We start from the raw sequence: 114,980 nt of genomic DNA, 5'->3' as shown, positions 1-114,980 counted from the left end.
CCGAGGTCCGTCGCTGACCGCAGGGCCCGGCGGCGCGGCGACGTGGGGCTGCGAGGCGGCGCYGGAGCCACCGCCGCGCACCGGCTGCCAGATGAGGCTGTAGTAGACGGCGAGCACGATGGCGGCGAGCGAGACGGAGAGCACGTAGGCCAGCACGGTGGCCAGGCGCACCCACTTCTTGTTGGTCTTGGCCGCCATGCGCGCCTTCTTGTCCCCGGTGTAAGTGGCGGGCTTGCCCCGCTCCGCCCCCGCCTCCTTCTCCTTCATGGGGGCCCGGCCCTTGGCCCGCTGCTCCACCGTCCCCTCCGTGGTGGGGGCTCCTCCTCGCCGCCTCGGCCCGGCCCGGCCCGCCCGGCCGGCTCAGGACATGCTGCTGCTGCTGTCACCGCCGCCGCCGCCGCCGCCGCCTCCTCCTCCTGCTGCTGCTGCTGCCGCCGCGGCGGCCCGCGCTGCTCCCGCTGCCCGGAGGCTCCGCCAGGCTCGGCGAACGCGCGGAGGCGGGGGGCAGCGCTGTGGCAGGGCGGCCCTTAAAGCGGCAACACCGCCCGCTCCGGAGCCTTTGGGGAGGAGGGTCCGCCGGGAGCGTTGTGTTTAAAGGGGCGATTCCCCCACCGTCACCCCCTTCCCCCATTAGCGCGTGCGCGGCCGTTGGGGCGCGCGCCCTCCTGAGGGGGGAGCGGCGACCGTTAGGGCCCGCATGAGCTGTGGGCGCGTCTGAGGGGTGCTGGCTGGCGGCAAGTGAAGGAGGCTGTGGCCTGCGAGGGGCTCTTATGCTGCGTGATCCCTACAACAGCCTCCGCCTTGGTTTTGCGGTGCTATCCTCGGCTCGCCTAGCTAGCTCACGCCAGCAGCGTGTTAGCCCTTTTCTCTTGGCACCTGTGCTTGGGCCCAGGTTAGTCAGGGTTAGCAGGTGTCGCCCTTTTCCCTTAGTACGTGTGCTTGGGCCCAGGTTAGTCAGGGTTAGCAGGTGTAGTGACGTCCTCCTGGCCCAGCGCTGGAGAAGGGCGTCAGAGATATGCCTCCACTTTCTTAACGAAAAGAGGAGTTACTTCTCAATGCTACCTTAGCTGTGGGTATGTAATGTTGCCTGCAACTTTTGTGAAGTTTGAAGGATGCCCCTAGCTAAGCAGCAATTTTTGGTGAGGTTATTTTAGTTCCCTTCTAATTGTGCTGATCCCAATCCTGACAAAATTATTTAAAGCCTTGTTGTTGCTGTTAGGATGTGGATTGGCTTTGTTCTCTGTATTCCTTTTACCCCCCCCCCCCCCCGAGCATTATATTGTTTTTCTCTGAAAACAGCTGAAACACCTCCCCAGGGTATGGATCCCCCATCCCGGAGAGAGATGTTGGCTTTTTGGAAGGATTTAGCTGCTTCTTTTAAAATCATTCTCCTCCCTCTCCTAAATCTTAGAACAATCAGGCTGAAAACCTTTTGCTTACAAGAGGTGGCAGTTCTAAAAGAGGCTAACAGCTGCTGGAGAAATGACTGTTGCCCAGAAAGGCCTCAGAGGAAATGAGTGACTGAATTTCAAGTTAAGTGTGGCATTTTGTTTTTCCTTCTAATAACAAGAAAGAATGGAGGGCTGGGAGAGAAGGGGAAAAGCTCTGAATTTCCTGCGAGAAGGAGCATGGAACCTGCAGCGCTGGGGCAGAAAATACATACTAAGAGGGAGTAACTTAAAAAAAAAAAAAAAGCCTGATTTTTGGCAAAATGTGGATTATGTTGACTGAAAGCTCCGGGGTTGTCATATAGGTGYGAAGGGGTGGCATTGTAGCGATGATCTGCGCACGCCTACCCCCAGCATTTTCACCATTAACCCTCAGGTGGGCACTGCATGGAGCCCTCGGTGTCTAAATCCAAGGGACTTCTTAAAGGGGGAATGAAACTGCGTTGTGCGGGCAGCTGAGGGCTCCAGCTTATCCTTAAAAGGGTAACACCGCAGTATTTTGGGCACTAAACCGTCCTTCRGCAGAGTGGGCTGATTTTGATGAGTGTAGCAGCCTGGCTGCTCTGGCTCTTGCCAGCAGAACTCATTCTTCCCTACCCCCTTAAGCTGGTCTGCTTTTAGGTGAGAGCAGCTATGCAGATGTGGGATGTTCTGCCTCCAGACCCTGCCCTTGCTGTAAGAAGGGCAGGACAAAAGGGTGGTCTAGCTAAAGCGTGTGACATCGTGCTGCTTGCTATCTTTGGAGACCTTCTGCCTTTTGGCCTCAGCACAAGTCTCATCTGTAGCAGTACAAATCATGGCTACACAGTGTAGATGGACAAGAGCGAGCAGATCCTACTGTGGCTGTCTTGCCAGGCAAGGGTAACAATGAATTCACTGCCTCCTCAGGGCAGAGGGGACTTAGTGATAACATGAGGTGACATGAAAGTGCTTTGCAGTTGACATTCTGATATGGTGCCTAGCCGTTCATGCTCAGTGTACATTCCCTCTTTCCATTACTAATAAATGGCATTTTAGAAACTGTGAAAAAAAATGTTTGCCTTTTGCTGTGTAGCAAAAGGTAACACTTCTTACAGCTTACAAAGAGCTAATATTAACAGGACTGGTCTTGTTTAACAAGATTTAAGCATTTTATTAAGCTACAGCTAATGACATGCTATATCTTTCTTAAATATTTAATTTTCATGAAATGTTGGTATAACCCAGTATGCTTCGAAACATTCATTAGAGTTTTTTATGACTTTTCTACAAGCCCCTTATCTCTCTTGTCCTGGTTTGCATCTGACTGCTTTGCTCTAGTTGGAGTCAAATTTTATAAACCTGAGTAATGTGATCTGATTTAAGATTGTTAGCATCCTACTGACATAGCTTTTTTGAGTCAAATGCATCTTCTGTGTTGTACTACAGATTCAATACACAGGTTCCCTTGGGCTCTGTATGCTGAATTTAAGTGGCAAATGTGAGTTCATAGCAATTTATACAAAATGGATTTTCTGCTAATTCTTCAGGCTGTTTTCTCTTAATGATCAGCTAATGCCAGCCCCCCCAACCCCTAGCTTCTCTTGTTTCATTCAGCAGCTGTCCACTGCTCCATCTTTCCCTTGCATTTTAAACAAAAATTCTGTGATTACATTATGACTTCAACATATGTTTATTCTGCTTTAAGTGCCTCCCTCTGAACCAGAGACTTTTCAGTTTCCCATTGTTTTTTGTGCTACAAAGTATTTTTAAGGTTCTGGGTTTGGCCCTTTCTTGTCTAGCATCCTTTCCTAGATCTTCATCCTGTATTTTAACCTGTCCTCTAAACTTTGCCTGTCTTTATTTACATATTTATTTATTACGTCTTTATTTATCTTGCTGGCCTTTGGTCTTCCTGCTATTGAATGCTGCAAAGGCAGGTCCTTTGTATAGTAGAGTCTCACTGGATGGCTATCGGTGTCCATTCAGAATTCTTCTTCAAATGATCTGTGTAGAAATCAGTTCCTTCCAAACTCTTGTGCTCTCTTTGATCTCTTCTGGCAAGATTTATCTTTTTCTCCTGAAAGACTTGTGAATATTACCTTCCACAGTTCCTTTTCTTATGCTCTTCCTTAAATCCAGTTTTGGAATTTTAGGAGAGAGTATTGACATAACCAGGCAGTTCTTCCAGGGTTGAAAAAGCCTTGACAGTCTTTGCATAGTGAATTTCTAGTCTGTGTTATCTTTCTGCTTTTTAAATCTGTCCTTGGACATGCTATATCCTCCTTTATTATTTAATTTTACACTGTTGTAGTGTTGAAAAGTTGGAAGTCAAAAATCAGAGCCCTGGTGTTGCTAAGTATTCAGATGTGTAGTATGTCAGTATTGATAAAGGCTGTTTAAAAGAGATGGCAGGTTGATACAGGATATAAAGGCATAGCAGGTAACAGTGAGGTGGTTGGGATTAATGTAATAAAAAGCAGTCACACTTACGTGCCCTAGTCCCACCTCCCCAAGATCAGGTTCTCCTCTCCTGGAAAGGAAACCAGTCCTTCTTAAACTCTGTGCAAATGATCGTTGCTCTTTCACTGGTGCTGGGGTTTTTTTGTTTGTTTTTGCTCTTTTTTTTTTTTTACTCTGCCCACCAAAACTCTTTTTATAAATCTCACTGTAAATAGTGCTCTTTCTCTGTTAGTGGAGAATGTCCTTCTACATACATGAAGGACATGCACTGGAGTCATAGAAACCATCCCAGCAAAAGTGGCGAGTGCAATGTGGTTGAGATGTGACTACACCTTGTATCACTTGAATGTAGATTCTAGGAGCAGCAAAAGCTGCTTCAGCTAGAAAATATGGCAATAGATAATTCAGCACATGCTATCTTAAGATTCTTTTGTGCCTTCCCAGCTCTTTTGATCTCCCTTTTGCCCCCCAGGACTGCAGATATGTAGTTGTTACAAAATTGAACAATAATTCTTGAGTTATAAGGCTTGAGATTTGTGTCTGTATCTCCCCACTGCATTTAATACAGGTTCTAATAGCACAAAAGCTAACTTGGATGCACCTATTCAAGCTGCAGTGTACCTTCTGACTGCAGTGCAGACTTGCTCTTCATCAGAAGAAAACGATTCTACTATAATATTGAAGGAATTATGTGTTCTTAAGGCTCTCTTCCCTATGCCAAGCCCTCTGCAGCCTCTGCCCTGGATAAGACAGGAGATGTGTTCATTAAGTACGAAGCCTTGTGGACTTTTGCCATAGTCAGGCTTAAGCTTTTCTTTTTACCATGAAAATCGGTGCAAGTTTCTCTCCAGGTCCCTTTGTTCAAGTGCAAGGCAGCTAGCAGAAGGTGTGTGCCTTGTGTTCCTAAACGTAGCTCTTTGCTAGCAACAGCCTTTAAGACAAGTGAGAGCCAGGATGCCAGGGCTACAGTAATGATATTTTATTTTTGTCTTCTGGGTTTTAGCAGAAATACCAATCTGTGCATTGAATAGACTCTTGTGGTGCAGAAAGAGAGCTCTGGGGTGCAGAGTACAGAGAGGTCTTGTGAAGCCAATGAATATATCAGATACTAGACAAAACTTGGAAATTAGCCCCCTGTGAGCTTTTGCCTAAAAAACTCAAAAGAGATCACTCGCCCAATACAAACAGAATTAAGGGTACATGGTGCATCCTTGGGACTGGACCTGCCAAAAAAGGGTAGCTGAATAGGCTGTGAACATCTAGTCTTTCTCCCGCCATGGTTCAAGCACTGTACTCTTTGGGGTCCTGTTGTGTATAAGCTCATCTGTTTTTTGACTTCTGTGGTCCACCAGCAAACTCATTTACTTATGAGGCTTCTACTTATTTCCTTAAGTCTGAGTTTAGTTGACAATCCAAGTGCTGAGATGGATTGCTCAAGATTTGGCATTCCACCTACCTGTCAGAACGGCACTGCTTGAATTCTGCTGTTACCCGTTGCAGTGGGATGTCTCAGTTTGCTCTACAAGGGCCCCTTAAGGATGTAGCTAAATAACCTTGTATTATTGATCTGCCATGTTCAGAGCCAGTGGATAGTATCTAATGCTTCAGGACAGAGAAGACTTAATTAAGGGAAGATTATTGGCTTAACATACTACCTCTGTACAGACCTTGCCTCTGAGAATAGTGAAATACTGGAATAGATTGCCTAGGAGGTTGTTGAGTCTCCACTGTTAATGGATGCCTCCTAAAGCTCTTTGAACTAACAGTTCAAAGTGATTTAGTCACAGCTGATTCTGCCTTGGGACAAGGGCTGGACTGGATGGCTTTCCAAAGTCCTTCTGGCCCTGTGCTTTTGACTCAGCAAAGATAGCTATTCTGCCTTTCCGTCCTATGTCCAGTCATTAGGAGGCAGTTTGATGTGACACCTACAAATGATCAACTTGCTCTGTGAGGTGTGCATTTTGGTTATACTAGCTTGCAAAGCTCTAAAATCATTATTCACTATTCTAACACTATACAATCCCTTTTCTGAACACTGGCCCTGGTTTTTGTCTTGGTGTCTGCCTCTAGCAGTGTGACTTCTGCGGGCAGATTGTAGACTCTGTAAAGATTTGTATTTTTAATTGGCTGTAAGTATGTTGTTTTTTAAACTTCATACTGTCTCCTTGGTTGTATTTGTGTGCTGGGGAGGGGAGAGACTGAGGAGTTCTTCCTACCTGTCTCCTGATATTTAGAGTACAGAATAGATACGTTTAAATTCATCTCTTTTTGTTGGCTGAAGTCCTTGAGCAAATACTTCCCTAGGCTTGAGTCTTCTGTCATACTTGGTATCTCTGCCCTTGCTAGGGGACAATATCTCAAGCTCTGCTCTCTGCTCTTTTCAATGAAACATGCTTTATTTTACACTATTGTTCCCCTCTCCTGTTTGAAGCCAGCAGGATATCTGATTCTATTCATCTCTGGCATTTTTCTCTCACACTTTGAAATCTCCTCTGTCTTATGTGGGAAGGTGCTGTCTCTCTTGTTAATCCAATGACAGATGGGGGGAGATAGGGGATGTTGTTTTAATTCCTTTAGCTTCCGATTTCTCTGTAGTAAGTAGAGTTTGCACAACCTACTGTCTTGCACTGGCTTAGACTGTGAGGCACAGAGGTTATATGGTGGTTATATGGGAAAGATAGGAAAAAGCGATGCCGAATTTGGCATTCAGTATAACAGCAGGAGATGTGTTTTCCCTCGGAACAGGGAGGGAGCCTTGGGCAGAGAGCCCGTGGTAGCTCAGGGTGGTGATGCATCAGCAGCTTCAACCTTGTGCCAGTCTGGTGAGGCCCATTTCCACTGTTTTATTATTCTGTGCACCATCTGCACAGTATAAAGAGTTTGTCCTACTTACAGGAGAACCTTGGACAGTGAGCATGTGGCAAACACTCTCAGGGCCGAGAGAGGTAAAAGCATGTTTGAAAAGGGTTTATTGCTTTGCTTTTAACGTTTAGAAATGTGTAAATAAAGGATGGTTCAGACTCTGTAGTGAGGAGGGCAGCTTGGCTAAGTTTATAAGAGGTGTTTGCAACATTTGGGAAGCTTTGATTTTATCTGGTGTAATTTGAGGTTTGGTGTAGTGCTGAGTAAAGACACAGAGCTCAGACAGCTTTCTGAAGGCGGAGGAATTCTCCAAGATAATACGAATTGTCTTTGGTCTGTTGTTTTCATGACACCTCTCTAAAATTGAGAAAGGGTGCTCAGGGTGGCTTGACAGTRCCCTGGGCATTCACTGGAATAAGAAACTTTGCGTTTGCTTGAGTGTTAAGTTCTATAGTCCCAGGAGTTCCTAGCACTCTGTTTCATGCATTAGTTTGTGAGGAGGAAATTTGCACCCATTTCTCTAAGTGCATGATTCTAAGAGGCTGAATGCAAAAGAGTTTCTCCTTGGGGGTGAACCTGTGCTCTCAGTGTTGCCTGTGGCTGTAACCACAATCAGTGTGCAGGAGTCTGGGGTCAAAAATCAGAGCTTTAGCAATCATTTTGCAAGGAGGAAGTGTGCATGTACACCCACACACACGCGCGCGCACACACACTTAACATCCAAACAGTTTTTAGGGCTGTATTTTGAAAATAGCCCCCACTTTTCAAGCAATTGCGCAGTGATGACTGATGGCCATGTTATCTTTTGCACTCTAACTCTGATTTTCAAGGCCTGTCTGAAGAAACTGAAATTACTCTCCTTTGTGTGTGGAAGATGAACATGTGTGTTGTTTCTCTCTGACACACATAGCAAGATATATATATATATTTGTGTATGTGTTTGTGTGTATATATATATATATGTGCACACATGTATGTGTTGGGGAGCATTGATAGAGCTTCACTGAAAATACAGCCTTTAACGCTTGCAGAATGACAGCATTTTATTCAGAGTTGCACCAACTTGTGATTGCCCCCACAAGCACTAGAACAGAATTCTCTAGGAAAAACAGTCTCATGATGCAGCCTTGAAGCTGGTATGATCCTGGGTTACCACTGTTCCACTCCAGGATAGTTTCTTCCCAGGACAAAGCAGGGTGCTTTTTCAGTAGCTCATTTGTGCATGATTGCTCCAGGGCTGTATCTGGCCCTCTTTGGGACCAGCTCTTAATGCAGCTAAACTCTTGGTTAACTGAGTAAGTTAAACTGAGTAGGTATGTTCTTCAAAGTCAATTTTTGACTTAGCTTAATTTTGGGTCTTGGTTGAGTTACACTAAGGCAATGTGAAGTTTAAACTTCTTTAAACATCTATATAGATTTTTTTATACAGGTTAACATGGGTTTTAGTACTATCCTTAGTTGAAATGACATAACTTTGAATGTAACGAAGGCACTGTGAGATCAGGGAGCATTTGCTTGCAGAAAAATTCAAAAGTGACCGTTGACTCTTTGACTTTCTCCATTTCTGCGTGTATCGTTGAATAAGGAGAACGTGCTGAACTTGACACGCATTGTTAACACTGCAAGGAAGATGAGCACAGTGACTGAATTAAAATAGCAGCCCAAAACCTTTCTTGAATCTGCTGGAGCTGTACTCTTATATTATTTGTTACATCTTACTGTTTTCACACTTCTGTCATCCTGGTTCAGACTGCAACTGGAAATGAAAGTGTCAAGTCCTAGGACAGAGGCTGTTCTGGTACTTCCAGGAGCGGAAAACACAGAAAATGTTAGTAGAAAATCCAGTCCTGCTATGTTGTACAGCTGTAAAAAGGGGGAAGTTTTGGCAATGAGCTTAAGTGGGATTCTTTATTAGTGCTGTTGTCTTCAGATAAATCTTGTATAACAAACCCCTGGCTATTCTACCCAGGAAAATATTTCTTCCAGAACCAGTAGCTAAAGATAGTCATCTGCTTTTCTGGATGTATACATTTCTAGCAGAGGTTTCAAAAGTGTTATTTAACCAAAAACATTTGATTCCTCAGTTTCTCAAAGACTGTTGTGTGTGCATCATGCTGAAAAATACTAGAAAGGTAACGTGATTCAGGGGACCAACTACAGTTTGTTTACCATGACCTTAAAGACCACAGACTGTGAACTGCTGAATGAAATCAAACCCAACGTACAACCCAGTGGTTTATACCCAGAGTAGTAACAAGGTGGCCTGTGTCAGAGCTGGTGTTTGTGTCTGAGAAGCTGTGCTTCTCCCTTGTGAATGTGCCTCATTAGATGGAAGCCTCCTCTCCAAGGACAGGGAAAAGATGGCCTGGAGAGGTGAGAGAATCTTGGATGAAGTGCATGGCTCTTATTTTCATGTGCTCGCCTGAATAAAATTAGTTTTTGCTGTAGTTTGTAGAGCACTAACAGAGCAACTGCAGTTGCCAAATAGTTGGTCTGCATGACTGATAGGTCCCAAATGAAGGGTGTAGGAAATAGCCTTCTGAAACCTTCGCCATCTGTTCCCACCAGTACACCCAACCTTGTGTTTGTCAGTGCAGTTCACGAACAAGCTGCTACCTTTGGTTACCAGGGAATGACCTTGTGCAAGAACTGGCAAACTTCATTATGCTCTGATAAAAATTTCCGTTCAGTTTGCTGCTTCTTCCTGATCCCACGTTTATCTGAGGGAGCAAAAGATTGAGTGACTGGAGTCACATGCAATATTGGAATGTTGTTTCCTAGAGAGCTCTTGTTTTCCAAGAATCTGTAGTCATTTTGTGTGTTTGCATGTTGTTTGTTCCCTGTTTGATGATATGCTGAAATAAAAATAAAATTAAAAAATCATTTTCCAAGACCTAATTTTGACCTCTAGAAAGAAAGCAGATAATTTAAAACATATTGCAGTGATTGTATTTGTCAAGGCTAGAAAAGCTGTGTAAAAACACAAATAGAAATAAACAAGGTAAAATGAAGGGCATTTTGGGGTAAGGCAGGGATACGAGTGTCTCGGAGGAGCAATGGAAGGAAGTGGTGGCCCCGCTGGGTGTGTGTTTATCAGCTAACAGCACTGGGCTGAGTCAGTAATCTACCTGGGTACACAGCAGTGTTGCAGACACCAGTGACGTGTCAGTGGAGCAAATCTTTCTGCAAAAGCAGAACAAAAATGTGCTTCATCGTCTCTTTCGGATATGATGTAAAACCCAAGTCCCATCCACAGGTGCTTATCAAAAGCGGTGCTTGGATGAGGTCTTGTTCCTTTAGCCTCAGACAAACTGCATCTTTACAACTGCAGGGGGCATCAGCTGATGTAAATCAGCTTCATTCAATGGTTACCATGGGCTTTGGGGTCATTGTGCCTTTTGAGTGTTTTCAACAACAGCTTCAATGATATGACACGGTCCATGAGAAACCATGTGAGAGCTGAAGGTGGTCCTTGGCCCTCAAAGCTTGCAAATCTCTGATTTTTGCACTTAAAAACAATAGAGGCTGTAGACCTACCTGCATATTTGATTTTTTCCTCTGCAATCTCAGATGGAAAATGCATTCGTTAATGCTGGACTAAACTTGAATTTCTGGTTACTTCACAAGAACATTTCACACTGAAAAGGTGAATTGTTCTGGATGCAGTTTGCAAAGAGCTTTGCAATGAGGGGAATAGTGGAAGGTTAAGTCTGGCTATAACAGAATCCTATACTAAAGCAGATTTTCTGTCTAGCAGATGGAGAACTACAGTGTGTTTCAGTGTGGAAGGATTAGGGAAGACCACAGCTACAATTTATTCAGCTCCGTTTGCTGAATAGGCAGAGTGGTTCATATGTAGCAGTTTGAGGCTGCTGTAACTTGGAGTCAGCTGGTAGGAGCAGTGTAAAGAAGGTTTAAAGCCAACTTTTGATTTTTCTCTCATCCTAGATTCTGAATAGTATTGTTTCAGTGGTGTAGCCTGAAATGGGAGCCTGTCTCTTGAATGAGATTCATTGGTGCTCTTTGCCTTTGAAAATCTGTGCGTATATGGACACAGGTGTTAAAATCCATGTAGAAAACTTAGTGCATTTACACTATTCTGTGGTCCTGGCTTAAAAGTAAATAATCTTTTAACTCACACTTATTTTATGACAGTTCTTTGAGCTCAAAACTGTTGAGGGATGCTGTGACAGTATTTACATGCTAGACACTGAGCAGAGAAGCACAGTGACAAACCTCATTTCAAGATAAAAAAGCATTTGCTTACCAGCACATTCTCCTTTCAGCACTATGAGGGACAGGGCAGAGGAAAGGCGTTAGGCATAGCCATGTCTGCACTGGATACACCTCTCTGGGAGAGAGCAGCCAAAGGTGAGCTCTGCTGCTTCTATTCTATACTGGATGACAAAAAGTCAGCCATGAGCTGAAGGCCACATTACCTGCCTTAGCTTGGTGCTGGGGCCGATATCCTTTGCTTCTCAGCCAAGGAACTCACTAAATCCATGTGTGCTCCACCTACTTCACATAATCCACATAAGCATGGATTCAAGCCTGTCTTGTAGACTGGACTAATCTGCTACCTTACCCCAGAAATCCTGTGTTAAGAGGCTGTCCTGGAGCTCTCTGGAGGTGAAGAGTCAAAACACACTCAGTGCCTGAGCCTGGGCCCACTGTGATAAGCAGAAATAATGATGTGAGCATGGCAAAAATACTACAGCAGTACTGAGAGGTCTCGACCAAGGTTGTGGTGGGCAGCAAATACCTCCACAGAAAAACACAGCCTACGTAGCATTGAAATAAGTTGGGCTGGTATGGTTTAAAGAAAAGTTGACAAGGTCAAGAACAAAGATGGGCTTACCCCACAGTGTCCTGATTTCCAGTTCAGTACTTTATTCTGTAGGCAAACAACACTGGTCAATTAGATGCATTCACTTTCAGATTGGATAGAACTCACTTTCCTGTTCATGCTGCTCAACTACTGCAAGGTAACACAAGACTGGCACGTTCTGTCAAATGTGCTGCTCTTCTTCATCCATCCTTGCTCCTCTGCTCATGATGTGTTTTGAAAAGTTCCATTCTTTTGCCAGCAATAGTGGCGTTCAGGAATTGCAAGCTTCAGCCATATACGTGCAACAATTATGTGTTCTGCAGTAATGTATAGGATATGTAAATAGCGTTGCAGTAGACTCGCGCACGTTTCTGCCTAGTGAATAGGTTCATTTTGGACCTAACCGTGGCTCAGTGGTTGGTGGACTGTCTTTTGCTTTTTACGCAATATCTCACTGCTCTTGCAGTATTGTGGCATCTGTGGCCCACTGTCCTCAGATCTAATAGTCCAGAGCTCTGCACATCAAGCTTTAGAGTCACTGTCAGCTGAGAGCTGTCATGAATCCTTTGCCTTTGTGGTTTGGGCACAAAGTAGGACATGTAGTATACCCTGGCACACAAAGCTCAGCAGTTCTCCTCTCCTCCAGGCATGGTGAGAAAATACTGGCCTGTATGGTCCTACTGATCTCAGTAATTCTTTTGGGATTCCCGGGGTTCACAGCACAAAAGAGTTTAAAAAGGAGTAGTGAGGTGGACTAATGGTTTCGCCTTACTGAGAATTTTTTGCTGGTGTCTGAAGGCAACGCTAAAGGCTACATATGCAATACAACAGCTCATTCACTAGAGGTCAGTATTACACATTGCAAAGTAGAATTATCATAGCACAATACCAGAACAGATTTCTTAGACTTCAGCAGAAGCGTGCATGCTAGCAAAACGTTCAGATCGGGGTTACAGTGTAATTTGCTAAAACTTGGGAGACATCCAGTCAAGGCAGTTTAATAGACAGCATGGCTTAAAATTACTGTCTACAAACTCTATCCTGTAAAATCTCTGAAGGGAGATGCTGCCTACTTTGCTTCTGTGTGCACTTTGACTGTGGGAGGTAGAGGCTGCTGGATAGGTAGGAAAGGGGAGATAAGGAACGCAGAAGAAAACAGGAAATTTTTACCTACCCCAACTCTCGTAGTAGGTGGTGGGGTGTAGGTGAGGGTAAGGGCAGAAAGCAAAAGAGGCACAGGGCCTTGGAATGAAGTGGATGTAGCATGGGAATAAACCAGGTGATGTGCCTTGCAGGAGAGAGATGATGAAGAGCAGTTAGAGTAAATCCTGCTCTAAGTGCTGCTGCTTTTGCCTGGTCCGATATCAGTGCTTTCAACAGAGGGCAGAGGGCTTTATTCTACTGCTGATCCATCAGTCATCTCTTCACAAAAGGGACGGAAGCTTTCACCTAGAGCAAGGAGTGTGAAATGAAAGATAAGGAGGCTGGGTCATGCAAAAGGATGTGAGGTGCAGCCTTAGTGACTGTCTTTATGCAAGTAGGGATCTTAGCAGTTGGCATTGTGCAGTGCCATGTAGCCACTTAGAACAGCTGCTAGCTTGGTCCCTTATCTTCTGGGAGGCAGAGGTGATTATTATTTTTATTATTTTATTCCTTAGGAAAAGCTGACCATGAGAGACAAGCAAGTAAAGCTGTGGCAGGGTTCTCGCTATATTTTGGGTTCACCGATGAGACAGAGAAAACTGATGAATCTCTAGATCTGAAAGAATGCAAGATAGAAGTAGCCCTTCTGTGAGGCCCAGGTTCTGGCAGGAAGCAGACATTCCTCATGAGCGATAATAACTGTGGAAAATACAGGATGGGCCACTGGAACCAGTAGTTGCTGCTGCCTGGTCTCATCTGCAGCCCCTCTACTTTTGACAGTACCAGATGGCAAAGCACATCCCACCTTTCACTTCTTCACAGCTGTGATCTCCAATGCCTGCCTTTAGCACTTTGCCTGTGTAGCAGAAGATAGAAGGACTGCCACACTTCTCAGTAGGATAAATGCTCCTTATCCTTTTCATAGCTCCTCCCTAAGTTAAAGCAGCCCTGAAACTGCTCTAGCCTTGTGGAAAGGATCCAGTGAGAGGAAAGACAGCTTTCCCTCCTCTCTGCAGCCTCCTGTGCTACTGTGGGCTTTCTCTGTGTATACTTAGTTTGGTGTGACGGTGTCTGGAGGGTCCGGTGTCAGGTGTGTTCCTAAGCTTATAAGGAAAGCAAAGAAAACAAACCCCACTCAGCAGGACTTAAAATTTCACTGACATTAATGCTAAGTCACAGGCTGTTGCTGATGGCCCTGAACTCTTCCAACTCTGGCCTTTGGCATCTAGGGAGCCACTGTCATCTGCTGCTTTCTTGCTTTGAAGTAACAGAACTCTGCAGGTGAGGAGGTGTGGGTTATACTGACCTAGCTGGGCCTGGAGCACCGCACTGCTTTCTCAGCCGGCTGCCTGAGTAGCAAGTGTAACTTTGAGACACATGCAAAAGAAACTTAATACCACAAGCGTGGCTTGGTTGTGAGACTGGAGGTGACTGATTACCATTTCCTAATCTGAGCTCTGACACTGGGTAACCGCAGCTATGGGCAGGTCAGTTCAGTGCTCTGCCCTGGTAAAATAGAGATAATGGCCTTCAGCTTGGGTAGCCAATTAATCCTTAGAAGGTACAGTGCATTGTAAAGAAAAAAAAAATTAGTTTGTACAGAAAACTCATTAGTAGCTGAAAATCTAGAAGCCCTCTTATTTAGTTTACCAGGCAGATAAACCCATGAAAGGAAAGTGGAAAGGATATTAGCTTTGTTCAGTGTCCTGTTTCTGCAGCAGAAACCTGTCTGATAATTGCTGTCAACTTTGCTTTTTTCGGCTAGAGTACTTGCTACAGGTCCACTTAGTGTCCCTCCGTAGCTTTAATGCCAGTGACATTTGAGAATGCCCTTAGGATTCCTTCATTCATCTTTCCCCAGGCTGTTCAACCTGCTTTAAAGTGCTGGCCTTGTTATCAGACAAGGTAAATCAGAGTTGGGAAGGGAGCAACGAAACCATGCAGCGGGCTCCCTCTGCAGCGGGAGTTGTTTACGCCCACCCTTCTCACATAACCTTTACTTCCTTTTACAATCCCGTCCTTCATGGAGAATGGCTGCCCTGAGTATTGCAGTCACCATGACYTCTATGACTTTCATAGAAGAGAACCAGGGCAGAATCCCACCAAGCAGATGGAAATCCCATTATAGCAAGTGCAATGCAGCTATCTCCGCTTCTGAGTAGCTATGGGGTTATGGCCTTTGACCAAAATCAAGTTTTCCCATGTCAGTCCTTTGCACAAGCCTCTTTCCTTTCATTTAGCCAGTATGCTTTTGCCAGCAGAAATTGCTTTTCTCCCCTTCCCCACACATAATCCTTTTGCTCCAAGTTCTGGAGCAGGGACTTGTTTTTGCCGTTTGCCGTTAACCTATTCTACTTTCTGACACTTCCCTGCAGCTTCATCATAATATTCCCTGCTTTACAGATCTCTCCCATTCTGTGTTCCCAGAGTATTCGCAGTAGACCCAGATGAAAGTTGGACAATATTGTGATTCCTGGGTGCTCTTGTGAATGTTTTGTTTCATCTGTCTGTGTAATTTCCATCTGCTCTGCTATCTGTCTCGTTTTGGGGTCGAAGTTCAAAAGAACCCATAACACAATGGGAAAAAGTCACATCTGTGTCTCTGTACTTGGCTTGGCATCAGAATCATGAATCTTATGTGCCTCTATTCTAGGGGCAAACTTAGCTAGAAGGCTTGCTAGATCATTCACTCAGCCTGGTCTGAGGGAATTGTGGATATTTAGGATTCACGTCCTGCCAGCCACAAATCAGTACCAGCTGTAGTGATGATGAGTGTTTGGTGAAGACAGACAAGCCTAAAAGATAGACCTGAGTTATTTGTGATTTACCCCTGAAGGAAAGTCAGAGACCCTAACAGATAAAGCAGCTACAGAGAAACTGTCATACCTAGGGCTGATACCTGTTTCAGCCACAGATACCCTGGACTAGTCCTTTAATGTCTTTTGTGCCTCAGATCTTAGCCACATAATAGGGTGATGTTGCCTTTCTTTGCAGATGCCATCTGAGAAGAAATCTGTTAAACACTGGACAGTGCAGCAAGGGGTCCCACAAATGGAGTCTGTACAGAGCAAAGATTACGTTTATTTTACATGGTATTTGGCCCGTCACATGAAGGGGGCAGTCTGCTTGTAGCCAAACTCTCAGCTGTTCCGTAACCACATCTGCTGAAATAGTTTGAATGTTGGCTGGCAATGTCTGCACTTCGTCAAAGAGAACATTTAAGGAAGTTCAGTTGCGGAAGTGTTAGAACCGTGCACTTCACAAGTACAACTCTGAGGAGTAGGTCCCTCCTGGAGGGATAGTGTGCATGCGCGTATGCTCACACGGGCATCTGAGCCCATCACAAGCTTTCCTCTAGGTGACCTTGGGCTGAGCTTCTCTTGCTTGTTTGGAGAGCAGTTAATTTACAATGCAGATTTATCCGTCCTCGCCTGCCTGTCCCTGCCCCTCCTAAATTTGCCTGGGATATGAGGCTGTTTGCTTTCTGATGCCAACAGTGGCAATGGCAGAGAGCCCTGCCATGTGAGAGGCAGCGATAGAGAAGAGGGGGCCAAGGAGGAGTGAACCGTGCAACTGCTATTGCTTCTGGTAGCTGAGGGGCACATCTGCAGAACAGAATGTCGATGCTTACCCCAATCCTGCAGCCCCCAGAGGTGAAGGAGTATCTATCCAAGGGTGAGCGCTTCATCAAATGGGATGATGTGAGTACCGGGGTTTTTGCTGGGCTAGAGTGTATGCATGGTGGCAGGGTAGACCTCACATTTTGGTCAGGGCTTGCGAAGAAGCTGGGAGCATATATTCGGTGTGGGGGATGGGGCACTCTAAATGTTTGTGTTGTACCAGTTATGTCTGGAGAGGGAGGGGGAACTGAGAGGAGCAGGGGAGTTGAGGGTTAAAAACAAGGGAGCATATGTGTGCTTTCTGTACCTCTCTTTACTGTGGAGGTTAGAAGTAAATGCAGAAATGTGCCACTGGGTCTCAGTTCAGCGTGCAGTTTCTCTGATGTAGGACCCTGGGGTCCTGTCTCTGTGAGCCAGGAAGGCAGTCAGTGCTGGGAGCCAGATGTCTCCTTAGGAGAGAAGCACACGCTGCATTCGGACATGTCTGCTGGGAGGGTGGAGGGTAAGATTTACTCATCAGGAAGATTCTCCATGCTTTACGGATGGAGAGGCAATCGGACTCCAAGTCGCTTCCTCTTATGGCCCTGTTGCTGGAGTGGATCAGAGGGTGAGCCATGTCCTCCCACTCCTGCCCAGCTTGTGGGTCTGTAAGCTACCAAATGTACAGTGGCCAAGCAGAGAGGGGCCTGTGCTTTAACAGCACTAGGGGACTGTCCTGCCTCTCTTCTGTTCTGCACTGTTCACAAAGGCTTGCTTTGGGGTAGGGGCTGTAAAAAGCTATTTCTCTATCCAGCTCAGTTCTTGTGTCTTCAAAATATCTAGTTTGCATTCTCTGTTTGCCTTTCATTGTGAGGGGAAGAAAGTGTGGACAGGAGAAGAGAAAGAATTAATTTGGGAACTCTCCCTTTCAATCTAATAGTCCCCCTCCTCACTTTCTAAGAAGATGAAAGAGGATTTCTGCCAATACCCGCTCACCCGGGCAAGGGAGAGGCAACTGCCCATATCTCATCTTGAGTTTGATCTGTGCATGCTACTGAGAGGTGTGTGAAGGTTGGTAAAGCAGGGAGCAGCTCAGGTTATGATTGTTCACCCCCCACAAGATGTCGGGGTTTGATGTGGTATCGCAAATGAGACACATCAGAAGGAGCCTCCAGCAGCAATGTGGGGGGGGATTAGTATCATGCTTACTTTCGTGGGTGTAGAGCTGGCATAGAGTTTTAAGACCCATGGCAGTATGTGCAGAGGAGGTAGTTTACTTGTGTGCAGCATGAACAGGAGTTGTTCAGCAACACTAAGAAATGAGAAGGTAATGTAATATGCTGCTAACAGAAAGGAAGGATGCTGATGAATACAGGTTGCAATATCACTGTGCAGAAATTCCACTTGTCCTATATAAACAGGAAGATGAGGCCAGGGTTCAGTGAAAAGTGCATCCTTTCCTTTCTTTCCAGTGGGACCATTGCCTGCAGAATGCAAGTGCACCTTCTTTGAGTTTGAACAGGGATTTGGTTTCTGAGAAAATCCATAGCCAAACTTGCCAAAGCAAAGGCTGGGCTTTTCAAAAAGTTGCTGCTGACTTTCTATGTCTCAGGCTTGGGGGACCACTTTCCCAAAAACTTGAAGCTGTTTCTTCAAGTACTTCATCTGGAGTTACTGGGAATTTCAGGCTCCCTTGAAACCCAAGGTGAATCAAGTTAAACTTTCTAGACCCACAGAGTGTTTACTTGATGTTGAAATTGTGGGAATTAGGGAGCTCAATCCTGTGTGGATTTTTGCCTAAGGCTTACAGATTTGTAATCATTCCTGAAAAGGCTGCTCCTAATTATTATGTAGTTTACAAACTTGACCTCCAACAATAACAAAAACCTTCAGGAGTCGGATGTTATGGTCACATTGCTCCATCTCCTCATACTTTCCTGCTCCACGGTTATGACAGGCTGCAGAAGAAAATGGCAAGAGCTCCAGGCTGCAGGATTGCTAGTGGAGTGGGAGGATAAAAGCAGCTCTTCAGAGGTCATGGAACCTGGGAATTTTTTTGTCTCACTTTTTCAAGTGACCTGGTCATGCTGTTGATAACTGTTTAGAACTCTTTCCACAAGTAGTTCAGACAAAGGAATGAAGGTAGATCAGATTGGCTCTTTACATCACTCTGTACGGTTTGGAGCTGGACTGAAGCTTTTGCTGCACCCAACAGTTTTTCAGAGTAAAGCAAAGATGCACATCTTTTTCGGTGCCTACATCTGATGCAGCATTTGTAGTATCTTCTCTCGAGGAGAGTGCAATAGGATCCCCAATATTCTGGACTGTTCTGACCTGTTCCACTAAGTTAGCTCGCAACGCTTTGGAGGAAGGACCAACTCTTTGCTGTGGCTTGTTTAGCATCCATTAGTAGCTGGGGCTGCCATCCAGACTTGAAGTTAGATCCTACTATATGACAGATAGTTTATTTCAAGAACTAGCTTGGGAACACTTCCAAAACCTCAGGTGGTGGAATGTAGTAGCTGACTTTTTAAGTGAAGCAGACACATATGAATTTGGCTCTATGCTGACTCTTAACCCTCTAAATACAAGTGAAGATGTTTTCTATCCTTTGAAGATTATGCACCAGCCTGGCACAAGATGCCAGACCACATTACAGGGTTTTACCAGACAACACTTGCTTTCTGTCCTGGAGTTGAACTCTACAATGTGAGCAGAAGACTATTTGGCTGCCAGACTGTCCTCTGCAGAATTCACCATCTCCTTTGCTGCCAGGAGCCACCCTTGTTGTGAGGGCCTACCTACACCCCACAGCTGTCTGCTTCCTTGGTCAGGGGACCTTATTGCTGCTTCAACTTTTAAAAAAGCTGCTTGGTGGAAGATAACCTTATCTAGAACCATGGCGCAATGCTCAGTAGTGGTACTACAGCGCCTGTTTTGCTCTTCATGGCTCATGGCCATGTATTCAGAGAGCCAGCTGGGAGCTCTGAGGACGCAGGCCTGACACTGCGCATGTCAGCATTGTCCCTAGGACAGCATGAGGGAAGCAGTAGGTAGTGAAAAGAGAACATACAACACACTATGGCAGGGATATCTTACTGTAGTGGTCACTGCCCATGAAGAATACTGAACCTGAAAATGAAAGTTCCTGGAAATATAGTTACACTCTGGAGAGAAGCGTGAGTTCAATAGAAAACTGAAGAGCCCAAGGCCAAATGGCAAATACAGTTTCCATACGCTTTACAGGTTTCAGCTCAGTAGTTTGATATTTCATCTTGCAGTAAACTTGAAGCCCTCCTAGAAATGGCCAATAGGCCTTATGAGCATATATTCTGTGGCAGCAGATGTTAAGTAAACTCAGGAGTCATCTTGACTAAATGAGTTTGGGCCCAAGCTGAGGCACCAAGCACTCCTTATGTTTGTTTCCAAAGAGCTCGCGCTTAGTCATTTAGCCCAGGCTTGCATGTGAGATGAGAATGGATGTTGTCCTGAAGTTGCCTTTAACTGGAAATGCAGAAGCAACCCTAGTTATTCACAGGTGAGGTACACAACCTCACAGCAGCCTATGCTTCCTTTGCAATGTATGGCCTTGCTTCTGACCTGGAGGGACCCCTCTGTGTTGTATGGGATCCTGAATTATTTCATCCATCTTTGTGCCTATAGTGTGGGAGTTTAAATAGGAGCTGATTGCTTATGTTCTTTTTGTAGTCCGTGCAAAGCCAGTCCTTGGAGTTCAAGAATTATCTCCTCAGGTAGATTCATCAGTTGTATTAGATGGACCCCTCCTTGAACTCTTTCTGGCTAGAACTGTTTACAGTTTCTGACTTTCATTGACTGTAAAGAGAGCCCAGATAACTAGCATGAATGTAGATACCTAGATGGTAGATGCCACAGATGAGTGCTCTCTCTGCTTGTCATAGGCTGCTTCTGGAGCCCGTAGAAAGAAGTAGGTGCCTTAGAGGGCAATTCAAATGACAGCTGAATCACATCTAGAAGGACTTTCTTCTCTCTATTCATTGCAGAGAAAGTTCCAGGATTTGCTTTGGCTAAATGTATAAAGATAGGTGAGACCTAGGCTTCAGTAGAGATTTACTTCCATAGCCTCATGCTGTTACTCTGGAGATGCATTGAAATCATCCAATTCATTTGCATAAATCACAGAAGATGATTCCCCCAACTGGGACTACATTTGAACTGGAAACTCTACATTCCATAATGGATTCTCCATGTCACATAATCTATTAACCTTCTTCCTCCTGTTTTTTTGTCAGGAAACAGCAAGTGCTTCTCCTGTGATTCTTCGGGTAGATCCAAAGGGCTTTTACTTATACTGGACCTACCAGAATAAGGTAAGTGCCAAGATTTCACAGCTTGGTCTCTGAATTGTCAGATCAAGTTTGTTAAGAATTAAAATGCCAAACAGGCTTGAATACTGCATTTGAGAGAGCAAACTACACTCATTCCACTTAGCAGGAAACCCCCCACAAAGCATATGGGAGACTAGTGCTTATTCAATGGCAGATTTGTCTTCGGAATTCCAGAAAAGAACAGGAGATCAAGCTACAAACATGCTAGACAGATGAGCATGGCTTTTTTGTGCTTGTAACACAGGCAGTCTTATACTTGTGAAGTTCATTAGATGTGCTTCAAAGGACTTGACAGGAAGGAGTAGTACTGATTTCCCTGTTACCCAGCAAGCTAAAAGATTGTCCCAAGTGTGTAGTGGTGAAGTTGGATAGAAGTCCAGTTGCAAGATGCACACAATTAGATGCATGCAGCTTCAGCTAACATGTGCCTTGTGTGCAGTCTGTGCTGTAATTAACTGACCTGTTGATGCTTTAGAGATTGAAAAAAATAACGAAGGAAGTGATGTAGAGACTACACCAGGTATGGAGAGTGATTTGGGCTCCTCTAAGGCCAAGGTGCTATGTGCACATACTGTCGAGGTAAAGCACAGGATGCTGGTTCCCTTGATGCTGGAGGAAAGTGAGAGGGAATAAATTTAGGAAAGAAGATTCAGTTCCTCACTTCTGAGTAGCAATGATGGGTGGAGAGGTCTGGCTGTCTGGAGGTGGAAGGCTGGGCTTACTTCTGCTTTCCAGAGCGGAGCTGTGGTTCAGCTCAACTTCCTCCTCGTGACCTACATGCTGAAGAGGCATGGTAGATAAAGAGATACAGACAGTAGTCCTGCACAGCACCCTGGCCAAGAAACCTGATTTTTTTTGATGAGGTCTGCTTCCTTGGAAGTTTGTGCCCCAGTGCCAGCTGGGATAAGGCGCTGCCACACAGCTGTATCCTCTGAGAGCATGGTGCTGCAAGGTTGGGGACTGCCACATCCCTCTAGAAGATGCACTCTCCTTTCAGTTGTCTCTGTCACTCTCATGCTCCCTTTCAAGGGCTGCTCCTGGTGGTAGAAGTGGAGCTGTAAGGGTTCCAGCCAGATAGCAAGATGAAATGGTAGCTCTGGAGCAGGTGTACAGACATGGGGCTGGAGAACTGTCATGGTCCCTCAAAAGTGAGACATTTCACCATGTTATGGTTGTGAGGGATTTAATTACCTGGGAAAGGGGCAGGGATAAGGAAGCACTGCTGAGATTAAGAAGCCCAGACTTGGTGTCTCATTTTGCTGAGAAATGCCATTGGTTAGCACCTAAAATAAAATAAAATGTAAACAAATCTGAGAGCCACAGTGGAGCAACTGCCTGTTTTACCTCCTTGGGGAAGCATTTGTCTGGCATCTTTCCCACTCTCTGAAGGAATCTGCAGGCAGTGTATGAGCTAACAAAGATGAGGGGCAAATGAAAGCTGCCAGAGGGAGCTGGTGAAGGTCATGTGCACAGTGACCAGGGACAAGAGATGGGCTTACACACATGTATCATAGGGTGGTATGATCGATAGTTTCTGTTGAATTCCTGTGGCTTATTAACCTTTCTGTGGCTGGCTCTTCTTGAGATCCTCTTGTCATGAATAGTGAGAGAGCGGGACACTGGGAGAGGAGATGAGGGAGAGGAGAGAGAGAGGGGGACACTGGAGGGATGGGGAGAGAGAGAGAAGAGGGAGGGAGAAAAGAGAGAAGTGGGGGGAAAGAGAGAGGAGAGGGAGAGAGAAGAAGGAAGGGGGGACATGGGGAGAGGGAGGTAGGAGAGGGGAGAGAGAAGAGAGAGAGAGGGAGAGAGAGAAGGGGGACATAGGAAGAGGGGAGAGGAGAGGAGAGGGAAGGACATGGAGCGAGAGAGGAGAGAAGGACACAGAGGAGGGGGAGAGAGAAAGAGAGGGACATGGGGAGAGGGGTAGAGAAAGAGGGGAACAGGGAGGAGGAAGAGAGGGAGATGAGAAAAGAGAGGGAGGGAAGAGGGAGAGAGGGGGAGAGAGAGGAGAGAAGATAGAGGCAGAAGAGGGAGAAGAGAGAAGGGGGGACACGGGCAGGGGGAGAGAGAGAGGAGAGACAGACTACTGCACCACTTTTGCCCTAGGGACTCAGAAAGGAGTGAGATTAAAAGTAACATTTCCATCCCACTTGACAAGAATATGGAGATACAGCCAGAAGATACAGTATCCACATTGTTTTTTTATTGTGATCTTGGAAAACTATATTATCTGCTGCAACAGGTATGATTTGTTTTCCAGGTCCATGGTGAGCAGGCAGATTAGTAAGAGGGGAAGGAAGTTCAGGTTGGATATTTAAAAAACAGACAAAAAAAACACTACAAGTAGCCAGTAGTGAGGACAGTGAGGCTACGGAGTGAGTTGCTTAGGGAAGGCTGTGGAATCTCTCCTATGGGAATAGCTTCAGAACAGATTAGGTGAAAGTCTGTTGGGAATGACCCAGGTGGAGATGGTCCTGCCTGTCTTCCAGCTCTGTTGCTCTGTGTTGAATATGTAGAGACAAAAGAAAGGCTCAGAACATTAGTGACAGGAGATTCTGGATTGCTTTGACATATGGGCCATTACTGAGGCAGAGTTTTCTCATACAGACAAGCCTGTGCATGTTGCACACTCCATCTCCTGTTAGGACTTCCATGTCCAGCAAGCAATACCTGACTCTGGTACAGAAGTGAGAGGATATAATAGTAGTGTAGGAAAGGCTGTGCTCATTCATGTATTAAATCTTTGTGCATGCTTTTTCTGCACTGCATATTTCCATTAGTTGAACCAAATGGGATGGAGTAGGATGGACATGTGGCTAATACGAGCGCTGTGCCTTCCCTCCGCAGTGCTTATGGAGCATTTCGCGTTCTGCCTGGGCTCTCTGGAGGTTATCCATTTTCATTCAAAGATGACACTATTTGCTTTATTGGGTTTTATTTACTCAGCCCTGATTTAGCATCCTCATCCTGCCAATTTGTGGCCTGCCCTGAAGTGAAGGTACAGGTGTGGTGGTGTCCCCATTCCCTCCTTGCCAATGTAAGTAGTTGGCAGAATTGTTGTTTAGGCTCTGCTGCCTCTGTTTCTGCCTGGATCTCTGGGCCAGCTCAGGCTTTGAGCCTCTTCCATGACCAAATAGTCCAAATAGTGTCCCTGCACTGAGGCCAGAAAAGCCTCTAAAGCTCCTAGGCTAGAGAAGCCCAGAGGCTGGCAGTGAAGATTCAGGAAAACTGAGGCCTGCTGTATGGCTAGGCAGGAGCTATGTTTCATCCCACATGCCAGAGCCCTAGTAATCTGCAGTGGGCCTCTGGTCTCACCCTGAAGAGGATGGAGTTGCAGACCAATGCCTCCTCTACACTATCCAGCCTGCCAGCTTAGCATGTCGGCAGCTACTGTTTCCCTGCCTACGTTGTTCCTGGTGGGAGACCTCTTCTCCAGTAAAGAGCTCTAGCTAAGACCTGCTTTGCAGCTTATAGAGACTCTGTAATGGTCTTGTCTTTCCTTCTTCCAGTGCCTTCATCTTCCTTGTCCTTATTCTATTGTAGGAAATGGAAATTTTGGATATAACCAGCATCCGAGATACTCGAGTAGGGAGATTTGCCAAAATCCCCAAGGTAAGTGCATGACTTTGTTTCTGCCAACGGTTTGCGCAGGAAAGGCAAACCTGCCCAGGGCTTTGGCATAAGCTGAGGCAGGTTCCCCAGGACTCCTCTGTGCACATTAAAGAAAGACAGTTCCAGACTCTGGTGTCTGAGCTTGTTGGAAAGGGTATGTCAGAAAGCTGGAAAAACGACAGCCCTTTTCTGTTGTGCCCAACAGCAGTGTTCTCTCCCCTGCCCTGCATCTGGCTGAATGTACAGGCCAGGCCAAGAATAAAGCCACTGAGCTACATGGGAAGTCCTGCAGGAGCCTCGTGATGTTTCTGTACTGAGTCACCAGAGCTTCTCCCTTGTGCAAAGATGCACAGGCTGGGTCAAGGCAGCTACAAACCTGTAGTTACAGCGAGATTCAAACCCAAAGTGTTTTTTATTCCCCTTTAAAGGGAAGAATATGTAGTTTCAAGAAAAAGTAGTGCTACAATTTTTATTTTATTTTCAAGTAAGTTTAAATTGTCTGCTTGCAGGGTAGGAGACTGAAGGGAAGCACATGATTATGGCTTTGATTTTGGTTTCAGTTATAATTTAAGCTTTCTGTAGCAAAGTTATTCATGCTAGGACTTTATCCTGTTATTTTAACTTTTTCATATATGACAAAAGCAAGCAGAAAATTGAAGTAAAACTGAAATGGGAAAAGGGGAAAAAAAAGAAAACAAAGGAGTAAAAATAATGGCTCCATATAATAACATAGGTGGTTCTCAATCTAATGTAAAAGAGGAAGATTTTGCAATATATACTGAGAGACTTGAGCAGCCTCTTTGCGTAAGAAGTATGGCTGTTTTCCTAATATCACTGTGAAAGTGTCTATTTAGAGCTCTCCGAGACTCCTGTTTCTCAAAAGAATGTAGTGAGATGGATTACAAAGGCATAGCAGAGTTCAAGAACAATACAAATTTCATACGATTTTTAAAAAATTGTATTGGGTTCCTCTGAGAATCTGAGCTGCTTTTTAGAAATTTGCTAGAAAAAAATATATCTATGAGTTTTCAACAAGCCTAAAAAATTTGTCTGCAATGTTTGGGGGGAAAAAAAAAAGCTCTCAAACTTTTTTGATTTGGGGAAATAAAATACTCAGAGCTAATAGAACCAGATGTTACACTTCAGACAGAATGAACACTATTTGAACACTAAGAGAAAGGCCAACTTTCTTAAGAGGCATGGGATGCCATTTTCTATGATGTTAAACTTCAGGAATACCTGCTTAGGAAATAAATTCAACTTTGATGTAGAATATAAATCAATGGTAGAAGTATTGAGACCAAATATCCAAGGCCAGAAATTCCTTTGGTGACAGCAGCCAGGCTGGAGAAAAAAAGACCTAGATTTTAGCAATTAGTTAAGGAAGACTTTCATTGGAGACTATCAGGAAAAATGCTCGCACAAGTGCAGTGTCAGTGTTGCCCCTAGACAGAAGGAATTTCTACTCAAATGGCATCTTTCTGTGATGAGCCCTACTCACAAGCAAGGAATTGCTCTGGAAACAAAACCAACTCCTGTTTTCTGAGAGTAATTCACAGTACAGTTTTGTGATGACCACAATCCTTATCAAAAGACAAAATGGCACCTTACTGTGTGAGAACGACCTTTTGAAACAGGAATTTTTAATAAAAACACCAAAAAGTTTTTGGAAAGGAGTATGAAGAAATTCATGAGTAGTACCAGGGTAGCAAAAAGCAAAGGAGGAGGGGAAACAGCAGCTGTGTTCATGGCCAGCTTAAAATCTTTTCAGTAAAATTGGAAAGTGGCCTGTGTGAGTCCCATCACAATCTAAGGCTTTTACAGAAGAGAATAGGAGCGGAGATCTGTGCATGGAAAAATTACTGCTTGAGAAAAGGAAAAAAAGGTAGATAAGTGGTCTCTTGAGAAGAGAGAATCAGTCGAGTCCCAGAAAGAGCTGCGCTTGGGCCTGTGACATACAGTATATTCATACATGATCTGCAAAGGTGGTGACTAGTGGCATGACAAAGTTTGCCAATGGTACTGAGATATTTGGGGTAATAAAATGAGGGCTGATTTGCAGACAGTCTGTATTGCTGACTGACTGGATGATCACATGCAGGATAAAATTCAGTACAGATAAACATCAAGCAACGCACACAGAGAAAAAACAATACTAACCTTCTGTAACAACAGGCTTTTGAGCTGACCATTACTATTCAAAAACAAGATCATGGGTTATGATAAATCTATGAAAACATCAAGTCTGTTCAGTAGTATTTGCTCAAAAATGTAAATTATGTTAGGAATTATGAGGAAAGAATTAGGAAATATCATTATGCTGCTGTACAAATCCTTAATGCATCCATATTTCTGAGCATTTCTGGTATCCCTAGCTCAAATGAGATAAAGAGGAATTGGAAAAGGTAGAGAAGGACAGCAAGAGTAATAAAAGTATGAAATGGCTTCTGAATGAAGAGCATCTGAATAGACAGAGATGGAAGTCTGTTAAAAAAAGATGAGGAGGTTGTGGGGGAATATGGTAGAGTGCTGCAAAATTGGAGGAGGTGAACACAAAGCATTTGCTCAGTGTTTCTTCCAGTGTGAGAACTACGCATCAAGTGGAATTTTCCAGAGGCAGGTTCAGCACAAGCAAAAGGAGGTGCTGTTTTACATGTTGTCATTGCGCTGTGGGACGCTTTGCTGCACAAGCAGTGAAAACATACGTGAGTTTAAAAAATCATAGGTCTAGAAGGAAATGCTACTTGAGGGTTATTAAATACCAGATATGCCTCTAATTTAGGAAGCTGCTGATCCATAAATTGCTGGAAGCTGCAGAAATGTGTCAGGAAAGTATTCTTACATTTGCCCTGTTCTTTTACTCTTCCCCAAGCATCTAGATGAATCTTTGGTTGACCTGGAATAGCTGTTACATTCTAGCCATCGTAATAGGCCAGAGACTACATTTTACAGTCCTGGGAAGTGCAACAATTCGGTTTTTACAAACAAAGAAACAAAGGTCAAAGCATTAGGTGATTTATTAAGTGTTTTCAACATGTAATGCATGTCATGACAACCTCTGCTGTGAAAATCCCCAAATGCTTTGAATTGTGCATGTCACTTAGGGAGGCTCATTTAACATAACTGTCCCCTTTTTATTTTGTGAGATTTTCTGGCATTTCTATGACAACATGCAGTAACATGCGCTAGGCTGGCTACTTCTCCATCTTTATCTTATGGGATGATGGAGGGTCTTGAGTGGTCATTAAAACGCGTGTTGAACCAAAATAGTGGGAGAAATGTGCCAGTCCTGGAAACTTCCTGTTTACATATGTCTGTACTATCCCAAATGCTTCTGCAGAGCTTGTTTAAAGACATCAGTTGTGTATTCAGTTGGCCTTCCTGAGAACAGAATTTGGGAGCACTCAAAGAATGCAGAAAGCAGTAAGAAGTTCTTAACATGAATCACCACACTTTCCAGATACGGCAGCCAGGCCTGGTGCATAATTGCAGGAAGGTATAAATGTGAAAAACTGGTGTGACAAAGCAAACAAACACAGAAGGATCTATTAGAGATGAAGGGAGGAAGAGTGAAAAAGAGTGCTGGTCTCTCGTATTAGAAAATAATGGCTTGGAATGGTTATGGGATGTAACTGCTGAAATTTAATAGTTACTTGTTTCATTGACCAGAAACAGAGGAAAAGGGCTAATGAATGATATTTAAGACAAGGAGAGCAAGATCACAGCTGTGAGAAGAGCTTGCGATAGCATCAATAACAAATCAGACATCCTTTTCCCCTCCTCTTCCTTGTAAGTGACAGCAGTCATAGTAAATCCACAGCCTCTGTGTGGCAAAACTTGTGATTTCTTTTTCATACTAGAGTGTGACTAAAGGAGTTTACAAGGAAGGAGAGTGCTTTACTGAGGAAATCTGTGCTATTGCTTTGCTCTTCAAGGCTCTGTGCACTTTCTGGCTGTAATTTGGGCTCTGTGATAGCCAAACGGGCACTGAGCTTTTCAGAGTAATGGAGGTGAAGTGAGTCTCTCTGCTAATGGATGCTTCTAATGTGGGTGTTGGGAGTTACCTGCTTTCTCAAAGTACATTAGCACTCTCCCACTGCTAATGGTGAGGAAGAGGACTGGGATTTTTGTTTGTAACCTCTCTGGGCAGAGCAAAAAGAGTAACACTGAAGTTCCTGTGCAGAAAACCACTTCTGAAAGGAGCTGCTGTGGTATGCCCTCCCTCACCAGTACAGGCCACTGTATTGTCCTTGCAAGCTGGAAGGCAGGAACTGGTGGCACTTCCTTCCTGACTGTGAATAGTGCTTAGAGAGTAGATGTCATCAGCCAATAGTACCCATTGGATATAAAAGTCTGACAAGAAAGAAGAAACAAGTAGCTAAGAGCTGGCAGCAATAGGAGCCACCCCCAAGTGAGAAGGGCCACTCTGCTACTTGCCCCAGAGGGAAATGATTCCTGGAACTGAACTTGCCTGAAGATGAGAGAGTGACTTGTTCTCTTTCAGCAGAGAGTCTCTGCTTTGTTCCTTCCCTCCCTCCTGAGCCGTCATCTGCTGGTATATTAGCCCATACTCAGGAACGCGGATTGCTAGAGTCCTCCCATGACCTCTTCTATGCATGTGCAGGTTTCCCCTTCTCACCCCCTTGTTTTATTTTCTTTGAGAGCTACTCAGAATGTTCTCCAGTTTTTTTTCTTGATGGGAATTTTTTTGAGAGACAGGGCAGAATGAACTTTGGCTCAGGTTCAAGAGTAATAAAGATAAGAATTAGCAGGGACTTTGAACATAAATGAGACAAGATAAAAAGCCATTAAATGTGGTCCGGCAGCTTGCCAAAGCAGATCAAGATGTTATTTACAATGCAAATCTATGTTTTCATTTGAATAACAAGGAACAATAACGGCTGCTCCACTTTGTCTCCTTATAATTCATTAAGACCCCAGAACACTGGCACAGAATGTAATAATTAGTTATGGACCAAAATATGTGATGTTGTAGGCCAGACTGCTGGCCTATTGTCTTCATCTTAGGTTTTATTTAGACATTTCATCAGGCATTGGCTTCAAAACAAGTGTCACTTTTCATAATAACAGAAGTTATATTTTCTGGCTAGCCCTCATTATTATGAAATAGTTTCATCCTCCATGCACGTTTTGTCATTATTGAACCCAGAGATGCAGATTCTGGCCTGAATGTATACAAGGGAGAAATTTGTGCCGAGGTATTTCACACATGGCATTTTGAGTAGGGAACGTATGAACTTGTAGTGTTTGGGAACTACTAATGCAGTGAGCATTCACGTTACAGTCAAAGCTGAGCAGAATGCTGAGCTACGAGTTATAATCTAATTGTGGGCTCCCAGTCATTCTGCTGCATCGCAGAGAGAAAGTGGCAGCTCTGAGGGTCGAGCGTCATCTCGGTGTTACATGGTGGATTCAGCTATAGGTGTGAGCACAGTTTAGAGGTTGGGACTAAGCAACTTCAGATATTCAGGCCTCAAAATGAGAGAGTGATCACAAGAAGCTGTATGGAGACACACTGATATGTGTGAATGCAAGAGAAAAGCAAGCAGGAGCCAGTGGCTTGCAAATTGATGTGTAAAATAGTGGAGCAGAGGCCAAGCAAGGAAACAGTCACATCTGATGAAATGGCTTTTTGCCATGCTGGGCTATTTTACTGCCTCCTCTATCTCCTGCAGTGTGAGCTCTTAGACTGTGAGGACAGAAGTTACTGAGGATGTACAGTCTGGATCTCTCCCTTGCAGTCTGTTCCTGCTTGATTCCAGAATGCTGCAGGTTATTTTGTGCCTTGTGAATCTGCGTGCCACTGCATTTCCCAGTTCCTTTAGATGTGAAGGCAGTAGAAGCTAAGAGCATTTCATTTTCTTCTCCCTCAGGTCTGAGCTGCTTGGAGCAGAGACAGGCTGGCCCTCACAGTGCAAATGATAGCAGGAGAGCCTTCCCCACCTTGGGCATTAGTGAGCTTTCAGCAACGGGTCTTGTTGCTGAATCTGCTGATGGAACAGTGCTACTAATAAGAACATGAGCGTTACCTGCAGGGCCGAAGACGTGAATAATCTTGGTGCTCTCTTTCCCTTCTCGTAACCAAACAAAACCTTTCTTTTCCAAAAGTCGTTCAGCCCGCAGCAACATCCCCCCTCCAGACAGGAAGCAGCAACCAGAGAGGCTTGGACATATTTGCTCTTTGCTAGTGTTTTCTCTCATTCCCGTTCTTACAGCTTTGATAATAAACCTACTCTTGTGCTTAGTTTTTTCACAGATTTGGTACCACTGTTCTGCTGTGCTGTTGCATGTCATGATCAAGAATGTAGGGTTGAAAGAGACTGCTTGGGTTGTCAAGTCCAGTCCTCTAGTATCACAAGCCCTGCATCATGTAATTATTTTCTTGAAGATACAAAAGTACCACAGGGTAGTAAATGTGTGCAACTGCAGCAGAACCTGGCTATCATTTGATTGCATCCTCTTTCAAGTGGAGAAAAGACTGGTCTCTCTGTCTCTTGCATTAGGACTGGTCCTTTGTTTATATTTGCATGAGAATTTGCTTTTCTCTAGACTGTGAATCTGGTTTACACAGATGAGGATTTTAGGGAAATCAGGAGGGTGGGAAATGAAATAAAAACTGAATCTGTAGTTGAACTACTCCACTGGTGGGTTGTTTTGGGGTTGCGTTTTTTTGAGTGGATTTGCTAAGCATGTTTCCCTTGCTCTGATTTGCATGGATAATATGATTGTCCTGCTTTTCATGCAGCAATTCCTATTTTTCCTTAATGGCCTGCTGCAATGTGACACTAAGTCATTATGCAGTGAAGCTGCAGCACAAAGTGTTGAAGGAGTACGTGTTCTGAAGGAGCCAGACTTGGCATCAGGTTCTGTGCCCTTGGACAAGCAACATGTCCCTAGTTCTCTGTCACTGTCCTCACTAAGTGTTAGGTGAGCATCATAGCATTTATCCTGTGGGGGAGATAATCTCCACGTAAAATAGGCAGCACAAAGTAATTGAGTGACTTGCTTAAGGCCAGGCAGGAATCAGTTGCTGGGAAAATATAACCCAATTTAGATCCCTTGCAAGATCATCCTTTCTTCTCCTTTACTCTCTGTGAAGTTTTCTTCTCATAAAATGAGGCTAGCAACTTCACAGGGGTGTTATGAGGCATCTTAAGTTAATGCTTTCAAAGTACTTGGGGTATAAAAAGCTGTATAGGCTAAGGCGAACTGTAAACTTGTTTTAAGAAGGTGATCAGATACCAAAGCACTGTGAAACACTGCATGTGTCAAGTTTGTCTGGCAGAGCACAGCTGGAAAGGCAGAAGCTCCGATACAGCTTTCAGCCTGCTAGAAACATACCATGAACACAAATGTCTGCTGGAGAGCCAAGCGACACCGGATTACAGAGAAGGAAGAGATGGGAGGAGTTAGCTTGTAACAAATACAGGAAATGAGTTCAGCATAAACCACAAGTTCTCTATTGTCTTAGCTTCATATAATTTACAATGTTAGAGGTAAGGAAGCTGAACAAATGCCAGCAGGTTTGTGAGATGAAGTTAAACTTGAAACTAAAAGTCCTAACACTTTGCCACTTGTAATGAGAAGTTAACCTCCATGAAGAGGTTGCTATGAGTGTGGGAAGGAGGTATGGGTATGTGGGTGCTGTTCACTTCTGCAAAGGAAAACTGCTCACAGTGCAAAAATGTGCCATTCTAAAAGTTCCCTAACTATTAGAAAATAGGCAAATCTTCTGGGTATTTTTTCCTTCTATCTGACTGACTTCCACCTTCTTTCCTTCCAATTACTCTTGGATTATACAGCTTTCAGAGCTGCCCCTGAGAGGAGTTGCTTTTATGAAGCGGCATACAGTAGTCAGATGATCTTGAGTTATAATCCTGCCCATTCTATTTTTCCTAAAGATGTCTGTTTGCCACATATGTGTCAAAATTGCAAGTGTTCTGGAAATTTAGAAAAATACAATGAAAAAAGCCTGCATAGTGCCTTATAAAATATATACATGCAGTTGTTTGTGTGACACTGTACAAACCGATGAGAATGCCTGAAGCCAATCTGTTTTGAAATTTCAAGTATTACAGTCCAAAAGTGAAGAGCAGAAAAGGAATTGCTTGGATTTGAGTCACTGTGGGATAAAAGCAAACAGTTGTGCGTGTTTTTTTTTTTAATCAGTTTTAGGGCAAGTTAGAGGTCCATAAAAGTCTAAGATGAGGGAGTTCACTTTCCTCAACTTGCAAAAACTCAGACATCATCCAATTAATAGCAGCTTAGGAAGTCACTAAACACAAACTGAACAGTGGGCACTAATTTTGTATGCGCTCTAAGTTTACGGCAAATGAAGGGGTAAAGTCATTTAGCTAAAACCTCTTTTGTTGAACTTAATGTGTGGTATTATTAATGTGTTAGGGTATCGCTGATGTTTTAACTTGTTGAATTGCAGTGACTCAGTCGTGCATCTAACTGACTACATTTGTGCAGCTGAGGGCTCAGATTCTAGCTCCAGTTAAAATTCTGAGTCTGACGTGCTGCGCTGACAATGCCCGAGTATGAATTTTGCCCTTAGTTTCTGAAGGAGCAAGCACTTTGATAGCCTCCCTGTTTGCTTTGATATGGATTTCTCCTGCACTTTAGATAATGAATTGCTGTGGTTTATTCTAGGATGTGGGAATGTTATCCTTTTATTAATAAACAGCGACTGTTAGTATAACTCCAGGATACCTTGGCTTAGTGATGCCTTACATAGGAACACAGAGAATGCCAAATAATTTAAAGGAATTCTATAAATGCTTTCATACAGTGATGAAACCCAGGTATGACTAATCAGATGAGCCCTATACTTAACAAAACAAATCTCTGGTGAGCCATCACTGTAGGATACTGCAATTGCTGTGGAAAAAAAACAACTCTACGAACTGAAAACTAGCAGCACTTGGAGGGAGAGAGAGTCCATTTCTCCAATAACCAGGTCTACACCTAGTAGACCTCCCAGGGTCCCAAACAACATCTTCCCTGTGGTGCGGGGAGGTTGTAGTATAAAGTAGAGTGCTAGGCTAAAAGACCTTATCAGTGTTTTGACAAATGGCTGTCTGTAATAACTTGGTATGCACATCTAGTTTGAGTAGACCAGATACTCATCTGCCTGTCTGCAAGTTCAGGCTGAAGTTTTACAAGGAATTTTAAGAGCAGTCTCCAGTATGTACTTCATCAGGCCAAAATAGTGTGGTTGTGCAGTGGTATTAGTCACAATATTCTGTTCCTTGGAAGATCCAGGTAATGCAGACTCCAGAATAAAAATGATAAATAATGAAAGACAAGGAAGATAACGTTAACAATTTTGCAAGCTTCAAAGAGGCTTGGTATGAATTTGGGTCAAGGTTTGGATTAGGTCCTGTTTTTTCAGGTTAGCAGTTAGCGTCATTCTCCCTTCATCCCCATTTTTTTTTCTTTTGCAGTGCCAGAAGCTCCGAGAGGTTTTTAACTTGGATTACCCACACAGCACCTTCCTGCTTAAGACTCTAACTGTTGTGTCTGGCCCTGACATGGTGGATCTCACTTTCCATAACTTTGTGTCCTACAAGGAGAACGTTGGCAAGGTATCACAACCTGAGGGAAGGGGGCACTGGGAAACACTATGGATTGGAGCATTCAAGGGAGAGTAGGAAAGGAGAGGGGAAGACAGGGAACCTGAACACTGTCAGTGTTTCTGACAAGGTTATAAACACAGGATTGTGTTCCAGTAAGGCATGGTACCTCTGTAGTTCTAGAAACTTCTGTGCATGCAGGACCAGTGGAAGAAGTTTAGTGTGTCATTTTTGTCCTTCCTGTGCTTTGTATGGATAAACAGCCAGCTGAGAGGAGTAGGTGGAAAAGTTCCAGCTGCTAGTATATATAGGCAGTAGGAAGGTGATATAGCCAGGCCCAGGAAGTAGGAGCAGTCGCTGAGATTCGTAGCCTGGCACTGCTGCCAGGCCAGGTCCATGCCATTTCAGTGTCTGATCCTGTATACTGACTGCAGTTCCCTAATGCCCAACTGCCTCTGCCTTGTGTGTTTGTTCCCAGAGCTGGGCTGAAGATATTATGGCCATTGTTCGGAATCCCCTCACGTACAATGCTTCTCGATACACCTTCTTAGAGAAAATGTAAGTGGTTTCTGACAAATGTTGTTCTCTAAAACATTCGTGTACTACCCTCTCTGCACCAGAAATAAAAGGCTCTTCAGCATCCAAGTCCTTTGGCAGCCTCCAAAACAAGTCCTGCATCAACTCAGGAGCCCCAAGGCAGAAGTAGGGGGTTGGTAGCTGGGCCATATGTCACATGGCAACTGACTGGCACCAAAGTACTTAAGCCTTTTGAAAATGCACTTGGGATTAGACAGAGATTCAGAGCCTCAGATATGTCCCCTCCACAGTCATAGTGCTAACCTCCAAGAAGTGCTGCCTCTTTTTCTTGTCTCTGTAATACTGTTTGGTTGGCAACCCGAGATCACTGAGGAACACTAAATAGCAGGTACCATTATTTCATATCTATGTCAAATGTTTCAGAGGAATCTCTTTCTTTGATATCTAAGCTCTTATCATTTGCTTGTCTCTCCCAGGAAATGGGAACAAGTTTTGTCTGAGGCAAAGCTCACGATCTGTAGTCTGCCAGGACTCTGATTATCAGTTAACTCTGGGATTCTTTTCCCAATTTTATTTTCTTTCTTTCTCCTTACTGATAAAACCTGTTATACAAGTGAATTTTCATCCTTCCTCTTGGCTTTTTCACAGCCTGGTAAAGTTGAAGATGCAGCTTAATGCAGAGGGGAAAATTCCTGTCAGGAAGTAAGTACGAATATTTGTCTTTATTGTGTGTTCAGTCAGACTAAACACAGAGTATCTGGTGATAGGATAGCCTGGTGGCTTCAGTTGCCTGTTCCTGCTGCACTAAAGAGGTAAAGCCTCTGGATTCAGGTCATGAGAGATCTCCTGCTGTACCTATGGACCCCCGCAAAGGGAGGGGCTTGGGACATAATTTGGAAGACCTTTTGAGACTCATCTTCATCTGCAGCAAGAAGTTGTCTTGAACAACCATGGATTTCGCTTTCTGGCTGTTGCCAAATAATGATCAACAAAAACAACTCTGGTAATATTCTGGTCAGGGATTTGTTTTGCTAATGTGAATTAAAGGGTGGATGAGGTGTAGGACTCATTTTAGCTTTAATGTAAGAAACTTTGCATTTGATCCCATTTCTAGAGGAGAGCGTTTTGCTTGGCTCCCCAGATAGCCGGAGCTAGCAGTCCTTTGCTTTCTCTTGTTTCCTTTCCCCATGTATGGCCACTACAGCAATTCTGTGCTGGTATGATTCCGCCGACTTCAGCCTTTACTCTGCATTTGAGGACAGACCTTTGGGCTGATGCGAATTCTAGTTCAGGGTCAAAACAGTGGAGGTCTGTACTTCACTGTTCCCAGGGCTGGCTTTGTGCATCAAGGTAGGGCTGCCATGAGAATCAGCCAGGGCTGCTTTGTTGAAGCAAAGACCAACCTATTAATTCTCTCCCACTGCATTGTGTGGCATGAGTCTAGAATTGATTTTGTGACACTCAGTGTCTTCCCTGCTAAAATCACTCTATGACTGGTCTTTTGGCTCCTCCAGGTTTATTCAACTCATACGGCGACAAAAGACTGCACTGCAGTGTTGAATTCCTTTTTCAATGCATAAATTATCCTCTATATTAAGAATAAGGACCTGCAGTTAGTGCATTCTTAGGTATTCACTGGAAGGTTTTGAACCACTCTGCCTCTAGCTTTGTGCTGCATTAGAGCATCACAAGAAGCAAGTGCTAATCACCTTTAATAAATGCACTACCTACTGTGTGTTATATTGCCTAACGATTCTAGACTGAGTCTATGCTGGCTAAATCTGTTACAGGATGGTTGATCATTATTCAACAATAAACATCTGTTGTTGTTGTTGTTTGTTTTCTAAACCACCAACCAGCAGAATTTCATTCAGTCAGAAACCAGTGTATTTGTCAAAGGGTTTTTAAAAATGTATAGGTCTTTAATGAATAACACACTAGGGAAGAGCTCTTTAAATTGATCTTTAAAATGCAAGCAAGGCAATGTTACTGCAGAGAGAAAAGAGCTTATTTTYTTCCAAAACAAGCTTAAAATAATCTCTGCAGGCTCTCTCTCTCCTAAACGCCCTGGTCTTTCTCTCTTGCAGAGTAGTTAAAAGTGCTTTGCTATCTAAAGCRTTAGACCACTAAATAGTCCAGATTAAGAGCAAGATTTATAAAAGTATTTGGCATCTCCAGGTGCAGGTAAGTGTTCAGTGGGCTTTCAAAACTCCGTGTGTGAATAATTTTGGAAATTCCMCTAAGCACCTGCCTTTGTCTTTAGACATTTACATCCCTTTGAAGCATAGCAAGGGTGCTGTAATTTTTGCCTTGCAAAGGGCTGCTTGGGAACTGATATATAATGGGTTTGCATAAGTCTGCTGTAGCTCCCACTGAACACTTTTCCACCTGTCACCGCATTTGACACTTCTTGTTCCCCTTCTTTGGCTGTGAGCACCTGAGATACCAGGAGCTTAACAGAATTGACATCTGAATTTATCCACAGAGGAGACCTCATTGTTGTTGGCTGGGAGCTTCTGAAAGTAGGGAGAGTTCAGTTATTGTTAATATTACATAAAATGGCAAAGAGCGTGCTTTAAGCTGAAGGCTTAACACAATGAATTCTGCCCTGCAGACCAGTACCCAGCTTTCTAAATTGGAGGTGAGCTTTGGTTTCTGCAGCCTTTTGTGCTTCCATCATGTAATAAGGCAGCTTCTTTGCCTGTGTGATGGGTTTGTTCCTTGAATTCATGAAAAGCCAGGACATAAAATTTTGTCTTCATCCACAGCAGTAAATTTACATGAAATTTGTTTGCTTTTTTTTTTTTTTTTGAATCCTGTCTAGTTAGGAGTAAATTTGTACTCAAATGCCTGCTATTGCATGAGATAGATAGTGTCTTGTGGGCAGAAGTGTCCCTGAGAATTTGTGGCATGACACCAAAGAGGGCACCTCCAAGAGGGGCAGGGGAAGGACAGTCAACAGTGATTTTGAGGATAAAGTGATCCAGCTTAGTGTCAGAGCTCCTACAGAGTCCATAGCAGAAATATGGAACTTCTGTATTAAGACAGCAGTCAAAAAATCTACTGTAGAAATATYACTTTACAGGACTTGGTGCATCAGGTGCTCCCTTGGAGAAACACTGTCTTCCTTCTCTGGTTCATGTTTACAATCTTCTTGACCATCCCCTTCATTGTACATACTGAAGCACCCCTCTGTATGYCTTGCACTCTGGCTGCTTCTCCCAGCCACCAAATCCAGACTTTCTGACTTCACTCCGGTTGCACTGTGGTTATGATTTTTTTTTCCCTCTCTGGTCAGTATTTTTCAGATGTTCCCTGCAGATAGGAAGAGAGTGGAAGCAGCATTAAGTGCTTGTCATCTTCCAAAGGGCAAGGTAAGGGTCTTACTAGGTAGTCAAAGGTCTTACTAGTTCGAGAAAATCTTTTTGCCTKCTCTGACTATGATGCCCTTGGCTCTGAAAAAATCAGCAGCCCAAACACTGTAAATTGCTGTGAAGCCCTGCCCTTGTCATTATATGCCTTGCCTTAACTGCAGGCATGCTAAGATCAAGTCTTACTGTTCATATTGCAGTAATGCTTGTGGCTCTATTATCACTGGCGCTATATGGCACAAGAAGCAGCGCATTCCCCTCCACCTGCTTTACCTGTTCCACTGTCTGCTCTTTGAAGCAACAGATCTTAAGGTTAATCTTGGCACTGCTACCAACCTGCTGAGTGCAGTCCAAGCCTCTGACACTCCTATCAGTGCATCATGCTCTAGCTTTTACAGCTACACAAGAGGCACCATGGGACAGTTTGCTTTACTGTCCATTCTGAAATAGGCCATTACAGTGCTTCTCCACTCCATCTGCTCTTTTCTCAACAGCTTGCTAGATGCTCCAGTTGCTCATTTAACTTGTCACAAACAAGCGCTGTAAGTGCCGGGCTTGGGTGTTTAGCATTAACAGAGAAGTGAAGGCAGTAATAGGTTTATGATACTGACATGTCTCTATTTCATTTTCAGAATGATGCTATCAACCCAGAGGACTTCCCTGAGACTGTGTATAAAACTTTCCTTATGAATCTGTGTCCCCGGCCTGAGATCGACGAGATATTTACCTCGCAGTAAGTTTCCCTTAAGCCACAGTGATTTCTTCAGACAAAAGATTAGGCAAAAAGGAAGGGAGAGAGATTGTTGTGCTGTATAGTGTGGCTGGTCTTAAGCCTTCCTAGAAGAGCAGGTACCCAGGTCACAAAACAATGACTTAACACCTTCACTGACAGTCTGAACAGAAAGGATGAGACCTCATTGGGCTGCGGGAACTCTTGACTGTCACCTTCGAAGTGCCGATTCCAGGTCAATGCTAGATCATCCTAATGTGACAGGGCTTGTGGCCACAGCCAAACAAGGCCTTGTACAGGGTGAGAAAAATAGATCCTCACAAGTAACCAGTGTATTTTTTTTTTTCCAAGCAGCTAAATCTGTGACTTCGTAAGTGGACTTGATATCATAGGGCAAGCAATTCAATGGGTTCTGAAATTCAGGCCCTTTCAGAGTTCAAATCAGAGGCTCAAAATATGCCCTTAGCACAACCTGTTGACAATATTGAATTAATTAGGAAGAAGAATATAGAGACAGAAGGAAGGTCACAGTGGGAAGTGTTGTTTACAGGAAAAAGTGTAGACAAGACAGGAATCTGTGGGCCCAGAGAAGTAGGCGTCCATTGGTAACCAGAGGAAGGACCAATCTCTCCATTGTGAAGTTTTCCTGGGTAACACACAGGCCTTACCCCTGCTCCTCTGTAATTCTCTTCCCATAGCCATTTAAAAGCTAAGCCCTACATGACCAAAGAGCACTTGGCAAAGTTTATCAACAAGAAGCAGCGAGACTCTCGCCTCAATGACATCCTTTTCCCACCAGCCAAACCTGAGCAGGTGCAGAGCCTGATAGAGAAGTATGAGCCCAGTGGGATTAACATCCAGAGAGGTGAGTCTTGCTCAGCACATAGGTCCGTTTTTCTGTCATGTCCTGCTGTGGAGGTGGCAGGAAAATAGCAGAGGATCTCACACTGACTGCTAGCCTGACTTTCCCAGGGGAGCAGCCAGCCTAATTCTCACAAGCCCCTGTGTTATCATGCAATGGCAAGGAGGTGCCAGAACCATTTTGTTTCATCGCCGTTAACAGCTTTGTTTTCCACACAGGGCAGCTGTCTCCCGAGGGGATGGTCTGGTTCCTCTGTGGCCCTGAGAACAATGTGATAGCACTGGACAAATTAGTGCTGTACCAGGACATGACCCAGCCGCTCTCACACTACTTCATCAATTCATCTCACAACACGTACTTAACAGGTACGGGCAGTTCCATAGTCTGCCTCAGCTTCACGTGCATGTGTGCCATCACAAAGGATGCATGAATGATCCCGTCAACCGATCAGGCAGATGTTATCTGCCCTGAAATTTGAAGGGCTGAGGGCAATAATACACCCTGAGGGGTGTGACAATTAAATGCTGTGCAAAAGGAAGACATGTCATCCTGTTACCTAAAACATCTTGCCAGCCTGCCATGTATACCTGCTCAAGGAAGGCAGAGGGTTCTTTTACTCCAACTTATGCAGAAAATGTCCCGCATGAGTAATGATGGGCATCACTTCTTTTACTCTCCTCCAGCTGGTCAGTTTTCTGGCATCTCCTCTCCCGAAATGTACCGCCAGACACTACTGGCTGGCTGCCGCTGCGTAGAGCTGGATTGCTGGAAGGGCCGTCCCCCGGATGAGGAGCCGATCATCACTCATGGGTTCACCATGACAACTGAGATCCTCTTCAAGGCAAGGAAGGAGTTTTTTCCACATATGTTTTCCCTTGCTTGGTTTTAGACTGATCTCTGTTCAGGGAAGCTGGCTGACTGAGGGGACTGTCAAATGCATGGGCTAAGGGCAAAGATGTTTGAGAGAAAAAGCTTGATGGGAAGATGACAAGTGAATGAATTTGTAGATAGGAGGAGAGACTAGCAAATATGCAATAGGTTGGAGTTTGTGTATGTTTTTGGAGTGGGAGGACCAGAAGAGAGTTTGTTAGCTGGATGAAGAGGAATGAATGAGTGAAATACAGGCTGTCAGATAAGAGCAATGGAGAGGTGGTTGAGTAAGTATATCTGCATACACTAAGAGCTGTGTAGCAAGGTGGATGTATGGATAGAGAGTTGCGTGTGAACAGTGGATTTATAGATTCATGCCTGTCGGGAAAACAAAGACCAAGATGGCTTTTAGAAAACAAAAGATTAAAATGAGTTCATCTCCTAATTGATTTACAGCAGGTTTGTGTGTCTTGCAGCATCACATGGGGGCACTTTGGAGGAATATTTTAATTACTTCCTAATTACATGGCTGCATGGAGTGTGTTCACCCTCTAGGACACTGGACAGACAGCTTCCCTGAGGATTCAGCTCCCATGCTTCAGAAGCACGTCCAAAACCTGCTTCTCACTTGGAAATTTAGGGTATTTAACCACAGTTACAAACAGCTCGTAGGTTAAAAATCGATGCAGCACACTTATTTTTTCTGTGCTCCTTTACAGGAGCTGCCAGCAGGCAAAGGCACCTTCTTTTTTTTTTAATTTTTTTTTTTTTTTTTAGTTAATACTTATTCTACAACTTTCCTCCAGTTCTCACACTTCATTATTACTAAAATATTTATGTGTGGGGAAAAAACACCCCTGATCCTTAGTAATGATCATAGGTATTGTCATATTCAGTGTCAGTAATTTCCCAGATCCTGTAATACTGTTGCTGCTTTTTACACAGCAGTTCACTACAGACAGGAGAAATAATGACAGCTGTAGCTGCTGTAATTGCAGCAAGTTCTGCTAAAGCATGTGACTGTACCTGAAGGAAATTATAACCTCTTAACTCAGCATGTGTCCAGGTTTTAGTTTTATATAATAAGTAGATCTTTCTCTCCGCAACTCCCTCCCTTCTTTAACATTGCCTGTGGCCTTTTATTAGCTTTTTCTGCACCTTTTCCTCCCCTGAACCTTGAAGGTTTCTTTGATAGGCAGTCTGAGTGGTCCATGGAGGCGCAACTGTGACAGCTTCCCTCAATACTAAGATGCTTGCTGAACCAGGATTTTGGGGGGAAGTAGAGAGGGCTAGTTGATTGTTTTGGAGTTTTTGGTTTGGTTTGGGGGACAAGGGGGTTGCCCAGGTTGAAGTCATGGTGCTGAATTTGGCCTTAAGTGTTTAACCTGCTGTCCATGTGTCACAGTGCAGTATGCCATCATCTGTGTGTTATTAGTGCACAAATGGACAAGAATAAAATCTGGGAGGTAATTGCAAAGGTGCAAATGATACTTCTTTAACATACCAATTAGCAGCACCAGGAAAGAAATTAGTGGAAAGTTTGTGACAGTTTAATAGGGGCTTGGGGAAAATACGATTATTTTTTCTTACATCATTAATGCTGAGAACGTTTCCATGGTATTTGCATTTGAAATGTCAGCACTGCTGGTTGCTGAACATTCTAGTGTTCTCTGCTGCTAGACAGAAGGATTTTATAGTCAGGTGAAATGATAAAAAATTGGACAGATTCAGAGGTAAGTTTAAATAGGGTTCGAAGCAGTTTAATCTGGTGCTTTGTCTGTCTTTTTCTGCCAATTTGAAGTACATCTTACAGTGGTTTGCTTCTCTGGCTAGATGCTTTCATATTCATTTATGTATTCCCTTTGCCATGTAAGAAAAAGAAAAATTTGCATTCTTACATCTTTGTCTTTATTTTTTGTGTGATCTATTGACTTTAGCTGTGTGAAAGAGAATCTCAGAGTTTCAGAGTTGGGACTTGTATTCTCTGGAGCTGGAAATCTGGACAGGTTTGGAAAAGAAGACATTTGTCACTTTCTTACTGGGAGAAGTTCAGTTACATTAGAGAGAACCCCTGACAATGAACAGTTTGGAGATCTGAAAATTGGGGGTCAGTTCAATGGGCAGACAGCTGCATGGCTCTGTTATCAGTGAGCGCTTATCTTCTCTGTCTGACCATTCCCTTCCTTTAGGATGCCATTGAGGCCATTGCAGAAAGTGCTTTCAAAACATCTCTCTACCCTGTTATCCTGTCCTTTGAAAACCACGTGGACTCGTGAGTATCTGCTGCTTGGGACCAGATGTGGGGGAATTTTTTTCTCCATTGTCCAGAGCAGAAAGTCCACAGACAAGGCCTGCCTAGTTTTAAGTGGCTCCCTGGCTGAGCTTTAGGACTGTGAAATGAAACACTGGTGAAGACATTTGAAGCAATTGGGAGTGGGTCAGAGCTGAAAAGTGAAAGGTAAGTTACAGAGTGAGAGCCACCAAAACTGCCCATCCCCTTAGCTGGGGTTGACAGAGTATGGACAAAAGGGATTAGTCCTGGGGAAGTATTTCAGGATCCGTATAGTTATCTGAGAGAAGGTGAGATTGTTTGCTGGGTAGACTATGTGGATCTCAAGGTGGTTGCTCATGCTAAGCTGCAGATTTGGGCACCTGCTTTCCTACTCGCTCCTGTTTGATTTCTTTGTTTGTTAGACCGAAGCAGCAGGCAAAGATGGCTGAGTACTGCCGAACCATATTTGGAAATATGCTGCTGACAGAGCCGCTGGAAAAATACCCAGTAAGTGGAAGCTGAGGTGGGCATGTGAAGAACCTGAATTAGCGGAGAGATCATTGTGAAAAAAATGGTTACTTGTAGTCTTGGAGACTCCACAACAGATACAAAGATTGAGAGAGGGTGCAGCAGATGAGTAAGCCTGGTTTATGGTGGTGAACAACATGGAAAATGGAGGGAGGACTTCTCAATTGCAGAGGTTTTCCTAACCACTTGCCTGATTCTATTCTTACTTAACAGTTTGTGACTTCGGTGACTTTGGAAACTGAGCCCTAGGTGACCAAGTTATACCAATTGTATCAAGATGGGTCAGTATATTCTGGTACATGGTACCATTTTAAATGCGTCTGCCAGCACTCACTTGGAAGGAAACAGGAGCAAGGGTTTAGTGGCATTTTATGCTTTTTCACCAATGCTTCTAAATTCCTGTTTCCACACTGGAAATATTCCTGTGCAGGCATAGTCAAGGAGGTCAGCAACATGCCTAGCTTTGCACTCAGAAGAGCTGAATATGGCTCCCACTCATCCTGACCCTAGTCATCTGCTTACAAGCTGATGACACAGTGACCTCTTTAAGTGTTTCCCATGCATGTTGCTACTTGAGCTGCCTTTTAAATGCATGCTGATTTACAAATAACAGGCAGCACCTGTGTTCTGTGGCGCATAAGAGGAGTATTAGAGTAAGGGACTGGAGAGCTGACAAAGCCAATTGCAGTGGAATTGTCCAAGTGTGCAATTCCTTTTGGATAAATAGCGGAGGGGGCTGAGACACCTAGCACAAGCATCTGTTTTTGAGCACTGAGATCAAAAGAGCTGAAAAGAAGCAGTGAGCAAATTGGTAGTTGCCTATGGTCCAGACCCATGTCCCCATGCAGGCAAAGGGGAGAAACAGAGTGTGTGTTCAGGGTATCAGTTAAATTAATTATTAATAGGCCTGTTGCTCTCTATACTGGGAGTGCATGTCCAGAAACACAATCTGAGTCACACATCCTTGTCTTGGGCCACCTACTCTGATATCTTATTTCAAATCTGCCTCAGGCAAAGTGTTTAAATCCGGTCTGAATGCTGATCTAGGACTGAGGCTCTGGGCTAATGAGAGAAGCGGGTGGAATGTGAAAACCAGAGGTGTGTGGATGGCTCCAGGTAATACAGATGTTTTTTTAGCTGTGGTACAGGATGAGTGACTGGAAACAGCGTGGCATGTACAGGCAGCAGAACATGAAAGGAGTGATAGGTGCAAAATGCTGCTCTGAAACCAACTTCAGGAAGGTGAAGTTTTAGGAGAAATCTGCATAGATAGAGTAGGATGAGCTAGCAGATAGAGAAGTTAAAGTATACAATGGTTGAGAGAGATTTCCATGCACTAATAAGTAGCCAGAGGAATGGTATTGGGAAGGATAGGAGAGCCAAGTGTTTAAGTTCTGTCTTTGCGATGAAAATTCAGTATGAAATTTCTCTGTTGCAGTTGAAGCCAGGAGTTCCTCTACCAAGTCCTCAAGATCTCTTAGGGAAAATATTGATTAAGAACAAAAAGAACCAATCTATATCTGGAAAGAGACAGAATTCTTTGAAGAAAGGGAGAAACGTAGAACCAGAAATCACCGAGCAGCCAGCCCCTATGGATGGTGAAGATACAGGTATGTTTGAAGGGAAGATGAACTTGTACAGCAAGATGAGCAAGTCTGCCCCCCTGGAAATCTTCCAAATCAGCCCAATACTATCTTGAGGCAAGCTGATACCAGTCATTATTTCAGGCATCTCAAGAAGAAGCATAAGCTTGGAAGAGAAATTAAGCCTTCAGAATATTTTCAGAGGCTTCATTCCAACCAATAACAGACAACCAACTTAATTTCCCGCCCATCAACCCTTCTGCCTACTCTGAGGTTTATGGCTGCACGGGTTGGTAGTTCACTGACAGAACTGGCTGTTGGTTTTATGGAAGTGTGGATAATTTTTTTGCTATCTGTAACTCTGATAACCACCTTGAAGTTCTTGAAGGTTTATAAAACCTTCGGTCCCTACTCTCCTCCCCACCCCTTCAGTCTCAAGGCTGTCACCTCTTGGGCTCAGGGAATCTAAGATGGAACAGTCAGTTTTCAGTCCCTGTCACAACAGGAGCACATGAAGGGAAGAAAGACACCACAACAGAGAACCTGGAAATCAGACATTCGGTCCCACAAATGTGCGTGACCCTTGGGGAAAACAGCATTGTGGTTGTGAATTTTGGGGTAGGAGGGAGACCCCCGATAAGAATGACTGAGTCTCCTGAGTGTGCCAATGCAGAACTCGGTCTTTTTGTATTTGGATTTGGTTAATAAAGTGGTATGATGGCTCTTATTCCTCCACTTCTTATTCCTGTGTGGCTTCCTTGGGCAGTTTTTCAGAACTCTCCATTGCTAGTGGAGTTAGTACTGGAGGTCATGTGAGCAATCCACAATGTCTTGTCTCAGTGTGCTACTGATGTGGGCTGTGTGTGCTTAGTCTGGGCAGGCGATGTGGCTGAAGAGGAACCAGAGGAAGAAGAGGAACAGCTGGGAAACCTGGATGAAGAGGAAATTAAAAAGATGCAGTCAGATGAGGTACTGTCACTGCTGTCTCTGTTCCTTTTCTGGTTTCTCTGGGGCCTCACCATCCTGAATTGAGATTAAATCCCAAATGGGAATGAGCTGTGCTATGACTGATCAGGGACCTTCCCTCCCCCATGCAACAAGACTTCTGCAGGAGAAACTGAATAATATAAATGATGTTGCCAGCATATAGGATATGGCAGGAGAGGTATTATTCCAAGTCTGCCTTTGATATTCTGCATGATTTGGAGATAATTGTCTGCCTTCAGAGTGTTTGGAGAGGCTTAGCCTTAGTCCAGTAAAAGCTGTTACAGAAATATGAAGTGCAGCTGCTTAAGGGAGATGTAGCTGATCAGCATCCCCTTGAATAGAAAATCTGTTTCACATTTCCATCTTCCTAGTATCTGTCAGAGAGCAGGGCAGACAAAGTCCCAGGTTTGTCCCAGACTCCGTGTTTTGAGAGGTTAAAGAGGTAAAGTATTCATCTTGATACCTTTTCATACAATGTGTCTTGGTTTCAGTTTTTGTCTAGCTACCTGGAAGCCCAACCCCTGCCTACACAGTGCCTAGAAAATAATTGTAGGACCAAGAAGCCAAAGAAACTGATGTGCTCTGGTCAGAGCAGCCATTGGATTTCTTTGATTGTGAAGCCCAGGTGTGTTTTGTTTCATTGCTAGGAAAGGTCTCTTCATCTGTCTTCTCTTGGGTTTTGTTTTCTGCCTAGGGCACTGCCGGTTTGGAAGTGACAGCGTATGAGGAAATGTCCAGCCTAGTTAATTATGTCCAACCCATCAAATTTGACTCCTTTGAAGTCTCTTCCCGTAAGTTAGACTCCAGCCCTTTCAGGGTCCTGAGTATTTCCATTTGACCAGGAAAGGCATGCTTTAGATGTCGGTGTTCTCCAGCTGACTTTGTCATTTGCTTTAACCTGTTTTCTGTCATCTTCTCTATCACAAGATACGTATTATCCACATGCACTTCCCTTCCATCCTTCTCCCTGTAGTAAGGAATTGGTAAGGAGAAGATAGGGATGCTTCAGATGTGGCTCTCAGTTATACAAGTGAGAATGAAAGGAAATAGTCTAGAGGTAAATAATGTCTCTGTGGACTTGCTTTGCTGTTTCTGAGGGCAGGACTGAGCCCAGCCTTTCTTAATATTTGTGACTGACCTTCCTCTTCCATGGTGATTAGGACCCTTGCTGGTGACAGAGAAGAGTGCATCTGAAATCTTGAAAATACACCTAGATTCTTAATATACAATAGGTTCCTCTAAACAGTTCCCAGAATAGGGTCTAGCTCTGAGTGAGCTGAATTCAATGATGAATTTAAAAAAAAAAAGAGAGAGAGAAAGTAAGTAAGTAGGGGAATGAAGAAGGAGAAACTTGACAAAACAACGAACTTTTTGCAAAACTTTGCTTTGAATATTGGGGTTCACTTGGAACTAAAACTCCAGGTAGAAGCTGTTCTCCAAATTAAATAGAATCCAGGAAGACATGGGCATAAATCCTTGTGATTTAAGCTCTGCATAAGCAATTATAAATGTACAGTTCAGAGACCCAGTGTGGAGCTGTATATGTTATAGTGCATAGCCTGGCACTAAAAGGTGAATTCTTTCGTATGCACACATGCCTTTGCAAGCCAATCCTGTCTGTAGTCCATGAAGGTCCTGTCCTATAGTGAACGACTGTTCTCTCCCTGGTAAACATAAATAACCTTTTGTGGAACATAGTTCTTCAGTCCCATCACAAGGGACCAGAGAAAGATAAATTGCCTTGATCAGAAAATAGTACCTGGTAGAAAGTGGGAATAGACAGACTGAGTGCTTCTTAGGTCCATTGCACGCTGTAGTTTCCACACCCAGGTTAATAAGAGATGGGGGGGCTGGGCACGCCTTTTGTCTAAATGCTTTCTTATCTCCTGTTTTTAGAGAAGAACCGGAGTTATGTCATCTCTTCCTTCACAGAGTTGAAGGCTTACGATCTGCTAACCAAGTTCCCTTTGCAGTTTGTAGAGTATCCTTTTGGCAACGTTTGGCCAGTATGGCTGGTTCTATTACCAATGGAGTGTGAGACCATACGACATTGCATCAGTATGTCAAACTCTGACAAAAGATGCAGTCTCGCGAGTACTATTCTGAAGCTTGGGTAAGGCTGAGGCAGATATGACTGGCTCCTGGTTTCAGGACCTGATTAACTATTAGTCAGAGGCATAATAGGTGAATAAACAGTGTAGGTACCAGAGACATGAGAGCTTCTAGGGTGGTTTGGAGGCTGTTGAGAGATTCTTGACAGGATGCATCCTACTCTAGCAAAGCCATGATAGCCAGATGCTTGCTCTTAAGCAGAAAGTGATGTGGGAAAGAAGCCTGTCATTGAATCTCTCCTCTCATTTGGAAGGTTCTGAGCATTTGGTGGCAAAGCTTTAACAACTCTTGTAATTTGAACATGTGAGCTAGCCCCAGGGTACACAGGCAGCAGAAGTGCTCCAGACCTGTTTCCAATAGAGTAACTGTAGATATAACAAGCGACAGATGAGCCGGATTTATCCCAAAGGCACCCGGATGGACTCTTCTAATTACATGCCCCAGATGTTCTGGAACGTCGGCTGTCAGATGGTGGCACTGAACTTCCAGACCATGGGTGAGTGTCACATTGTCCTCCAGCTTTTCAGCGGGTGAGGCTGTGTGCTCATTTTCACTGTCATTTCTTCCTTTGCTGCTATTTCCTAATACTGCTGTTGCTCTGAATGTGTTTGTGTGCCTTCTCCCACACTGTGTTCTTCCTCTCTGACTCAGTCTCCCGCAGACCAAAAGAACTTTTCTAGACCCAGCACAAACCTGGCATGCAGTGCCAGCGATGCCTATCCTAAACAGTTGTGCATACACACACATGGACTTGCTGTCATCCAGTATCCAGGTACCACCTCTGGCTGTTTTGTAATGTTATGTCAGGCTGCATAATGTGCGCAGTTATATCAGAAGACTGTCTTTCCCCTAAGCTGCCTGCTCTGTTGAGAGGCAGCAGGCGTAGTTCCATCTAGCTATGGCATTGTCCTTCTGTGCTGTTATTTTCAGTATACTGACCTGAGCAGGTAAGAAGGGCCTTTCGTTGCTGCACAACCAGGAGAAGGAGACAAAAAAAATCTTCCAGATGAAGCTATTCTCTCCTCCTCTTCCTCCCTCACTCTCTTATATATACACAGTGTAGGAGACTAGCTATAGGATGAGAGGAGGAAAAAAGAAACTTAGAGCGGGTGTGAGAGAGATTGGTGAGGAAGAGGATATCATACTAAAAATGGGTGTAGAAACCAGAAGACAGTGTTAGCAAGGGAAGAAGTAGCAGAGGAGAAGATGGACTGAGAAAAAGCCCAGAGTGAAAGGGGAAGGAGTGGAAGGGCTCAGGCAAATGCTTACTTCACACCTGAAACAGCAGGTGCCTCTTAGACTAGGTTTTAATCAAGTTCCACCCATGGATTATGGTGCAATCATGAGCAACCACTTACCTTTTGCAAAACAGCTGCTGTAATATTTTTCCCTGATGGGTTCTGGGAGGCTTAATTAGTTTATGAAGAGGCTTTGTGAGTTTTTGGCTAGGAGAGTCTGTAGAAGTACAGCTTCTTTCAGCTCACTTATACCACGCAACCCGCCAGATGAGGTTCCACAAAAATTTGTCTCACTGTGTTCCTCTGTTCATGTTGCTCAGATGTCCCCATGCAGCAGAACATGGCTCTGTTTGAGTTCAATGGCCAGTGTGGCTATCTGCTCAAGCATGAATTCCTGCGGCGTCCAGACAAGCAGTTTGACCCCTTCTCTGTGGACCGCATTGATGTGGTGGTGGCAAGTACCCTGTCTGTTACGGCAAGTACAAACCATGGTGTTCTTCCTCTCCTGACAGCCACATGCTGACACCACGCATATAACTAGCATCTATGTCCCCTCTATTTACTACCCAGTAGGGTTCTTAACAGCAAATGAACCCAGAGAATCCTGTGGGAGAGTGTTACCATGGCAACTCCCAGTTCTTTCACTATTTTATATTAATCATATGAAAATGGAAAATTAGCATCTGCCACACAGAAGAATCCGAGGCTGTGATGATGGGGAGGGAAGAGGATGGAGGAGGTGCTAAAGCGAGAACCATGGGGGAAGAAAAGGTGGAAGAATAGCATATTGTGGTATGGATTGGAAGCTGCAGCAGAAGAGGTGTTTTGGGACTGGAGAGGGACTTGGTGGGGGGGGAGGTATGTTTAAGGTTCTTCTATGTTATTATTTTCAGCAGTTGCTAATTATGTTTCTTTTTGTTCATAGATCCTTTCTGGTCAGTTCCTCTCGGACCGCAGTGTGAAGACATATGTGGAAGTAGAGCTGTTTGGGTTGCCAAGGGACACAAAACGCAAGTACAGAACCAAACTGACCTCCACCGCCAATTCCATTAACCCTGTATGGAAAGAAGAGGCTTTTGTTTTTGAAAAGGTAGTAGCATCTGATGGTAATTTAGACAGAAAATTCTTAAAGATCCCGTGGGTCAAAAGCACTGCTTTTTGGATGGTCAGTGGCAACAGAAGGGACTGCTTTCTGGAGGTCTGAAAGGCATGGTTTAGACACACCAGGAGTTGTATGTTGCGCTCTCAGATAATTTATATCCAAAACAATTCTCCCTGAAAATTTCCATTTACAGCTAAGATGTCATGGGGAATGTTTCTGGAAATAACAGACATCCAAAGTCTCCCCTTTGTGATGCACTTTAGACTGAATGCACTAATCAGCTTCAAAAACTTCAAGCATGAGGAAGCAGAAAAGAATTAAACCTATGTGGTTATGTGATAAGATGAGAAACAGACATAGAGGACAAATAATGGGACCAATGGGAGGTTTTGAGGTGTGCCAGATCGTGGGAAGCTGCCACATCTATCTACAAGAATTTAGTGGTCGCTACTAATGCAACTATTAGGTTAGGGGAAGTAAAGCCAAAGGTGATAGTAAGGTTTGGGTTTTCTGTAATAAGTTACGAGGGCAAAATACATGTTACATGTTCATCTCTGTCAAGCGCACTGTGAAACAGCAAATACTTTTAGCCTACTAGTAATATGGTACATACATTTTATCATTTCAGAAAACCCTTTTGAGGCTACAGTTTTTTACAGCAGAAAAAATGGTGGGGGGAGGGAGGGAACAGCCCTTATGAAAAAGCTACCGTGTTTGCTAAATTATATAATCTTTCCAAATTCATTTCCTTCTCTGGCAAATTGCATCATGGAAGTCATGGTTTGGAGAGATAGTTGCCCCATTCTTTCTTGAGGTAAACTGGCCTCCTATGGTCCTGTGCAGTCAGTCCTCTGAGAAAGCTGTATTTCTGGAGTTTTTGTAACTTCAATTATGTTTGTGACAAACTATAGCCTTAGATTACAAGATATGGAAACAAGCAGTGACTTCCTTGGAGAGATGACATTGTTTTGTTGGAAGTAGGAGAGAATAAAGCTTTACTTAGTGAAGCCAATTCAAGCTGTTAGAAGTTAGAGATCAGAACACAGGTGCATTTCTCTGTTTTTTTCCATAGATCATGATGCCTGAGTTGGCATCTCTCAAAATTGTGGCTTGGGAGGAAGGAGGGAAGTTCATTGGTCATCGTGTCATTCCTGTTATTGCTGTGCATTCAGGTAAATTTTGTGGAAATTCCTTCAGCTTTTGTACCCTTCAGACCTACCCATTGGAAACTGGTGGAGAAGATAGGAGCATCTGCATATTTTGCTACTTAATCTCTGGTGTAGGATACACTTGTAGGCAGTGGAGTATTCAAACTCACCCTGTTAGAGCCATGGACAAGAGGGGAGAGAGACTGGGTCACTTTATCTCTTCTGCTTTCTTTTTTCAGGCTATCACCATGTTTGTCTCCGCAGTGAAAGTAACATGCCGCTCACTATGCCCTCTCTATTTGTGTACCTGGAAATAAAGGACTATGTTCCTGATGCTTGGGCAGGTAGTATGCGTCAGAATGTGCGGGGTGGAATGAGTTGCACAGGGATGATGGGAGAGAATTTTGTCTTCCGTGTTTGAAGGGGGGTTCTTGCTGATACTGGGATACAGTGATCTTCCTTTATAAAGCAGATGGTCAAAAGGTGGGAGACAGAGATGAATGAGGAAAGAAACCCCATTGTAGGTATTAATGGCAAAACCTTTTAACAATCATGAAGAAAGCCATGAAGAACTTAGAAGCATCAGCCACAAAAATTCTTGTCAACACTTCCTTTGGTTTTGACTGCAGGCATCTCATGTTTACTTCTCCCCTTTGCTATGTTCATACAAATGAACTTTATTCATGGGGGAAGTGCTGTGAAACTGAAACATGGATTCATAAAACAGTCCAGATTTATACAGTATTGGACTGGGGTTGGAGCACAGAGTTGTGCAGCTTAGTAAAGTCTTAGCCTGGCTTTGGATCTGGGAGCAGTATACTCTTTTCAGCTTCATATAACTGTCCCTAAATGTCAGTTGTGAGCTGTCACCTCAGAATGGGACTGAGGTAAAAAGACAGTCCCCTCTTTTTATGCTATCAAGGAGAAACTTGTTAGAAGTAGAGAATACAAAATATCCCTTCTCCACAATTTCCTATCTTAGGCCAAAAAGGAAACCAGAAGACAAGGAAAACCAAAATACAATGAGTTATTTGATAATCCAGACTTCCTCTTTTTTCTAGACCTGACTATTGCTCTCTCCAACCCAATTAAGTTCTTCAGTCTCCAAGACAAGAAATCAGTGAAGCTAAAAGATGGCTCCGTGAAGGTGAGTTCCGAGTTCTGTCATATTCTCTCAAATGTGCTGCATGGATTCCACCTGAAATAATAGAGAGGATTGTCAAGAGGCTTTCCCACTATCCTGGAACAAGGCTGTCCAAGAATGGGTTTATCTATTTACTATTTCTAGACAGAGGCCTGCCTTCAGAGGTGGAAAATATCAGAGACCAACAGCTGTGGAAGAAGCTTCTGAGGGTATTTCATACATTGCTGAAGCTCCTTCTACCAGTGAGTAGGTTAACACCATTGCCACTGAAGAGGGAAACTTAGCAATGTGATACACTTGAAAGCCAGACAAATTTCTTAAGAGTTCAATAATGGAGTAAGCATATGCCAGCTCTCTGGGTGTCTTTGATAGGACTTTTGATCACTAATCTTTTAGTCTCCAATTCCATTTCCTGTGCTTTGATTTACTTCTGATCTTTGTTTTAGAGGCCTGAAACACAGAGAAACTTCCCATCTGCTGAAACTAACGGGATGCCAGATTCCACTGGGAAATGCAACACTTCTTTTTCAAATGGACCTGCAGGTAAAGCTGTGGATTGGGGATGAGCTAAAAAGAGACATGAAAGCCTGTACACTCAGAAGGCTGGAAAGGGGCAGTGCAAGAAGGATATCCTAGTAATAGGATCAGGACCTCTTGGGCCAAGTCACTGTCTTAAACTCTGGCTCTTGTCAATAATGATGAAAGTTGTAGGTATCCCCAGTTCCTGTGCCTGGTGTGGGCATGTATACTGATTTTACTCCACAATAAAAAAAAAGTAATCTCGAGTATCTACTGAGAATACCAAGAAATGAGCTGAAGGCCCAACTGGCATGAACATCATCTTTGACCTCCAAGGCAGGGTTAATGCATATTAGGGTAGTATTGCTGTTTCCTATGCTGAGGACTCTGACAGAGGACTTCAGTTTTGCATGTTCAGCGCTAAGTTATCTGTGAGGGTTATGTTAAGAGGGAACCAAGGAAGTAGTAGTCTGTGTTGGAAAATACTTTAGGTCTTGTCAGAAATGTACATGTTCAGACAAGCATGATAGCTCTACTGCCTCTGCTTTCTTGCTCTCCTCCTTGCAGTTATCCAGAGATCCTTCATTAGGTCTGGATCTATAACTGTTCTTCTACCATCATCCATACCACACTTCCAGGCTTCCCATGACATATGCTGTAGTATAGCTTCCAACCTGAGGTAACTGAAATCAGTTTCCCTTGAGAAATAAATACTGGACTCCAAGCACTTACACTCATCTTTCACCACCTTCTTCTCTGCTCTGTTATCTGAGCTTCTCCTGTATTATTCTCCATAGTATCAGTGATTAAAAGATCAGCTGTCCTAGTTAAAGACAGGTTTTAAAATTTTTTGAACTGGCTGAATTGCCAGACAAGTGTCCAAAGATTTGCTCTACTTCTGTAGCCATCCTACAGGAGAAAGTTCTGAAGAACCACCTTGTATGTGTGGCAGAGATGTAGCCTTTCACCTTAAGTGTGAAATTGCAGGTTGGACTTGGATTTTGAACAAAGACATAACCTTTCTGGACATTTTTGAGAGGTTTTAAAATCTGGCTTGATTCTACTCTGTAATGCCTCACTGCTCCTCACATCTGTTACTCTTTTCAGGGGTCTCTTTCTGTAAATCACTGCTGACTACTTTTGACTTTTTAAGTATGTTCAGATCCCCCTGAAAGGACCCAGAGGGCTATGTGAAACTGCACTCGCACCAGAGTCCTGTTGTATAATATTTGGGGGGAGGGGCTTTAAAGACTGTATTTTATTAATCAGCTCAGCTGAACCCCAAATTCTTTGTAAGATCTATTACAACTTCAGAGTGAATAGATCCTACATCTGGCATTCTGCAAGAGTGGGAATGGAACAGTCCTGTGTTTTGACCATTAAATTAAATGAGGACCAGTTAACAGGGGCAAAAACTGTTTAATTCTGACCGGTCACATGAATTGAGAAAAAATTATGGATTTACTTGAACAGAAATCAAGAGACAAAGTCAGCATTTATTACTGGGTTCAAAGAAGCTTTGGCAGAGAAAGGTCTCACTAACAGTTTGTTTACTGCTTTCATGCTGGCTCCTTCTTGGTCTTGCAGAACAAAATAATCAACAAACATTAAAGATTTAGTATTGGTGAAAGTTCTAGAAGGAGCCTCCCTCAAACATGCTTTAAACCTAATTGATAGATTAATTTCAAGTCAGGTAGGAGCATGCCCCCCATTGTTCATTTAGATTACTTCATTCTATTCTGTTTTTTATAAATTGACAGTTAATCACCATTTCTTCCTTATTAACTGGTTACAGTGTCCTTTCAAATATCTTAGTATCAAAATAGTCTGTTTTCTCAAGTTTCAGGCCAGAAAATCCTAATCACCTAATCTAAAAAAGTGAATGTATGCCAAATCATCACTAGCTTAATATCCAATTAATACAAAGCAAATGCCCTTTTTCTCTGTTGCAGGCAGACATTCCTGCTTCCATTTCTGTTGCACCTGGCAACAGAGTTTCCAAGCACTTAAGCATCTCTGTAGCTTGCTTAATTCCTTTCTGTTCACACCAACAACTGTCCTGTGGCCCATGTTCCTGAGGAGCTCTCCACTGTCCATTTTCAACCCAAGGTTCAAGACAGAATATAAACAAGAACCTCCTTTGTGATTTCAGGAGCAGTGGCTTTGGCCAAGGATGAAAATGTGAAAGCAGCAACACAAATTGCAGGTAACTCCACTCATGCTGTTCATATGGGCTGCAGCCATGTCAGTTGTCTTACATCACCTGTCTGCTCAATTTCTAACTGGGATAGAGATGAAGAAGTCTGGTTTGCAAATTAACAAATACCCAACCCAACCCTGACAGCCGTAGCCGGCAAAGAGGGCAAACCACACGAATCCCTGGGCTCAGTGAACCAGTCTCCCTGTCTAAGGCACCATTTGCCCATTTCAACCACCATTGTGGTGTGTGGTCAGCTCTCATGTTGGAACTGAGCTCATAGTGGGTCTCAAGAGGCTTAGAGCTGCCTTGGTCCATCCCTTAGACAAGCACAGCTGGGCCATTGCCATCACCACAGGTAAGTCAGAATAGCTTCAGACTGCTCCAGCCTTAGCCCTCTGAAGCTGCTGGTGGCAGAAATGCTGCAGCAAGTTGACTTTATAGCAAGGTAGGAGGCTAGAGCTATGACAGGAGTTGCTTTGGCCAGATTTGATGGTTCCTTTACCCTGCCTAAACCAGAGTTAATGTGGCCACAGGGAGACTTCAGCACGTACAGGGACTGAACCATCTATAATAATGTATTGTTCACCTGCTTTTCTGTTTCTTAATGCAGTGTGATACAAATCAACACAAAACACTAATAACCAGTGTGCCTAAATATGCCACAAAACTGAACTGAAGTCACAAGAGCAAATGAATTGCTCTCAGGATATGTTGCTAAATAGCTGTTAGGTGCAGCAATCTTTTTTTTAAGCTATTCATAAATAAAAATGTTCCCCATGATAGAACTATGATTACATAAAATATGTATTCTTGCAAGAAGCATCACATAATTAGGATGCATAGCAGGCTCTGGTTTTAAAATCTAGACAAGTTACTGACTTGCTTTTGAGCTGTAGGCTTGAATTTCCTTGCTGTGAGCATTTTAGAAGTAGTTGACCCTGCACAACACAGCATTGTGTTGCAGCCACACCCACAAGTTCCGTTAATTTTTATACATTCCAAACCAAGAAAAAAAGTTACTTCCCTTGAAAAGATAACTCCCTGTGGCCTTTCAGCCACAGATAACCACATCTTACTCACTTGCTACTGCCAGATAACAAGTTCTCCAGTAGCAGTTCACAGGAATCCTTCCCCCCAGATTTTCATCTACTTGAAAAGCCCTTTCATTCCTTCTCCACAACTGAGGCAATAGCCGTTAAAACTAGAAAAGATCAAAGCACCTCTCCTTGTAATTTGGCAAGTGTCACAATGTGTTTGACACATTACGAGTGTGTCTGCCTCTGGCTAAAATACCAAAATGCTGTAATTTTTCTGGCTCTCCCTAAGCCAGACATCCACCAGTAGCTGAACTGAACTGTGTGTAATGCTGAAAAGAGGAAGGAAGTCTGAGTGATGGCAGTTCTGAAAAAACCTGTCTGACCCCAAAAAGCATCACAGCAGTGTGAGAAACACTGGGTGAGAAAAGATAGCCTGTCTTTGTATTCTATTTTAGAGCCGCAGACAGCCAGCCTTGAAGAACTGCAGCAGATGAAGCTCTTTCTGAAGCTGCTGAAGAAGCAGGAGAAGGAACTGAAGGAGCTAGAGCGGAGAGGAAGCAAACGCAAGGATGAGCTGCTGCAGAGATATTCTGCCCTCTTTTCAGAGCCTATATGCCATGGAGGCAAGAAAAGGATGATATACCCTGGGAAAACCCAGAAGAAGAAGAGGTAAATACAGCACAGGTTTCCAGCAGGGCTAGCTGACTTGTGGGTCACTTCCCAAGCTCAAGGAGGGGGCCTTCTTCAGAGAAACATGTGCGAGCAACATGCTTCCCTTCTCTGAGAGGGGCATGGAATGGGCATGGAACATCTCCCTGGGTTTGTAGAGCATCAGACGCTCCCGTTGAGAGATGGGTGGGAAGGTCAGGAATGTATCAGCACCTCTAGAAGCAGTACAGCTGCTGTATCTGTTCTGCAGGAGTATGACAACAGATGACCTTGGTACATGGGCAAATCCTGTAGAAACAGCAGAAAGCATTGATAGCCGAGTTCTGGAGCTGAGGGACAGGCTGGAGATGGACCTCATCCAACTAGGGGAGGAACACCATGATGGGATTCGAAAAAAGAAAGAGCAACATGCCACAGAGGTAAGGACTGCACGTGTCCACAGCAGAGAGAGCATAGGAGTGCCCTACAAGGACAGCCTGAAAACCAGGTTCCTCTTCAATGAAACTGAGCTCAGAAATGTGGCCACAAGTCAGGCAGAAAACACCCCCAGAGCAATTGTCAGGTCCATGCGAGATGGTTAAGAGGAGAATGTCTATTGGCAGTGATGCTTATTTGTTAGACCAGAGGCCACAAAAATCCATCAGAAATATTTTTAAGGGTCTGCAGCTTGAAAAAGCTTGAGAAGCACTGCCTGGAACGCATCAAACTCCACCTGCTTAAACTCTTCTGACAGCTCAGCTTGCAGTTCACGCAGCATTTAGTAGCTTTGTATGCTGCCACGTGCCAGTTGTCTAGGAGCATGGGTACATCAAGCTGCACCATGCTTCTCACAGCTGCTTATTAGAAGCTGTAGTCAGAGCTAGGGTGACACACATCTTGCAGGTTCACCAGTGGCAACCATCAGTGTGTCACAAGCATACCTTAGCACGGCCACGCTCACTGCTGTCATTCAACCAGGACAGGTGATGCATGGGAATGGAGCTGCCCCACAAAGTTCAGTACTTGCCATTGCTACATCAGTGCTAATAAACTGAAAGCCTTGAGAGGGACGGTACTCCTAGGTGCACCCCTTAGCACTGACAGTAGGGCTCGATCTCATTCCTCTTGGAAGCTGGAAAGAGCTTTCTTGTTTGACTTAGTGGAAGTTGAAGTAGGTGCCCACATAAGGTGTTGCCGGACAGCCAGTCCTACAAGTGTGTCAGTGTTTCCTACGCTCTCAGACCCCTACTTTGAGCAAACAATAGAAAAAAACACAATAATGTCTGGAACAAATTCCAGTCCATAGATGCTGATGATAAACATGGGATACATCATCCATTCCAATGAAAGGAGGATGATTCCAGGATTCAGAGGCCTTTTCCCATCATAGTTTGGCAGAGGAATTTGCATCATATGCCTTAAATCTTAGGCTCCCTGGTGCAGTTTGGCTTGACAAGCACCTTGCAAGCTTTCTGCAAGACTGACTGGTCTATCCCATACTGACCCAGATGGAAACCAACTGCCTCTTGACAACTAGCTTACCTGGAAACCATGCTTATTACCAGACAAAGAAACCAAAGGAATAAAACTTTCCTGTCTCGGAACTCTGTCAAAGATTGTGAGATCTAGTGAGCAGGGCTCCAGAAAGGAAATCAAAAGCTGAGTTCTCACTGCACAGCACTTAGCCCTGTAGTCAGGATTCTTTCTTCCAGGCTGTCTTTCAGCAGGCAGCAGTGCAGAGAGCTCTCACTACACTGATAATTACTCTGCCAGTGAGATGCCACGTGAGAAAGAAAACTGAACACACATGCCACGGTACAGCTGTGGGCCCCTTTCAAGACAACCATATGTCCTCGTGGCATTGTTTCCACAGGATAGAAGGCCCATCATCTTACTAGCCTCTGTTCTTTATAAGGTAGGCGCCACTGTTCATTCCCATCTGCCCACAGGTACAGTGAATCTGTTGCTGCCTCTCACACAGAGAACTAGGAGACTGTCCGTAAGCATAATCAAGAGGTGTGACATGGCTCACAGGGCTGCTTCTGGAGCCTTGGTGCAATCTGTCCACTAGTATGGTCTGATCTGTGTGCATGTCATAACTTGCTGACATGGTGCACAGGTTTGCACAAAGCCACATGGATCAGCTGGCCACTGGAATTCAGTGCAGGGTGGGATGAAGCTGAATCTGGTGGTAATTAAACACTGATGGTGTGCTGTGTCTCATCTTGGTTTGCTTTTGATCTTGTTTTGATCCTTTGAACAGCAAGTTACCAAGATAATCGAGTTAGCCAAAGAGAAGCAGACAGCTGAGCTGAAGTCACTGAAGGAGTCGTCAGAAAGGTAAGCTGCGTATTTGAATAATGAAGTAATAATGCATAGTTCTTACTTGGGATAGCATTTCCTGTTAGGAGATATCAGGGCACTGTACTGCAGTGAGTGAATACAAGAGAAAGAGGCAAAGAGGTAGGGAAGAGAAGTATTTCCTTTACTCAAGTGAGAAGTTGAGGCACAGAGATGTGACATGATTTGTCAGGGAAACACACGCACATATGTACACATGTACATAATGGCAGCTCTAGTATCGTGACCTCCAGAACGGTATTCCTGCTCCAAGGAACTAGTATTCGAGCTGTTATAAGTAGCCACGACTGACTAATCCAGAAAGATAGGAAATGAGAATGCTGGTCACTGGGTGTCATCTCGATCTGTTGTAGTCGGTACACCGCATAATCCCTTCCAGGCACTGATCAGCTCAGTCTTTTTAATGAACTGACCATCATGGCTTCAGCGCTTGAATAAATTGGTAGAATCAATTCACTAATTTCTAGCAGGCATATATCTAGTTCTTGCACTAACATCGTCCTGAAGCTGAAATCCTCTCTCATTCCTTTTTACTGTTAAATTGTCTCTTGGCCTTTAGTTGCTAAGTCAGACAAAGCTTCCTCTTTTCATGTGCTCTGTCAAGACAGAGTCTCTATTTCTCGCTGCTATTCAGCATATTCGTGCAAGGCTAGGAAAAACAGACCGAGTAGCTAGGTGATGGTTTGCTGACAAGAGGAAGTCATTTAGGACAGTCAAATCTACAGCTGGCTGAAGAGCTGCAGAAAGATCCAAAGATCTTGAGTAATGGGCAATAAAATGGCAGATAAATTCAGTGTCAGACAAATACAAAAAATACAAATACAAAATAATGTATATGAGGGGAAAAAAACAACCCTAACTCATCTGTACACGGGGGTGAGCTGTTGTCACTCAGGAATGAGATCTTGAACTGCTGTGGGCACTTCTCTGAAAACATCATTCACAGCACTGCAGTGGCCAAAGTGGCAAATAGAATTTTAGGAATTCTGTGGGGGAAAAAATTGAGGGGTAAAAAAGATACAAAGTCAGCACTATCCCACTTTATATACCCATGGCGCACTCACCTTTTCAATATGCTATCTATCTCAAACAAAAAACCTTTGAAACAGCAAGAGGGGATGGGAAGGATAATCAGCAGTATGGAATAATTTCTGCACAAAATGAAATTAAACAGGACTCATAGCTTGGAGAACAGATGATCAAGGGGGGTGTGACAGAAGTCTTCAAAATCATGAACAGTATGGAAAAGAAGCATAAGAAAGTGATTACTCACTGTTTCTTGCAACAGAAGAAATATGTTGCACCCAGTGAAATTCTCAGGTAGTAGTTTTTCCACACAGTGTATAATTGTGAAGTTCCTTGCTATGGGGTCCAAAGTAGAGTGAAATTCTGGAGGTTTGTGGGACATTCATGGAAGATAAATGTATAGAAACTGGAGAATAGGTGAGAAACAGATAAGGTGTAGGAGGGAAAGAGGTTACTCCTCTTCCTCCTAAGGAATACTTGCTCTGTTACTTACACTTCCTTTAAGCATCTGCTTCCAGCTACTGTTGGTGGCAGGACAAAAGACGGATGGGCACCAGTCTGACGGCCATTATTAAGTTCTTATGACCAGGAAGCAAAATGTGGGGTGCTAACAGTGCTGCTTCAGTATGTGGGATTTGTAATCAGTTCTGTCTCTCACAGCACACTTTTCTCTCCACAGCAATATTAAAGAGATTAAGAAGAAGCTGGAGGCAAAGAGGGTGGACCGAATCCAAACCATGATGAGAAACACTAGTGACAAGGCTGCTCAGGAGAGGTACTGGAGTAGATGTTGCTGGGCTTTGTCTATGCAGAGCACTAGCAGTGCTGTTCCAGGCAGGGAGCAGCGCTACACCACAGTCTCCGTCATCATTGGGAAACTTTTTAAAGCAGCCAAACAGGTCATGGCATACATACAGAAATCAGGGAAGATATGCTTGCTTACCCTCACTCCTGGCATAGTGCTTTGTTTCCATTGCATTCCAGTGCATAGGAACAGATGCAGTGAAGCCAAGGCTCAGCTCCCTAGCTGCAGCGATAATGTCAGCCCTGCAGGCTCTGCTGACAGTGGCTTCCAGAGCGTTCTCCCTGGTTGTAATTTTTTGTGTAAGGCAGTCTGCAAGATCAGTTTTACTCATTGGACTTTTCAAAAGCCTGAGAGGAGTTGAGCCTTTGAAATCCTGACCCTGCAGGGAATAGGAGCTCATGTGGAAATACAGGGAGAGGCCATTACAGATGGACAAACTGTACCTGGAAGATGACCCTCCCAATGGCATCTGTCCTCTTTGGCTCTTTTACTTTTCTTAGCTTCTTACTTGCTGAAGTGACAAAGCATCTCCCAGCCACTTCAGCAGATATCTAAGAGCATTTCCAAATTTTGTGCTTACCCTTAGACCTTGATGGGCATCTATCTCTCCTTAGAATCAAAGCTAGGTCTTCCCTATCCTCTCTAGAGTCTGTTTGCAATCATTTTCAGCAACCCTCTCAGTTAGGAGGCTATGTTTAGGCATGTAATAACTGCATTTTTCTCTCCCCTTTAATTTGTTATAAAAATAAATATTCTGCTATTGGGCTTGTGCACTCAACCACTGCATGCTATGAATCAGTATATCACTACCAGTTGTAATAGCTTCAAGTATTTAAGGGTACATAAGAGGGCACACTACCTCTTTTGATATTCCTGCTCATAGCAAGGTCCTTTTGATGTTTGTTAAACTGAAAAAATATAATTTTACACCCAGTTATTTATTTGGCTTATGCCTCAATCAAGTTTGAATGTTGTTTATTTGTCCATTCCTAAAATTACAGTAATTTCTTTATGTGGGAGGACATTAAGCGAGTGTAAGTACACCTGTCTCTGTGTGGGCACTAGCAGTCCTGTCTTACGGTATGGCACTTTATCAGTATTGATAAACAGGTTTTCTATAAAGATAACGCATGGATTTTAACTTTTTATACCTTTTTTATCTTTAAAGGTTAAAGAAAGAAATTAATAACTCTCACATTCAGGAAGTAGTGCAAACAATCAAACTGGTAAGTTCTAGTGTGACAACAATCTACCATAGCATCTCTGTCTTCTCCAAAGGGGAGGTGTCCCACGTACGTCATCAGCATGTGTCATAGACAGAACTTGAGTTCTTTGAGGTATTTAAATTCTATTAAATTGCTACTGCGTCAAGGACTCCGAGCATGTACTTCAGACAGCCAAACTGCAGCTGAAGACAGCTGCTGTCCTTTTTAAGATAACACAGGTCCATCAGGGTTTTGTCAGTCCTCCTAGCTGACAAGAGATGCAATGCAGAAGAGAACTCTCCAGGATATATTACATTTCTAATTCAGGGATTTTTTTTTTTAAGTACATATAATTAGCAGTGTAACCCCCACATTAATTTAATTATGTGCGAAGCTTTGCAGAAGGGGAGAGAATTGTAAGTATCTCATCTTTACCCCAGAACAGACCGTGTGTGTGTGCATGCACGTGCGTGTGTGTGTGTGTGTGTCTTGCAGTGCTTCCCTAGCACTTGAGTTCAGGGTCATGAGCACTACACAAATAATGGAGCCAGCAGAAGTTGTTCAGAGCTGTGGGTAAGGAAGATACTTTGGCATGCACTTTACAACCCTGTGTCTTGCTGTTATAAGCTTGGGATAGCTAAGCATTTGCTTATAAAACTTAAACTTTGAGCGGTTTTTTTTTAATCTGTTTTTAAAGGTGACAGAAAGGACAGCCAGGTGTCAACAGAAACTGGAAGAGAAGCAGATGGATAATCTGAAAAAAATTAAGGAGAAGGAAAGCCAGGTAAAGGCAAAAATGCATCTCAGGTTCAATGCTGTTATGCAGTACAGTAGATCCAAAACACTACAGGGGATCAGTCTTCCTTGTGACTTCTTTAATTAATGGTACACTCATCCTCCCCACATAAACACTTCAGACACCCACTGCTCAGTACACTGAGAAATTGAATGGCTTAGAGGGTGGTTCTACAGGAACCTACACAGATCTAAGTCAGAAGTGCTGCTGCGCTCCTACGTACCTAATCCTACAAAAACACCTAAATTTAAAGTGTGATGGAACCACGCCCTTGAAGGAGATGAGTTTCATTTCTGGGTTACTCAAACTCTCATAACACTCGCAGAGATGCTTTCAAGGTTGATGTGAAGTGAACATGCAGTCTTAATTCATCTCTCAAACTTCAGTGCAACTCAAAATAATGTAAATCAGCAAGTTGCCCCCTGCCCACCCACCCCCCCCCAGCTTCATCTTCAGTGAAGCCAAAGGTGTTGCCTGGGGCATGGAGACAAGTCATGCAATATAGGGTTGAGACTGAAACAGCAAACTACTAACATTTCATCATACTGGCCTCTCTCAGAACAGGTTTTTTATAGCATTCTTAGCATTCTCAACCTGAACTCTCCTTAGCTTCAGTGGTTGGAAAATGATTTGGGGTTTCTGTTTGCAGCTCCAGCAGGAGGCACTGATGGAGTACAAGGAGAAATTGAAAAGTCTGAATATGGAGGTGCAGGAGGTGGTGAAGAACTATGCAAAAGCAGTCTTTCCCGGAGAGCCAGAGATTGAGAAGGAAGCTGTTCTGAGCACTACTGAGGAAGAACAAGGCTCTGCAGAACAACTGGAAGAAAAGATCCCAGTAGCAGAGGTGTCAAGGCTTACAATAGCCATGGCTGAGCCCTCAGGGGCTGAGGCAGCAGTCGAGATTGAAGAAAGCAGATTTTGAGATATGCTTCCCGTACTTGCTGTTCCACTTCAAAAAGGATGTTTATGGAGGTATATAGTGACGTTAAAGACCAGCAGAAGTGGGCCTGTTGTCACRATACTATCCCTTTCCACCCTGGGAAACTCCTGAAATCCTTCAGGAATTTACTACTTACTTTATTATCCTAGATATTGGAGAGAAGTAGTCTGAAGGGCTCACCCTTCAGAGAATGCTTTACTCTCCTTGCCTTCCATAGCCTTAGCACTGAGGTGTTTCAGCAGGGCCTGTGACTGAAGGCAAGCTAGTCGTTAGAATTGATAGCAGCATCTGCATTAGCATTTAGTATGGATCCAGAGTTCAGTTTTCAGGGCAAGTTTCCTGACAGTTCATCATGCACTTCTGTTCACATCACAGGGTAGTCTTTGAGCTAGATCCCTTTGAATGAAATTTAACTGAAAAACATTCTCCAGTAGCCCACCTAATTGTTCCAACTAACTGAGAGCTAGCCTAGGCTAAACCCTCCTGAAATACATATAGCATGGGTATCAGGTCTTCAGCAAAAATTGTTTTGCTCTAAAGCGCCATTCCTACTGGTGACACTACTTGCTAATGCAGACACAGCCTCTGTTTGTAGGTGGAAAGGTCAGTTTGATAGAACCTCATACCATTTTTTTTTGTCAGCATACCACCTCCTTGCACAACCAAACAATGTTGGCTTTTTAAATGGTCGTTCCCCGTCCCACCACCACCACCACAGACAGATGATGACAGTTTCAGTGTGTTGGCATCCACACAACATAAAACAACATTTCCTTCTGAGGAAATGTGCATTACCAGCATGGTTGCTTTTCTTTCTTTTTAACCTCCTCCCAATCCCTTGCAGCTATTTCTCACTGCTAAGTCTAACTTCATGACTCTGGTAGTAGCCTTCAGGCAAGTTCTCAGAGCTGGATCTGACACCTCCTGAAGACCCAGTTAGTCTTCAGGTGGCTCTGTAGGCTGTACAGGACATACCAGAAGGATTCTGAGAAGCCCATCACTTGTTCCAGCTACCGCAAGAACACTTGCAGAATTCTTACCTACAGCAATCAGACATTTTTAAAGCTTCCCTGAAACATTTTTCCAGCAAAGCTAAATTAGCTTCATATTCTAGCCTTCACATAACAAGCTTTACCAAAATTCCTAAATTGTTCGAAAATACTTTGTTGCCCAAATAAAAAGCCATCCAGATATAGTGCCCTTAAGATTTCCTTAGACAGAAGGTTGAGCACAGCTCTGAAGAAAACACATTGAATTAGCTATTCAAATAGCAGAAAGCATAGCAGTCCTCCTGAAGCTTTTGTGTGCTGCCCTCCCAATTAATGACAACAGAGGCTCAGCCGTGAGCCATAACATCTATTTCTTGCTCCTGGGAAAGCCGAACTCCTGAAATACCTATGTTCTTTAGCACCTTCAGGGGAAGACTTCACACTGCCCCTTTTGCTATTTGCTCTCCAGGTACAGGAGTACTGCACACATCTTCCCCCAAAATCTTTAGTCATTTCCCATTTCTTCATAAAGAATGTCCAGCTCTAATTACAGCAGTTTTTCCCCTTCAATAGCATAAAATGAAAGTCTCATTCCACAGTCTAATGCTGAAGGGAAATGGCCCAGCCACAAGGTACACATATGACTTCAAAGGGGAAGTGGTTGTCAGCATCTTTTAGTCCTAGCACATATTTGCTGCTGTCTCACTTCATTAACACAAAATCTTCCACAGAACGCACTTGGAGGTCCAGGTTCCCAATAATTTGGTCTTATCTTGCAACAGAAAAAGGGTAGGCTCCTCTAAGCCTTCTGTTACACTGCCACATTCTAGGACAGGTAAGCCCTGCATGGTGAGTGCAGGTCTTGCATCACTGCCTCCTTTCTCTGTACAGCTCAAACACTGTCCTCTCACCTGTTTTCTTTTGCACTGAACAGCTTTGGCACAGCATGTTCTCACTCAGAAGGAATTAACTGGAAGGATATGTCCAACTTCCAGATTGGTCAAGGGGAAAATGCTAAACACTGCTGAAGAGAAATGGGGAAAAAAAATCCCAACCTCAACCTGCAGTGGAGTAGATTTGTGGCTACTGTATTATGTGTCCTAGCACCATCAACCCACATCCCCTGGCACTAAGAAAGACCTTCAATGTATTTGGCTGTTCCAGCTACCTTTTGTTGCCGCTTTATAGAGCCCCAGAAGGTAGGGTGTCTTTAAAGCCACCTGTAGAAGAGAAACAGGTGAGAACATGGTTAGAAAAGGTGCCTGTATCTTTTGGTTATTGAAACCTTTGCCCTTAATTTGAGTCAATGCTAGAAGGGAGGTGTCCCTGACCATAGCAACTGCTGCCCCCACCTTAAATTTCAAGTGCTGCTCTGTAATGGAACCTAATCAGATTCCCCCTTCCACCCGCAAATTTTTTTTTCAGGCTTCTGTCCTTTCTGGAAAAGTGAGCTTAATTATGGCAATCCTATAGCACACAGTGGTTGTTACATGAAAACTGTTATACGCAGAAACTGCATTAATGAATGCATTATGAAGTGCTGCTATGAAAGAGAGCTCCAAGTAGGTATCAGAGACAGGATGTTCCAAACCTGGTCTGACATCCAAGAAGAGACCATATCTCCCCTATAGTGTTACATAATACTGGAATTATGTATTGTAAATTTCTGACTTATTTATTTTCTAAAAAAATAAAACATCATTGCATTTCTTCAAAAAATTGTATCCCCTTTTTTCTTGAGGTTAGCGTATATGGGAGTAAGTCCCAAATGTTGCCCAGTGCATGCATGCAATAATACAGACAGTAAGCGCCCAGAGTTTTCTGTCATTTGTGCTCACAGTTCTCAATTTCAATTTCTTGAATTATTAAATATGCAGTGAGGTTTCTTTTAAACCTAACATCCTTCTCACAAACATTCTCCTTCTCACCGCTAGCTCACGCATTCCTTTTTATATTTAATAACCAATTTAGCAAAGCAATTCACTTAGAGCTTGAATGTCACTCCTGACCCTCCCACCGTTACAGGAGACCTTACCCAACCCTTACATAGCGGCTTCCTCCTCTCTTCTCTCAAGCATGGGCTGGAAGACGTGTCTTGCTTTGTGATCCTGCGTAACCACTGCCCTCAGGATGGGCTTAGCATTGCTGTCCTGGTTTGTCTGTGGCGGCTATTCTGTCTCCTGGCAGTCCCTTTGCTGGTCAGAACTCAAGATGAACCAATATGAGAAGTGTGGAACCACTGGCTGAAGACACCCTCTTTTTTTAACCACATGCTGCCCCCAACTGTGACCAGGCCCACTGTAGCTCCTTTCTCTTTTAACCAGGGAGGCCTTAGAGCCAAGACAGACTTTCTGGATTGTAGCCCTCAGCACAGGAAAATCTCTCTCCTGTTAGCACGAGCTCTGGGCTGTAACTACCTGCAGAAATGTTTCTGAGAACAGACTGGGCTCAATGCAGAACCCTTTCTGCCACAGGCAGCAAAAGAACCAGAAAATGCCTTTGGCTGAGCAATGCCAGCATACCACAACATGGGCTCAGTTCCCTTCCTCCCTCGTCTTGATGGGTAGTTGGACCCCTATATTTGCACAGTGGAGCTCTGGCATGGATATATGATATTAATGGCCATTTCCTTCTGCTGAGAGCAGCACTTTTTTCTGATCCAGGACTGATGCTTTACTTCAGAAGAAGGAGATAAATGCAATATCGTTTTCCCGTTAGACCAATTCTGTTGTTTTTCTAGAACAATCGTCTCCATTCCCTGAAATCTCACTCATGCTGTGAAGTTTGAGGGCCTTCAAAAAAGGATGACAAACATCACAGCAAGGTAGAACTGAAGCCAGGAAGCAGTTTATTGATTTGGCTTAAATCAGCTCACAGTCACAGCAGTTCCAAAATGAAGAATGTGCTCATTAGCCCCCTGCTTTTTACACTGGGGGTTGGTAAGGGAGATCAAAGATAGCATTAGAAATGAGATTAGCACAAAAGGGGGGAGTGGAGAGTGCTGCTTTCCCAGGAAAAGAGCAGTTCAACCGGATTCAAAACTATTTTCATGCATTCACACTCCTCATATTGGCTCTTTTCTGCTCAGGAAGAGCACAGAACAGAGCCACAACAATCACAGCAGTGAGGAAGTCTGCAAATGGAGAACAAATCCAAAACCCACCTGGAAGAACACTTGCCCTGCTATTTGACTCGTAAGCAGGCAGCACATGCTGAGTGGGGTTCTCCACTCACTGTCCAGCACCAGCTGATTTCCAGATGTTACCAACACTCACACTGCACCTCTCAACCAAGCAAAGGTGCCTACAGTTATCTCACTCACCTAGATCCAGCCCCGCAGGGATGCAACCAAGACAGAGCAAGAACTGCCCTCAAGTATGTGCAAACTCCCCATGAGCATAGACCAGCAACGCTCAGTTTTACAGCCTACCTCTTTTGTTTTGGCCGAGGCTGCTGATAACAAAAGCTCTCCAGAGCTGCTTCAAACTGTATTTCTGGGGACACAACACCCACCACCTGCTTCTGACGTCATTATATGGCATATGTTGCTCAACAGCACACCCTGAATTGCTTGGTCCATATCCCAACACTTCTGCCCACTCACACAACATCCGGCTCAGCAGAAACACAGTTCTCTCGTTGGCTAAAACAGGGGTTTGTCCCCAGCTTCAGCCACCTGCTTCACAAGGGCTATCCAAATTCCCTCCAGAGTCTCCAAGGTGGTTTTTTTAGAGGACAGGTCATCCCATCTCTCTCTAGAGGGAGCCTAGACACCCAACCCAGGTCTAAAGGTGTCTAAGGAGTGTTTCCCCCACCCTCCATGCACACTGCCGGAGCACTGGGCCTCAGTTTCTTTCCTTCAACACCCCTATGGTGAATGAACGCATCAAAATAAACTTGTGTTACAGACACACGCATGTAAAGCCAGGGCAGAACAGCAGGACCTGAGATAGTCAAAGTTTTCACTCCTCTCTCCCATGACAACACTGCCAAAAAAGAACTTGTTTCACAGGGACAGGGAGAGCCCTAATGGGAGTGACAGGGAAAAGGGGAAGCATGCATTTGAGCCCTCTCACTCCCATACAGGACACAACAGGACAAAGACAGGCCTCTGAGAGCCAGACCTGGCTGGCTCAGCCATAGCCTAAGCTCAACACTGCTGCCCCGCTGATAATTGGGCTATTTTAGCCAAAAGGCCGTGATCAGGCAGGCACAGCAGAGACACCAGTATCGCCTCCAAGCCAGTCCCTGCCCACAAAAAAAAAAGACTTCAGCCCTCCTAACAGACTGCTCCCCTCTTACAGCACTGACGCTAGCCGCAGCTGTAGGAGCGAGGGGTACCACCACTGCAGCCCCCTTGCCTCCGACCCACACCCTCTCCACAACTCACCCAGCACTGTCTGCAAGAATTCTCCATTTGCTTCACTATCCAGCCTATGGACTTCTTACTGCATCCTGCCAGCTCTTCAGCAACACCCTTCAGTGGGAGCTGTCATACTGCCCGTGAGCTTTTTGAGGTCAATACAGCAGGCTGCACCCAGTACCCTCCTCGTCTTTCCTTTTCACTCCATTTGCCATCACCTCCAAGCAGATCAGTTCTCTTTCATTTGGACAATCTCAACTGGTTGGCCTGAAATAACGGCAGAGCAAAATGCTCTTTGTGAAGCTTTTTAAGGTGTGGATTTCTCAAAAAACTATCACAGCTCAGCAAGACTATGACACAGATGTAAGAACATTTAACTTCAACAGTTTGGATTAATGTTATTAATATTCTGTGACATTTGAAGCCTGAGGAAGAAAACACGCCATGATGACTCGTACCTTTGCACCACATCACAGTTTCTATTGTGCAACTCTTCTGGTATTAAACAAAGCACTGGCATGGCTTTATCGGGTCATTTATGCAGAACTGCAGGAAAAATAGGTGGAATGTTTTACACAGATTACATTTTAGTGCTAAAAAATTGTACTTTTCAGAGTGTATACAAAAGAATCAGTACACTGAAAGCAAAGCTACATCTTGGATGGAGTACAGACCACATTCTGCATCAACACCTTTTCCCCCTGAAGTGAAGTAGTCTTCATGCCACAGAGGCCAGGCATACCGATGCTCCTCTAGACAGAATACCATCGCTAAACAAAACAGGATGAATTCCTGGAAGATCAAACATGGTACAAAAGCCAGATAAAGGCACTAAAAGTTCTCTGGGCAAATGTTACTGTAGAGGCTTCCAGCAACACACGAGGAATCTTCTGACGACCTTTGAGGGATACGATCCTCCCTCTAGCAGCACAACGGCCTGTAAAGTGACACCACCGTACTGGTTACTTACATACTCCAGGGGAGAAATGGCACCTTCTGATTTTCCAACACTATTTCTTCCTACAAAGTTTGGAGGGCCTTGAAGGTTTCTGCGAGTGGCTGTGTAGCCCAGCCTGTATTTATGCTTACCGTAAGATACTTGCTGACCACAGGGTGATAGGGCAGTTGGATCAGATAGGCCTCTGTAGTGAGATTGTTGTATACAGAAACCAAAATCGATATCAAGACAGTGTCAGGTCAGACAGCGAACAGCAGCAAATTTAAGCACAATCTTAGATTCTTCCCATGCTCTTATCTTTTATAAAGCATATTCTAAATACTAATTTTCAGAAGCCCAAACTTTTGACTATATTAAAAATTAAATATCAGCGATCCCTAAGCGATGGAGGACTCCAGCCACAAGGGAGACAAATGAAGGACACTCTTTACATGAAGGATCAGCCTAGGGACTCTCTTAAAACAAGAACACTACTAACAAGAAACACAGCATGGGAACTTGTCTCCTGGCCTTCACCTTTGCAGGCAGCTTCCCTAATGAGAACGCAGCACCGATACTCAGGGGGGAAAAAAAAAGAAGAAAAAACCCCTAAATGAATAACAAGGCATGCGCTTTCAGATGAGAAGGCTAACCCCGAGGAAAGCTTCGCCTTGCAGTCTTTTAATGGTGGCATGGGAACTGAATGGAGTGGTGGCAGTGGGGGAAGGAGGGGCCGGCAGCCTGCCTTGCTATTAGCACTTTTGTTATTACCACGTCCTTCACATTTTCAGAGCACTTTACAGACATTAAGTAAAAGCCTGAAGGTCATTGCTAAAGCAAATCAGTTGGCTGCGGTGAATAGCTGCAGATCCTTATGAATATGCTGTCAACCAAACACTGCGAAGCAAATACTCTGAAAATGAATGTAATGTGTTACTTTGGTCTTTTTTCTGTCATCATGCCCTAGGCAGTCAGGGACCTAGAAGCCTTTGATGTCTCTTTGCAGCTCCAGACAAATACCCGGCCTTCCCCTCCTCATTCATAAGTGACAGTAACTCATTTCCTTCCAGTTTGCACAATTGTGATGTCCCCAATTTTTATCAAAGAATGGACAGTGTATTCAGACAGCTCTCCCAGCTCCCTTTTCTGCAATTACTTCACAGGAAATGTTGCCTTCAGATATTCAGTGGCCACTCTGCATACCAGAAACTGCTCTAGATAGCCTTACAAACTATGTCCAGTTAAGAGCTACACTTCAGGCTCAATTCGTACTCAATGACCCCAAATGATCTTTTATCTCTTTAATAGTGATATGGTGCTGACGTGATCATTGCTACTACAGAAGGAAGTGCTGCACGGTATCTAGTGCATCTATTTTAGACACACTCTGCCTGCCCAACACACATGGTCAAGATTTACTACTTACTATCCCTGCTTTACAGACTGGGATCTAAGGCACAAATAAATGCTTTGCCCAAGGCTACAGGGGAAGCATAGGATTCTTCCCACCAGATTTAACAACCTTAAAAAGTCAGGAGCCTCATTTGACCTAGGGTCCTTCTGTAGTCACTGGTTAAAAGACAGGGAAAGATTTGTACCATTCCCAAAATGATGGGATAATGAGCTGCGGCATTCAATAGCACAAAGCCTCGTTTGCAGAGGATAGGTACCATTACAAGTTCAATTGGGAGATGACAACAGACACAGATTTCCCATTTGATTCAGCAAATTGCTCCTATAAATTCTACCTGCCATCTTCAAAGGCCTAATATATGCTGATTGTCAGGATTGTACCAGCATAGAAAAAACTCAACAACAGCAAGGCTGACAGGGAAGGGGGAGGGAAGAAAAAAAAAGGAACGATCCAGATAAAACATGACTCAAAACAGCAGAAAACCCTGGGATATAAGCATAACGTTGTTGAAAGAATATACTAAAAGTTATTCGGAGAAAACAACATCTCCAAGCATAATTACCCATGTTGAGCTCTTCAGAGCAGAGGCTACATTTTGTTATATACTTAGGTATCACTTAGCATACACGAAATTTGGCTCCTCAACACTACGGCAATGCAAATTAAAAACCTGCTCTGCTTATCATAATCCTCCTGCCTGATTGCCTAATTCTTGGGGAAGGAACTGTTGGCCCTGGAGACAGAGCTTCAGTCTTCATAAAAATCACAGATTTATCTTAGGATTTATATTTGATTCCACAGTCATCGAAGTAATGGAGCAATTAATAGGAGACATGCAGTGCAAGAACTGTACAGATAGAAAACAAGAACCGGATATTTAATTCTCTATTGGACAAAAAAAAAATGGATACTTTCTGCATTCTTCACAAATATGGTAATGAATTTTTTAAAACTTTATAAAGATATTTAAATGCAATCTTTCAAGGCGCTTTTCCTCATTGTGTTTAGACAGACTTGGGCCAAAGTATAAAATGGTGTTAAAGCTTAAACCTGTCAACCTTTTGCCCCAAGAAGTCTTTCTTTCAGGATTCAGGCCTTTTGCTATAGCTTTTTGTTTGTTTGTTTTAAAAGCCACGTAGCCACAGAATAGATGAGTTAGAACAGACTTCGAGGTTCACACTCTTCCCTTACATCTCTGAACTACAGACACATTTTAAAGGATCTCGGCACTGCAACAGGCTTATGAATAAATCAAGATCTACTTTAATTTAAAACACAAGTGCAAAGGATTCACAACTACAGACGAGCAGGAACATTTGTTTCAAATTATAAACCTTTTTTTAAAGCCCTGCTCTTTTGCATAAAAAAGCAGTATATCTGGAATACAGAAACATTTTACATCAAAATTTTTCCAGTGCAGCCAAGGAGGAGCTAAAGGAATTCATTTCAGCCAGCTTCATCAGCCCCAAACTTAGGCATCTTGTCTAGGCAAATCACCATGATCCCTCTACTGTCCATGGGGAGAGTGGTATCAAGAGACAGTGATTTCATCCTAAAGGAGTTATCTAAGAAACCAGAGATTAATCATGCTCTGAAGGTGTTCCTCTCTCACCATGGTCTACAGAGGCAACCTATATGCTTAGCAGACTCAGTGGCCACCATTTATATGACCAGCATCAGTGCTGATGAATTCCATCCCAAATTACTTCAAGTAATTAACTGCGGCTTCAATTTTGAAGCAGGATCTATAACTGGAGTGAATAGCAGAGGATAGAGATTTTTAACATCTTCTGAAGAAAATGCAGTTATGAGGTTAGTTTCTCTGAGCCAGTAAGTCTGCCTCAAGAACAATTTAAATTCCAATAAATTTGCATTTCAGTTTCAAAATGGGATCCCAGTTTCACATATAAGACTATATTCTTGAGACCTCACAACAATACACACCATTACTGTACAATGTTACATCCTGACCTAGAGTCCAATGACCTTGACTATCTCACGGATCAAAAAATTTATCATACAAAATATCTAAAGCCATTTAAAAATAATTGAAAGAGCTGCTTAAACAACAAGTCACCTTCTGAACATATCATCAAAGGGATGCAGGTGGGGGAGGAAGGCCATACCAATAACAAAACATACATCAAAAGTTCCCCTTCTCCTCATGTTTTGCAGTAGCAAAAAGCAGAGATGGAGGGCAACCAGTCTCACCATGCAAACAAAAATCTCTCCTGGGATACACAGGACAGCTGGAACTTTTTCATTCAGTCTCCTAGAGCATCCCCAAAGTGCTACCCAACAATTGCCTCAGAGCAGCATTTCTCTGCCTCTCCTGGGAGAAAGGGCTTAGAAAGAGAGGGGGCTGGAAACCAAAATAGAGGAATGAGCTGTCATAGACTCTCCTTGTTGACCATGCTATCTGCCTCCCATTCCACCTAGCACTGGAGGTTTTGCATATGGTGAATTTTCAACAACAAGGTTCTGTTGGCAGGAACAACGGTCTTCACAGAGTCCCCTTTGAGGCCTGTATCCAAGGGTTTCCCCTTCAAAAGTTTAAGATCATGAAATGGATTGAAGATTGACCACGTGTTAGTCTTGTCACTAAACCATACATATCCCTCAGCAAAAGAGAAGCAGGTTGACGCAGGAGAGCCATCCAAAAACAAATATATACATATCACATCTGCTTCCCAGGAAAATATGTACAGTTTTCTAGGTCCACATTTAGCAGAAAGAGATAAAATCATTTGTGAAAAAGTCTTGGAGGAAAAATTTGTGAAGTCTTTGTGCATTGTTTGAGAGTTTAAAGAGGCCTGTGCCCCCCAAAGTACGTTCGAGTCAGCTCAAGACTCCAGTGTACAACTAATAGAACAAAAATCACATTTCTCATGGGGAAATACAGTTCCAGTTCAGTAGCCAGCAGCCAAGGTTTGCAGGAACTTGCAGACATTCAGAGAGACAACGTCAGACTCTGCTTAGAAAAGCCATTCTTCAGAAGAAGCAATCCAGAAGTCATGAAATGCCCGCTTTACTCTGGAGACATGCTTGGTCTTACTTGGATCAAGTATGTATTGATTGTCTTCAGCAAAAGAGAAGCCACAAAAGGCTTGGGCTGCAAGGAGAGCATTCACATTCATCTTCTAAAAGGATCACTGACAAGTCCAAGCACCATTCACAGGATGAGACCTGTCTCATGAGAGCCTGGTCTCTTGGTTTATTATTAAAATTACTTTTTCCTAGCATTTCCCCTTATGCAAAGTCAGCAGGTAGAGGTACGCTTTCTGTATTGTTGGATAAGGGGGACCAGGCACTCTGGAAGCCCTGTCTGGAGCAAAAAGGGGTGATCCAGGAGTTCTTGTGCTGTTGCTCTTTCCAGTGGATCCCGTGTCAACATCCTTTCCAAGAAGTCTCTCAGCACCGGGGAAGTCTGTGAAAAAGCAACCAACCAAGTTAAACCCATAAAGGAACCAGGCAATAGTTTATTTGACAACAGATTGCTGAGGTAGGTTTGGTTTAAAAGAATCCTGCACGTTTCAGCTTTGTAAGCTTGTTTTTAGGCAGAAATGTAACAGGATATACAATTTCATTTCAAATATGGTTTTTATGTACAGTAACAACTTCCTGTCACAGTAGGCCCAGCATGCACACTGGCTGTTTTTCTTTCATGGGGCGCAGCAAATGAAGACAACGGGACTGCCTGCCTTGTTCTACCATCTAAGGTAATTTTGTTTCCCATTTTATTTATCAATGTTTCCCATTATTATTTGCTTTTCTGCATTTCAGCTCAAACATTCAGCAGACTTCCTGCTCCCTGAAGCACAATGCACATCATTTTGAGTGTGAAAGGTTGATCAATTCATTCTTTTCCTGGCAACAGTGTGTAGAAAAGGTATTTAAACATGATTCCCAAACCGGTTTTGAGAGTCTGGTAACCTGGTGCAGCCAGTGCAACAGTAAGAAACTTCAGAACAGTAGATCAAAAAAAGCTATATGACCTTAGCAGGTTTGTCCTTAAAAATATGTGTACGGAGACCTGTTGAGGAGACCCAAGAACCATTAACAGGCACTGCACATCTCATGCTGGTAATAATCCTCTGTATCATTAAAGCTGAATAAAAAATGAGTTCAGAACACATTTATTTATTTTAATACAACTAATTACCTATTTTAGATTGGGGGCATTTTCCCAGCTCTGGTTAACCGAGAGGCGGATCATGAAATACTGTTCACATTGAGCTACTGCTTGTTTCATGAGTGCTCTGAATGACTTCACTGTGATTGCTAGAGGGAGAAGGCACAACGCAGCTAAGTACAAGTGCCAGGATCCAGCCTTTATCACTCCATCCATAAAGCTACCCATGGTTTAGAAAGCCGCAGCGATTATTTCAAGTGGTGGCCACTGAACCTGTTGCACCCAGTGCTACATTAATTGACCACAGTGAGCCATTAGCTGTAATCAAAACGTAGGGCTGAATCCACAGCTGCTGCTGAGCTCCACGCGGGCAGCAGGGAGACAGGGAGGATGGCCACAGGCCTGTCGATCCCGAGGTCTGCTGGAAGTCAGTTTGCTTCCAGGACACCGCAGAGCACAGCAAGACTGTAAAAGACACTGGCTTTCCACAGCCCATGGCAGGGTCATCTCCCCAAACTGACTGCATGTCCTAGAGAAGTGCACCCAGACCAGGACTGGCTTCACACTGTGTAAGGAGTCCAAGCACTGGGTCCAGGATGCGACCTGGGAGTTTTAATTGGTGTTGCAGTGGCAAATCTGAAAAACAGGAGCTGTTGATGTTTCAGTGCATACTGTTTGTTCAGTATTCTACTCTGTTAAATAATTCAGTTTTAGCAGCTGCAGATATTCAGATTAATTGGAAAGGCCAGAGAGCTCAGAACGCTGCAGAAATTTGATCTCAAAGGCTTGGAAATGAAAGGAGGACTGCTCTAGTGATGACTAAAAGGTAATCGTTGTATTTCTTAAGTCACTGCTAGTTTTTCTTAAGAAACCATGAAGCTGAGTTAATCATCAAAGCAGCTGCAGTGTCCTCCATGAGCTACTGCCTGCTTGAGCAATCCTGCTCTGACCCCAAAGCAGCCTCTGCAGTCCTGAAAACTGCTAAGCTGAAAACTCTCAAGGGCAAGGATCCTCCCACTTCTTTTTCTAGAAGATGAGCTACTCCACTGACATCAGCAAGATACTAACTTTTGGCTCCACCCGAAGCAGCTTTGATTTGCGTTATCAGGTTCTTGCCCAAGTGACCTTAAATTATTTGGGCTATTTCCCAAACCAGCCACTAGCTGTCAGCAGCAGCCTGCATCCTCTGAGGCACTAGGACCAAAAAAAGTTCCCCAAGAAGCATGTCCTAGCAAGACCACTTTCACAGTCAGCTTCATGGGGAACAGCTGATACCAGTGACCATCCACCTGAACCTCAGCAACTCAGTTTCCTCAAGAAGGTTCACAAGTGCTTTGCCAGTATGCTCACCCTGTGGAAGTTTTTCAGTCTGGGAGGAGGACTGTCACGGAGTCTCTTCATCGCCTGGACTGGAGAATCACTAAAATAGGGGGGTTCCCCATCTACCATCTCTATCACCATGATCCCCAGAGACCAGATATCCACCTGTGGGAGCCAATGTCATATCAATATGCACAGTTCAGAGCGATATATCCCTTGCTTGGTTGCTTTCACAAGCCTATAAAACCCCACCTATGACAAATGTTATTGAGAGAGTAAAACGTTAACCCACTTAACACTATCGGATCCCTTACTGCAGCTCAACAAAGACAGCTTTCCAACCTAGGACTAAGCCATGCCTGTGTTGCAACATGCAAAGGTCTGCAAGTAACTGCTTGTGCTACAGTTGGTTCGCTGGTAAACAAAACTAATCAGACTACTGTCACCTGCCCCACGACTTCAGAGCACCTATCTGCATCTTCTCTGCTCTGCTGTCCTCCCCTCCCCTCATGGCATTAAGATTGATTTACTGATCCATATCATGTCACCTGCTGTTTCTTGCTAACATCTGCCCACACTATGGCAGATACAGACCTATTCCAAGCTTCAGGAATATGATCAAAATAAGGTTATACCCTGTTCCCTGAAGCAGAACGAACCAGTGTTTGGTTTTTTTTTTTTTTGGGGGGGGGTGTTTTTTAACCATTTTAGGAAATACTGATATTGTCACAATCAAATATGAAGTCATACTTATGTTTATATTTTAAATAGCCCCCAAATGATCTCTCTGGAGAAGCCAACAATTAATTTCCTGTGACACCTCAGGATATTATATTCTAGTTCTTGCGATATTAGGAAAGTGTTCCCTTACCTCAGTAGTGTATGGTATCCTTGCAATAACTTCTGGAGCCATCCAGTAGGGAGTTCCTACTAGGGACTTTCTTTTAGGTACATCTTTACTGATCTGAGCACAGAATCCAAAATCTGAGAGTTTCACCTGTACAAAGAGAAAAGCAACCCACCTTGAACATAATTTTTAAACAACACGGAGGGAAGCACCAAAGATAAGACAAAGGAGGTAAGAGGATGAGGTAGAAACATGAGATAGTGAACAGAAAGGAAATAAGGAGATAGACTAAGGCTGAAGTAGCAGAAAACAGGAAACAATCTGTATAAGGAAACTTACTCTTCCATCCAGGGTCAAAAGAATAGAGTCACTCTTAATATCTCGGTGAATGACCCCCTGAGAGTGAAGATATGTAAGAGCCTGCAGCACTGATTCACACACTGTTGCAATTTGCTCCTCATTTAGCCTGAAATTAAAAGACAGAGGTCTTCAGCTGCATTGTACTGGTCTGCGGATAGTCCTAATACACAAATCCTCTTTAAAGGTGCAGTGCAATTTTGAAGTTAAGCTGTAGAAATACATTTTGATTCTCCATGACCAAGACAATGATACCAATTAGCCTATGCTTAAGAAAACTGCCAAAAGCCAAATCAAGATAAAGCCTGGACTACATTTTATCACTGCACATTTTTCTATCATAGGGCAGAAGTAGGGAAGGACTGGCAACCTTGTCTGATGACTATCCTTTTCTGTTGAAAACATTTTTGTCTTGATGGTTAGCAATTCTAAGTTTTCATAAGGCTAATTCAGAGAAATTGCGCTTTAAGCGCCTTTTATCTAAATTCATTTCACAAGACACTGTTTCAAGCAATTCTGATAGGCAAGATTGCTTCTGCATGCCAAGATGCCGCAGTGACAGTTGAGACAGCTTTTTTTTTTTTTAATAGCTATACTGAAGCTATTGTTCATTAGGCATATTGTGCAATCTTACCCAGAAAGGATCTAAACAAGTAATTTGATAGGAAACATAGAGATTCTTTACAGGTCTCATGTAGCTAGATGGTTGGATACTCTTTGTATATCTAACTAAAGGTGGCACAGGTTACAAATAAGACATTGTAATTTCTGAATTTTAGCACTCTCTCTGTCACCATACTGAGTGTGAGTACCAAGAACCTTATCTTTACAAGTTCTGTTGTCTGGAGTACCACACAGGAAGCCTCATGATCAAGTATAAGAAGTAGAAATGAAAGTTATTTCTTGTAACTGTGGCCAATGACAGCATACTCCGCCCATTTACACTGACAGAATGGTAGAGGTTAAGTATTTCGAAGAATACCTGGAGTACTCTATTTCAGTGCTTTTGCCTCTCAGACCGCCTCTAACAGTTGTTTCAGACCCTCCTCAGTTGAGGGCACAGGAATGCATATGATACCTCCTCAAATCCAGGTCTGCAAGTAAGACTGAGGAGAAGAGGGGTTTTGAAAGCGAATTTGTGCAGACTGCTCCTGCACCTCCTGAATACAGGAGAGTAATCTCTACACACTGACATTCATGAAGGAGTTTGATAAGTTGGACCATCATCTGAGAGACCGAGGCTTTCTTTTCTTGTTTGCTATTCCATGTCTCATTCTACCAAACTGATCATGCAGCTGTGACCAGGGCACTGCCTATCATGGCTGCATTGTGCCATGCCAACAGCAGGAACCTATCTAAAGGGTGGCAGGGGGCTACTTTTGGCAGCATGATTTAACCTCTAAAGAGAGAGGGACAACCGTGGCTAACCGTAGACTTCTCCAATACAGAACCCAATCTATCTAGCAAAAGTGCTCACTTTTTATTTCATAGTTCATGAGCAATGAGAAAAGCTGATACCCTTCTGAACTCTGTGGTTCTACCAGATAAAAAGAGGTATACTTTTAGCTTGTAAAGCATAGAATTTGGTTTCAGACAAGTGACTGCTGAGTGTAGAGAAAGATGACTAGGGGATTATCTCATTCCTGGAGATGCAAATCAGTTATCACCTTCAGCAAAAATTTAATGAGCGGAATAAGGGTGTTTTTCTTTCTGAAAAAAATTATAAAGGCTTGCAGCTTACTTTTGGTAAATGTTATGGTTATAACAAATCCTGTTTCTACTCTGCAGAAAAACAAGCACTAAAAGGTTCAAAGGAAGGCTTCATAAAATTACTCACATCTAGGCTGAGATCCCACAATAGCATTCGGTCTAATTGGTGCATATAAGCTAACTGGACCTTCACAAACCTCTTCAGTATAGTTTTATCTGTAGTTCCCTTGGTTCTATTAATATGAGCTAAGAGCTACGGAGTTGCACTTGCTCTGCAATGCCATAACCCAGCATCCTTCAGCACCACATGTTCTGTTTCCTGTCCAAGAGCAGGGACATTTCTTTCAGTGAAACCCTGGTTCTCAGTCCCTGAGATGAGCCTCTGTGCTCACAGATCTAGAAGGTCTGGCCAGCTGAGTATCTCCAAGACACTCCTTACTTCAGGGGCTGTAGAGGTGACAGGGGAGAACGTGTCCTTTTTTCCTCCCAAACACGTCACAGATGAGCACCCAAAATAGAGAACCCAACAGAAAAAGACATATGCCCTAACTCCATCACAGGATCAGTAAAGGCCAGCCAAAGCATGTAAGTGAATAAAAAAGGCATACTACAATAAAGAAAGTAAATACAATTAGTGTTAGCAATACTAGCCTAATTATAATCCAATTAAGGTTCTGAATCTTCAGAAAGAGAAAGGCTCATCCTGCCTGAGTTCTGGGTCAGTCTTTTCATGGCAGGAGTTCCCTGCACCAATTTACAGCCTTACTGGACTGCTCGGAAACAGGAATAAGGGGAAGGTGCTCCAGGGTCACAGATAAGACAAAATCATCACAGCTGCATCACCAGAACGCTTTGTGAGTGGGACTCTACAGAAGCCATTTGGAGAACAACTTGTTTGCCCTACAGAAATTCTTTGGGCATTAATGAGTATGAAGTGGTGTGGATGCGAAAACAAATTTAGTAGAGTGTCCAGTAGCTGTAAGTATTTACTGCTATCTTTAGGCAATGAAATTTGGGAAGGAGTCCAGATCTCAAGGCTCTGCTTCAATTCTCCAGAGCAGTTAGCCACAAATTCAACCTCACTAAGGTTGTACCACAGAAAATTATTTCTGGGTGTTCTTTAATAGTTAGTCAATGAGTTTCCTGGCCAGAATACAACAGATCTAGTACATGATACTTTTTATGCATAGTGTTTTACAGAGAAGGTCATCAAGTAAATGAATATTGGATATGTGAAGGGATCAGTACTGTAATGTGTTCCCTTCTTCTACATCAGAAGTATTATCACATATTTCAAATGGATCAACAGTTATAAAGTGTAGTGGTTTGAGGGCACTGCAATCACAAGCATCATGATCTCTTGGGGAAACCATTCTCCCCAGAAATCTCCACTCTGCTGCTCTTGCCTGTCAGGTAGGGACAAATGTTGATGGTTTGGGATTTTGTTTCATACCTGATCTGAGACACGATGTCTGTGAGGGCTCCCCCCTGCAGGAATTCCATCAGCACCCAGAGCTCCTCTCCCACTAGGTAGCTCTTGTACATCTCCACTACGTTGACATGTTGGTAGTCCCTCATTATCACTACCTGTAATAACACAAGGGACACAGTTCTCCACCACACCATCACTAACGAAACTTAATCTTACTCCAAAAAGCAAGCATGCACCACCCTTTGAGCACAATGCAGTACTCGCCCCATCAGTCTTTCTCTTGGTACTAGCATTAAAATGAAGATGTCTCTTGCTCATCCCTTCTTTTTACCATACCTTCTGCTACCATGGCTTTATGGTGGACAGCAGAACCCCACTTCTCATTACTATACTCACCTCATTAAAAAGGAGCTCCCGGCGCTGCTGCTTTCTGAGATCCATCATTTTCACTGCCACCTGCCGCCCTGAGTGCTTCTCTCGAGCAATACAGACAATGCCTGTGGACCCTTCACCGATCTTCACATAGTTCTCCAGCAATGTCCGGGGGTCGCCTTGGTCCACTACCATCCTAAGGGCAGCTTTGAACTGCTCATGAGTCACAACCACTGGGTCCTCGCTAGCCAGCTGCCCTTTCGCAGAAGAGTCTTGGGGAAGGTGAAGGTTGCTAGAACTAGTTTGAGTCTGCCGGTTTCTGGGAGACCCTGCTGGTGACGGTCTGCCTTGCGGCAGTGCAATCGCCTTCTCCATTGCTGGTGATTTCTGGGGGGTTCCAGCTTCTGAGATCATCCTGGAGAAATCGGGTGCAGGCTGATCAGATGGAAGGGACTGGGCTTTGGCTGCAGGGCTGCGTGGTGAACCCCACTGCTGGGGCCTGAAGAAAGCATTAGGCTTTGAGAAGAACGAATATGAAAGCAGAAGAAAGAAAAAGTGCTGGTTAGATTAACAAGATGAGGTTACAGACATCAGCTGCATGTTATGCCACACTGGCCTAATATATTTTGTAGCAGACTGGAGTAAAGAGCTCTAGGTTCTTGTCTCCACACCTGCACAAGGTATGCTGCATGACTAGGGGCAAGCTGCATGAACTTAGATTTTCAAGAATCAGTTACAGGATGGGCGCTATACTTTGGGGGCATCCAAATTGAGGCAGTTTAGGAAGGGGTTCTATCTTCAGAAAGCTGGATCTTGGTGCATGCCTTAAAAGCCCCCCCCCCAAAAAAAAAAAAAAAAACAAAAGCCCACCCTGCTAAAAAGCATTCCAATCTTGCCACCAAAACACAGGGGCAATCTGAATTTCAGAGAATTTGCAAATCTTGTATCCCTCTGTGCCTCTGATGTTCCTATATATAAAAGGAGAAGAGGATTCATGCCAGAGCTGTAAATTACTTTGATGTCTTGGCCTAATTCCCTTTGGGTGATTACACTCTGCCTACTTAAAACTCTCTCTGCACCTTGCACTGGTGCCTGCAGAGCATGCCAGTCAATCAGACGCAGAAGTAGTCCTCTGCTTTGAGGAAAGCACCATGAACCAGAACAGCTGTAGGTGACCGGGTGACACTTCCAGCTACGCAGACCAGCCACCTTGCCATATTATCGACTCACAACTGGCCTATGATGAATTTGGACTAGCAGCACCCCTTCCTGAAGCATTTGAGGCTCTCTGGAGACCTCCCACTCAAGTACCAAGCAGGCCCAACCCTGTTTACATTACAAGATCTAATAAGATCACAGCCAGAGGCAATGTGGCTTCAGGATACGTATTCCCATGCTAGCACTATGCATAGGTCTCCCAAGAAGCGTAAATTTGAAATGCTAATACTCACCCTGCCAATGCTGACTGATTAAAATTCAGCAACATCTAGCAGGTTAGGTATAAAGTAAGTTAGTGGAGCTGACAAGGTAGCGACTTCAGAAAGAGCAAACCAGTCATTTATATCACAGGACAAAATAAAAACTTCAAAGCAACAAGCCTTTCTCTCTCACAATACAGAGAGCGTATTAATAAAGTTAATAATATGGCTATGGGAACTGAAAACTGCCAACAGAGATTTTAAAAAGTACACTCATTTTCTCTGTCTCAGAGAGAAAGTAATTGTATAGAATTTAATTATACACACTTTGGTTTTTAATCAAGGATTTTTGACAACAGTAAAATCTGCAGAAGTCTAACATGGATATGGCTCATTCTCACACACACACATATACCCTGATGTGTGAAAATATGATTTAATAGGCACTGGCACTGTGGTGCAGGAGCGCACACACACAAACTGCCAGTCAGAAGTCACTTCCTCCTCATTTACCAGCTCCACCCCTACAATCCTGCAGAGACACGCTCACAGCAATGACATACGTATTTCTCAACTCTTGTTTTGACTCAGGAGAAAAAAAAAGTTTTTATATAACCTAGAGCATGCAAAAGGACACAATATACATGCAAGCTCACACATGTCTGTCTAACCACATGTAAATATTATTTCCTGCTCTGGTAATTTGTCAGCCCCTACACCCACATTTTCAGTCTCTAGACACTTTGAGATGTTACTAGCTGTCCCCCTTCTTCCCCCCATATTGGGTCAAGAGCAAAGAGCACTCCTCCATCGCAAGCCAGTTATATTCCCTCTCCATTTCATCTGCAATCATGCATTTCCTACACATCACAATTATACATCGTCTTTTCCATATGTGAGGGAGACTGAGATTTTCATCACTGGGGGCTGTTAAGAACAGCTTAGATAAACAATGGTCAGCAGTGACCCAGATCCTTCACCGGACCAAGGAGATGGGCAAGATTAACCTCAAGGTCTTTCTTACACCTTTCCTTGCCTAAGTACCTCAAGGACAAACCCCCACAAGCACATGCAATCTCACTGGTAACCTTTACTCCTCCTATAAGAGTTCAGTGGCAGGGTAAAGACGCTCTTGCTAGAGAAGAAAGAGGTGGTCCGTTCTCCTGAGCACTCAGAAACAGGCTTCCAGCTACTATAAATCAGCCTAGAGTCACTGACACAGCGGGTAAGCATGGTTTGCACTATGTAAGAACTGCATTCCTTTAAAATCCCACTCCCAGGACCAACCCCCTCCAAAAGCTCATCTGCAGGGAAAAGGCTTGCTTTGAAAGCCTTGAGTCTAAATGCAAACTGCAAGTGTTCCTGGGCTGAGCCTTGTCAGAGGAAGCCTCACCCCGCAGCACATCAGAGCAGTCGGTTTTGTCAGGCCAGTGGTTCTTGCCATCTTTTTCTGAATTCAGGGACTCCGCACTTGTTAGAAATTAGCCTGGCCTAACACCAGCCCGGTGCAGCCTCTGCAAGTGCTCGGCATCTGTGCAAGGACACCGAGTCTTGGGTTAGCCTGGGATGGATTAGAAGCAGTGGCCTGAAGGGCTGCATTTCCTATCCAGTAACAGTAACCAGAGCTTTTCTTCTGGTTTAATAAGAACTGAGTCATTCATTCAGGACATTTTTCCTGGGGGATATGTAGCTATGAGCTGTCCCATCCTTACCAAAAACCAACAGTCGGAGTTCCTGTTTGACAGTACTCTTGGTGCCAATGCAAACGTTTCTGTTGCAGGCAGGTTGGCCGCTACAGCTATAACCAACAAGTTTGCCTGAAGCAGTCTTATTTTACACAGGCAAAAGCACACATTACTACTATAAATTACGGCAATTTTCCAAATGGCAAAAGCACATTTATGTTAGTATAAATGCATTTAACTTATGCTATTACTACTACAGAAAGGCAAAAATGAAAAAGTCACCTACCTCCTTCCCAACCTGGACCCCCCCAAGCACAGCTCTGCTAACAAGCCTCCCTCACGTAGATCTGGCTGCAATTCGGAGCTATACCTAGTAGTATATGCTGCGAGGCTTAACAAAGACTATATGCTTCCTCTGCTTTGGCCAGGACTACTTTGATTCCATCATTAATCATAACACTAACATTGTTTGCAACTAAAATTGTTCAGCTGTGTAAGTAACCTCTGGAATTGTAAAGTCACCACTGCACACATTTAAAAATACTGAATACCTTTATCTGCAGGGAAGAGCCCGACTTGTTTGAGCCACTGGACGAGGAGAACACACTTCGTAACAGCCTTCTCTTCAAGCTGTTTTCCCTCGATTTGGAACTAGGGCTGCCCTCTCCTGAGGGTCTGGAGTTTGCTTGTCCAACTAGACAAGGTTGAGGCCAGCACTCTTCTGAGCTCTTTTTTCCAGGCTTATCACTCTCCCCCGGTAAAGCTGGTGAATGCTGCAAACCGGAGGCACGTTGGATGCAGCTGCCATCAGTACCTTGAAACTCTGAAGGCCCAAGGGACTGAGCTTTCACTACCATACCATTGGGATGAGACTGTCCATCCAACCTGGGTTTATAATCTGGCCACATAGTCTGCCTCCGGGTTACCTTGGTTCCACCATTGCAATTGAGGTAGTTTCCATATTTGTCTGCCCAGTCTGCTTCTGGGTTCTGAAGATACACATCCGGGGGTCTGTCTTCCCCCAGGAGCCCAAGGGACTGAGCTCTCCTCCTGCTGGTGGGGCTCCTTCCCCTCAGAGTGTTGGAACTGATGGCAGAAAGCTTCTGGATATCGTTGAGTATCCCAGAGATATAGCCTTCCACTTCCACGGTGCTGCCCCTCACCACAGTCTGTGAAACAGAGGCAAGGGGGGGAGCAAAGTTAGAGCTCTGCAATTTGAGGTTCAGTGTACCTTGACAAAAGTTAGATTTCATCTGTCAAACCAAAGAGGATTCAGGGAATTTGGGAAAACCGGTTTGGGAGGGTGGGGGATTTTTTGCTCCTTTATTGAGGGGAAAAAAGGAATCACTGGGTTTACATGCTTTAGTAACACAGAGATAGCACTGCTTTCAGTCAGAACAATGAAGTTCTGCTGCTGCACCCACATGCTAAAGGGCATCATAAGAGCAAAGCTGGCGTGTTTTTAGCGCTCCTGAGATACTTGTGCTGAACTTGTGCTATGCTTCATCACTAATTTAGGCTCAGCAGGCCCCCGAGTGTATTATTTCTCAGAAGTTCCAGCATGCCTTAAACTCTGTCTGCAAAAATCACCTTGCTATTCCAGTACAAGGTTCATCTCTCCCCTGTAGCTCTCTCCATAGCATTGTAATCAGCCTCCTTTAGTCTGGTTCTAATTCTGGTTCTCTACAATTTTTGCTAACATATCTTGAGCCTGACCAGTGAAGACCACACTGTTCCAACACTGCATCCCTCCTCTGTTCTGCCAAGCCATTATAATTAAAAGTGATGAACAAAGGGTCACAGCAGCTCACAACTGCCTTGTAAGCAAACGATGAAGAACAAGGCTTCCATCCAAACAAGCAAGAGCACTGGACAAGTAGGACACTTGAAGCTGTTGGTATATTATGTAGTCTTCTACTTCATTTATTCTGGAACTGAGAAGCTTACAGAAGCTTTTTTTAGTGCTGGCAACCAAAATGTTTCATTTCTTCACAGAAATTCACAGCATAGGATCACTCCTACTCCTGCCTGAGGAAAATCCTTCCCTGGAGCAATGGCAATCTCCTGTTTGCAAACTAAACGCCAGGGGCCTTCTAAAGATGCTGACTTGATTACACCAAGCCTAATATTTAGCTGGTGCAAAACAGCAGCTTCAGCAATTTCAACAGAATGCCACCACAGTGCACAAAATGAGTACCTGGTTTGCTCCATATCCCCCCCAAAAAGGTGAGGTAGAAAGATTTTGTCAAACAAAGGACAACCCAACTCATAGCATTGCATACACATCACCCGCAGCAGGAAATTTCTGCTCCTCAGTCCTATTGTAGCAATACATCTCCTTCACCGTATACATGCACCTTCCTCCCCAGCCCAAGTTGCTGTCAAGTAAACAACACGTTTAGGACACTGACTCCTCAAACTGGTTCCATTCCTTTTCCACCAAACTTGACAGGGAAAAAATACCAAGAGTAAATGATCAGAAACCCAGCCTCTAAAATCTGCCAAGGATGTGGGAAAAGTCTTCTGTCCATTTGAATTCGTAGAAACTCAAGACTGATTTTAGTTTATCTCACTATTGCAGTTGGTTAAGAGCAGTAGTTAATAAATGAATTGGAGCAGGGATAGATGTGATGTCCACGTCCCCAGTCACAGAACACTCAGCAGGATGCCTCCAAACCCTTGCTCATGCTTGCCCAGGGCAGCGTTCACTTATGGTTCAATATTTCTCCAGTTAGGAAAAAGAATAACTCAAAGTTAGAAGAAATCTCAAGAGGCCATCTAGTCCAGTCACCCTTCCAACTTAGACGGACTAAAACCCTTCCAGAAAGATTTTTGTCTAACCTGTTCTCTAAAGAAAAGCCCTCCAAGGACAGAGATGCTATGGCCTCTCCAGACAATCCATTCTAGTGCTCACCTCACCTTCTAGCTAAAAACTTCTTAATATTAAACTTAACTCTCTCCTGCTGCACTTCTGGTCCATTATGTCTGTCCTATCCTCAGTAGACAGGGAAGATGTGAATTAACTGCACTTTGCAGCCATGTTTAAAGAGTGCATCAGACTAATTAAATATCATCCAAATTTGAACCAAATCTATAGAGAGCATTCTTACAGTGATCATTCCTTACTGATCCTTATCAGAAGTGATATTTTTAAAAAGAAAGGTATCCTTTTGCAAGCAAAACACAGTCTATGTCAAAAAAGGGAAAACAATGATGGTTGAATCGCAGACTCTGCCCTCTTTGAGCCCTATAATGGGCTCAGGCTAATAGGGCCAATTAGCCCTAAAAAGAAAAAAAAAGAAAAGAAAAGAAAGAAAAAAATAGATTTTTCTATTGGAATCATTGAACAGGAATTTACTCAAATGAAATTTGGCAGAAATAATCAACTACGTGATGCAGTCTAACCGAGTATTTGTACTTGTACTTAATGGGAAAAAAAAATCCAACAGTATGAGTTTAAGCTTCTGCTTTAGTTTTTAAAGACTGTTGCACATTTCTAGCTTTGTTTTCCCAAAGTTTTGCAACTCCTCTCAGCTTTTACCATCTACAAGTTTAGTAAGCTTATTCTCTATCCCGTCATTCAAGTCACAGATGAAAGTGCTGACCAGTACCGGACTCAGGACAAACTCCCGTAAATCTTTTCTGCATATTTCTTTGTTGACAGTGACACCTCAGACTACTCTTTGAACATATTTTTCCTCCTACTTAAGAAAAACTTCCCTAGTTTGCTCTAGGAGTGTTATAGATGACACTGTCAAGAGCCTAACTGAAGTCAAGATACAGGAGATTCATCATTTATTCGTGACCCAAAGCCTGTTACCTTGTCACCGAAGGAAATTGGGTTGCTTGATATGATTTGTTCTTGACAAATCCATGCTGGCTGCTAGCTATTACCCTGTAATCTTCTAGGAAGTGCTCGCAAATAGTTTACTTGCTTATTTGTTCCAGTTTCTTTCTGGGAACTGAAATTATTCTGACTGATCTATACTTCCTTGAATTTCTTAGGCCCAGCTTGAACTTGAAAGTATCTAACTTATCTAAGAAGTCTCATGTGTTCTTTTCTTATTCTAGCCTAAGTTCTTATTTCTTTTATGCTGCTGTTAATTGTGTTAGCCCATTGATCACAGTTAACCTTTTCAATAATGACTGAAGAAAAATCATTAAACATTTGTCTTCTCAGTGTCATCTGTTATTAGCTCTCTCCCACAATGAGCAGTGAACCAATTCTTCCCTTCGTCATCATCATCCTCCTCCTCAGCGCATTTACAATCTGTTTCCTTAGTGCCCTTTATGTCCTTCAAGAACAGCATCTCTTTGTGCCTTGGCCTTCCAATTTTGTCCCTACGTAAATTTCTTTTTTATTTGCCCTTTATGGCCTGACCTAGTTTCCACCCTTCTAAGCAATCCTGCTGCAGTTTAAGCTCATTACAGAGCTCCCAATCTAACCAACTTGGTCTCTTATTACACATCTTATCCCTCCTCTGGACTGAGGTCCTATCTCCTACTACATTTTGAACCTCGAAGCAGATTCAGGACTCAATAAAACAGAAGGCAATACCTCCTCCCTTTTTCTTTTACCTCTTCTTCCTGAGCAAGTATTTTGTAAATTGCCTTAATTAGTATTCTGCTCAAAGATCCTGAAACGCTATTTAAATTGTAACTTTGATTTTGCATTAATACTTCCAGGTAGTCCCTTTTACTCCCCACATTTTAAGCATCTGTACGCAAAAGACTACATTCACCATTAAACATTCAACAGGTTGACAATTATTTTCCTTTACATCTTTCCTGAAGTTTTTAGGTCCTGCAGGGTTTTTAAACTGGGAACAAAAATTTCCCACAGGCTAGCAAGACTTTAAACACAATAATTCTGTCACCATCTTTCATTTCCTTTTTCAAGAGGTTTTCATGAACCTCTCTGTCTGGCTTTTTTCACTTATCAGGTCCCTACAGTCACCTACAAACACACAGTCTCCTGATAATCATTATCAATGGCTATCCAAGGAATATAACCATCTAAATTCACTCACGTACAAGGATTAGTAACTTATTTCTTCCTAATGAAGGGCTTGTTCTAGGAAAATTGTCCTGTCTACTAGGACAGAAAACTGTCCTGTCCTTTCTTTTAAACTGCTATTTTATAAACCTTTCTAGTCTAAATCCTGCTTTAGTTTAGCTCCCTATCAAGGGTTAACACTGGTCAGAGGCCAGTAAATTAGGCTGAATTCTCACTCAGCAGCAAAGAGCAAGCTAAATTCCCTTTTCCATTTGCACTCATTCAGTGACCAAAAGTAAGCTAGAATGCAGCCACCCTGCTCTCTCTCTTTCATGCAGCCATCCATGAACAGCAGGCGAGGGCTACCCAGCTCTCTCCCACTCGGGCTTCCCTGTCAACTCAATCACCAGCCAAATTTGCTCACCCACGGGAATGACAAACGTGCTAAAGCAGGTCCCTCTGTGAACTCTCCTCTTCACTTCCCTGTACGACAGCTGACACATCCTAGTCTCTGACAGATACCACGAGAGCTTTCACAGGTCCTTGTTTTAGTGACAGGCTGCCAGCTGGTTAGTTGAACAGCGACACTACCACAGTTAAGGACGCTAGTCTCCTTAATTATTTCTGAAGAAGTTACTGTCTCCCCAGAAGAAGACGGTGATATCAAAGCTCAGTCCCTGCCATCCACTGAATTCCTTACCCTGCATTGAATATATATTGGGTACTGGAAACATTGCCTCAACTTGGGCCTCCCCGCTCATCCAGTGAACAGGAAAGATAACAGTTTTCCTCTTACCTTCATAGGCTGGAGTTGCAACCGGGTGATCCTTGAAGGGTCTACCACCGGCTTTGGCCGCCTCAGAGTGTCTAAAATATTCTGCCATTGAGGTGGAAGGCCCACAAATTTGCCCTCCTTGGGATCAAATGAAGTGTGGACACGGTGCTCAAAGTTCTGCGGAGCTGAGATCTCAGGGCGTTTCTTCTTCTTCTTGCGGAACATGATGCCTGGATCAGAGAAAGCAACACCATCAGTGCTCTTGAATGTGTAGGAATGATCTGCCAAGTCAGTAATATATTAATTACATTAATTAATTATATTATGAATATTCTCCAGTGACAAGCACTTTAACAATGCAGCTGACATGACCATCTGCTTTTTGCAGACATGGAAATAGAGGCAAAGAGAGAGCAACGACTTGCTCAAGACCATCCAGCAGGTCAATGGCTGAGATGAATACAAATTTCTGGGACTTCTAATGACCTTTTCAGTACTTTATCCACTGTGAAACAGTGCTCCTACTTCATAAAAGAACAACCAGCTACTATAACTATGGCTGAACTCCTACCACTTTGCTTCCTTTACTTCTATAAATTTGTTTTGCCTGATATAAAAATTAAACAATATATAATAAATACATATTTATATTTTAAAGGCTTGTACGTAGTGTAAATGTTTGGCATTAGAGTCCAGCCAGTAAGGCAGCACTGATTTAGCTACAAACCTGGAATGAAGAGAGGTTATGAAGAGGGCTCCGACTGTCTTTTCACTGATTATTTAAGACGACACAGAATAAATAATATACATTTGATTCCTGTTTAAAGTCAACAGAGTTGCTGCCAAAGGAAGAGCTGCCCAAGACTGATTATGGAACTGCATTTTTCTAGCTTAGAAAGGGGGAGTTAGGGGGAAGAGAGAGAGGGAGAGAGAGAGAAGATTGGGGGAAAACACACACTGTCAGCAGGTAGCTGAGGAAGCTAAAATTAATAACTAAAATTCCTTTCCCTTGGGGGCTGAGAGATACAATTTGTGTGAACAACCATTACAACTACAAGCCGAAAACAGCTAACACTTGAATATCCCCAGCACTGGAGGTGTTCGAAAGCTGAATTTAGACTTTATAACCAAAAAAGAGATGTAGAGAGAAAAAACAAAACTTTCAGACCTTCTTGAAATTGAGAAGATATGAAGGAAAAAGCGGAACAGGAGCTCCACATGCAATCACAGAACTACAACTCTGTTAGAGTGAGACATGGTGAGACAGCTTGCATAGCTGGAGGACTGTGATGGATGGATGGATACAACCTCTTCAGGAAAGAGGCACAGGGAAAATAGGGGAAGAGTCCCTTTCCCTGCCCCTTTCCATGAAGGAACAGCTCAGATGTAGGGAGATCTTCTTTGGAGAGCCAGGCTTTTCACAGTGGCACATGGTGGGAGGATGAGAGATGACGGGCATAAATTGAAACATGAGAGGTTCCAACTGGAGAGAAGGAAAAACTTTTTCGTGGTTAAGGATAGTCAAGCATTGGAGCAGGTTGCCCAGAAAGGCTGTGCAGTCTCCATCCTTGGAGGTTTATAAAAGTGGACTGGATAAAGCCCTGAGCAACCTGGTCTGACCTCAGAGCTGACCCTGCTTCGAGCAGGAGGTTGGACTAGAGACCTCYTAAGGTCCCTTCCCTCCTGAATTATTCTATGATTCTATGAAAATGGTTTGATGACTTTAAAGCTGCAAGTATTCCAAGTTTGCTTTTCCATTCGCTGTTGTAGAAGCACGTTTAAGGGGGCAGATTGCTGTTCTGTGGATACAGTGGAATTGGTTTGTTCCAGAGCTCAGCAATTCTTCTCCAAGAGGCTTTGTGTCAACGCACAGGACGGACTGCACAAGGAGGTAAGCCTAAGCAGAGACCCAGTGCCAAAACATTTTAGGTAGTTCAGTGCTAAAGCTCTCTAGCTTGAGAAAAAGCTGTGCAGCTTTAGTTTAGGCAATTTATATCCACCAGTAGAAAGAAAATGTTTATATGCTGTTCTCTTTCCACTAACAACTTTCTGCTCACCCATCTATACTCAGACTTTTTGGGGCAGAAAGCCTCTAGAAGGGGCTTCAGGCACTATTAGAAATAAATTGTGTGAAATTCCCACCTTGCTTTGAACAGAGTTTATAGACTCTAGAGTATCTGAATTTAACCCCTTCTATGGGATTACTTGGAACAATGAAATACAACCCTATACCTATCTTCCATTTAAGGTTCACTCTTCCCAGGGTTCTGATACAAGAACTTCTTTTTTTCCAGTCTTTATTTATTTCACTATCAAAAAGATAGTTTCAACCAGTCCTGCATGCTGACAGGAGCCAAAATTACATTAAACTTGGTTACACTTACTGGAAAGTCAGTGTCCATGTTCTTGGGAAATGTTCTAGAAAAGTGTTATGCTGCTGTAGTTTTCTGAACTGGGTTTAGAAAACTTGGGAAATGAACCCAGATATGTTATTTCTGAACCTTTGGAAGTAAATGTGCAGAGTTAAGGTTGAAAGAAAATAAACACCATCAGAAGGAAAGCAACCCTTCTGATTAAGTTGTTCCCACAAGTCGAAATTGATAATGTCATCTCTGTAACATCTTCCCTAGACATTTCATTGATTCAGTTTAAACCATGGTAGTAGGTCACTAGTTGTTAAATACAGGAAATACTGACTACGACCACCACATCCATGCAATACAATTCTAGTTCATGACTTGCTCTTCCATGGATTATTGTATTCTAAAAAACACACAGGAGTAGTATGATGGCTGTTGTGGGGGAAGGAACACGTTCTGGTTACTGCTGGGATTGAACAACTGATCTCCAAACTTAATCTTGCATTAATATTAGCATTTACCTCTCACTAATATTGCTTAAGGTGAGGCATTATGCAGAACTGCAGATAGGCGCAGACGACCTCCTCCTTGACATCAGGTAAGGATTTTTGCCATCTTCTTCACCTTCGTAGCAATCCCTCGTCCCCTGTACCAGACCCCAGATTCCAATTATTTGTGCAAACAGATATTTGCAAGAGTCAGAGGCACAGAATATGCAAAGCGATAGCATATTGTGCAGTAAACACACACACACTTCTAGGGGACACTGGCCTCAAAAATCAGCACACTTCGTGCTTTTTTCCCCCCACAGGGAAAGATATGCCAAACATTGTCCAGACGGTTTCAGTTAAMACTTGATTAGGGAGCAAAGTGCAGCCACATGGCAACCAACGACTTGACTTGTTAGTGTGAGACTGAGATCCTGAAAACGCACGCACACTCGCTTAGCGTGGTTACTGTGATCCTCCAAGCACCGAAGGGGATGCAGTCAGTTAGGCATGCTCGGGGAAGTGTTTGTACATCGCAGAAGGGCTTTTAACACCATCTGAAGCCCCAGTCATGCAGTCCATCCTTGGCAAAACACAGACTTCACCCACTGACAATGCCCCTTGCTATACTGCGTCCAGAAGCCTACTAAAGATGCCTTACAGCTGAAAAAGGAAGAAAAAGGCCAGACAACTTAAAAAGACACTTAAAAAGGAGACTGCAAGCAACTATTCTGCCTAAGAGAGGTTTTGCAGTGAAAATAAATCTTTGCTTGGAAAACACTCCAGTGGAAATCCAAACATGTCTTAATGGAGAACTTACGGGTGAGAGGCTGTGCTCTAGGTCTGCATCAACACTACTCAAACACAGTGGTTCATCTCCAAGGTGTCTTAGGTGCTACATATTAAATAATAAGCAACACTAAAGTTATAGGGCAATTTTTTTAAGGGGGGAAAATAAAAAAAAGTGCAGACAATCCTGGAAAGAGAAGAGATTGTAATAGCTGGTGGTGCCCATACTATTCAAACCAACAGCTGGTGATACTGAGGGGCTTTCACAGCCTGCAAGGAAAGCAGGAAGTATATCTGCAGTATTATATTCAGTGCTTCAATTCCTGATCATTGACTACATGTCAGTCATGACAGCTACTAAAACCTTGATCCACCAGAACAGGGACATTTCCAGACAGAGTGATGTTACTGTTTTAACCCATATCTTTCCTTCTCCGGCTCCTGCTCTAGCTCTCACAGACTCATTCCTCATCTCATTCCTCATCTCATCTTCATAACGAGAAGAAGATATTCAGGGCAGAGGACATGCTGGCTTTCAAGTTGGCTCATTAACTGTTTCATGTGGTCAGGAGTCCTGTAAAATGTGGCATGACAAATGCCATAACCATTAGCATTTGTAGTATTAATTGTTTTCTGAATCAGAAGAGGAATGATTCTAACTAAACTACCAGGTTAAAAACGTTCACTCTTAAAGCCTGGGTGATAATTTGGTCCCAAGTAGAATAGTGGCTCTGTGCCAGCATATCAATTTGCACAAGCATAAACACCACATTTGTGCATTTACAGTAAATCACTGTACTTGTCAATCAACACCTGGAATGCACTTACTTCCTATATACAAAAGCATGCTTCCTAAACCCAGATAGAAGCATCTACTAAGTTCATGGTCAATATTAGGGTGACTAGCTGACATGGCCTGCATCTACCTTATTGACTTTTAATAGAACTCTTAAAAACAACAAAATGTAATCAACTCCAAATATAATATACCCCTGGGTATCCCAATGGTATTAGGTTTATATGGTCAGCATCAATCTTTGATCATAAAGACATTGCCATATCAGACAGGTGGTTTAAAGCTACACTGCATTAAGATCAAATGAAATTCATACACTAAAAATAGTTATTTGAAATCCAGTGGATTGTAATAATCTGTGTAGGTTTTGCATTTCATTGAGGAGGTCTGTATTTAACCAGTCTCCTTTCACTTTGTGGTTTTCATGCAAGAGCTATTTATTTGTATTTCCAACAGCCACCTAGAGAATGTTTAAATAAAAAACATAAAACAGGCCTTTTCTAATCCAGTAAGAAATTCATAAGACTATTTTAATGCATATAAGATTTAGATTTTGCAAATCAAGCCAAACCTGTATTTAAACGTAGACAACATCCCTTTAATATAACAACACAAACAGTGACACTGATATAATAATATAATAATCTACTAGACTTCAGTCTTTCATTCAGTGCTGACAACTGTATAAGAAATGTTACAGACATAAATAATAAAAGTCACTACCACAAGACACAAGCAGTCGGAGATTGAAATTCTCTCAGCGATCCATTTCTGCTGCCTGGGAAACCACGTTAGATTTTTTCAACTCCAGATATAGCTGTTCCTAGATGATACAGTTCCAAAAGCTGTCACATCTGCCAGTGAGCATGAGAAAAAAAATCCGCCAGCCAGCAGATCCCGAGCAAGGGGAGGGATCGGCTGCGAAAGGAGGAGCAAAAGAGAGAAGGGTCAGGCCCAAATGAGAGAAAGGGGTGGGAAGATTAAGGATGGAAGAGAGGAAGGGGAAATCAGAGTTGGAAAAGGAAAGGGGCATGACTGGGAGACAGGCAGCCCGAGCAGCAGTGAGACACCGAAAATAATCAACCCTGCTGAAAAGAAGTCGATGAATGTTATCAGGAATTGTTCATTACAGTGCAAGAGTTCAAATACTCAGACAAATAAGCCCAGCATACTTTGTTATTTAATCTGTCTCACCTTCACCCTATACACATACAATTTTATACCCCATTAGTATAGATACACTGTACATAACTATGTTCATACACTCTCACACATACACACACTTGATGACAGCAAGACAGCAGAGAGCTACTTTGGTCTCACTTACACAGTTTCCCGTTAAAAATAAGCTTTCCTTTCCCTCCCCCTCTTTGCGGCAGCAACTGAACTCACTCTTCAGTGCTTATTCCACCGCTATCACAGATCTGGACACAGCTTGCTAAATTCCTCCCTCCCTGGACAAGAGATAACACTCGGTGCCTGGGTTGAAGAAAGCAGTTCCCATGGTTTCTAAATACTCCCCCAGCTGATACAACAACCTGCTCTGGCCAGCTACGAGAGGTGGGCGGTGGAAAAGGAGAGGGACTCTTCCTCCAGGACCTGCAGCTTGCAGACTGAGTTCGGAGTCAGAAGATGAAGAAGGTCCTAGAGAATGCATCAATGAAAAGGAAAAACATATTTCCATGCTCTGCTATACAGGTCAAAGCCCCGCAATACATTTCAAATTCAGTGCAAGCTAAATAGGCCATTATCAATGCACGATGCCTGCGTATATGTTCATGCATATGGATGTGTGAATATGCACACATGGTATTTCACTGCATTTCAAACCTTCCAAAATCCTAATGTTTACCCTCCCGAGGTTTCTGACATGATCATTATTTATAACAAGCCATAGGTGTTCATAGCATTTTGCAAAGAAAAATGACAGGCTCCTTCCCTGAGGAGCTTACAAATCTAAATGTGACTTTACACAGCAAGAAATGACAACAAAGGGTGGGTGGAAGGGAGCATGAAAAGGAAAATGGTCTGATATCTGAAACGGGATCAGAGCGCACAGAGCCCTGCCGCAATGACTCCTTCCATGCTCATCTGCAATACTAGTTTTAGAAATGCTGGTTTAGGTAGTTTGCTTCCCTAAAGGAAGAGTGGATGTCTGCCTGCTGTGCTGTCACTTCCCCTATTTCAAGCCCTTTCCTTCCACTCCTCTCTCTGCCCCCTGCCCCCAATAGTAAAGCTACATGTCAGAGTCAACCAGCAGCGCAGCAAACTAATATAATGCTCTAAATCCTGCGCAAACACACACATGAGCACACGCAGATTAATAGTACGTTAGAAATAAGCTTAGGGAAAGATATATTTGTTATATTGCTGGGTTTATTTTTGCCAAATGAGAAAAAGCACACAACCGCTTGACCTTTTTTGTGCTGCCTCCAATGAGCAGGGTCTAAAGGCTATGGTGTTACCTCTTTCTCCTCTGCCCCATTTCTTTGCTCATGAGTTAGGACTAAAACCTGAAACACAGCCAGTGCTTATTTCTAAGCTCATTTTAGATGCTGCTCGGCGACGTACTTCTAATTGTGTTTTAGCTATACTAAACCAAATTCATTCTGGGACATATGAAAGCACTTGCAAAGGGAAGACCTCTTGAACTTTCTGAAACCGGTATGGGCACGTTGCAAATGTTTATGGGCTTGTCCCCTTGCTGAATAATACTCCTTTCTATTACTTACAGTCTCCTAGAAATCCCAGCTAAAGCCACTGTCCCATTGTGCCAGGCTCTGTGAAGTCAGTCCCCACCCTCCTGAGTTTTCATCTAAACAGACAAAAGGGAAGGGAAGGGAATTATTAACCTCATTTGCAGATGAGACAGAAAGAAATGACTATGCCACTTTCTTCCAAGCTACCACTAGATTAGCAAACATAGAAGAGCTTCCAGGTACGTCTCCTGGCTGCTTTTTAACTTCGTATCAAGGCCAGATGCAGGCCCAACAGACCCTGCCTTCCACGGAAAGAAAACGCGGGTGCGCAGCACTGGTGGGAGCCAAGACATGCCCTGACCGCATGTTTGATCTTGACGCCAGCAAGTAGGTCTAGACACCATGACTGAAACTAGCAGCACAGGCAGAGATCGCACTAAGCCTCAATTGCAATCCAGTGCCTTCATTGTAAGATTAGCCTCTTCTCCATTTGTATTAGTTTTGCAGAAGGGTCACAGCTAGTAAATACTACTGCAGTGCCAGGAGAAGGCTGCAACCTCATCCCATCCTCTTCACCCAAAGCCAATGAGATGTGTGCTGCAGGTCGTAAGGCCGAGGCATAAGCCACTGTAATGCTTATGCCCGCTTTTCCTCACCTTTTAAACACTTGATGCGGCTATGTCCCGCACTGGATATACAAAGCCATACAGCACTGTGTGCCTTCAACACCTATCCTACATGCATGCTCCTCTGTTCCATGTCCAAAAAGGAGCTGCATTGTTTCAAATGGCTTTACTTGACATTGTTTTGCCACAAAGGATGCATGCAGGGTTAAAAACAAGAGGCTTTGTTTTGCTGTTAATCCAGAATATGAAAGAGCTTCAAAACGGGGCGGGGGGAGATTTGGGGCTTCATTCTCCACTGTCTCCTGCGGCAGTTCATAGATCCATTCAAAGTGAGCATAAAAACACGACCAAAATTAGAGTAAGATCATTTTACACTATCTCTGCAAAAATTCACATGAATAGCAATTCTTACACATTAGATACAAGGTTACGTTGGGTCAAGCGAAAGGGGCCACATCTGGCACGCTGTGTCACACGGCATACAAAGGAGCCAAGGCAGTCAGCTGCATCTGGGGAGCATGCTACTTTGAACACAGTGCTTCGAACACTGAGTGCCACGTCCTGCAGCTCTCCCCGAGCACTGTAACCTCACCGTGGCCCTCCACGCCAAGTCATGGATCACAGATCTGGCTGCCTCTGGCGCATCAGGTTACGGGAGGGAAGCTGTAGCTCTGGGCTGCAGATGCACATGATGCAGACCTCACCGTAGGGAAGCACGAGCCAGGAGCCAAGCAACAGTCATATGCTCAATAAGCATGGCTGGTTGCTCGCAAGCAGACCTGCCCCAGCAGAGCCACCGGCGATCACACACACCCTGGATCACAGGCCTCACCCCAGCAGTATGGCCAGGGGCTTGCAGAGCCACCACAGTGATCCCCGGACAACACACTGGTGTCAAGATGCAAGAGTTAAACTTTCTTCCAAACAACAGTAGAAAAAAATCTTACTATTTATGATCATCATGTTCTACCAAAGTGAGGTATATCAACACATAATTGCTGCCAACAGCCTACAAGGCAGGTCAGTTGTGTTATCCCCATGGGATAACTGATGGGAAAACTGCAGCCTAGACAGCGGGCGCTAAAACATGCAGGGGACAGAACCAGAATAAAGCCCGCAGCTTGACTGACTCTCAGTGCCTGACTACTGCCACTAGACAAAACCAACCTATAAGGAAATTTAAGCCATATCAGACCAGACTTCATCTCCTAGGGAGTACCAACTATTCTGCTTAGTTTGGAAAGGAAAATACACATGCCAAGAGAATGTGTGTTCACACAGCTCCCCAAATGTTAAAACCTGCAGTGCACTCATAATGGGAGTAAACCTAAGTAACTATCATTGTCTACAGCTACCACTCTGTCCTCAAGAAGTTATAAAATAATCTAGTTGCTAACACTATAAATTCAAATGGCTCATCCCTAGGGCAAATGTAATTTTGTGACTTTTTTTTTTTGAGGGAAACAGATTCCAGCTTTTAGTCTACTGTCACCCTATGTTCACATTGCATTCTTGTGGGAGCCAAAAGGAAGATCTACCTCAAACCAACAGCAATATCACTAACGATCAAATTTCATTGCAACTAGAGTTGATGTTCTGTGTACGTACAGACCTGATGTGCAACTCAGTGTGATGAGGCCTCAACACAATGGCTATGTTGCAACCTCAAGAAACCATGACATTCAGCGCAGAACTCAGAACCTGACCGAGTTTTTTCTTGCAGCTGGATTTGGCTAGCGCAAGCCATTTTAAGCAGTTTGTACAAAATGCTTACCCCTTTTCTTTACTCACAAATTCTCATTGAGCAGATTAAAGGAGGAGGTTAAAAAAAAAAAAAAAGTACTCCTTTTTTCTGTTCTGAGACAGAACAACCGAACCTTTAAAGCGCTTCCCCTTCTTGTGAATGAAAATCATTTTGCAACCAAGCAAGGTTCTGTTTTGCACTTCTTCAAGACTTAGCAGTAGGGCCCAGTATATACTTTCCAGGCGCATACGTATGCACAAGACTGTACTCACACCCATCCTGACAGGAACAACCCATATACAGGGAAGAGACTGTCCACCTTGAAGCGTTTACTAATCCAGCAAACTATTTGCTGACAGCTCTTTCCGCTATTTGATCAGCTGTCTTTGTTACTAGATACATAAACCATTGCTCACACTTAGCACGCAGGATACACATACCAAGGTGCTGTTGAATATAAGAGTCAATATATAGTTTCATCATACCATCAGGAATGAGACTATTCAAGGGGAGAGGGACAGTGCCATACAGCAGCATTCCTTTCCCCAGCAGCTCTGCAGGGGCTCAGCTGACTTGGGCTTTACTGAAGAAAAACATTCAGAAAAGCGGAGGAAGACTCAGAAAACACCTCTTACTTTATGTATATTCCCCAGCACCACCTGGAAACTCTCACTCACCAGCCACGAGCTTCTCTTCTGTTTTTTCAGTATTCTGTCCCCAAATACATTAAGTCGTTAACGCCCTGGCAAAGAAAAAAGCAAATGCATCAGAAAACATTAATGGACAGGACTACTTTCTACAGCTGAGAGATGAAACCTGTGTCTGTATATGTTGGTTACCACTTGGCAAAAATAATTAAGTAGTAATGCCCAATAGTATCGGTGATGGTAACTTAGAATAGGAGATTAGCCAGCTTTCACACAGCCAGGATACACCCCCAACACCCAAACACTCACACCCCCATACACACACAAGTATTACAATGTAGTGTTTCAGTAGATGTGCTGAAAGGATCTTGGCTAGCACAGCGGTCACAAGGTCAGGAATATAGACACGAGAGGTTTAAACTGGTGAGTCAACTAGATTTCTTCATAAGATGCGATGAGGGTCCTTGCAGGTACAAGAGACTTCAGAGGAGATATTGCTAAGTCTAGCAGAAAGGCAGTGAGCATGCACGTTCCTGACATGCTGTCTGCTTTCCCAAGCATCATCAGGGGTACCTTTTAACCCCTTCCTCACCCCAATGTTTTAAGAGCATCACCCTGCAAGATTAAACAACACTTTTTTGTCTCCTCGTTCCTCATCATCTTGACTGTCAATAGGTTAAGTTGCCAGATCCCACGCACCACAGATCCCCACACTGGCCCACCTAAAAGACACTGGAAAGCAAAAAAGGCAAGATCTTACTAGCAGTCCTACTGCAACAATGCCGGTAGAGGACAACTCCAAGCGAGAGGAGAAAGAAAGGTCTGCAGGGCAACTCTCCCGCTGCCATGCAGCGAAGCTGATTGGAGGAAGGTGTTGCTGGGCTATAGCAGTAAAGATGAAGTAAACTCCTTCCCAAAGGAATCCAGCTCCTGATTTTTCTTCCCTTCCAGAACCATCACTTGAGAGAAAAAATTGTATGACCCCCCCCCCCCCGACCATTTGCCTCTCACGTCACCCTAGGCTGGCACTGCCAACACACGTGTGACCATCACGCTAATTCTTGGAAGGGGCAAGGCTCCGTTCGGCAGGGAAGGGGTTAAGCCGGAGCAGCACAGCCGCTGGGGAGCGGAGACGTTAGTTTAAACTGACAAACCTAGTCCTCTGTAAACAGAGGAAACAAATACCGCACGGAGCCGCGGCCATTAGGACGGTGCTGTCATTGCTTTAAAGCAAGCCAGTCGGTCAACGCCGGTCCCCGAATCTGCAGGAGGGAGCTTACCCCAGACTCCTCATTGCTCCGTGACCAGAGGTGAGGTGGGAACGCTCCGCCACGGGACTCCGCAGACACGCCGACAAACTTGGGAGGGAAAGACGGCAGGAGAAAGCGGGAGAAGAAAAAGGGGTGGAGGCAAGTCTGACATGTTTGTGCAGTGCTGGGTTCACCCAAGCTGCTGAGTTTGATTTCAGGGTGTGGCAGTAGATGGGACRCAGAAACACTCAGCGCTGGGAAGCCTCAGATTCCTCTTCCAAGGAAGGCGACGCACAGCAGAGCCTCTGGGGGCCATCTCTGTTTCTCCTCATCGCCTCTCCTTTGGGTCCCTGGAGGGCAAGGGAGAGAGAAAGCACTAAGAGTCACACCTGGGCGCTGTGGATCGGTAGGTCTCAGGCGAGACCCTTGGGGAGATCATCTCCCATTCTCCTCCACCCCTTTCACTGCTGACCTGTTAAAGCTCTGACTTGTTCGTTAGCTCTTCTCTCTTGTCTCCGCAGCCTCAGGGCCTAGAGCTGCTGCAGTTTCAAGCGAATCCCGACATCTCTGCCTGTCGCCTGGCTGCAGATCTCAGGACCTGCCACCAATTCCTTGTCAATCCTGTCAGGAAAGCTTCGATTGCTGGCTATATGCCTGACTATAGGAGAATTCACCAATTCATTTGCATCGCAGATGCACAGCACATGACCTGGTGCTTTTACTTTTCCCCTCACGCTTGACTTGAGTCCGCGCTGTGAGGTCTAGAGTCCAGCATCACCCTATAATCCTGTTGTGGTGCCTGCGCCGTGCCTCGGGGTTTATTGACTCCTGGAAATATACATTTCCACAAGTGACTTGTGTTTGCTAGGACATCAGCTCCACCACTGATCAGCAGAGGCAGATGGACATAGGTGGAAAGGGGTGGCATTAAAGGACCCTACAGGGATTACAGACCAGGAGAGGTCAGGGTGCACATCAGCAAACCCATCAACTGCTCTTCCTCTGTCGCAAATAAAGACAATTCTTGGCCTCTCCCAGTCATTAATAATAGACAATGCTGGCTTAACCCCAAGATATTTTTAGGGCCATAGAGTAGAGACAAAAGTCAGCCTTAAAAACTCCTCTCCCCCACCATGCAATTTATTTCCTTTTTTTGCATGTAAGTTTTGCTGAACTGCCCTTAAAATAACTGAATGTCATGCTACAAATAATCATTAGGCTGTCATGATTTCCACTGGGAGTGGGTTTGATGGGCAGCGGTGGGCCAGCACAGTTATCTTTTAGCCATGTTGCCCCATTCCCGTTTTCCTTCCTACCTATTCGTCCTGCCTAGGTAGGCTGCAGTGTCTTTGTACACCACCTGGTGTCATAGTTCTAGTTGGAACATGCAGGGTCTACAGCGATATTACAGAGTGGGAACAAAACTGGGATTCGGACAGAGAACATAAAGGAAGCCTTTGCATTTTAGCTGATGGCCTCACAGGCTCGTACTCCTCATTTCCAGACCCACCAGCAGAGTTGCGCAAGGCTGCTTCCTGAAAGTACAGTCACTGCTTCTACGTTTTACTGCAGGTCCTTGCCTGCCAGAGCCTGCCAAAGAGACAGAGATTTCCTGCCGGTTACCTCACAGCCGCATCCCTAAGGTATAGGGAGTAAAGTTAGCCAGGTCCCTTTCTGTCTGGAGATTAGCTTGTCTCCTTCTACAGGGCAGGTCCCATACATAGATGTAATCAAGAAAAAGGCAAGTTCACATTAATGGTAGTAAATAACAGACTATAATAAAGAGAGAGGGGCAGCACTCCTTCTCCAAAGACTAGAACTTGCAAGGCAGAAAAACCACTGTGGATGGCCAGAGATGAGGAAACCGAGAATGATCCTGCCTGTGCCAGGTGAGCAGGGAACATGACTGTGAGTGTAAACCATCAGTGGCATCTGCTACATTTGCACTTTGCTGATGTGCCAGTGAGGAACAGCCTACATAACTATAGCTTGGGAGTGTCACAAGGAAATGTCATTTATGGTCTACAAGGAGTTACCCAGGCTTGGAACTGGCTTCAGATTTGCATAAGTATTATATCGCATGAGTTGACATGCTAAGACAGTCTTCTAGAGCAAGATGTAAGTTCTTTATAAATGGAAGAGCCTGATTTTACAAGCTTGAATGGAACCAAGGCAGCTTTGAGTTGATGTAAGCCCCAGCTGTCTACAATCTTAATGAAAAAGTAGGACACTTTCCCGTCTTCCTCTCCACAAGTTTCGTCTTAGCAGTCATGTGCACTTTGAAGAAAGATTTCCCAGTAAAAATGATGCATCTCTAATTTTCCCCTTTAGCATTTGTCCCTTTATTAAACATTTCACTACTCCTTCCCTGCCCACTGCTCCCTCCCTACCTAGAGAATTGCACAAGATAATATAAATAATTATGCTCACACATTTATATAAACACACACCCCACTCCTCCTACAGTTGCTATAGTATATGTTGCTCACTCAGACCTTGACTGCAGTTCTGTCTTACCTATAGCAGCCATAATTTGCAAGCAAGAAGTGCTGCAGGGTACATTGACTAAATCCTTGCATCACAGACTGCTTTATCTGATTTATATATACAGCAAACAGCCATTCCACACTGCATGCACACATCCCTCCCCAGCCAGAAAGAGGAGCAAATTTCAGACTAAAACTGCTGATCTCTCCTCTTTTCTCAACCTGTCCATCCACGTCTTTGTGGCAGGACAGCATCAACACCTCACTTCTGGCACTGCCAGCTGCAGTAGGCTCCATTTAGGCCTATTGCATTTCCACTGGAGCAGAAATTTGTGAAAGAAAAACTTTTCAATGTTTTACTGTGTCAACAGGCAAGAGGGGGTATTTTTTAAATCTTCAGAAAAACATGCCAGAGGCAGTGAGGCCAACTCTGCCATATGGAGGGGGTTCCTCCTACCCCAGCCATGAAAAACGTGAGTACTTGGCCACTTGTTTGTGACTTGTGGGAACTGGGCAGGCTGTTAAGAACAACTTCTGCTTCAGTCAAGCTTCAGGGACAAGTCTAATGCCCAGACACAGTAAATCTGATCCATTCAGGAAAACCCAGTAAGAAATAAGGCAGTCCCATCCACGGAGCTAGGCTGTGGTTTGAAGCTGGACCTTCTAGCACGGCTCCTTTGAGCTCTGGGATTTGCTAGGGGGGCACAAATGCACTTCCATCAAAGAGCTGTGGTCCCATTTCTCTTTCATGATTCTTGAAATGCAGAGTAAGCTGGCCAGGGAAGTGTAAAATCACGCCAACAACTGAGACAAAGGGGTCACCAGAAGAGAGGGCATGTTGCAAATTCATGAAGCATTGGCAGTTGGGAGCAAGCACACAAAAGGAATCAAATCTGCCAGTCTCATAATCAACACATGAGATTAGCCAGGACTGGAGATAAGGAGGGAACAATCCAAAGGCAGTTTCACTTTAAGTATGTGCTCATCATCTAGGCACCTTTCCCCAAGGCTATGACATCCAGAGGTGGGCAGAAAATCTCAGGAGAGCACTGTCATAACAGCCTGGATTGCTTGCTCATACACTAGGGCTATCTCCTGCCTACTACGTACTGCTGACGTTATGAAGGTAGGGCCCTGGAGATCGCAGTAGAACGGGGCCTTATCTGTGTTCACACTGCATAAGCTCATTCAGTGGGCTTGTAAGTGTCCCCAAATGCTGATGATCTAATCCAATTTCCATTTCTTTGGCCTAATTCAAAACAAAACACAGATGCACACAAGCTGAAGGACTGGAGGTTGTTTCAGTTCAGCGCGAGTTCATCATCTCTGCCAGAGGACTGCACGCTGTTTATAGATCAGGACACATCCCCACGCTCAAATCTGCTACAGCAGCGTGGGGTTTGGAGTCCCTCTTCGCCATCTGCACACCACCAAATACGAGGCATGCTGGGTCACACGAAAGAAGAGAATTTGTGCTGCTTCAAACTCTCACCATCATTAGCGCAGAACCTCAGGCAGGTCTTTCAGGGCTAGGCAACGCTGGCGGTGCAGCAGAGCGCAGCTGGCAAGGAAGTGGCATGGGGGCCTGCAACTACGGCCACACTGAGAACATTAGGTTGGAGCAGCGATAGCCAAGAACATAGGCAAGAAAGCAGATTAAGCTTAAAGAGGGCAAGAAAGCAGCAGACTATCTTTTCAAAAAATTTTAACTCCCACTTTGATGAGCCATTGAAACTAAAGCTCGAGAGGATCACCTGAACGCAGCACACACTATTTTGCTAGTGGTAAAATTCCTGTGGCTTGATAGGCATTGTCTGCAGATAATATCAATACAGCTTGGACTGCAGTCATCTCATACCTCTCCCACAACTTTTACTTGCAGAAATTCACAGGCTCATTAGATTATAACAGAGGCAACGTCATGCTCCACCAGGCAAGTCTGTGCCACTTGGTACAAAAGGTGCATCTGCTACTTCCCACAAGAGTCAGGATGATCAGTCCTGCAATGCCAGCATTGCAGCAGAAAGTCAACATAGCCTTCCTTTTTCATAGGCTCCCCAGGTGACCTTGGAAAAGTTGCTTTACAGACTAGTAAAGTGACAGTGACAATGCTTAACTCACACAGAAAGGAGGCAGCTTAATCTGTTGCTTTTTTCAAGGATACTGAGATCCTTAAAGATGCTATAGAAATGCAGAGTGAAATCCCTAGCTGACATAAGAGGAATACAGGCTACAGCTTCTGTTCAGAATAAGTAGGTCAGTCAGCTATAGCAAAAGCATTAAGCAGAATTTAGAGAATTCCTAGTCGCCAAAGAAATGGTGGCAGAAGTCTAACACCATTTGCTCTCTACCTCTGGATACGTTCAAACACAACTCTCAAGAAGGGAGACTAGAAAAATTTGAGGGCTGGAGCTTATGCTTGTCAAAATCCAGCCACGTGGCTCAGTGTGCTGCCTTGTGGAGGCAGGGAACAGCTACCCTTGCAAACAGCATAGCCTTAAGCAGCTCAGTGCATGCATCCCAGCTTAGAGAGGCACACTGTTAAACCTGTGCCAGGGACTAGGGATCACAGTCACACTCCCAGCAGTGGCCACCCTACAGCAAGTGCAGGAGGGTACATTTGTCTTGCTTTCTGCTGCGATGGTGAATGGGCAGCTTATCTCGTGTAAGGCTAGTAGAGGCAGAGAACAGCTGTTTGCATGCAATAGGAGGAAAGAAGAGGGGAAGAGTTGACTGTTGCAATGGGGATGAGACTCCAAAATTTAGCTCAAACCCCTCCAGTTTTTGAGGCTGGACTGAGCAATAGCTTTCCTCTTGCTTTTTTATACTGCTGCACGCCACTCATTCACATGCTTGCACTGCATCTCCCTTAGTTTTGCTGGTACAACTGTAGAGCTGCACATGAACCATACCTTACAACTACTGAGCATAGGTACTTGCATTAAAAACCTTCTGTTTTTAGTGGGGAAGAAGAGGATAAGTTAAATCCAATTATTTAATCTTTTAATTAAAATTTAATTTCTTTTTAAATGCAGATTATTTCAGCGGCCTGGTGTACAGCCCAGCCACACAGTCATGCCAGCACAACTCAGAAGCCAGTAACCCGCAGTGCTGGAATTGGGCCTTTATGAACTTGTTTTGCCAATGGAACTCGCACGTCATCATACTGTGCCCTTAATCTGCCTTATCCCCATGAGCTGTGAATGCACTGGAGTCCACAGGATGGTTTGCGAAGGATTAATCATTTGTAACCACCACTTACAGATTTGTTTATATAGTGTATAGAAATGCGAGCTGTGACATCCTCGTCTTGTGTAGTAACTTCTACAACAGAACTTCAATTCGGAAAAAGTTGCCACTTGCTGCCTCCCCTAAATGTGATTCTTGGTCTTTCCCACTAGTAATCCTGCTAGTTATTGTCTGATCCCACAACAAGAAACTAAAATGTGCACACAGCCAGATAATAGAGGTTACAAAGGATTCAAACATGCTGCCTGTATCTAGCATTGTAAGAATATTTTTGTACCAAAACCATGCTTCATTACTAATGGAGCCCGAGTAGAACACACTCACACAGCCTACTCTACTGCATGGACCTGCTGGCTGTGGTCCTAACGAATGTCCTTCCTTTGGAACAAGTCTAGACCCTCCTGGCTAGTGGAAGGAGTGAAACCAGAGTGGAGGAACTGAAGCAGAATCATCTTCAGGATAATACCGGAAATTAATCACTGGTGTGTGTGTGTGTACATACATATATGTGTGTATGTATACACACACACACACACACACACACATATATATATGATTGAAGGATATACCCAGATTCATGATAATAACAATAATAATTAAAGAAATTAAAGCAAGGAGCAACATCAGACATAGCCATGTAAGCTATAAATCAAGTGCTATGTCTCGCCTTTTGCTGACCAAGAGGTTCTGAAGATGGCATCGTAAAAAGTGAAAAATACCTGTTAGCCCCCTACTTACCCATCATTTATCAAGCTACTAATTCAAAAAATACATTTCCTGCGCATGTGCTCTCTGAGGCACCGAACAAATTCTATAAATAAATTTAGAGCAGTGCATTCAAATAAAAAAGCATCAGCTTAGTTTGGTTCTGCTTGTGACCTTTAAAAAACAAATGCTCGCTAAGGTTCATAACAAGCCTTTTCTTGTTTTGTTCTGCAGAACTATCATGGAAAATTCAAAGCTGGACTAACAGTTGTACCCGAGCACTCAAGTAAAGATTCCTTGTAGAAATATTTGGGTAGTTATCTGGAAAATTCTTTCATTTCCTTCTTTCAATAAATAGCAATCTCAGTCCAAGAACAGCCACAACACATTATGGAGGCGATCACAGACCACAAATTACAAGTAGTCAGACCATTTAGGTAAGCAAGTGGCAAACGACCCTTAGTTCCAAGAGACTATTTTGAAAACATGCCTTTAAACGACACAGAAATAAATGGCAATGTTCTTTAAATAAGTTACTGGCTCAGCTTTACTTCACTTGGGCTGCTATTTTGCAGAAGCTTAGGGAGAGCACGTTTAGAGCTTGAAAGAGAACACAAAAGTCCAAAGAGCTTTGCAAGTTTGTGATTTGGAAGCAAGCAGCAGAATTAGTATTTTCTGCTAAAGCCCAGAGGTGTGTATTTTACAAAAAAAGGATTAGAAATTAAGAAGTTTCATCAGTAGCAGTCACAAACGGGAGTGTCTTGTCTACTAACATAACCCTATGGTTGCTCAGGTGATACAAGATCTAAACTACCTGTAACATTACATTATACATTCAGATTTCTAATAAAATATACAGAGCATGCATCTGTTACTTTATGGCCCAAATATTCCATAACAGCATCTAAGTTTGCAGTCTGATTTTCCATACCTTTCATCACACACTCAAGAGCCCTGATTTGTGCAAATTAATTATGTGTGCTCCCAAACCGGACTGCTTACTGTAGCATGAACAGTTCAAAGATGACTTGCCAAGAGATACTTCTTTCTAGAGTCAGCTGTGACATCTGTTCCTCAGATCCAATCCAAAGACCATTGAAATCAGAATTTTATTTTCTTTAATCGACTTCCGCAAATGCTAGAAGAATTCTTATTCCAAGCTGGAGACGACAAGAAAGAAGCCAATTTCTAACATCGTTGCACGCATTTATGTACTTTCTTGGACAAGGGCCAAAGTACTCATCATGAAGTATAACACCCCACTTAATTCTTCCAGAAGCCAATCATAAGGCTACTATGAATTTTAACGAGCACTGAATCAGGGCCCAGATGATTTTTAAAGGCAAATTGTCCCGATCTTGGTTATTTTAAGCTGTGTAGTGCCTTCTGGCCACTACAAACATTAACCCCTCTGTGTCCGGTCCAGATTAAGAAAAGTCTATTACTTCTGTTCCTCCCCATGTAAATGCAGCTCTTCAGCTCTGCTGAAAAAGACCCTCAGCTTCTGCTATGCCTTGAAAATCACAGCCTTGAAAGAAGACTCAGGCTGACACAGGTGAGAGAAAACCATACCTGCAACACAACAGGGCAGACAGTGGCCTGATCCATACTTTTTCTTACCAACACAAACAAGGCTCAGCAGCCTATTTTGTACTGGTTTTTGGGCACAATAATAGGATCAAACTCAGAACAGTAAGTGAGATCTGTTTTCTCTCAATGAGAAAGGCAACAGAGGAGTGGAAAAAAATATGGTAGTTTACAAGGCGCTGGGCATACAGGGAGGAAATTTGGAAAACTAGGAGGCCATCAGCAAGACAACACAGACACTACAGACAGGCCAATTTAACCAAATTCTCAGGGGAAAAAACAATTGAGTTCAGAGACATCAAATTGACATTATCAGCTTGTAGAGACACCTGTCTCTGCTGAAATGTTTGCTTTCTAGTTTGAAAGAGTACGTCCCATTTTAAGAAAGAAAATGCCTTTTTATACAATGGTGTATTAAGCATCTCCATATCAGCAGGATACCTGTCCCTGGCCAACGGATGCTGACTCCAGAGCCTCAGTGGGGTCTTCACTAGTACTGACATTGCTCAGGGCTGTACTGCTCTGAGCAGACTACAGGTCACCTTCTCTATCTGCCATAAAACCACTATCTCCTTACTCTTTCCTTTGATCAAACTTAGTTTTTTGGGCTGTGGTTGTTTCCCGTAAGACACTGCTGTCGCAAATAGCAAACTGAGCATCTCCAAGATTCATGGGGCCTTTCCCCTCCCCCTTTGCAACCTGCAGGAAAAATCCCACATCACTGAACTGCTTCCAAAGTGATCTTTGGTTTCAGCATCACTGCTTATTGCTAGATTTTTAGCAAGTCCAGAGAAACACAAATTCCTGTTAGAGTTTTAGCCTTTGGAAACTATGTGACCAATAGATGTCTACAGCAGGATGGGGCAGTCTCTGTAAAATAGAAAGCTGTTCAGTCAGTTAAAACACAGGGTTCAGGGGCTTTCTTGGGCAGCGGTGAGGGGGGGAAGGAAAGGGCAAAAGAGAAAAGAAGAAGCTACTATTAACCGCTTTTCTGGTCTCCAAGCATCCAGGATCTTCTCTCATTCTCCTGCTCTGGGCAGCAGCAGTTCTCATTACCATGTCCCAATACCTATGTTTCGTTAAATACCCTGCTTACACTCATTTGTGTGTTTAGTCGTTCTTTTTAACTTCTGTATTCTGGGATTTTCTTTTTGGCTTTTGTTTAACAACGTGTTCTGCCTCCCTTGTCTGGTAAACAGATGGGCATCATAGAAATGAAAAGGATGAAACGAAACGAGTAACAACAACTGAAATGCAGTATTATGCAAATCAGCTATGGGGAAAAAAAAAAGTTATATCACTATATATTACACAATTGAGAATAGTTAATGAATTTATGCTGTTTAGCTGCCTTGCCAAAATGGGAACCACAGCTTGAGGAAGGGAGACAGAGCTCTGAGAGGTGTTCAGGATAAGAACTGATGGCTGGGGGCAGGGAGAGCAGAAAATAAGGACACAAAAGGTGGTTTAATGCCCTTTCTTGCCTCCAGATGCATGACATGTGGCTCAGTTAACCTAGGTCTGGGCCTGAAATACTTATTTTTAACCCACTGAACACATGCTGACTGAGCAGCGGGAGTGCAGAACTTCTCCACGGCACACACTTAACTTGCCTTCGTTTGTGAAAGCAGAGGAGGAGCTCCATCTCCCGCCTCTCTGCTGAGATTGGTAAAACAGACATCAGTGGCAGCAGTGGGTTCAGTAATTCAGATAACTGTGCCTTAGGAAATGGTCCGAGAGCCCTAGGGAGCGTGCGCTTTAACAGGTTTCAGTCCCTTTTGACTCGATCTACATTTGAACTTAACAGTGAAAAATCTCTCTATCCTGTTACTATTCCTCTGAGCAATTGCACACACACCCCTTTTATTACATTAGCGTAATTTTGTCTCCGACATTCCCCTGAGAGGGATTACTCATGTCCTGCTATTATTTGTTTTACCACTAAATGCCTGGGCTTTAGCAGTAGTTTTAATTAAATACCAATCCTCCTCCTCAATTAAGATCACCTTTATCTAGTTTCCTGTACTTTGTATTCTCTAGCGATATTGTTTGGTGCCTTCTATTTGTTCCGGTTCTCTCAGGAACCCCTCTCCTCCCAAATCCCATCAGCAAAAAGGAATATGAGATTTTACCAAAGACTATCACACAAAAGATAATACGGTGCCCAGCACTGGCTGTGCAGAATTTCAGTGGCTTTAAATTGGTGTCAAGTGACACTGCCAAAAAAGCAGTGCTTTCTATACCCCCAGTGCCACACTATCCGCTGCTCTGTTCTGTGCATCAGCCTGCAGCATGCTGCTACTACCATCCCCTTTTGGTTTCCTTGCTCCTTCGTAGCCTCCCTTGCATGTCCATTGCCTGCAGTTGCCTTTGCTGCCTTATCCTCCAACTATCGGCTTGCAACTGCCGTGTCTATCCACTCAGGATAGGTTTACTTTGGGAGTTTGGAGTAGGGTATGTCCACACGCTGGATAAACATCTCTTCAAAGGCTTTGCCCTCCGTGGATAGTGAATCAGATCACCATGTATTCTGGACTTCAAGTACACAGGATTCTTACTGAAACCACCCTAGATTAATGTTTTAGGAGTTATTCATTCATGCTTTCCCAGTGTCAGAGGAAGAACAGACTCCTCCTGCCTGTGAAGTTGGCAGGAATTTCCTCATCTCAACGATTTCCACCAAGTGGAATCAAACCGCAGCAACAGCATCCAACAGCATTAACTGCTCCAGCGTCTGGCAAAGCCAGTTGCAGAGACAGCATCAAGTTATGCAACGATTCCTGGCACCAAGCACCCTCTTGGCCCATCATTCCCTGCCTCAATATTGGGCACAAGTACCCTTCCCCAGGCAATCTCACCTAACTACTCCGCAAACCCGCCCAGAGAACAACTTTCCCTCTGGGCAGGGCTCCTTTCTTCACTATGCCCAGCCTAGGAGAGGGGAGGCAACTAATCGGAGATCGCTCCGATTTTACTTCTCACAGATTTGACAAGGCTTTACTCCTTCTCAGCTCTAGGTGCAGAAGTTTACTAACTATATTTACTTCCGTAAGCACAAGGTGTTTTGCTTTTTATGAGCATACTTCACTCCTTGTCCGAGAGCAAAATGGAACACGTACAAGTATTAAGGCAATTAGTGTGTAAAGAGAAAGTGTAGACTCACGCCTACGCTCTTGTCTGCACTTCCAGGCGCAGCAAGTGCCTTCCTTAATGGCTCCAGCACCCTTACAGGATTCATGCGCTGCTGTATTTTAATCAAGGACTATAATTCATCCACCACAACCTAAGCATACAATTCTCAGTCTGGAGGGTTCCCAACTATGAGGGCTTTCAGGTTTTGGGTTATAATGGGGAAAAGGGGACACTGATGGTAAAGATTTTTTACATGTTACTCATCATTTTTTTTCCAAAGTCATCCCTATACATTCAAGATATTTTTTTCCTACTTTAAATATGGCTTTTCAAACAAGTTGCCTGAAGCTGCAACAAGGAGTTCTCTGCTGTTTTGTGGCCTCTCCACAAGCAGTTTTCAACAGTGGTAAACTGGTTGTTCAGGTGTAATTCAGATAGACACTCTCTCTGCTCTTGTTTCAATAGTACTTCTTCAAACCAAGCCTGTTTAAAAACTTTCTAGATCAAGTTCCCAAAGCAGGAACTGTCTTTATTTTACCTCCTATAGAGCAACAAATACTTTATCAATGTTTAAAGGCACTAAATAAAATTATTAAACCATAAGCTCACGTCTATTGACCAAATTTCATTTTCATATGTTGTTTCTACAACACCCATCACTCTAGTATTTAAGTACATGAATTTAGGAGCACAGTCAATGGCATTTATTCACCACTAGTATAAGAGCAAGCTAAAGACAGTTGTTAAAAGCCTTTCCTCCCCCCTCCTCCTCTTTTTTGTGGCTTCAGACCTCAGAAGATAAATTCTCATTGGCCGATTTAAATTTCCAGCCTAAAACGGGAGTGCCAGAGACATCAAAGATATATCTCATTTCTAGAGCTTGGGAAGGTAAGAAAATTTTAAAAGTCATCTCACACCTAGTGTTCAGAATGCTGGACGCTGTTGCCCCTTCTACCTCCCCGGATAGGAGTCTTACCTTGAAAAAAAAAGATCTCTGAGAAACACTCCTGCAGTGAATTCAGTCCCTTCTTCCTTCTGACTGCAGGTTGCTGCTTGTCTTAAACACGGGAAACATCCCTTGCTTCAGGCAAAAATTCTCAGCAATTTTATCTTAAAGTCTCTTCAGAAAGATCCTGGTTCAGTTGCTCACACACCCGCAAACACATCATGCTCGCAGCTGCTTACTCACCAGCATTACCCAAATGCCAGCTGCTGTGGAGGAGTATATGCGAGTGCCAGACGCCCCCTCTTTCTGGCAGTCAGCAGAGGTATTAGAAGAACACACTGAAGGTAAAGTAGCCTCGCAAGCGGAGGACAGAAGAGACCACAGTGATAAATTCCTTTAAAACCTTGCAGCTAAAACTGATCAGATCTCACTGTAGATGCATACTATTATCAAGATCTGTGATGCTCTGAATCAGTGTTTTCTGGGACCTTTTCTTATTGTGGGCTGATGCCGTGAGCTAAGCAAAGAGGATGGGATTGTGCGTTGAGTGACGTTTTGCACAAAAGACAAGGGCAAGATTTCAGTCAAGATTCTAGTGTGTAAAGACTATACATGCATTTCGCCTCCACTAAGCCTTGAAATGACAGGATGGCTGATATATGCTTCACTCTAGGGTGGAGAGGGAGTTAACAGACATAACACAGCCTCACACTCTGAGATTCTGTAGTTACAGGCTCCTGTGCCCTACAGAAAAATAAAGTGCAGACCAAGGCTGCCAAATATGGTGTCATTGCTTTGCTCAGGCAAACCGAAGGGTTACTTATCAATC

The 114,980-nt window shown here is 43.7% G+C and overlaps 3 protein-coding genes across 8 annotated transcripts in view; 1 reads left to right on the top strand and 2 right to left on the bottom strand.

Moving 5' to 3' along the window:
- Positions 1-396, bottom strand: part of INAFM2 (InaF motif containing 2) — a 1,593-nt gene extending 1,197 nt beyond the window's left edge. Inside the window, exon 1 of the mRNA XM_026073177.1 lies at positions 19-396. Coding sequence (XP_025928962.1) covers positions 19-267 — 249 coding nt within the window. The 5' untranslated portion in view covers positions 268-396. The remainder of the gene's footprint in view (positions 1-18) is intronic.
- A 15,579-nt stretch (positions 397-15,975) lies between these two features.
- PLCB2 (phospholipase C beta 2) lies at positions 15,976-66,602 on the top strand. Of its 5 annotated transcripts, XM_026073165.1 has the most exons (32): positions 15,976-16,403; positions 20,573-20,650; positions 24,212-24,280; positions 33,751-33,891; positions 34,358-34,437; positions 35,065-35,118; positions 37,715-37,790; positions 38,420-38,520; positions 39,216-39,382; positions 39,598-39,744; positions 40,063-40,220; positions 42,439-42,521; positions 42,944-43,028; positions 44,488-44,659; positions 45,504-45,601; positions 46,314-46,410; positions 47,516-47,600; positions 48,103-48,227; positions 49,290-49,444; positions 49,895-50,059; positions 51,144-51,243; positions 51,459-51,563; positions 52,281-52,366; positions 52,810-52,906; positions 55,035-55,088; positions 56,575-56,788; positions 57,039-57,207; positions 59,031-59,107; positions 60,834-60,929; positions 62,128-62,185; positions 62,862-62,948; positions 63,610-66,602. In XM_026073165.1, exons 1-32 carry the CDS (start codon positions 16,320-16,322, stop codon positions 63,880-63,882), a joined length of 3,636 nt encoding a protein of 1,211 aa, XP_025928950.1. In that variant the 5' UTR covers positions 15,976-16,319; the 3' UTR covers positions 63,883-66,602. The 5 variants fall into 5 exon arrangements, with proteins under 5 accessions (XP_025928950.1, XP_025928953.1, XP_025928954.1 ...); XM_026073166.1 differs by lacking the exons at positions 15,976-16,403; positions 20,573-20,650; positions 33,751-33,891; positions 34,358-34,437; positions 35,065-35,118 and having other exon boundaries at positions 24,226-24,280; XM_026073168.1 differs by lacking the exons at positions 52,810-52,906; positions 55,035-55,088; positions 56,575-56,788; ... (4 more) ...; positions 62,862-62,948; positions 63,610-66,602 and adding an exon at positions 52,508-52,587.
- Positions 66,603-74,862: 8,260 nt separating this feature from the next.
- PAK6 (p21 (RAC1) activated kinase 6) lies at positions 74,863-90,872 on the bottom strand. Of its 2 annotated transcripts, XM_026073172.1 has the most exons (8): positions 90,669-90,872; positions 85,428-86,045; positions 81,798-82,289; positions 81,423-81,556; positions 78,242-78,368; positions 77,927-78,052; positions 77,086-77,220; positions 74,863-75,030 (listed from the first exon to the last, which is right to left on the bottom strand). In XM_026073172.1, the coding sequence occupies exons 1-8, from the start codon at positions 90,870-90,872 to the stop codon at positions 74,863-74,865; spliced, it is 2,004 nt and encodes a 667-aa protein (XP_025928957.1). The 2 variants fall into 2 exon arrangements, with proteins under 2 accessions (XP_025928957.1, XP_025928958.1); XM_026073173.1 differs by lacking the exon at positions 77,086-77,220.
- Positions 90,873-114,980: the final 24,108 nt, after the last annotated feature.

The sequence above is a fragment of the Apteryx rowi genome, unplaced genomic scaffold (assembly GCF_003343035.1).
Source record: "Apteryx rowi isolate R43461 unplaced genomic scaffold, aptRow1 scaffold_363, whole genome shotgun sequence".
In the NCBI taxonomy this organism is placed as follows: Eukaryota; Metazoa; Chordata; class Aves; order Apterygiformes; family Apterygidae; genus Apteryx; species Apteryx rowi.
This window is presented reverse-complemented; position numbering and strand designations above follow the sequence as displayed.

Excerpts from the sequence above, each read along its gene's own strand:
- PAK6 (XM_026073172.1), bottom strand. The coding sequence starts at position 90,872 with ATGTTCCGCAAGAAGAAGAAGAAACGCCCTGAGATCTCAGCTCCGCAG. Across the intron at positions 82,290-85,427 it reads GCTCTTCCCTGCAGATAAAG|CCTAATGCTTTCTTCAGGCC; the intron begins GTATTCAGTATT and ends TTCTTCTCAAAG. Across the intron at positions 81,557-81,797 it reads GGGAGCTCCTTTTTAATGAG|GTAGTGATAATGAGGGACTA; the intron begins GTGAGTATAGTA and ends GTGTTATTACAG.
- PLCB2 (XM_026073165.1), top strand. The coding sequence starts at position 16,320 with ATGTCGATGCTTACCCCAATCCTGCAGCCCCCAGAGGTGAAGGAGTAT. Across the intron at positions 24,281-33,750 it reads GATTTGCCAAAATCCCCAAG|TGCCAGAAGCTCCGAGAGGT; the intron begins GTAAGTGCATGA and ends TTTCTTTTGCAG. Across the intron at positions 40,221-42,438 it reads CAACTGAGATCCTCTTCAAG|GATGCCATTGAGGCCATTGC; the intron begins GCAAGGAAGGAG and ends CCCTTCCTTTAG.